We start from the raw sequence: 138,674 nt of genomic DNA, 5'->3' as shown, positions 1-138,674 counted from the left end.
CTCCACTGACTTCTATCCTTAGCAAAATGCATCCAGTTTCTACTTTGTATTCCTATCTCGCAGGGATCCTTCTTAATATTGTCCTCCCATCTGCGCCTACGTCTTCCTAATGGTCGTTTTCCGATTGGTCTTCCAGTCAAGGCTTTGAAAGCGTTTCTATTTTCTTCCATTTTAGCTACATGACCTGTCCACCTAACAAGTAAACCTTACGTTTGGGTGAATCGAGTTGCTAACTGAGACACATATGAGAAAGTAGTACTAAATATGGTCAGTATTTCAGTGAAGTTGTAGGTGCGAAGCTCCAGGGGTTAGGGGATACAGCTACAAGAACATAACATGGAAGTACAGAATAGTCTTCATACAGTTGGAGGTAAAAGCTCTGTAAGACCTCTTGTAACGACAAAAGGTGAATAACAAATATATGGGTACATATTAGGACCAGGGGGAAGTCATATAGTAAGGGTATACCTGACGGCGGCCATCTTGAAATCCCCCATTTTGAATTAAGATTAAGTTTTTTAAAATAGGAACAGGGTCATGTGATACATGATGTAAGGCGCAAATTTAATCAGAAGAACAATGGTGACGTTAATTTTGATTTACGCGCAATTGGTAAAAAATTACAGGGAAATTAAATATTGTTGCAGCATATGTATTAGTCCTTTACCCCACCTTGTAAATTTTGTGTTAATGATAATAATTAAATAAAAAGCAGCTGGATAAATATTAGGTATATGGTAAGAGTTGCCTTGATGGCGGCCATGTTCAAATCCGCCATTTTGAATGTGTCAAGTGTAACTCGATTTCCTTTGTCAGGTGTGCTCACTGTGAGCAGAGCATTTGTGCAAGTCATGCACTCTTTTCTGAACTACATATTGATTGTACTAATTGAGGACTTTTCTGGAAGAAAGACCCAAGTTCAATTAAGACTCAATTCCACTTTGGTCATTTTTCCTTAAATTAGCAACTTGTTTATGAGATAACAAATGCTGGTTAATGATAAAGCAAAAATGGTTATAACGTTGGATTTATAGTAAAATTTGCTATTAATAAGGTGTCAATGTTATGCGTTTTGTTTAAAACTTTTGTCTGTTTCAAAATGGCGGATTTGAACATGGCCGCCATCAAGGCAACTCTTACCATAGACCTAATATTTATCCAGCTGCTTTTTATTTAATTATTATCATTAACACAAAATTTACAAGGTGGGGTAAAGGACTAATACATATGCTGCAACAATATTTAATTTCCCTGTAACTTTTTACCAATTGCGCGTAAATCAAAATTAACGTCACCATTGTTCTTCTGATTAAATTTTCGCCTTACATCATGTATCACATGACCCTATTCCTATGTTAAAAACTTAACCTTAATTCAAAATGGCGGATCTCAAGATGGCAGCCGTCAGGTATACCCTTACTATATGACTTCCCCCTGGTCCTAATATGTACCCATATATTTGTTATTCACCTTTTGTCGTTACAAGAGGTCTTACAGAGCTTTTACCTCCAACTGTATGAAGACTATTCTGTACTTCCATGTTATGTTCTTGTAGCTGTATCCCCTAACCCCTGGAGCTTCGCACCTACAACTTCACTGAAATACTGACCATATTTAGTACTACTTTCTCATATGTGTCTCAGTTAGCAACTCGATTCACCCAAACGTAAGGTTTACTTGTAAGCCTCCTAGACTTGACGACTCTAACAATGCTGGGTAAACCGTATAAATTATGTAGTTTAAAAAGAGAAAACGCAAAAGAATAGAAAACAAAAAATAAACAGAAATCAAAAGAAAATAATAAACCAAAGCGTAAGAGGAGAAATGAAAGTAGAGGAAACGTAATTTCACCGGTTTATAGTTTTTTGTAATTCTGGGAAAGGGGTTAGAAGAAACTCACTTATGTTTGACAAAAATCTTAAGGAAATGGCTTAATAATTACAGGATATATTACTGCTTTCAAAAATTTCCGGAGGAGACTTGGTAGCAATGGAGGCTACATACCATATACAGTGCTTATGGATGTACAAAAATAGGTACAGAAGTTGGAAAAGGGAGAACAGATCTTTAAATGAAACCGAAAGTCAAGATGATGATGTTTTAGAATCTCGTGTATTTGCTGAACTCGTAGATCACTTGGAATGTAAAATAGAAGATGTTCACTTCATTTTCAATTTGTCAGAGCTACACAGTCTATATGAAAACAAGTTGAGAGCGGTAGGTTTATCAAAAGCAGTGAATAAAACAAGACTAAAGAACAAAATTCTCGTTCATTTTATTTCTGATTGTACTAAACAGTGATGGCAAAATATGTTATTGGTATTTAAAGAAAGGACGCTAGAAATTACTCAAGGATTTCATGTCTAGACGATCAAATGAAGAGAGATTTTTGCCTTCTCAATGTGTTCAAAGTCTTTAAGAAGAAATATGATAAACTGGGAGTGCCAAACATTTTCAGGATACTTTACAGAAAACTGTCAAGATGAAAGTGTTCCAGAAAGTCTAAAGAATTTCGTTCAATTGCTGCTGTATGGATCTAACACAGAAAATATAAAATATTCTATAACATATTCTCAAACTGCCCTAACAATAAGACAACTAATATATTTTAATTTTAAGAATAGAAGATTAGCACCACGAAAAAAGGCACAACATATCTCATGAACCGCCGCTCCCACTGTATGTAGGTTTACAGGTACACACTCTTACTTGCTAGAAAAAAGATTGTCAGTAATTTACATAACTTGGACATTTTTGTAACATAAAATCGTGTGATCCAAATTGAAGATCAAATAGCAGCATTGACATGCAGACGTTACAAATTAAAGGGTCTTGTGTGCTCTTTTACATTAATGACTAATGTGTAGACCATCAGTGGACAATTTAGACCACAATACATCATCAACTACTTCAACGGGATCTTTCCATGGAACAAGTATTAGCGTATTCCAATTGCCTTCCGATTCCAACTCTGGTTTACCTCCAATGCGAATTGGTTTCTTCATCAGTATAAGATTGCATATTATCAGATATCTATGTTATTGTGCCATCAATATCATCATGTGATTTTGACAAACTGCAAGTTCATATTACTGTTCAAGAACAAATACGGTCAGGGCTCGAAGAAGCACTTTAGACAGAGAGGCGGTGGATTGAAAGTGGATTGAAGCTAGGTGAAAATAAATGCTTGTGGGCAGAGCATCATTTGACTCCATCAGGAAGTGTACGTTCTACTAAAGGTACCAACGTCATCTTGCCAATTTTTACTGAAAAGCGGAGTCTCTTTCAATGGTGAAGCATGGTATGTATATCATAAAGAAAATTACTGATCGATGTAATTCTAATCAAATACAGGTTATTTTCCTTGACCAACCTCTCTTTGCAATAGCAAAACAAATAAAGTGGAGATGGTCCGATTCATACTACGGAGAAGTTCTATCGTTATGTTTGGTGGACTACAAATAGAAATAATCCTTTGAGGCCACATACTAAATGGTACTGGATGGACATCGTCCTTAGCTGAGGCCGGAGTAGTAGGTTCAGAGTCAGCTGATTCATTCCTGGACTGCTCACACCTAACCAGAACCAGAAGAGCACAGCAGAAACCAGCTGTAGTTCTAGGCTTTCTTCAAATGACAGAGTTTAATACAGAACAAGAGTCCAGAAACTGTAAACAAGAATTCCAATAGTGGCGGAAAGGAATGATATAAAAAAGATCAATGTTTTCATGTTGGGATCTTGTACTGGAATTGGAACTTCTAATTTTGATATTTGTTAGAGCTCACCGACTTCCTATTATATGTAACTGTGTTAGAGCGTCTTCTGCCTCTATCTGTGCATCTTAGGGACATGAAGAGTTTAAATGAAGGAAAGGCAGAATTTAAGAGAACTGGGTGTTTTCAAAGACTAACCAAAAGTTTTGTTTCATGCCGTTCGACCAAAATAACAGAAGTGTTAGACTCCAATGAAGCCATTAACTAAAAATCCACGTGCTTTTCAACGATGGATGCTCACTGCTCCTGAGTTATGTAGACCCACAAAAGAATTTGAAGATGCTGCACACATTGAGGAAATAATTAACGAAAATTATGTTGGAAGTGATGTAAGTTTTAAGAATCTTTGTCAAACATTGCATGACACAATTTTTGCTGCAGGAAATTCTATTTTAGATACTAACAGGTCATCATCACATGTGTATGCCTTACAGGATCTTCAGAAACTGTTGCAGAAATAAAAGTGATTGGTAAAAACCAATATGAAGAGTTTGTTGACCCGGTGTTTGTAAAACGAAGCAAGTCAATTTAGTCTCCTATAGAAAGAAATTTTTTTCTTGAGAAAACTTAAAGAAGGGTAGGAGATCATCCTAACATAAGATTAATGAATTGAGAAATGATTACAGTTTGTTCAGTGGGCTGTATATGCCATGCAAACCGCGTGAGGGTGATCTGCAAGACTTTCTTCTCATGAAAATCGTAGTTGGCTATCATCATTGATCACGAGAAACTTTTACTGTCGTCAAACAAGTCTGAACTACTGAATATTTTCAAGTCCAGAAAACTTCGGCTGGGTGAAAGAAGGTGGATCTTGGAAGCCCTTATGGATGACCAAACCAAAAGTTTCTAAAAGTTCAAGAGAATTTCTAAAGTATAGCTGCAAAGCTATTCCTCTTTGCTCAAAGCAGTGCATATGTTCAACGAATGGTGTTCAATATACAGATCTTTGCTGCTGCGGAAGCTCCTGTGATGAACAGCAATGTGACTAAGAAGTATTTTTTCTTTGTAGAATAGGCGATTGGATGTTATCAATTTTTGTCACTTTGTTAGCATTTTGATTTGAAATATTCAGTTTTTCAGTAGCTATTTATTATGTTTGAAAGAGTTAAATTTAAAAATTGATATATATGCAAAGACGTATTTATGATGTGGCTTTTTAGTGTCTTACATAATATAATTTATATGAACAGTATAATGTTCATTTAATAACAATAGCAAAAATGCAAATAATATTGATTTGAATAACAATTTACACAAGTGGAGAAAAAATATTAATTTGCCAGGTTGCGGGCATCCTTGTTATCACATAACATCAAGATTCGCCTAGTTGACTCTCTGTACACTCTTTGTATTCTATTGTACTGATTTCTTAATTTAACTATATTTCGGTTATTTTTCATCGCGTTTTAACGTATTATACATCAAATTGAAGCTCTTATAAATGTTATAGGGTACACGCTTTCATAAAATGGACCATTTTTTGAGAAAAATTCATTTATATGTACATATGCTTCATAAAATCTTAAATATTTCTAATTTTCTCCTTTTTATCACATTTCCTTGTCTTCATTACTGTTATAATCGATTACATTCGGGCTTAACTTATAATTTAGAAAAAGAATCATCAAAATCGGACCATTGGTTATCGAGATAATGATCTTTTAAGAGAACATTACATAAAATTCAATATGACGGCATATTTCAAAATGGCGACCAGAAAATTTTGGCACCCGACCCTAAAACGAATTGAATACCAAAGTACTTTCAGTCCGCCAAGTTTCATACTTGTGTCCGGTCTGTCACGATCCGAGCCTTTTTTGTTGTTGAGAGACCAGACTATATAGAAATCATTACGGAGCGTACTTTATCCGTATGCTACATAAGCACTGCCCTTTGATGTTACGTCATGCCGTTGCAGGATGTCTGACATCTAACAGTTTTCCGTATATCACATGCATATACTTATGTTATCTTCGTCAGCTATATGTTATATACGTCCATTTGTATGTGAGATCCTGACCGCCTACATTGTTTCATACGAAAAGTATGTATAGATAAAACACTTATACAGAAAGTATTATAAAACATGCGTTTTCAGTTATACACCTGCTATACGTTAAGTCCAAAAACTACAGGAATTACGCATGTAACCTATCTTTTTAAGTACGCCACCTACATTTTTTTCTCAGTGTACAAATAATATTCCTCTACGGTACACTTCAGTGTAGAGGACATAGTATAATAGATAGCCAATTAACAGCATTGTGTTTTATAAACATATCACACATATCCGAGAAAGGCAAGCATACGGAGGTTAAAATAACGAGCTAGTTTACGACATATCACCGCAAGTAATCCACATAATGAGGTCCAGATGCAAGTAGTATCAGTACAGTCCGACACATGATGCAAAAGGGTATCCAGTCGACCACAGTACACAGAGTTAGGAGAGTCAGAGCGATGCATATTATGAAGTCGTTTCATCGGTTAAATGAAGCACAACCAAAGCCACTGAGCCACCACGTCCCCAGTTGTTATTTTAAAGAATAACAGTAAAATAAAAATTGTTAACCAAGGATTTCCTTCAGACCCAAGAAATTTTCAGAATATAGTGATGCATTATTAGTATTTTGAACTATATGCACATATATATACAGGGTGTATGAAAAGTCCTGGGCCATAGGCCAACTACGTTATGGACAAAGATACGAAAAAATGGAAAGTGAGGTAATTTGTTAAAAATATGTGATTTTCAGTCAAAAATGGTAAATTTTTTCCAATAACACCAACTGTTTGGGCCCACATTGGTAAGTGCTCAATGTTAAATGAAAAAGCGGCGTTTTCAGTTCAGCAGATTGTTTGAAAGAAACGTAAAGGGACACAAAAATGACATAGGGACTTGTACATTGTTATGTGATGGAATGTAGTTACCCAGTAACACTGTATTGTAGATATAGTGAAGGGTCAATGGAGAAAATAGTTGCTTTTCCATTTAATATTGGGTACCTTATCAGTGTGGGGCTCAAATGGCTAGCGCGATTTAAAAAAATCAACATTTTAGGTTCAAAACCATTTATTTGAAACTACATTCCTCTTGTTCCATTTTCGAGTCTTTGCTTATAATAGAGTTCTCCTATTGCATCTGACTTTTGTTACCTCCTGCATATCAGTATGTCTGTGTTATACTGAAACATACTTTAGTTACTACATTGTGGGACTTGGCCGATATTAGTATCTCATTATATATTATAAACTAAAAGGATTGAAGGGAAAGAAATAAGCTTAAGAATGAATTAGTACCATGTCTCAATCAAGTAAACCCCAAAGTTAACGGGTTTGCATATCCAGTCCCTTAACTATGAAAACATTATCACTCCAACCTCAATCGTTTCACGGATTTAACCTGATTTACGTACGTTATCATGACGTAAAATTAAATGCGTCTAGTGCGAAAATACATTCATACATTGCAAAAGCTGTTACTTCGTATTATATGCCGTAAATTCAATCGCAACTGACTGTCAGCAAATACTAGTTGGAACCAGGAAACTACCTATACAAACATTTAAAGGAGGTTTCAGATAACGTAGGAAATAGTCATGTGCTTTGAGTGACTAGTTCGTTAATGCAATGTTTATGTGTTCAAACCAGAACAAAGGTAAGTTTCTTTTTAATTAATTTTTTTCGCTTGCTCCTAACCTAATGTTAAAGATTGAAAATATTTCTCTGAATATCAATTTTGAGACTTCTTTTTTCCAAATTCTGTTAGGAGAGAATATTATTCGAATTGCGAGTGTAAAACGTCATAGCTAGAAATAAAATATGAAGTATGTTTAGTTTACTTTTTTCTGATTCTCAACATAATATCATTCAGTAAGTTTTCCTCAACAAATAGAATATTTTATTTGTCTCTTGTTATACATTTCATCAAATGGCAAATCATAATTTGTGTGTAAATAAATGAAAAAATATTACGTATAATGTAAACTAGCAGCGTTCACCCCGCTTCGCTGCGGTCACCCCGGAACGCAATAAACTTTGTTACTTAGATAATTTTTACTTTTTCGCTTTCAAGTGATATGATAAAAACCATAGAAGATTGCAGTAAATCTTAACATTATATCGCCTGTCATTTATGTTAACCCGCCCCGCTTCGCTGCGGTCATCCCGGTGCTGGCATATTGTAAAAGTGTCTGTAAAAATAAGCAAATCAATTAAAAAATTTTAAACAGAAGATTCAAGCTATTTTCCGCTGTATATCGCCTGTCATTTATGTTAACCCGCCGAGTGACACGGTCATGCGGGTTGCATATAAATACGTTTATTTTTACCTATGATGAACTAATAACAAAGGATTTGTACGTTATGGACACTTGAATGGTCAATTATCTCAAGACACTGGTAATTAAAAATTAAAGTGATATGATAAAAACCATCTAGGGTCCAAATCCTAATAACCCCCCAAAAATGAAAGAAATTGGTTCAGCCGTATTAGCGTGATGAGCGGACAAAGGATTTTGTACGTTCTCTTTTATATATATAGATATTACCATCTATGATACCTATTTCCTCAAATACCTCAAATTAAGTTTCGAGTACTGTCTTTTAGTGCACTTTAAAGTTAAACCTCTCTTATAAAAACCTGATGTTGGAAAGTGACGTTGAACTCCAGTTATGACACAATACATTGTAATAACAAGAAAAGAAAAAAGGAAAAAATATAATAAGTAAGTTAGGATTTGGTATTATTTTTACTATTCAACGTTGTACACACTTGATTTCTATAACTAAAATGTCGCCAAGGGATACGAGACGAGTGCAAATTCATATATAAACAATCATTTCACTCATGTATTTAAAAGCTGCACCGATTCAATTTCTTCATAGTTTAACATAAATTAAAATGATATTGTTTTCTTTAGATTCCAAAGTTTAATCAAACGGGACTCATGCCCATTAACTCATCCTTATTTCAAATTATACTTAATCGAATTCGACATAAACATACAAATTTTGAGAAAAGATTTAAAATAACTTTTGGATATTAATGGAAATCGAATCAAAGACTAAAAGCGTATCCTGATCAGATCACTCGACTGAGATCACTGACTACCAACCTTATCAGACATCTTTAGTAACACCTTTTGTAACACAATGAAATGTCCTTTTGTATCGTTTCAGGTTCGCCCTGAAGTAATCTGCTGTATTTTTACGTTTATGGTATCTGTTACTTTGACAAATTATATTTATCATTGACACTTGTTTTATTTCATATTCGTTCATCAATATTACATATATTAACAGGATTATTTAGGATCTCTTATGGAGATTCACTGATTGTGTGCATTAGAATCATATAAAGATTCAGTTTACTGACGTTTCTGATACAAATCACAACACAAAGTTCTACAAGCTGTCAAAATGTCTCGCTCTTAGGCACTTGGTCTCAATCTGAGCTGCATGAGCCATGAGGAATACGAAAAGCGAGCAAAGGGACACAAACTGCAGACAGAAATAATAGAAACAAATATTATGAATATTTTAGTACGGATATTAAATCAAAAACGTTATATCAAATGCCGTAGAAACACCGAAACAAACCTGGTAAAAATTAATAATGGTATGGAGAACTTTTGTTGGAAATAAACATAGATCGGAAATTAGTACTATTATTCAATTATTATTTTTGAAGATTTGATACTTCAAGGTTGCAACTTCTATTGCAGAAGAGCGACAAGGAAGGCATGAAGTATGCAGTGTTTGCAAAAGAGTGCATACAGGTAAATAAGGCTAAGAACCACTGCTATAAAAATTACAGGGAGCTGTTTTGCGCTCTGGCGAAACCATAGATCCAGTAACAATGGGACTGACTATTCCTCAGATTCTTAGGAATCTCAGGTGCGATAATGAACATTAAGAAATGGATTCAATTTAGAGGATCTGTACTTGCCGGAATTTTTAGCCCTGGTCCCTTGAATTTATAATGTGAGGCCTGACCCGAGTCCAAAATATGTTTGAGCATTTTAAATGTAGCATGTGTATTTAAAACTTTACTGTCCGAGCACGGACCGAAGTGACATACACTTTGAAGGCCCGAGTCCTGCCCGTAGGCCGCGTCAAGCCTAAGCCCGCGAGCTCGGCCCGAGTCCGTGCAGACCTCCAATTCAATGGCATGAAGAAGATGATAAATTGTTCACGCATTGACCGTTCAAAATGGTTGTTCTCAAGAATTAATAAGAAAACTATTATTGGCGGCTGCTCTAAATTGTTCCAGACCTGCTACTAAAACTTTCTTCATTGAAACTTACAAGGCCAGACGAATGAAATGGATATAATAGATCATAACATAATCTCAATCATATTGATACTTAGTCATTTGGACTGATGAGAAGGTTTCATGTCTAACCAACAATGCAAATTTACCACGGCGAACGAGACATACCGATCAAAATATTATCAAGAGGGCACAGGACTTTATGCCCTATAAAACTGTAAAAATATGTATGTAAATATGTCATATAAAGTTGAAAAAATGTCACGAAAATTTTAAAAAGTCAAAACATGCCATCTCCCCAAAACACAGAAAATAATTAGAATATGATATTTAATTTACAAACTCATTTTTAGGGAACATTTTGTGGTTTCATTTTTTGGTATTTTTAAAAATGTTTTATTTTAATTTAGTTGACAGCTACAAAAGGAATGTTTTCCAGTTGTGTTTCTAAACAGATTTTTTAAAGAAAGTTCTATCGTATGTTTTAGTGTTATATTTTACTTAGCGTACGGTTACAAAAGGAACATTTTTCAATAAAACAATTATTTATAGAAGGTTTTTCGTGTTAACTTGAACAGCTTTTAACGAATCTCTACAGCTTGTGATTTCAGTTTATATTAGTTGAACACACACACACACAAATGGAGAGAATTATATATTTTAATGTCATACTATGGTATACACTTCAAAATGAAAAATAAAGATCAGACAAATCAATAGGCAGAAGTAATTTTAAGCATTGCATTGTGACACGAAGACCTTCTTCAGGTTCTCTTCTTTAAAACAGCCTTATTATCTACAAGCAACGACTTGTAGAGTGAGAATGTACGTTTCACATAGCACTAATTCAAAGGAGCAAACCTGAAACATACTGTATCTGCATGTGTTAAATCTTCTTCCACATTTTTGAGAGTTAATTCTCCGTCACCACTCAGAACAGCAGTGATGTTGCTGAAAGTGCCATGTCCAGGATTATTGTTCAGGATGGCACTGAACTTGTCTTTCACCAAATGTGCTGTTCCTTTGCTGTTGATGTTGGTCCCTTTGCTGTTGACAACTTTGTTCTAACATCTACGGTTTAAAGACAGTCTTGCACACTGAGACCATTTGTCTCCATTCGCTCAATGGATGACACTAGAAACCCAAAATTTGTAGAAATGTACACAATATCATCTTTTATTTTAATATCATTAAGCAATTCCTGAACAACACTAATACATGCTGCACTTTCAGTTTGAAATCCAGCAACTATTCCGGCAAGAATAGGCAGATTGGCGCAGAAATATTGAATTGCTTTAAGCCATGTTCCCAACCATGTCACCACCGGTTGTGGTGGCAAAGCAATATCCGGGGCAGCCAGGTCCGTGAAGTGTGCCTACCCAAATTAGCTTACCCACTTTATCAACATGAGCCGTTAGGTCCCGTTAGTTCTTACTAAAGTTACATTAGTTCCGCGATTTTAAAGAAATTATACACAAAACCAATGGGTAGGTCAACTTCACATGTGAAGTTGGCGTACCCAACAAGCTTTCCCACATTTTTCGGCATAAATCGTTAGTTCCTCGTTAGTTCCCGTTATTTCTTACAAAAGTTACGTTAGTTCCACGAATTTACAGTAATTATACACAAAAAACAATGGGTAGGCCAATTTCACATGTGAAGTTGGCGTACCCAACAAGCTAAGTAAGAACTAACGGGAACTAACGAGGAAGTAACGGCTCATGTCGATAAAAGTGGGTAAGCTAATTTGGGTAGGCCAACTTCACAGACCTGGGGCAGCCTCCTTTAGGGCCTGGCGTCGTGATGGATACTTTAAGAAAATTTTCTTCATATTTGACACAAAGCGATCTACGTCGGGGTATCTTGCTCTAATATCTTTACATAGTCTGTGGACTCCTTGTGCCAGACAGGTAATGTGGATCATTTTGGGATATAGAATTTTCAAGACTTTTCTTGCTTACATCATTTACCTAGCTGAATCCATTACAAGTATGAGAAGCTTGTCACGAGGAACGCCTTCTGGAGAAACCACCTTCATTGCGTTTTCAATACAGCAAGCGATTGTAGAATGGTTAACCTTCTCCAACTGCTGAACATGCACAACGAAAATTTCTCAGGCCTGTTATCAGATGCGATAAATGCTTTACACAGGTCCTTGGAGAAAGAGGACATTCGACTGCTCTGGGACGATGCCACACGTAGAAATAGCGTTTGTGATTTTGCTTTCTTCCTACACACATTTCTTTTATGCTTCGTCGTATCTAAATGTTGCAATACAAAAGATCTCTTCGAATATTCCATACTAACTGGATTCACAGAATTTACAGAACAATATCTTGCCATCTGTAGAGAATACATCGCTCTCAAATTCTGCAACGTATGCTCTCAACTTCAACGAAACAGATTGCTTCACAGGAGGCATTCTCTACACTTGCTCCGCTGCACGCCTGGCTAAAACTACTGTTGATTTTGACTGACGAAAAAATAGTTATTTTTCAGCACAGAATGCAAATTTGTTTGTTTTTGTTTAAAAGGAAAAATGTAAAGAAAAAAGAACAGTTGTGATTGTTGTGCGCACGTTCAACAATAGCTTTTTGTTTTAAACGACTTCCGGCATTATAACGCAAGGCGGTATTATTTATCCCGTACTAAATTTTAACTTGGTAGAAAACCAAATGCGTTTCGCATAGTCTGATGCAAGGTCAATCGACCACAGCGAGAACGCAGATTTTATTACTTTGACAGGATAGGGTAAGTGTGCCTAAAGTCAGCCGTCTCCAGTAGTCAGCCATTTTTCAGTAAAAAGCATATTAAATAAACATACAGTAGCTTGTTATCAAACAAATAATCAACTACAACTTAAATCAGAGCTCCAGTATTCAACCTCATTTGTTCAGGCCTGGTGTGACTCCTCGTGGCAGAAAAGAAAAATTATCATTTGAGGTCTGCTGATGCAAGTGAGCAAAGTGTGCATTTTGTTAATAAATAAAATAAGGAAGAAGCTTTACTTCAAAGTTAAGTTAAAATTATATTATTGTAAAATAGTACGAGTTATTGCTTTCTTCTATGCATGAATGTATCGTAGCTTATTAAAAATTCGTGGTTTATGATACAAAACAAGATATTGCGTAGAAATAAGGGGGGCTGACTACAAGTTGCATTTTTGATAACGTTTTCCGGTAGTCACCTATTAGGGGCTGACTACTGGAAATGACTCTTCACTTCAATTTCCAATGGTCAGCCCCCCATTATTTTCAACGGACGACTACTGGATACATATACTCCAGTAGTCATCCACTTATCATTCATTCAATTTAAACGACACATGACATACAACTAAGACACTTAACTAATACGTAGAAGTCTTTTCTAACGATTTAATGAAAAAGTAACTGTTATGATGTCACTAATTGCATTATACAAGTATAATACAGTTATAAAGTACGGGACAAAGTTAAACGATCGAAAATGCCATTAAAACTTATGACGATGTTGGTCGTTTATTTTTGTCCCGTACTTTAATATCAGTCTGGTATTGTAACCATTTCAATTCTTGTATTTTTCTAGAACTGAGGGAAAAGAGGTTAAGGATTTATGGCTGGTCTGAATTATTTTTCTAAAATTTAAAAAGGACAGGTAATGAGTATTTATTTTACCCTAATTAAGGGCGCCGATTTCCCTGTAAATTTGGGGGTCATTCGGATGCGGAAGGTTAGAGTTTTAAGACAAATTGCATTCAAATTATGCCAAATATTGTATATTCATAAATACAATAGGGGGCCCACATAAGCTTTGGGGGCCCGAGCCCCCCGGCCCTAGCAGGATCGACACCCTTGACCCTGATCATAGCTTAGTCTTTTAATCTAAGGTAGCTATGAGGAAGTAAGGGTTATCAATATCTAATTGATTTATTTTTTTTTTTAAATTACTCCGCACAATGTCGCGTTTCTGCACGTTTTTAATTCCAAGGCTGCAATTGCTCTTCAACTATTATTATTATTATTATTATTATTATTATTATTATTATTATTATTATTATTATTATTATTATTATTATTATTATTATTATTATTATTATTATCTGTTCTTATCTGCTCTGTTCCTAGAGTTGCCTGATTACCGAAACAATACAGAATAATCGTAAATATTTACATTCTAACTCACTGTGAGCGTGAGAAAAATATGTCTAACAGTTTAAGAACGCGTGATTTAGCGTTTTTTTCAACCAGTCCAAAGACATCTACTGGAAAAGACTCAGTGTCAGATGTTTTTGCAATCAGGTGCGTTGAGGATACTCTATCCAAAGAGTCTTCTTATTCTACACTAATTAACACATATAAGGCTATTGTTCTGTCCGAAGAGGATCGATCTGCTATCAGTAGATACTTGCTAGTGAAATGTTCGATATCTTAGTCCTGGAACATACAAAATTTTAGCAATTGGCCGTCTAGAGCCTACAAATATATCTTCGATATCAGAAATAGACGTTACGTCTGACTCAAACCAGGAAAACAACATATCCGTTATGGCATCTTGTACTGAAGCGACGCAAGGTGAAAGGTCTGCTTCTGTTTCTACAGTCAGTAGAGCCAGAAATAACTCCATATGATCTCAGAAGAAATTCAAAGAAAACCTTCGTAAAATACTTCCATATCATCTGGTTTTGATTAGCATCTTTTCTGGCTAGCTCCAATCAAAAACAAAACTACCAAACATGTGCCCAGAGAAAAAGTTCAAAGTGCAGTATCCTCCCAAGCATGGAGAAATTATCAGATGGTAAAGAACGAAAAGAAAAGAAAACTAGAAGAGAAACGTCTAAAATGAAAAAGAGAGAGAATACAAAAGAAAGGAAAAATTTTAAGTCAAACAAAAAGAAAAGGACTGTCAAGCCAAGTAGCACTAGTAGTTAAAAAGACGAGACGCAAGAAGTTGTTGAAATGCCGTCTAAGGCCTGAAGAAGAATTCATAAGTGATATTGAGAACGATAAACTTAAATATATTGGGTGTCACTTTTGTGATCACTGGTACCACTTAAAATGCACGTGCCTCAGTGAATTATCGTACGAGGAATCTGCTAAACGAGTGCTTATGTGTCCTGAATGTGCTTAATGATCTTCATATTAAAGGGTTAATGTCATAGCTAAATATAAATATCAATGTAAATATAAATGTAAATATAAATAGGCCTATATATTAGTTTTAAATAGGCTAGTCTAGGCCGAGGCACATTTTTCTTAGTTTATGGTAAATATCATACAAGAAGTCTTTTTTCCTGTATCGCAATATATTTTCCACCAGGCCTGCTTCTAGCCACAGAGGTTTGGGGGGGGGGGCATAGATATGTTAGGGGGGGCAAGTCATTAAAAATCTCTTACACATATCTAGAGATGCAAGGGCTCGGAAAAAAACCGGCTTTTTTGGAAAAAACTCGGTTTTTTCTGCTTCGCTTTTTTGCTTGGGAAATTTTGGGCTTTTTTCAAAATTCTGCTTTAAATTGATAAAGCAGACTTTGTTTCGCTTCTCTATAACACAAAAAGTCATTTAAGTGGTTGAGAGTGGTTGATGCCGATAATAATATAAAACCTCGAAAATAAACCATGAATTTCGAAAAGGTATTTTAAAGAATTTTACTTCAACATTTTTACATTATGAATTCCAAAGGATTAACCAATGTATATAATAAAAAAAAATAACCTCCTATATGCAAAAGTAAGCAGAGTTGGCAAGAACCATGGTTATTTCTGAAAATGCCAAAAACCCGTTTTTGGGGGGGGGCAGTTTAAACCAGGCTTTTTTGGGGTTTAAACCAGGTTTTTTGATTTAGATATTTTGCTTTATGTATTTATATTACATATTCACAGAAATAAGTTTGTTTCGCCTTGATGTTATTATGCAACAACGGGATTATGCTGGAAGAGGTCCCATAAGCTTAAACAAGTCCGGTCAGTAAATTTCTTAAATTGAGAAACTCCCGCCCTAGCCATCGGGAAAATCCCGTCATTCTTTTAAATGTAAAACAATAACGGGAAAATCCTGTTATTGCTTTCCAAGTAAAATTTAAAGGTCAACGTATTATGATCAGTACGCTAAAACTGAGGTATTAAACTACAAATTTAATATGTAGATATCATTGAAAGTCCAATCCAAGCTGATGTTGGAAGCTACGTAGGCAATCGATAAATTTTACCAATTTCAATCAATATATTTAAGCAACCTTGGCTTCTTTATAAAACAAGAGGCATACAGAAATATATAATGTGGTTTCGTTTCGTATATTTAGGCTTAACATCCTTACGTAATACCGAGGTTATCAAGGAGAAGACTTTCGCTTAAAGTGACATCCGAACCGCTACTTGGTTTACACATGGAAGAAGGGTTGTGGTTCGACCGAGAATTGAACATGGGATACCTTGATTAAAAGGTGAAAAGGAAATAAAACTAATGCAGATGGTTTGACATGTGGAAACGTCACCATGAAGTTCACACGATTCGCATTTTTGTTCTTTTTTTTTTAGTTTAAACCAGTTATTTTTTTAAAAAAACAGCTGGTGTAAACGACCCAACCCTAAAAGTAAAAACTTCTTTTTAAAAAATATACAAATAACTAGCAAAATTGTATGTAGTATTTTTACTGCAAAATATTCCACACCCTAATTTTGAAACAAAATAAAATTAAAATAAAACATAAGAGAGATACTTAGATTTATATGATACAATTAAAGGCTGCACATCTGGAACTTTTGGTTCTGTATATTCTTGAAATTCTACAGTCAAGTTTTTTTATAACCACCATCAAGGGCGCCCATCAGGAAGGGGGCAAGGGGGCGCTTGCCCCCTAGAGGAAAATGTACTTTAGAATATTGGAAATCCAATAGAATTTTTTCATTAGTTACAGCAAAATTTGAAACTATTTTTGAAACGTCGCTTATAATTGCCCCTCCTTGGAAACCACAACATGGGCTCCCTTGACCACATCACGGATTACCCAGTCCTCAAGTTTTCTGATTTTTTAACAAGAGGGATTCAACATATCATTAGGGAACTCCCCCTCCCCCAAAAAAAGGACTACGAAATATATTTAAGTTAAGCTAAATATAACTGCACAACAAACCAAAGATGTTCACCCTCGCGAGGGTGGCCCTCTCGAGGGCATCCTCACCCTCAAGTTCCCTCGCCCACAGTGACGCGAGGGCGAGGGAGCGCGAGGGCGAGGACAAGTTTTGGCCGCGAGGGCGAGGGCGCGCGAGGGCGAGGACAAGCTTCGATGGCGAGGATGAGGGTGCGCGAGGGCGAGGACAAGTTTTGGCCGCGAGGGCAAGGACAAGCTTCGATGGCGAGGGTGAGGGTGTGCGAGGGCGAGGAAAAGCTTCGACGAAGAGGGTGAGGGTGCGCGAGGGCGAGGACAAGTTTCGGCAGCAAGGGCGAGGGTGCGCGAGGGTGCGCCAGGGCGAGGACAAGCTTCGACGAAGAGGGCGAGGGTGAGCGAGGGCGAGGGAAAGCTTCGATGGCGAGGGCAAGGGTGCGCGAGGGCGAGGACAAGTTTCGGCAGCGAGGGTGAGGATGCGCGAGGGCGAGGACAAGCTTCGACGAAAAGGGCGAGGGTGAACGAGGGTGAGGGCCAAGTGTTACTGCTGGAGCGAGGGTGCATGATGGCTAGAGACAACTTCCTTCAGGAGAACGAGGGCACGCGAGGGAGGAGGACAAGCTTCCTTAAAAGCAACTGTTTTGGAGTTTGCTGTTTGACCTCTTTTGGAGAGAGGCAAAATTTAAAATATCATCTGCCATGTCCCCTAGATGAAAAGTTAGTGTCATAGCAAGGTTATACATTAATCGTATTTTTCCTTTCAATTAATTGCAGTAGACAATTTCTCGCGTGTACGTACATAATTATTAAAAATAATAATGCAAATAAGAATAATATTTGATTTTTCCCATGAAAGTTTCCGGGTAGAAATAGCGCTACATTAAGAAGTAAGTGTGCCTCATTGTTGCCCTCCCTGTGCTGGAGACGTTTTAGATAAGAAGTGTCTACTACACTGTCATGTTTAAAGAGTGTTGGTAGACAGACAGACAGTCACTCAAGTCATTAAGCAGTAAATGACAAGAGCGCTGATATCTGAACAAACACAATCAATGAGAGAATCATCAGAATGCAGTAGATCAGATGGAGAAAGACTTGATGGAATGACTTTGGTTCATAGATGGCCATTTTGCTCTGGACTCTCTCGGACTCGGGCTCATTTTTTTCAACTGGGCTCTCGCTCATTTATTCCTTTGGGAATCGTGCTCGGGCTCACTTCCCTCAATTGGACTCGCGCTGACTTATTTCATTGGCGCTCGGGGTAGCGCTTAATTATTGAACCCGAGAACGGTTGAGCGCGAATGCCGTGCTAGCGAGCGTTGGGCTCGTGAGTTCGGATGCCCAAGAAATGGCTGATTAATAGCATACATCCTCCTCCAATGTCCACCACTGATGAAGTTGTTACAATTAATCGGAATTTTTAACTTTTCATAGTTTTGTGACAGTCCAAACTATTATCTGAATCGATATTTGTTAAAATAATGTCAGTCACTATTGTATCGATTTTCATTGTTTGTGCTTTTATAATCTACGGTACGTGGGTAGAGCTATCATTTAGTTACAAAATAAATAATATTTTTTTCTTGTCCTTAAATAGAAATATCTGACACGTTAATACTGAAATTTTGTTAAAAGAGCTGCTTTAACAAAATAAATTTAATAAATTCCACAAGACATAAGTTGTTTATGCAGCCGAAATTTGCAACTGTTGACTGATTGCCGTTTAGCGTCCTCTTTCGTCGGCGAGGCTATATGAGAAGTGGACCTATAGGTTTAACGCGGAATTCGATCCACTCTCGTTCAATGTTCTCCCACTCGGAATTGTCCCCAGGACCCCATGCACCAAAGGTTCGCGTGCAAGCCAGTGAGATAGGGTTTGTATGTTGTGTTGTTCAATGATTTTTATTAGGAATACAATACGTTACAGAATGATATACTGATTGTAAATATTATAGTGCAAGTATTGAACGATTGTGTGGTAAAAGGAGAAATATAAATTTGGACAAATTAAAAAAAGGCCTGAAAAAAACTGTAGGATATATGAAACATATAAAACTTAGGAAAAGCCACTTCAGCAAAACGAGCAGGATTTTGTTGTGGGTAAACAGTTTAATCATATTATTATTAATTTCGCACAAATGTGCCACACATCATAGCATGGGCGGCGATTAGAAGAGCAAAGGGGGACAGTTACCCCCCCACTCTTTTGAAATGACCCATTAATGTAGCTATATAGTTTCATTTGGAAATATAAAGTTTTTGTATGTATTAACGTTCATAGAATGAAAATGGTGCCATAAAATATTTGCCGTTCCGTGAGTACGTATTAGTTGTCTTCCCGTGCGGTTAAGAAAGTTACAGGAGTTGCGTTTTAATTGCCACGAAAAATGGCTCAAAAATTAATCTATCCAAGTGTACTTTCATATTCATTTCTTCTTACAAGGGCTCGATATGTTAGTCAGCCGCTTTGGAACTAATTGAGATAACATTTCGCAGAAAAAGAAGTCCTTCATAAGCAGTGTTTCTTTCAGAAACAATGTTCTGGGGGGGCACACTTAGTATCCCGGGGCGGCACTGCAGGTACTATTCTATTCATTATTATATTATAGACGTAGAAGTTTCCTCTTCTGGGGGGAGAGCGATCGCCCCGATCGCCACCCCTGGATCCGCCACTGACGATAAGGAAATAATTCAACAAATAGGTTGAATAATTGATGCTCTGATCCTCACGAAGGAGGCCCTCTCGAGGCCTCCTCACCCTCAATTACCCTCGCCCTCAATGATATGAGGGCGAGGAAAAGTTTTGAGCACGAAGGCGAGGGCGGGCGAGGATAATGGACAACTCCTATCGCGAGGGCGAGGACAAGCTTCGATGGCGAGGGTGAGGGTGCGCGAGGGCGAGGGTGCACGAGGACGAGGACAAGCTTCGATGGCGAGGGTGAGAGTGCGCGAGGGCGAGGACAAGCTTCGACGGCGAGGGCGAGGGTGCGCGAGGGCGAGGACAAGTTTCGACAGCGAGGGTGAGGGCGCGCGAGGGCGATGGACAATTCCATTCGTGAGGGCGAGGGTGAACGAGGGCGAGGGCCAACTGCTACTGCGAGGGCGAAGGTGAGTGAGGTCGAAGTAAAATGAACATCTATGCAACAAACATGACTGAGTGGTTGGCTTTTGCGCTTCTATCGGGAAGTCCGGGATTCAACCCAACATTCGACCATTCTGACAAAGCCTTCTTTCATTCCATCTGTGAATGTAGAAATAGTGCGTGTACTGGCCGACTAGGAGTGTAGGAGTTGGCCGACTTCCTTTCTTATTGTTTTTAAATCGTTATTATTACTAATTACCAGCAGTGACGGTTTTGCGAAGGTTAGGGGATCGGTCTTTCGGACTGAAGCCTGTTCCCCAAAGTTGCGGAATGTCTAAAACGAACGAAATATCTATTAGTTATGCCTTTACTCATAAACTTTAAGCTCCCGTCAAATAAAAATTACGAATGTTTAGAAAAACTAAACATTAGTAGTAAGAAAACCCCTCCCAAAACACTTTTTTAAATTCGCCACTGATTCTCAGTATAAAATGATCTTCAAGGTTGTATCCGGAAGATTATTGCTAAACATATAAACGAAACGAAATATTAGTTATGCCTGTACTCATAAACTTCAAGCACCTCCCAAATAAAATTAGGACTTTTTAGAAAACGAAACAATCAGAGAAACCCCTCCCAAAGTACTTTTTTTCTAAATCTGCTATTGATTATTTGTATAAATTGGTATTCAAGGTTGTATCTGGAAAATTATTGCTAAATCATTGCACAACTACAGTATAACAGAAATGTGGAAGTACGGTTTGACGGACATATTTAAAAACGTATACTTTGACGGATATATAGAAAAACGTAAGTTTAACTTTTGTGCTAGAAGCTAGAATACTAAGCTCTTAGAAATGAAACACGGATGACAAACTAAAATGATGTAGAGAAGAAAAAAATGTCGTTAACTCAAAAGTTAAAATAAAGATAAATAGCCTGTAAAATTGTCCTTAAATACTACATTCTTCATGTTAGCTTTAATTCGTAAAATATGTGCTCCATCCATCTTGATGGTGAATTACACAGCTAAATATGGAATTTAGGTCGTGGAATTCTTATCTAACTATAGAATATACTATAAGAAAGCTATTTGGATAGAAAAATCATGAAAATGAAAAAAGCCAAAATTTCCAAAATTCTCGTTTTTTCCCAAAAAAGTCGGCTTTTTATGTGAAAAAAAAACATCGATTCAAAAAAGCCGGCTTTTTTGCATCTCTACACATATCTAAATTGTGTTTTTTGTGTTGAGGTCTGGAGGGGCCACGAAAAGTTTAGGAGGGCCAGGCCCCCTAGCTCCCTCTAGTTGCGTTCCTGTTTCCCAGGTAGTTTTTCTTTGTAGGAACTCTGAGTGCAATATATTTGTCCCTTAATTTGCTACTGAAGAATTGATCTCTAAAATTCCATTAAAAAAGTCAATTCTATAGTGTGGCTGAGTACTGGTTAAAGTAATGGCTGACCTTTGGTTTTCATAGGCCGACTACTGTTTTTTTCAGGGTTTTTGGTATTTTCTTCTTCCTGTGTAATTATTTATAAAAGATTTCCTATGGGAGCTACACAAACGTAAAATTTAAACACTGTTCTTTCTAATGACATATGCAGTAAAAGTTATTAGTAAAAAATGATTTTTTTTAATACTTTAACAATGTTGAAAATCTCCTTAAATGGTCGACTACTGGCACATTTACCCTATAAGAAAAAGTTTAAAATAATCGATTTTGTACAAGTATATTGCAAAATATATATTGAAATATGTCTTATCATTAGAAGAGGGGGAAAAAAATATGTTTCCAAATTGGAAAATGTGAAAAATATGTCAAAATATATCCTATCAACTTTGCTTATTTCAGTTGGTTTTCGCCTGATACGTGAAGATCTCACTACATTATCCGATTTCCATGTAAAAATAAATATATGTTATAATATAAACCTCCGGACCTTAATTATCAGAATTTATAATTCAGAACAAATATTAGCAAACGTATAAGGAAATGTAATGATTACTGGTCTTGGAAATTTAGCTCCAGAGCCTGGAAGAATGAATAGCAGAATTTATGATATTCTAGAAAATATATTGTTGTCTTCCTTAGAAAATCCACGAACAGGAAGGTTATATATATTTTGAATGGCAACAACGCTGTTCACGTTTCTCTGTAAGCACGAGTGGCTAAGTAAATATTCGGAGTTTATTTGTATCGAATGATCCCCTCTATCCCCAGACTTGCATCCAATTGAATTGCATCCAAGTGGATCTATGTGTTACAAGAATGGTAGGAAAGGTGTCAAGACCAAGTTCAAACGTATCCACTTTAGTTCAAATAACCATAGAACATTTTCGTCAGTGAAGTCAGTAAATTCAGTAAAGTGAATCTACGTTTTCACTGCTAATCCCCATAAGCGGTATATGACCAGTTAATCCCTATAAGAAGTGCTAAATAATTCTGGTAATGTACACTCATGTTCAAAATTATTGTCGCATATCTATAACGGTCTCGTTGTGAGAATATAATTAGATAATGATTTTGCAGGGTACTTTTAATACTGATACTTCGGGAAATGTATATTTGTGGTAAATTTCATAGGAAAAGAATTATAAATACGAAAATTAGAATGAGTAAAACAAAATGTTGCTAAATGGACAAGAAAATTTTATTTTTGTTTTATTATTCTTATTTACTGCTCTTTTGACATGAAATTTGCCACGTTCATGTCTTTGCCGATTATACAATACTAACATTATAAGAAATACCGGGCGAATTCGTTATCAAATTATATTCCTACAACAACATATTTATAGACATGCGACAATCATTTTGGACATGAGTGTACATAATATTGACGAACGAATATTAAATAGAACAAGTATCAATAACAAATATAATTAATGAAAGTAACAAATACAATGAGCATCAAATATTATAATGGACTTATAATGCCAAGCTAATAAGGTTTATACCTGAGAAAATACAAAAAGACACTTCATCTTTGAACAAGAGGTGTTATTCCACATGTTTGGTGCTCTTGCTAGTCATTAATCTTAGTGGCCAATTCATTCGGGAGAATGTGCGCAAGTAGCAATACGTTTGTATTTTAACAAACGATGAAGTCACGACGTTAGTGTTATATTATCTTAGTATATTATCACAGTTTTTATTTGTATTTAATATATATCTATATATATTTATTCCATTAGTGAGTGTATTTTGTGGTCGTTGTACGACGAATTTCTCAGCATAAGTTTCGTGAGAATACACTACATACCAATTATGGGCAAATGAAAAACCTACTGCAATTTCTGTACTCGAATGGATTAGGAGTAAATTGAAATCAACAATTGATCAAGTTCATAGTAACAAAATTAACTTTATACGGAAACTTCTGTATTTCAAGTTAGTAAGTACGGTTTTGTGTGAGCGAATTCTATCCACGACTAATGGTGTAGTTAAATACACAGATACTGACAATAAACATGTACTTCCTATTGATCTCACTGACAACAGGTTTACTGTCATTAAAGTGTCTTTGTGCCAAATAGAACTTAGTAATCAAAAGTTAACATCCCCAAACTAGGTCAATCTTAGATGAACAGCATTTTGCAGACAACATTTATGTTACCCATATTGGATTAAATTAATTAAAATGAAGATTAAAGAAAATGTCACTTCATTTAATATGCTGTGTGTTTATGCCTATATTGCAGTTATTGTGGAAAAATTCAAACTTATGCCCTGTGTAATTCACAAAAGCATTTTGTTTACGAATGCACCGAGTAAAGGATCCGAACTGAAATCTTCCTCTGCCGGTTCGAATCTTTCAGCCACCAGCGCTTCTTCCCCCTCGAAACAGAATTTTTAATATCGTTAACTACATTAGAAAAGAAATGGTCTAACGACATGATTCACTCGCCACTTCTAGCATATGGCCCTTGTTAATGGGTCGGTAACGGTAACCACCCGTGTTTACTTCTTTATTGAACAGTATTTGCTCTCATGTACTACGTACACCTTCAAGGTTTGTCCCTCGATCCTGATTACATACGCGAGTAATCGAGGCCAGACATCCAGGGAGTGGGATTTGCCTACTGCGTGACTAGACTGAAGTCCTGAGTGCCTAACCACTTTATAATACTGGTCGAGTTGGCCCTGTTAACGAATCATGTCCTTCCATGCTCTGCAGACACAGCTCTCGAGAACGGAATTTCTTATGCATACTTCTGATAAACCTGGTACATACTTTTGTTATAACGTTCAAACACTGGTCAAATTCCAAGATTTTGACATTGGCTCCGACCTATGCGTGGAAGGAGTACGTTTTACAAAGTCGGAAGTTTTTGCCCATGTCGATACCACTGCAGTACCCCCGTCTACTCCTGATGAAAAGGCGCAGGAAGGACAACAGGTAGGTGACCAAATGTCAGCAAAGGAGTTACCAGTTGAATGCTTTTGGACTACAATATTAAGTCTGGTGTGCATTTGGAAGCAGATTCAAACACCGCAATTAATCTGAATGTGCAGTCACTTACTAGTGAGTCATATCTGAATCCCTCTGTATATGAAAAACATAAACTTTAAAAATTAAAACCAACTGTTAATGGGGTGTCAAAAGTCAAAGGATTACATAATTTTGATGCCACGGAGCTTGCAGATGCAGGAATATGGGTACGTCTAAAAAATTAAGAGTTGGTAATTTTAATGTGGACGATTCAAAACTAATTTTTGTCCTGTTGTAGTCTCCTTTTTATAACCGTCACCAGGTTATAGGAGTATTTTTGTGGACGCCCTATATATTTGGTAAAGATAGTAATTATTTTTCGATTTATACTTTATTCTGCTACACAAATAAGTTCTTTCTTCGATGGGAACTGTTTTCCTTCCCATACAACAGGACAAAGAAGTTTTTCATCATTTATTCATATATATATATATATATATATATATATATATATATATATATATATATATATATATATATATATATATTCATATATATATATATATATTCATATATATATATATATATATATATATATATATATATATATATATATATATCCAAAACGTTCCTTTGTGGTGAGAACATTTTAGTGAGCGATGAAGGTTCTCCTCAGTGTTTCTCCCTGACTTATTAATATGCAAAGAGTATGTTCTATGGTTATTTGAAACTGAATTAAGTGTATCTTCCAATCATTTATGAAAATACTGCGATCCAGAGCACACCAGGTGTCTGAGCGCCAGAACGACGACAGCCACATCGCTTTACCAGTTCGTAATCTTAACGTTCCCACGCCCAAGTTATCGCAATGTCTTGTGCGTCGTGGAGAGTGGAATAAAATTAACGTTAATTCTTTATTATATTCGATATGCATGTACATACAGGTGAGTGATGAGTGCTTTTGAGAATGAACTGCCAACATTGGCCAGGCAATCAGTGCAGCTCGTATCTCGAACCTGAGTTCGTGGAGTGTTACTCCGTACATCCAAGAAGACACCATGTCAGTGGCATCAAGTATAATGTTGTGCTAAGGGGCATACGTTATTAGCCAGTTAAGGACCTAGTTATGGCTAGCCCCAATCAGTGAAGTCCCAGGTTCACATACCTAGTTCGTATTTGTTATAAACGCGCCCTCCAACATTCTCATTCCATTTTGGTGATTACATACTTTTGTTGAAGACTAATGTCGACCTCTAAGAATTTTTTTTGGAGCAGCAACCATACTACTTATCCCCCGACACCCCCATAGTGCTAAATCACCCATGTGCGTTAACTGTGTGAGAAAAGTATCTATAGTGGAATCCTAATCATAATCTTCCATACAGATATATAAAAGTGATAAAGAGCTATAGTGTAGTGAAAAAGCAAAGTGTGATTTTATTTGTGAAAATAATTATATATATTCAGTGTTGAATGTTGTAATTGTTTTCTAATACGTTATTTTTTATTAGTATTTTAATAAATAAGCATGGTGTCGTTTAATTCAGTGTGTTTTTGTTGTATGTGTGAGTAATGTTTGTGTGCATTGTAGTCTGAATGACCGTTTGATCGTTCGTGAGGTTTTCGAGACGGGACATCCGAACCTCTCGGTGCCTAATGCTCATCTCGTTATTGACACCGGCAAGCAATTTGGAAACAATTCTGTAATTCCTTTTTAGAGATGTCCTTCAACGTCTTACCCAGGTAAGTTCAGGTCTCCTGAAAATACTCATTGGCAGGACAACGGAGGACATACCCCGGGAAGGTGGTTATATTTAAATACATTTATAAAGTATTTGCAGTTTCGCCCACCACTCTATTGTGGAATCGTTGTGTTTACTTTATGTATAGTTTTAAATTTGTCACTATTATCGCTAATAGGTTTACTTCTTCTGTTAAACAACAAGCATTAAGGGATTTCATTTATAGATACACAGCTGATATTGATGTGTTGTTCCCTCAAGAAGTAGCCCGCATAGAGCACGATAGTCTTTCAAATTATACATGTTTTTCTATTTTACGGAAAATGGGCTAGGTACAACTACCATCTATCGTAGTGATCTAGGGCTTAAGGAAGTTAACGATCACATAAATGAACTACTCTCTTTTGGGATGTTTAACATATCAAATTTTGTTTATATGCAATCGGGTTCCCATAAACCAGGAAAGAGGTAAGATTTCTGTAACACTAACCTTGCATAGGCCCTGTTTAATGGTTCCAATTCTGAATTTTAGCTAGATATTTTAGCTCAATTTTAATTTTTTTTTTTTTTTTTTTTTTTTTTTACAATTTAACTGTTTCCTTAACACCAGCGAATAGGAGGCACATACAGTTTAGTTCATGTATAGCACTGTTTTCGACTCGCCGACCTGGCTCATTCATTTTACACATCCCACTCTTCCAGCGCAATGGACCGCATTGATGTAATTCACTTATTATTCAAATACAAGACAGTAAATGGGTGAGGCCGTAGCGAGCAGGCGCGTCTGCAATGCTGAATATGTGTCCAGATTAGGGTAGTGGAAAAAGGCATTTCTTTTGCAGTCATACATTCTCCTATAGCACTTGTAATGGTTTCACATTAGTAACGCTACACTTGTAAAAAAAATATATATATATAGTTTCTGTATATTGTGCGAAAGTTTTTTTCGTTGTCCGCTTGTATATCTCCAAGAACTAATTGTGTGAATAATGTTTAGCAAGACTTACTTGCGGTGAACATGGATACTTAGAACAATAAACTTAATTTAAGTGTTTTATCTGTAATACAGTGGTTTCCAATCGTAGTGAACTTTATGTAGTGTTATAGAAATAGTGGACCAGAGTTGAAGATTTTCTCATAGCCGAAAGAAACTCTTCAGTCCCTACACCTGCCTATGTGACACTAAGATTTCAACCCTTATCAAAATAGTCAGCTTGACAGGTATTTTGATGATTTTTTCACTAGTCTCTTGAGCTGGTAACATAGAAGACGATGAATTGCCAGTTTGACAAGTCGTGCCATCTGGTGTGTGGAAACGAAAACACAAAGCTATAAAATCACGAAACTGAAAGAAATGAAATCTTTAAGGTTTACGTTCAACAGTTATGCCGGCTAGGCTAAAGGAGACGGTGATGATGAGAAGTGATTGAAAATAATGGTATGAAGAAAGTGGGAGAACCCTGACAAAACCTACGCACACTATGTTTGTCCACCACGAAGATCACATGGCGTGAGCTGGGATCGAACCAAGGACTCCATACTCCAGAGGTGAACGCTCTACCACTGAGCCACCGCAGTGCCCTGTAAAATCATGTATGTGTGTGAGTGCTAAAGAAGACATGAGATAACCTTATGACTTATGAGAAATATTTAACCCCAAAAAGTTCAAAAGTCTAAATATGTAAAATAAGTAAGTGAAATACTGTTATCTATTAATGATCAATCAATAATTTTGTATTTCACTATAGGATATTGTTAAACCATATTACATGGGTATATATTTTGTTTCCTGAAGTAGGCTATCCATGACAAATATAAACGGCTTTCGGGAAACTTTCTTCTCAACGAACTACGCAATATTTACAGAAGATTCCGTCTCTAGGAACTAGGCGAACTGGATTCCGTCGCAATGAACAGTAGCTCACTGTCATTGAGAGTTTGTGAAGTATCAAGATTTTTGGCATTTAAAAATTATTTTAAATGGATTATGAAGTGCTAAAAGTGGAGGAACAAACTACCATCGCCAGTTTCTAGCGACATAAGAATGTAATATTTTTTATTAATAAGGCAATATTAAACTTTCGTATAAACGGATAATTTAGATAAACGGCATCGGATAAAAGGACGGTCGTGAACCGATCAACTAATCTATCATGAATTACATTAATGCTGTATTCTCTTAGCGTGAACTTAACCTTCCAAGGATATCATATCTAAGTAATTAACACTGGAAATAAATACGTATATTTTATGTTCAACTGTGAGCCAAGCTTTATACATTAGACTATATTTGATATTTACATCAAGTAACGAACAACCTATTATATTTAATTAAATATTTCAACAAAATAGTTTTGTGAGCGAACTTTTTGGCAAATTTTACATTAGCAGAAGTGCTGCCATCTGTTTCCGATATTCTTTTTTTTATCAAGGATCATATAAAATAGAGGATCTGCCCTTACAGAAAGACGATGATAGAAACGAGAGTAGCCAAACCAGACGTGCCGATGCTCGGTTGCTTTTTGGCTTCACCGATTAATAGGATGAAGATACATATGAGCAGATCCTCTATTTATAACATCCTTGATTTTTATACTGTTTTCAGTGCATAGAGTGTTTCAGTGTATTTCAACTGAGCTAATCACATTTGACAGTACGTTTGATTACTTTGCTGGTCATTTCCTAATTCTTCTCTTTTATTCAGGAAGCGTTGTTGCCAAATAACATCATTAAGTCCGTTAAAATAACACCAGACATTTATGTCAAAGCTTAAGACAATTCGAGTAACTCAGAGTAATTACTATGAATTAACGCAGCTATTTTTAACTGTGTAAATATAAGTTCAGTCAAATTAACCATTCTCCGATCAGAACACTCTTCGCCAAGCTACTGTGCTTGCTTTGTACCCACACCATCTTATGACATTTCTATAGTCAGGTTAGGGGGCGCGGTGGCTCAGTGGTAGAGCGTTCACCCGGGTTCGATCCCAGTCCCCGCCAAGTGAACTTTGTGATGGACAAACACCGTGCTCGTGGGTTTTCTCTGGGTTCTCCCGTTTCCTCCCACTTTCTTCAATTCACTCATATCTCTCATCATCGCCGTCTCCTTTAGCCTAACCGGCATAACCGTGGGACGTAAAACTCAAAGATTTCATTTCATTTTTTTTTCTATAGTCAGGTTTTTGAATTGATGAGACTTTTAATAACAATTTGATTTTCCTCGCACACAATCCTCAAAACTTGACACAAGGTGTAAATATATTGTGCAGTTTTACTATATGAATCTATAGTATAAATAGTAGTAGGAACAGGAGCGGGTTAGAAGTCCCGCAGAGAATTGTTGGGTTCCGTTCTCGACATAAAATTGGCAAATTAAAGACTTGCCCAAATTTTTCAGTACATTTTACAATCTGTGGATCCGTATAGAAAAACTGCACCAAAAAGACAGTATATTTAAAGATATTGGGCCTTATACAGAGTCGTTCTGACCCGTGATTAGTACCATACTAAAGGGTTCGACTAACATATGTTTCCTGTAGTAGTCAGGCCTTTAGTGTGACGCTAGTCATACATCAAAACGACTCTGCATAAGGCGGACTGTCTTTTGTAAATGAAAATTTCATTGTATTGTTTGTATGGACAAAATTAAATTCCTTGATTTACAAACAGATAAGATATTTTCCTTATATGTTCATACGTAAGCCTGTAGAATGACTTTAGCATAATCATAGTAGAAAATGATATATCAGACTTTAATGAACTATGCCTCCTTCAAAACTCATAAGACGGCAAATAGAATATTATCAGCTCTTGGAGAGTTGACTCATCCGAGTACAAAATATCCTTCAGATTACACCGTGTGCAATTGCAACATTGTGCATAGTATTTATAGCTGTCTTCGGTGATTCAGAAATGTTTGTTGAAAATGAAATCACTGTTCAGATAATGCAAAGGTAAGGAAAATATGTTATTTGCTCGATTCCAAATCGCATTCCTTGAAACCTGTTTGTTTTCCTATTTCATATTCAAGCTACATTATAATTGACTAATTCTCAGAAATCTCCCTTGGTTTTGACACTTCTGATTTACAGTATTTCGTGGGTAGAAAGTGTGTGCAATAAGCAACCATTTAAAACGGAATGAACCTTGAGAACAGTTCTTAAAGCGTGTAACGTTTCCAGTTTACTGCAGTTTTACAACTAAATTTTATTATCAAGTATGTTCTTACAAAGAAGATTAATTTTGATTCAAATGGTGAGTCTGAATCTGTTGTAGCACACTAGTTTTTAATACGTAGCAATTGAGTATCCTCCTTTGTCAAACTTAACCTCCAGGTCGATAATTTCTTCATAATGTTTTACATTTCTTTCTTTTAAGATCAAATCTGGATCAAAATGGAGATCTCTGTGTTGGCAAGTTACGGAAAATGTTTGCTGACAAAGAATGCAATACACGACAGCTCAGTCTTGTCTTTTCACTCACAAGGGAACGTCTTATATTGATAGTAGCATTGCCCAATTAAACAATGTGCAGTCGATAGAGGAGTGAAGAAAAGTGAGATATCCAAAGTTTTACGAGCCGACACCCAGAAACACAGGAGATACAGAGGAAAGAAAAATCTAGAATCATGTGAAGATAGCAATGCAAAAGATACACTGACACAGGAAGAACTTCAAAATGATTAAAGTAATCGAAATGTCATTATAACAATATAGTATGTAAACATTCTACCCACAGATATGCTAAAGAACATAATATGTAATGCAGTGTTGCCAACTGAGCACAAAATGAAGTTTTGTTAACTAGCACGGAACGCAAATTGTAGCATGTAGAAAATCTAATTATGCGTAGAACCATACCTGTGAAGTCATGATGTACAGTGTTGCCAACGTTTGAAGATAGTCCTATATGATGTCCTACATGAATCTCGGCTGTAGAAGAGTACGTACAGTGCCAATACACTGCGGAGCGTTTTATCAACAGCAACACTGAAAAATTGACTAACTGTTACGAATAATGTGTAAGGTGATACAATATTACGTGCAAGTGCCACTTATTGCATAGGTAAAGTTAATTGGATTTTCTTTCCTCGTGAAAGATGCATATTTACATTTGGACACATTCAGGATTAATTTATTTTTATCACAAAATATTTGAATTCTTTGTAGAACCTATAGAAGTTGCGCGCAGTCATCAATTGAACTTACTTTGGAGTATAATTTGAGAGTGTCGGCAAAACTGAAAAACTTGAGAAGTTTTGATACACTTAGAAATATCATTAATTACAAGAAGAAATAACAGGGTACCTATATTAGATCCTTGAGAAACTCCCAATAGAATATTGAACTTGAAAATTACTCGTAATTGAAACATCGTCTAGGCCTAGGATTATTCAACTGGAACTCTCTCCAGCTCTCTGTGAGAAGAGTTTTTTTTTCTTAATCTTGGAATTTAATATTTGTATAGAAACTTGTACAAAAATTTAGCTTCTGTACTTCAGCTTCTACGTGGATCCAAAATTATTTATGCGATCGAAAATAGTATGTGGTAGTTGCCAGCTTAGTTTCTGGTCATCGTAACCTCCCTTGTGGGGTCCCTTAAGGTAGTGTTTTAGAGCCTCTTCTTTTCTGTCTTCATATTAATGACTTATCACAATCTCTAAAACACTGTAAGCAGTCTTGGGAAGTAACGTAACGCGTTACTTTTAAAGTAATGTTTCCTAGTAACGCGTTACATTTTTTCCAAAGTAACTGTAACGGTAACGCGTTACAAATTTTTAAGTAACGTACCTAGTTTGCGTTACTGTTTTCGCGTTACATTTCGGATAAGTAACTACAATATATGTATATTTTTTCGGAAACAAACGTTTCTTTCCTGTAAGTGAATTTCTCAGAATGAAACAATCGAGCATGAACTACGTATGTCAGTGACCGACAATCACCAACACACAGAAAAACATAAGTTCGTAGTGCCATTTGCTGTTTTTGGAAGATGAGGACAGCCTTAGGGAAATCACGTGTACTGATTGCAAGCACCTGGAAGGTTTTATCATAGATTTTGACAGCTCCAAATCAATACATTCAGTGAGCGAACTAGGAGTGCAATGATACCGGTAGTCTATTTTACTTTAATTGGTGTTGTTTTTATAAAGATACAGAACGAAAATATTTACTGTTTGAACATCTGAAAGAATATTTTTTCTTAAGAGCTGAGGATGATGGTGGAATAGAATTTAAAAGTAAAATGTCTGAAGTGCCTCGGCGGAAAATATTTATCAACAACTAGGGTGCCATAATTAACGATATACAGTAAGGGGTTAATATGAATAAACTGTGTTCTGATGAGCAGGCCTACTTTATTACTAGAAAATAGTTTGCTGATGGTATGCAATATTGGGGTTCTTTCAGATCAGTTTGCTTATCCTAGAGTCCCGTTGATTATAATCGATTTTAGAGTTACTGGCAAGTTTTGATTCACCCCCAGTTCACGTGCTCTCATTTTATTAGTGTAGTGTAATGTTTTTCTATATTCTGTATTTTTAAATTTACATAGACCCCGAACAACATTGTTATTATTATATAATTAGTTTAGCAGAATAATAATAAGCAACCATTTTTCCTAACGCATAGGGATGATAACGAGTCAAGCTAAAACTCGACTCCACTCGAATTCAAGTCGAGTTTCGAGTCAAGTCAAAAGTACTACTCTCGAATCGAGTTCCGAGTCGATTCAGATTATCGCGTCGAGTTTCAAGTCCAGTCGAGTTTGATAAATGACTCTTTCGTTTTAACTCGTCTTGAAATCATGGCCAGATTACAATGGAAAGCGAAGTCCATGAGAAATGTAAGCTAAACAGTAAAATGGAATAGTTTTAGTGTTGCTCGCGAGAAGGGACACTGTTCGCATCTCATCTCGTCTCGATAGCGAGACCATAAGATATTTTTTTAATAACAAGCTCAGCTCGGCTCGGCTCAACTGAGAAGATGGCTCGGTTGGGGTGAAACATCGGCTCGAGCTGGCTTGGTAGGGATGAGCCATTTGCTCGATTCGGCTCAACTGAGCCGAGGGGCTCTAGCCGAGTCGGTTGGGTGTTGGCTCGTCTCACTTCTCGGTTCGGGTCGATAGTGAATGAGCTGTGAGCCGAGCTGCTCGTGTCGTTGACAATTCTAAGCCCGGGCCAGTGCCCCATAACTTTTAACAGTGTTGGGCTCAAGCCCGAATACTCAGACTAGACCCTGAAGCCAAATTCGGAAGCTCGTTAACAATATCCTTTCTCCTAGACTTCACGACTACTGAGGTTGGCAAACAACTAGTTTTTTAGTATTCAAATACAAACCGCCTATCTTTCATGTTTATATACAGTGTTGTTATAATAATAATAATAATAATAATAATAATAATAATAATAATAATAATAATAATAATAATAATATAGCAGTAGTAATAGTAGTACGGAAAATTGAAGTTATAATTTTTTCACATATTTAAAGTTTCGGACCTAAAAGTAACGCGTTACTTTCGAAGGAAAGTAACAGTTACTTTTCTGGGACAAGTAACGCGTTACTAACGCGTTACATTTTAAGACAAAGTAAAGTAACTTGTAACGCGTTACATTTTTACAAGTAACTTACCCAACACTGACTGTAAGCATCACATGTATGCGGACGATGTTCAATTGTATCTATCTTCTTCACCAAAGCAAATAGATACATATATAAGAAAGATGAACGAAGACTTGAGTAATTTGTCTAAATAGTAAGCAGATATTTCTTTGATTATAAAGCCAGTCAAATCAAAGTCAATTTTAATTACTTCCAAACGTGCAACAACGTTAATAGATGTTTCACTTGTTCTCAATATAACTTTAGAAGGCGTAAACATTCCCTTCTCTTCCTCTATGAAAAGCTTGGCGTCATATTTAACAAATATTTAACTTGGTCGATCAAATTAACGCATCATGCAAGAAGGCTTTTGGAATTCTTCATTCTCTCAGCAAATTAAAAAAAAAAAAAAAACTGTTTACCAACACAGTTAAAAAAAAAAACTCTTGTTCAAACCCTAGGGGTACCACATTTGGAGTACTGTGACACCGCCTTAACTGACGCCGATATACATTTACAAGAGCGTTTGCAGCGAGTACAAAATGCTTTTTTACTCTCTAACTTTTTTCTTTGCTATTGTTAACTATATTCTCTAATTTTTCATTTTTGTATCATGTTTAGGTGGTGGATAAGGCTTCATATAGCCTTAACCTCGACATGTAAAATAAGTCGAAATAAATAAATAAATACAAGTATATTATAAAATACTATTGAGATTGGATGAAAACATTTTGTAACATTAATCTTTTTCTAGCCATCCTCCTTAATAGAACTTAATATTTTCTAATTCCCTTTTCGTGTGTTCTGAAAATAAGTTGCTATTTTGCACTTTTTCACATAAAGAACTATAGAAATCTAGATTTTTCGCATGTAGGTTCAAACTCTACAGGGAGTACAATATCTCGGGTAAAATCAACTATTACGAAGTATACTTGCGTTCAAAAATTAAAAAAAAAAACTCATGAGAAAATGACACACAAGCGAAGACAGGGGACCGATGATTGTCTATGGAATCGGACGAGCTGCTAGGCATTAACCCTTAAACTACGGAGGTAAATCTTTAAGGAAACTTCACTAGTAATCGCTACTTCAAGGACGTTGCAGAGGTCGAAATCATACCCTCTATTCAGACAATTCCAGACACCATATATTAAGCAGGAAAACGCTCAACCAAAACATATCCCATTATATATCAACATTCTTCGAGAAACGACAAGTACCTGGTCTGGTCTGCACAATTACCTGACATATCGCAATCGAACATGTTATTCAGAAGATACTGTTGATTTCTTGTGGACTTACATGTAACCAGTGTTGCAGTTGGGTCTTCGTGAACACACTGAACTCCTGTTTGATTCGATATCACTACGAATAGAGCCTGTCATTTCACTTTCTTTATGCTATAGTGATTTATAAAGTTTAGTTGTGGTGCACAGTTTTCAAGTTATAACTGTACAGTAACACGATGAATCTGTAGTACAGATTTTATTGCACTTATAGGTGTCATTTTAATGTAATTTTCACCAACATCAGTGTATATATCTAAGGAGTGTTACTGCATGCAGTAATTCTATTTAAATGACTTTTTAATATTCAACTAGATATTCATATTTTCTTTTTCAAACTAGTATTCGTAACAATTACAACTATGATACAATACTACTGAAAACATGTTTCATATTCTTTTTCTAATTTGATTGTAAAATAGGTGATGAGATAAACATGGATGCATTAAAATTTATATTTGCCCTAACAATCTTATCAATGAAACATGAATTTCATGAGTACGTATATATTTCCAGAGAGTGTATTTGCGGTGAACATTCCCGTATATTTTTCGTGATTAATTATGGGTCTGGAGATGTCCTCAAAACTCTGGTGTTCCCAATTTCATCTGTGGTCGTATATATATCAGTGCTGGGCAAAATAGGTAAGCAAACCTATTTGAAATACAAAATACAAAATAATATCACAAAATGTATTTAAAATACAAAATACAAAATATTTTTCAGAAGCATATTTAAATACAAAATACAAAATACGTATTTCAAATACATTTGCAAAATACAAAATAGGTATCACTAATTTTATATATAGTCTGCAAAATATTCGTATTGACTATGGTTCATATAATAGTTTAGACACAAACACAATCATTCTCTTTGCACTAATCAACATCAAGCACTTCCATTAGGACTACATCAAACATGATTCTTTCATTTAAGGTAATGCTTATTCGTTTTCAGCAACAATTGTTTCTCGAACATTTTTCACTCATGCTCATTCTCTGGGGTCTCCTAATGAGGACCCCAAATGAGAAAAGTCACTCAACAACCACTGAACTCGGCACACATGTATTGAACTTTTTAAATAATTTAAGAACAAAAGGGCACTTCTCCAGTGTACACAGTGAAGTATCTGAATTCTAAAGGTACTGGAGACATTGCAACTGAGAAGCATTGGAGGACGCATATTCCTCGTGATCGCTGGTGCCCAATTCGAACAAATAATATTGTTCATCATTAAGATTATCTGCTTTCTCATTTGATGGCACACTCTTCTTAGTTGAGTGTTCATGGCGAATCTCTTCCATAAATGCATCTTTCACAGATGATCTGTTTTCCTTGGGAACCCATCTAAGTTTAAAAAACGAATGAGTGACAGAAGCAAGGATAACATCATTTATTGATGACTCCAAGGATAAATATTTATGGAGTCTTTTGTCCATGCCCTTTAACAATGTCTTCACTAGCGGATTACAGTACTTTAATGAACGTAGTTCCAATTTTTCCCGAACTTTCTTCACGCAAATAAGTTCTGGGATAAGCTCACCATAAAAGAAAGTCAGACGATTGGAGTCGATCAAGTCCTTGTGAGATAGGCTCCATACAATTTAAATATTCGTCAAAGCTATAGCTAGATATTTTAGCGGCCGGGACGAAGTGGAATTCGGCGCCTCCCTACACACCTTACCAAGCTTTTTCTTTTCCCTTTTTATATTACATATAAGAAAAACAGCTTTTGTTGTTACACTACGATGAATTTTCATCAAGCTTCTTGGACAGACCTTGCAACAGTCAAAAGCGATCATTATGTATTCATTTACAAATAAGACTTGTTTTCAAGAGGCTTATTTTGAACTGTTTGCCAAACTTGACAAAACTACAGGGTGTGGCACGTAAAACCGGTCCGTAAAGTGGACACATAAAATGAAATGTAATGTATTGAATATGACTACTCACCTTCACAGCAGATGCTGAAAATGTCCTCCGCCCACTGTTCACTGTCGTCTCAATGAATATGGGCCCAATAACGCGTGTGGCGGAAATGGCACACCAAACACCAATCTTCTCATCATGCAAGAGTACCTGGTGGATTGCGTGTGGATTTTCTGTCGACCAACACCGGTTGTTTTGGGAACTTACGTACCCAGACAGGTGGAACACGCCTCGTCACTCATGATGACCATTAGTGGATCCAAGAAACCACTGGCAACATTGCTCAACAGCCATGAACAGAAATGCACCCTCTTCTCCAGGCACCTTCAGTTCTTGCACAACACTTATCCGGTACGGTTTTAACTTCAGTCATCTTAAAACACGTCTGCAACTTCACTCACTCGAATGAACCTGTTGACTCAATCTCCTGGTTGACTTTCGAGGACTTCTTGTCATTATCTCCTCCACCTGCATCTTTAATTCAGGTGTGCAGACAGATGGTCGTCTGTTCCTGGGAGCATTTTGAACCGATCCTGTACGCCGCCATTTTTCAATCAATTCCTGAATGGTGCTTTTTGCTGACACAGAACGTCCTGGAAATTTCTCTCGAAACAAATTCTTTTTTTTTACAAAAGATCTAGTGAGAAAGAACCCTTCAACAATGGCAACACGCTCGGGTATCGAATACGGCATTACCACACACTGACACTCACCCGGCTTAACACAACCAGGCCTTTTTCTCAACTGGTTTCGACAAGTTTCACTGGCTGCGGCTGCACGTGACTGCTGCAGGTCACGTAAGTAGACCCGACCTCGACACGCAATCCCTTGGTAGGAAGGTATATCATTTAAGTGTTGCCAAAAACACAATATACCACAATATTACGACGGGCCGGTTTTACGTGCCGCACCCTGTACCTTTGGTTGTATACAAATCCACTTGGAGAACAGTTATGGAAATTTACAGCTTTTACAACGTATCATATTATCGATAGGAAATGAAATTTCAATACATTAGAAACTATATGCTTTTAAAATGTTCAAAATGAGTGACAGCATTAATTTCCAGTAAGAATTGAAACCTTTTGAAATTTTATTTTGTATGTGACCGCACAAATAATTGTACCATCTTGTACGAATACCATCTTGTACGACAAGGTATCCTCGTCGCCAAAAGTGCCTTTACATCGCCGTGACGGGTATGTGACAGCGCAGTACTCCGAGGAAGGGATGGTTGCATAAGAAATTGTGATTAATTTTGAAGAGTTTTTATTTTGACTAGGGAAATAACGTAGTATAGGGAGTAAAGGCATAGATTTGAAGCATCAGCGAACTGTCACATCTGAAAAGATTCGTATTTTCAGTTTTTCAATTTATTGTCCTATATGTGAAGTTAATAACTGCTAACAACTGCTACTAGCGCTTTTCACTCTTCAGGAATTTACTGTGACATTTTCCCAGGACACTTTTCTAAGTCCTAAATGAGTTAGTGAATTACTTGATTCGCCTCACTGTTCTCATTTGAGAATGGAAACTGATTAAGTTGAACGTGAATATGTTTCGCTGTCGTTAAACAAGGGCCGCAATAAATGTAAATAAGATTCTTATTATTAAATAAAACACAACAGTATTTATTCTATATATAGCACAATATAATAAAGTAATTATGCAACATGATAATCACTAACGCCTGCAGGATTTTTTCCAACGGGAAGGGGGGGAGGTAAAAGACCGATATATAGAGTTTTTCGATTTATTGCCCTATATATATTAAAAGTCATAAGATTTATCATTGATAGCGTATATCCTCTTACTTTTCAAAATCGCTACTGTAGCCTATTAGTCAGAACATTCATCTCCAAATATAATGTAGAGAGAAGGAAGGAGATATGAAAAGAGTGGCGTAAGTAATTTTACTGCGCCCTGGATCATCGATTTACTCATACCCGCCCCTGTCCCACGCATTTCAGCTGCTGCGTTATATATATATATATATATATATATATATATATATATATATATATATATATATATATATATATATGATTCCATGTCAAATGGGCCCGACAAAAGGGCGAGGATAGAAAGGCCGAAGTCAAAATGGCCCGTCAGAAAGACCCCGCGTCAAAAGAGCAAGTTCAAAAGTGGCCCGCAACAAAAGTACCGAGTCGAAACTCGTCAAAAGGTTTCCCTCGTCAAAAGGGACCGGGTCAAAAGATCGTCGCGGGAAGAGAGCCCGAGTCAAAAGGGACATATGTCAAAAACCCGAGTCAAAGAGGACCCCGCCTCAAAAAAGCACAGGTCAAATGGTCCTCACCAGTAAAGAGGACGAGTCAAAAGGGCCCTATGTCAAAAAGCCTAGGTCAAAAAGGACCCCGCCTTGAAAGGGCACTGGTCAAAACGGTCCCGCGTCAAAAGGGCCCGGTAAATACAATTCCACGGCTAAAAATCCTGAAATCAAGAGTGGAAATCAGGAGAAAGAAAGAGATATGACCAGTGGCGTAACTAATTTTGCTGCGCCCTGAATAATCGATTTACTCATACCCACTACCTGTCCCACACATTTCAGCTTCTATGTTATGTGGTTAAATATCAGAATGGCCCGACAAAAGGGCGAGAATGGAAAGGCCCGAGTCAAGACGGACCCGGTCAAAAAGGCCCCACGACAAAAGTGCTCGAGTCGAAAGGGTCCTATGTCAAAAAAAGCCCAGGTCAAAGAAAACTTCGCACCAAAACGGCCCGGGTCAAAACGGCCCTGCGTAAAAAAGACCCGAGTTAAAAGGCCCATCGTTAAGAGGAGCCGAGTCAAAAGAGCCCCGCGTCAAAAGGCCCCGGTAAATACAATTCTGCGCCTGATCGTTCATCATCTATTTACTCATCCCTGCCCCCCACATTTTAGCTGGTGAATATATATATATATATAGCTCTGTCTGAAGGGCACGGACAAAAGGGCGAAGACAGAAATGCCTGAGTAAAAAGGGACCGGCGACAAAAGGGTTCGAGTCAAAAGAGACTCAATGTCAAAAGTGCCCGAATCAAAAGTTCGACGCGATAAAAAGGCCCTATCTCAAAAATGCCCGGGTAAAAAATTACACATCAAAAGGGCACGGCTTAAGACGGCTCCGTGTCAAAATGGCCCTACTCAAAGGGCCCCGCGACTAAAAGCCTCGAGTCAAAAAGGCCCTGCGTTAAAAGAGGCCGAATCAAAGAAGCCCTGCGTCAAAAAGGTCCCTGTCAAAAATGCCCAGCGACAAAAGGCCCCGTAAATACAATTCCACGGCTCAAAAGCCTGAGATCAGGATTGCAAATCACGAGAAGGAGAGAGATATGACCAGTTGCGTAACAAATTTTACTGCGCTCTGTATCGTTGATCATCTATTTACTCATACCTTCCCCATGCCCCCACGCATTTCAGTTGCTGAATATTCTATGTCAGAAGAGCACGGACAAAAGGGCGAGGACCGAAATGCCCGAGTCAAAAGTGACCCACGACAAAACTGCCCGAGTCAAAAACGACCCAGCGTCTAAAGGGCTCGTGTTAAAAGGGCTCGGCGACCAAAGAACCTGAGTCAAAAGGGTCCAAATTAAAATGGTTCCTGGTCAAAAGAACCCGTACTCGGTGACAAGAAAGCCCACGTCAAAGAAGCCCTGGTCAAAAGGGCCGGAGTCAAAATGGCACCGCGTCAATAGGGTTCGAGTCGAAAGTGCCCCACGTAAAATAGGTCCGAGTGAAAAAGTATCTGCGTCGAAAGGGACCAGACGAGTGGACCGAAACTTTTCAAACTTTGGTCACGGGTAGCTTGGTCTAGGGCCCCAGATCAAGACGAAGAGCTTTTATTCTAATTTCGAACTAGGGGATAACAGGGGGACGTTTACCGGGACCGGCCTGGGGACCAGACAAGTTGACGGCTGAGAGTTACCAAATTTTGATCAAAGATATCTTGGTCCAGGTCCCACACCAAGGCAAAACGTTTTTGACAAAATTCGAACCAGGGATTCTCAGGGGGGCGTCTACCGGGACATGTAAAAGTACTAGAAAATGACCGATATCAGTGTCGATTTCATAGTTTTCGCGGTCGCTGAGATCAATGGTGAAACTCCGATCGCATTAACATCCAAATTCTCCCTATTCAGCGGGCCGTGAGTCAACGGGGGGGGGGGATACCGAAACGTAAAAGTAATCCAAAATGACCGATATTAGTGTCAAATCCATAGTTTTCGCGGTTGCTGATATCAATGGTGACACTACCACTAGCGATGAGTCAAATTCATCCACCGTTGTATGTGGGCCTTGGGTCACCAGAGGGGGAATTCTGAGACATGTAAAAATAATTGAAAATGACCGATATTAATGTCAAATCCATAGTTTTCGGGGTCGCTGGGCTTAATGGTGAAACTTAAAACCGCGTTTACTTTTGCATTTAGCCCCCATCAGCTAAGGAACGGGGGCATTATAAAGGGGATCACGAGACAAGTAAAAATAATCCACAATGACCGATGTCAAATCTGTAGTTTTCGCGGTCGCTGAGATCAATGGTGATACTTTCATTAGCGATTTTTTTTTAAATTTAGCCACCATTGTATGCGGACCGGGAGTCACCGGTGATGGGGATTACGAGACATGTAAAAATAATGGAAAATTACCGATATTAGTGTCAAATCCACAGTTTTCTCTGTCGCTGAGATGAATGGTGATACTTCCACAGGCGTTTACTTCCAAATACAGCCCCCATCGGTTGCGGACCAGGGGCGTTGTTTTTTCAAAATTGGAACCAGATGATCATAGGGGCCTTTACCGGGATATATAAAAAGTAGTAGAAAATGGCAGATGTTAGTGTCACATTCATAGTTTTCGCGGTATTGGTTGGGGGCCAGAGGTTTTTTCTCACAACTCGAACCAAGGGGGTCTGAGGGGGCGTTCACCGGGACATGTAAAAGTAGCAGTAAATGACCAATATTTGTGTCGAATCCATATTTATCGGGGTTGCTCAGATGTATAGTGACACCGCCGATAGTTTTTACGTTCAAATTCAGCCCCCATCGGTCTTCCCAATGAAAACACATGTACGTTGTTGGATACACAAAATATGTCCAATGTTAGAAATGTTTCTTAATTGTTCTCCCGTTGTTCAGTTTGTTTACATTGATATTTTATCTGATCCGTGCGATGAACGGGCAAAACAGCTAGTACGAAATGGTAAATTGTTTTTATGAACCAAATTACAATAAATTCAATTATATAGATAATTATTATAATTATAATACATAATTATTTCCTTGTTTAATTATAGATACTTTTCAGTGGAAAAAAGAATAAAATTTGGAAGTCCCAAATCAACGTAAAGTAGACCAACGTAAAGGAAAAATGTATAACATTTTCCATATAATTAAGCTTACAAACTTAAAATTTCCATGTAATTAAGCTACATTTCCATTTTTGTGTCGCTTTGTGCGCCTATTTCCTCGTTTTCTGCGTCACCGGAAATGGCTCAATGTTATCCTACAAATATGGCAGAACAAGTTAATGCTGTTCCGTCAGGAACGATTTCGAGGTCATTTCCTTCACATCGTCTTGTGCGTGTTTTCTACCGTTTTGTAAACCTATGTCCACGTTTTGTAAATCAATGGTAGTGCGTCAAAATGGGCATTCAATGTGGGAAGAAAAATGACCCACTCTCCCACCAAGATCGAATTGCGAGGTCGCTTTTTTCGCATTGTTAAGTGCATGTATTTACCGTTTCTGCGCATATTTTCACGTTTTGTGCGCCAACGAAAGTAGGTCAAAGACGACCTACATATATGGCAGAAAAAGACATATTCATTCCACTTTCAAGGTCCATTTTGACCCACTTGCACTGATGCACAAAGCGACACAAATCATGCATAAAAATGTGAAGGAAACGACCTCGACATTCGATGGTGACGGAACAGCATTAAGTTACCCCGCTATACTTGTAGACCATTTTGACCCATTTTCGTTGTCGCACTAAAGTGGAAACATGAGTACAAAACGGTACAAAGCAGGCACTATACGATGCGAAAGAAACGACCTCCAAATTCGATAATGGCGGAACAATGGCTCTATTTCCTCACACCTTGATGGACCATTTTGACGCATTTCTGGTGATGCTCAAAACGTGGAAGGGGCCGAGGTGGCTCAGTGGTAGAGCGTTCACCTCTGGTGCTAGGGGTCTCGGGTTCAAACCCTGCTCCCACCAAGTAAACTTTGTGATGGACAAACACCGTGTGCGTGGGTTTTCTCGGGGTTTTCCCGTCTCCTACCACTTTCTTCATTCCACCATTTCATTCATTACTCATTATCACCGTCTCCTTTAGCCTAACCGGCATAACCGTGGGACGTAAAACTCAAAATTTCATTTCATTTTTTTCAAAACGTGGAAGTAGGCGAACAGAACGGTACAAAATACACAAACGATGTGAAGGAAACGTTCTCCAAATTCGTTTGTAGCGGAACAACATTAATTTATTTCATTATATTCGTAGGTCCATTTTGACCTACTTCCGGCGACGCACAAAACGCACGAAACAGGCACTACAAGATGCGAAAGAACCAACCCCGAAATTCGATAGTGCCGGAACAATGAGCCATTTAACTCCCAATTTAAAGGCCCGTTTAACTCACCTCGGGTGATGCACAAGACGAGAAATAGGCGCAGAAAGCTTTCAAAAAAGGCACTAAACGATGCGAAAGTAACGATCTAGAAATTCGATAGTGTCGGAACAGTGGGTCATTTTTGTCACACTTTGGAGGCCCATTTTGACACACTTCTGGTGATGTGCAAAACGTGGAAATAAGATCACAAAACGGCACGAAACATTCACTAGTCGATGTGAAAGGAAGGACCACGAAATTCGGTAGTGGCGGAGCAGTGGGTCATTTTTTTAACACCTTCGAGGCCTATTTTGACCGTCTTCCGGTGACGCACAGAACGTCGAAATAGGCGCACAAAGGGTACGCGATGTGAAATTAACGACCTCGAAATTCGATAGTGGCGAAACTCTTGATCATTTTCGTCCCATCTTGGAAGCCCATTTTGACCCACTTTCGGTGACGCACAAAACTTGGAAATAAGGACACGAAACGGCACGAAATTCACTAGTCGATGCAAAAGTTAGGACTTCGAAATTCGGTAGTGGCGGAGCAGTGGGTCATTTTTATCCCACCTTCGAGGCCCATTTTGACCGTCTTCCAGTGACGCACAAAACGTCGAAATAGGCGCACAAAAGGGTACGCGATGTGAAATTAACGACCTCGAAATTCGACAATGGTGGAACTCTTGGTCATTTTCGTCCCATCTTGGAAGCCGATTTTGACCCACTTCCGGTGACGCACAAAACGTGGAAATAGGGGCACGAAACGGCACAAAAATTCAGTAGTCGATGCGAAAGAAAGAACCTCGAAATTCGGTAGTGGCGGAGCAGTGGGTCATTTTCGTCCCACCTTTGAGGCAAATTTTGACCGTCTTCCAGTGACGTACAAAACGTCGAAATAGACGCACAAAAGGTTACGCGATGCAAAATTAAAGACCTCGAATTTCGATAGTGGCGGAACTCTTGATCATTTTCGTCCCATCTTGGAAGCCCATGTTGACCCACTTCCGGTGACGCACAAAACGTGAAAATACGGGGACTCATTTTAACCTACTTCCCATGACGCACAAAACGTGGAAGTAGACGCACAAAACGGCACAAAACGATGTGAAGGAAACGAACTCGAAATTCATTGGTGGCAGAACAGCAATAACTTGTTCCGCCATACTTGTAGGCCCATTTTGACCCACTTCCGGTGATGCACAAAATGTGGGAATAAGCGCATAAAGCGACAGAAAACTCGAACAAAAGATGCAAAACAAAGTACCTCGAAATTCGTTGGTCGCGGAACAAGTTAATGACGCGGTGAGCACCAATATAGACCTAAGTATATACTGTAGTTCTTACCAGGGGGCGCAGTGGCTCAGCGTTCACCTCCGGTGCTTGAGGACCCTGGTTCGATCCCAGCTCGCGCCGTGTGGACTTTGTGGTGGACAAACACCGTGCTCGCGGGTTTTCTCGGAGTTCTCTCCTTTCCTACCACTTTCTTCATTACATTATTTCATTCATTTCCCATCATCACCGTCTCCTTTAGCCTAACCGGCATAACCATGGGACGTAAAACTAAAGATTTCATTTAATTTTTTTGTAGTTCTTACCATCAAGGCTGAGAACTGCACGGTCCAATTTTTTAGCCAAAGTAGAAGCCCAGCCGGGATAGTGATGTCAACCGGCTCGGCTCGGTTCAACTGAGCGTACAGCTTGAGCTGACTTGGTTGGGATGACCCATCGACTGGGCTCAATTGAGCCAATGGCTTGAACCGGCTCGGTAGAAACGAGTCATCGACTCATCGATGAAACGAGTCCATAGGCTGGGTTCGAGTCAGCTTAAATGAGCTGATGGTTCGAACCGGCTCGGTTGGGGTAAGCAATCAGCTCGGTTCGGTTCGGCTTGTGTGAGCCATCGGCTCGAGCTGGCTCGGTTGGATGATCTGTTGGCTCGGCTCACTTCTCGGTTCGGCTCGATAAGTGAATGAGCTGGGAGCGAGCCGCTTGAGTCGTTGACAACTCTAAACCCGGGTCGAGCAATTTTGAATATTTTTGACTGGAGTCCTATAACTTTTAACAATTTTCGGCTCGAGTCCGAATACTTGCTCATCCTGAACTCAAACCTAGAACCTCGTGACCGATGTCCTTGCCTCCTGAAGATTTCTTGACGACCGAGATCGACAGTCAACTAATTTTTAGTACTGAGATAAAAGCCGCCTATATTGCATGTTTATACAGGTACACGGTGTTATAATAATAATGAGTTATAGTAGTACTAGTAGTATCATTGATAATTATATTGTCTATGTAGGATACTTGAAGATAGTAGTACTTGGAACTACACAAAGGATTTAGCTCCAATTGGCTCGACTCGACTGGAAACTCGATCCGAATTCGAGTCGAGTTGGGGGAAATGTTTCGAGCCGAGCTCTCGAGTCGAGCTCAAAGATGTCTGCTTCGAGTCAAGTCGAGTTTTAAAGAAAACTCGCTTGAGCTCGCTCGTGCCCATTCCTATTGTATGCATGACGGGCATATAGAGCTCTTTCGAGGGGGATAGAACCATAAACATAATATATTTTAAAAAATTCTTAGTTTCACGGCTTTCTTCCCAGGGGGGAGAAGGGATGGTAGTTATCCAGCATTTCTTATAAGTACCTTATTTGAAATATGTAAAACAGGAACAAGTGGACAACACAATATACACACATCTTCTTGTCTTCAGTTTTAATTGCTGAGTTCAATTGCAATTAACAATTACAATTAACAAAACAAGTTTCAATTGTCAATTGCAATTAACAATTAAATGTTTCAATTGCACCCTTTGCAATTGACAATTAACAATTAAAAAGTTTCAATTGCCTGGTGACCAATTAACAATTAACAATATTGACGAAAATTTAATTGCAAATTTTATGATTGAATTCAATTGCAATTGAAATTAATTGTCAATTACAAATTGAAATCATTAGCAATTGAAATCAATTGCAATTAATTTTCAGAGCAATTACTTTAAATTGATTGATCAATTGCAATTGATTTCAATTGATTTTGCCCAACACTGGTCTGTGATTCCTTTTCCTGATTGGGGGCGCGGTGGCTCAGTGGTAGAGCGTTCACCTCCGGTGCTTGGGATCCCTGGTTCGATCCCAGCTCGCGCCGTGTGGACTTTGTAGTGGACAAACACCGTGCTCGCGGGTTTTCTCGGGGTTCTCCCGTTTCCTCCCACTTTCTCCATTCCACCATTTTCACTCATTTCTCATTATCACCGTCTCCTTTAGCCTAACAGGCATAATCGTGGGACGTAAAACTCAAAGATTTCATTTCATTTTTTAAAGATTTCATTTCCTTTTTTCCTTTTCCTGATCGCACCAAATATTAGGCGTCACTTGGCAACGTCGCATAGCAGATACGTAGACTACAACTTTCGTGCCACAACATGTACTGTGGTTGTCCTTATTCATCAAAGTAAAGCCCGGCATGTAAGTCTTGCAGGCCGAGTATACCTTTTTAATGTTTTTATGTACAGTCGTCTTTGGTTCCTGCCAAAACTATTTTCCTTGTCAACGAAATATCTCAGTATCATACGGAAACACACAGTGCAATTGCTGTGACATACTCACTCCCTAAGGGTGTCACGCGACAGTGTACTTATCAAAATGCGACGGTGGCCTTGGTCTTGAAAACATTCAACTTCAGAGCTGCTCGCTGTTCTACATAGCGTATGCCAAACCAAGGCGCTGTAACTTATTAATTTAAAGCGCCCTGGCGAAACACTGCTCATAGTTGGAGTCCCTTTCCAGCACAGTAAAAGAGCGCAAGGACGAAAAAAATGAAAAGAAAAGAACAAAGAAAGAAAGAATACGGAGAACTGTTCCTTATGCAAAGAGCGTTTGAAAACATTTCAAAAGGTACGCTATGACTATTATCAGCTAATTGTCAACAACCGATATCGGGGACAGATCCAAGAATTTTTGATGGGGAGGGGCGCAGGTCTGAAAAATAAATTTGAGACATTTTTCTATATGTGGTTCGCTAACCAAAAATGTGAGCTGGAGTGCTTTCTAATACATATTTATCGCCCTTCTGGAGGCAGCATTGAGGAAAGCCATGTTGTTCAACACGAGAGAATCCAGGATTACCGTAAAAAAATAAAACGTTTTTATTACCATCTATTTATTATTGCATTATTTTATTTTATTATTATCATTATTTTTCTTAAATTAGATTATGTAGAGTAAACTATTTTTAATTTAATTTCCTATTAACATAATTCATATTAACTCTTCACTAATATCGTTATTTTTATACTGCATAAGTACTATCGTCGGGTCAGATTTAACCCCATTATTTGTTTTGAAATTAAACTATGTTAAAACGTATTACCATTAGCAGTTGATTGTGGACCTTTTACTAGTCCTATACTTTAATGGATTTAACTAGTTTTGGGGACAAAAAATATTTTCAAAATATTTTTTGACTAATTGTCTTTTAGTAATAGATTATTACAAAGCGAAACAACATACTTAAATGAAATAAAGTTTTTTGTTATCCGAAAATAACAAAGTATGAAAATAAACTTATTTTCATATAAGGAAAGCATTCAATTATTAGTGCTGAGAAAATGTAACTTGTCATTTAAAAAAACTGACAATTGATGCTTTTTTGTTTCATCAGTTGCTGCTTGGCTATAGGCCCGTACCCACATGGGGACTAGGGGGCCGGGCTCCTCTAAAGTTTTACTGTCCCTCTAAAATATTCACGGTAGGCTTGCAAATGAACTACTATAATATAGTGATGAACTATCATATGGTTGGATCACCCCCCTAACTTCTACCGCCCCCTCATATTTTTGGGCTGGCTACGGGCCTGCTTGGCTACCTATCAATACACACAATGTTTAGTCTTAAGGGACCGTCCACGTATTACATAACGCTATTTTTGACCAATTTTCCCCCCTCCCTTCCCCTTGTCACACTTCGTAACGCAAGGCTGAACCCCTCCCCCGTTCGTTACATAACACCTTTGTATTTTTGTTTTCCACCCATCTTGCTTATTTTGGGAGTTATTATAATAAAACACTATTTTTAATGGGAGAACTTTTATTACAAAATGCTTTTATTCTGAATATATTTGTAGTGTTTTTCGCCAATAAATCAAATACCGGTACGTATTAGAAAATGGTAGGATGGTAATCATATTTTAACCCCATAAGATTGCTTAATTAACAGTCCTAATTCTTCAAGACTGCATACTGTCGTTTTCCCAAGGAAATCACACCTATCCTTTTCGGTCAGATGATGACAATGAGGAAATATTGACAAGGAAAATGAAGGTGGAACAGGATCTAAAGAACTAACATTGACCTCTTTTTGAGGGATCCAGGATGCTTCGTGCATTTGAAGTTCGCCAGTGTCGACGATGCAAAGTTCTCTTCCTCGCCGACCACAGATTCGAAGTGGCTGTGAATGTGAAGGAGGAGGGACATCTCGTTTTTGAACAAGCTTTCGAGCATCTTTTTTGGACTTCGGATATAAGTTTACCTCTTTTCATATTCTTCTTGTCCTAAATCAGTGCGAGAATGCGAATAAACTCAAATTCTTCAGAAATATTCAAATTCAAAAATAAAAATAAAAAATAGTACGAATTAGGTTTTTAATATCTTATTTTGATCTACAAATTCTGGATTGTTCCATCGCGGAAAATATAATTTCACGAAAAAGAATTGCTTCTGTTTCCCATGCAAAACCCCTTCGAAGAATAGAGTGAGTAATGATTCGAATCAAAGGTTTCAGATAACATTCTTAAAAATAGCAATACGAGTGGGAACATGAGGGCATTTTCAGGCGGTGGTTACGATCACTAACAACTAACTCCGAAAAAGCATGTTCCCTAAATCCAATGCTGCGATAGCCACAAAACGGAGTTTTATTGTATTGTAATACATGCAGGTTTCGCCACCATTTATGCTGGTGTCTAGTGCGTCTTCGAATCTCTTCTGTATGATTTCATGGTGTTTGGGGTCGCTGAGATGAACAGTAACACTTTCGATGCCGTTTAAATTAAAATTTAGCCATGCAACTTGGGGAAGGGGAGATGTATATAAAAATGATCGAAAATAACCGATATTTGTGTCGAATCCATAGTTTGTGGAGTCCGTAAGTTAACGGTGACAGTTTTGGTTCTATTTATATCCAAAATGAAACGTATTCTCCCCGTATGAAGACGAGTATTCTAGCTAATTTATAAAAAAAAAGAAAAGACTGAATAAAATTATTTGTTTAAAAGATTGCATATAAATCTGAGAATAAAAATAAAAATTACAGCAGAAAAAAGTGTAACGTAACAAAGACCTAAATCCCCTCCTCCCCCCTTGTCAGGCTTCGTAACGCAAGGCCGAAACCTCTCCCCCTTAGCCGCGTTACGTAATATGTGGACGACCCCTAAATGTGTCTTAATCACATATCCGTTAGATACAGAACAAATAAAGACATTTTAGTTGTTCTACTGACAGTCAGTACATATAGTGTTTTTTCTTGAATGACCCATGTGCACATTTCGGTTGCACACAGAACAAATGCAATGACGTTTTTTTTTTTTTTTTTTTTTTGCCATCAATTCGAGGACAAATAGCACATCTCCTCCTTTTAGCTGGAGAATCTGTCTGCGGACGGTCTTCATTAATGTTCCCACCAGTTAGTCGTAACAATGACTGCCGAAGCCTACGAGAAAGTGTCTCGCATTCGCCCCTTAATTTTAGGTGATCTTGAATGAGAGTCATCCGAATACTCCTCATGAAGTCTCGCCTCTGAAGCCTTCTTGGTTCTTTGGAAAGGTGGTAAAAAGCAAGAATATTTAAGCATGCAACGTCCAATATTCTGTAGAAAATTGCAAGAAACCACCTTCTACACGATCTGCTAGTTCGGAGTTCTACACACACCTCCGTAACACTCCCCAAGAAAACCACAGAAAAAATGTAATGCAGAAAACAGATAGCACAAGTACTATCCTGGAGAAATTTTCGACCCCAGAGATCCGAAAACATCGAAACAACAAAGCGCATGGACACGAACACCTAGTCGCTACGAGATCTCAAGATCAACTGAAAATTGCCTCCATTAAGTTTTACGTCCCACGATTATGCCGGCTAGGATAAAGGAGACAGTGATTATGAGAAATAAATGAAATGGTGGAATGAAGAAAGTGGAAAGAAATGGGAGGACACCGAGAAAACCCACGCACACGGTGCTTATCCAGCACAAGGTTCACTTTGCGTGGGCTCGGATCGAACCCAGGACCCCATGCACCAGAGGTGAACGCTCTACGACTGAGCCACCGCGGCCCCTTAGCAAGGTCAACTGAGAATAGACCACTGAAACCTCAGTGAAACAAAATATATATATTTTGTCCACAGCTAGAAATGTGCTAGGTCAAATTTGACCCCACGATAGTAGTTACGAGTTAAGTATGTAGTGATAACTTAGGAAAAAGATAAGTAAAAACTTAGATTTCTTAATAAAAATAACTTTGTATACTGTTTGTATATATATATATATATATATATATATATATATATATATATATATATATAACGCAGGAGCTGAATATAACGCAGTAGTATATATATCACGAGGGGGCCGCGGTGGCTCAGTGGTAGAGCGTTCACCTCTGGTGCTTGGGGTCCCGGGTTCGATCCTCCCAGACCCCGCCAAGTGAACTTTGTGGTGGACAAACACCGTGTGCGTGGGTTTTCTCGGGGGTTCTCCCGTTTCCTCCCACTTTCTTCATTCCACCATTTCATTCATTATTCATCACCACAGTCTCCTTTAGCCTAACCGGCATAACCGTGGGACGTAAAACTCAAAGATTTCATTTCATTTCATTGGGGGTATCACAAACGTGTTAGGGCATGAAAAGTGGAAGGGCATCGCGAACGAATCTTGTGTATGCAACTTCTACTAGGAAAACTTATAAGAGTAAGACGGAAAAGAAAGACAGGTAACATACTGTATATAATAAAGTTAGAAGTTCATATTACAGTAAGTTCAATAATGAAATACAAAGTGTGAGTTTTGAATATATATCCTAACATAATACATATTTATTTTTACATAATATCTTACGAGAAGTTAAATCCCAAAACTTCCGTTGCATACTCCACAGTGTAAAGACAAAAAAAGTGTGATTATAATGTGACAACTTTGTATATATAATTCCACATTATGTAAAAATTACGAACATCCAAATATGTGGATTCTGTCAAAGTATTCCAATGAGAATGTTTTTTTTTTTTCTTTCTTTTCAGTTTTACACTCAAATCCATTATGATGATTTGGCGCTGTTCGCGCTAATTGTTAAAAGTGTTGGTTACATCATGTAATTTTTATTGACTTAAGCCACAATCTTACTAAAGTCCGCGTTAATCACTGATACTTGTATATATATATATATATATATATATATATATATATATATATATATATATATATATATATATATATATATATATATATATATGTTATTATCGTAGCCGTAACTGTTGCTCTAACGACTAGCGCATGAGCCGTTTCTGTATGAGAGCTCGAGTTCGAGTTCCATTTTAAACTGTAGATCTACCATCTACGTCTCATATAGGCTAATCTCGGTTCTCAAGAAGAAAGCTAAAATTCATGTTTTGTTTGATTTGGTTTCGTCTTTCTCCCAACTATAAAAATTGACGAGACGAGAAAATCTTATGTCTCGTCTTTTTCGCGAAGAACATACTATATTTGGGATTGAATTATAGTCCTCACATCAAATTTAAAGGCTGCACTACTGAGCCATCAATCTTCTCCCTCCTTAGTGACACGGAAGACTTAATTTGATTACCGGTACGTTTTCGTAGTGTTGCTCACGAGACGAGACGAGAAATAATGTTTCCTCCTGTCGTCTCTTAAATTAATTGTTGGATTCTCGTCTCATTTTGATTCTCGAAGAATTATTTCTCTTCTCGTTTTATAAATTTATGCCTTGGCTTTCTTCTTAATTTTATCTAGAAGTTATGAGAATGCTTCCGAGTTACGAGAGTTCCACTAAGAGTGTAATATATCAATATTTAAATCATATTTAGTATTGAAGTATATTATGTAATAACTTACGTATCTTAAAATGTTGATAAATACTCTTCATTGTCTGTGCTCTTGGGTTTTCTCGGGTTTCTCTCGTTTCCTCCCTTTCTTCATTCCAGCATTTCATTCATTTCTCATCATCACCGTCACCTCTAGCCTAACCGGCGTAAACGTGGGACGTAAAACTGAAAGATTTCATTTTACTCTTTATTGTGTTCTTACAACCACTGTTATAAATTATGAACTTTTACTATGAATGATGTAATACTAAAACACTGGTATCTAAGACTTCAGTGAATTGTTGCCCATGAGACTTGATAAATATCTTGTCTCAAAAATGAGACAAGAATTGTCGTTTCTCGTCTCGTCTCTAACTTGGACATACACTTCTTGTCTTAACTCTTATTACTCGTCTCGTTTCCGAGACGACGCTAGAAATTTCTGTATCCTGCACATTACTTTTTTGCTTCTCCAAATACTAAACTTCTCAGTTACCTTTCATGCCACTTGTTTCCATTTGCTTGATTCATCAAGTATTTAAAAGTTAAACTGAATTTAAATATTTCTCTTTGAAGTATAATCTCTTTCTAATCAGATATGTTTTATTTAAACGAAAAATTCTCTATGCGATCTAGCATGATGCAAAGATTTTAGAAGAACCCGTAGTTATAAATCCTACTAACCTATTATCCTCTTGAAATTTTTGTCAGAGATATAATTTCTAAGAATTTTTTTTTATATAATACGTATGTTTTCTATTACCATTATTCTGCGGACAATAACAATTTTAATGTGATAGGATTTAAGTTATATATATATATATATATATATATATATATATATATATATATATATATATATATATATCTTCTTAGCACTTAGTGCGTATCATTCAAAATTACTATATACATGCTGTTTCAAAACAACACCGAGAACGTTCGGGAGCTGATTCCTGACACTAAGATAAGACAAAAAAGTATAGACCAACCTGTGTGCACAAATGCTTCCTGCCGAAAGCGCGAAAAAATGAAATTTAAAGGTCCAAAACTATGGAACCTACCGTAGTCGGGTCAAGACTTAACTTAGGATCTAATATGTGCACTATCCAAATATCCATGTTTCAGAATCCTGCGGTACTTCCGCGACATTTTTTATAGAGGTTGTTGGTGAGTGTTTCAAATTATATGCCCGTAGCCAAATTCCTTCTATAAAATTTGTTGCGGAAGTACCGCACGATTCTGAAACATGTATTTTTGGATAGAGTACAGGCTAGTTCCTAAGTGAAGTCTTGGCCCGAGTAGGTCCCATAGGTTTGGGGCTATGGACCATTAAAGTTCATTTTTTCATGTTTTCGACAGCCTATAACTCCGAAAGGAAGCATTTGTGCACCTAGGTTGGTCTATACGTTTTGTCTTATTTTAGTGTCAGGAATCACCTTCCAAACGTTGTCGGTGTTGTTTTGAAACATCCTGTATATATATCATGATTTACAAAAATGTCTGTAAAACGGCTTGTTTCCTTAAAAAAAAACTCTCGTGTTGAGCTAGCTGTCTCCACCTAGCACATTGTGCGCCTGCCTATCACTACTTTGTGTGACGTCACTCGCTACGGTGAAGGCCTTCTCTTGAGATTGTCTTGCCTTACCCCAATGAAAATCAAACAATATTTTCGCAAACAGCCACAGCTGGGGGACATAGAGTGGCACAGAACGCACACAGCTCGCTGTGCTGCAAATACTTAGAACTATGAGACGTGAGACCCATGGACAACTATAGTTGCTCTCTTGTTACAAGGCGTTCAGTCAGGGAGACAACTTTGGTCTTGGTTGCCTCGCACCTACCAAGGTCAGCTTCTGCGACGGAAGGAAACAACAGCAACATAAAACTACTCCCTTCTGTTTACTTTTCACGAATATTTGTCACCTTCGTGGGTACTGGTCACGTACTGCGTTGATTTAAATTATATGATTGTCAAGAATATATTCCCTATAAAAATATGAGTACTGAGAAGGAAAAAAAACATGTAGCTATTTTTGTTCTTCTTTTTCTATTAGCCAGTGGAAGTGTGTATGGCTGTTTGAACACCCTTCTTGTAATTAGTTAGGATTCACTTCGCCTTTTTAATTAACCTTTGGGTATGAATACCTCCGGGACAACTCGTGGTTATGATAGTGGCGTATTTTCGTGCCCGAAGGATTACGGAAATAATAAGTAATGTAGACTCCGATGCTTTTGAAACGGACAATGAAGGTAATTTGTAGGAAGATTCTAGCATCAATTCATGTGACACGCATCTACCTCTATCTATTTCGAAATACTGGGTGATATCAATAAAAATAAGTAACTACTCCTGAGAAGTCCTGCTCGTGAATCGGAGTAACTACAGCTGGAGTAATCACCTCCCTCAATAGGTGATATCAATAAAACGGAGAAGTTACTCATTACGCTCAATTTTGAAGTAGTTACTCGCATTGGTATCAATAAAAAGAGAACTGAGCACTAGTCTCGGCTGACCTCGGAGAAGCCCCGCCCTTTTGAAGTAACCACACCTCTATTCTCGAGCCGAGTAACTACTCCGCGTTTGCTATCAATAAAAATCAAAGACTCTTCTGTGATGCTAGTAACTTCTCCAAATTTGTGAAGCAAGCTAAATAGGTGACTCCGTGCGAAATATGGCAGAGTATATGATTGTTTTGCTACGTAGAAAAACTTATAGTGCCTTATGCAGAGTCGTTCTGACGGGTGATTAGTGCCATACTAAAGATTTCGACTAACATATGTTTCCTGTAGTAGCCAGGCTTTTAGTATGACACTAATCATACGTCAAAACGACTCTGCATAAGTCCCATTAACTGCATAGAAATGTTGGAAATGGAGATTACAAAAAGCATTATAAGTTTATGAAAGAAAATGGCTGATATCAATAAAACGGAGAAGTTACTCATTACGCCCAATTTTGAAGTAGTTACTCGCATTGGTATCAATAAAAAGAGAACTGAGCACTAGTCGTCTCGGCTGACCTCGAAGAAGCCCCGCCCTTTTGAAGTAACCACACCTCTATTCTTGAGCCGAGTAACTACTCCGCGTTTGATATCAACAAAAATCAGACTCTTCTGTGATGCTAGTAACTTCTCCAAATTTGTGGAGCAAGCTAAATAGGTGACTCCGTGCGAAATATGGCAGAGTATATGATTGTTTTGCTATGTAGCAAAACTTATAAATTGCATAGAAATGTTGCAAATGGAGATTACAAAAAACAGGTTCATGAAAGAAAATGTAGAGTAGTTAGCACAACATTTTTTAGGAGAATCAACGGAAATTTGAGATGGTGCACTACGTAATGACGAAAAGATGCGGGTTTTCTTGCTTTACGTGAGTGATCCGGGATTCCAGGTCTGAATGTTAGGGGATTCTGTTGTGGCTCAAAGTACTATGTCTTTGACTACTACAAGTGTAATGGATGCAATTATTGCGAAATATGAAAATTGATTGTTTCCGGAGGTGTGTGTAATATTCAAACTGCAAAGGCAGAGTGGCAAGAACAATATACATTTCCGGGTGCTATCGAAGCACTTGACTATACACACGTGGCAATAAAGAAACCTAGTATTTTGAAGACGAATACGCTAATAGGAAGAGCTCCTTCGTGGCTAAGCGCATAGCGTATATGCCTTTGACATGAGAGACCCGCGTTCGATTCCCGGCGGGAGCTCATATGGTTTGGATTCCAAGTTGATCAGTGGGTCCCGTCTCATATAACCTCGCTACTGAAAAGGACATTAAACTCAAAATCAACTCAACTCAACGCTGATAGGAAGGGTGTATACATGAGAATGTATATTTTTTATGCCAAGGTGAAAGGGGACACGTATGGTGTGGAAAACGCAATCAGATGGACGTGCTTTATGACGTGACTGGCTGGACTATTTAAAAAAGGAAACAAAGGGACCAAGTGTCTAATTTCGTTCTTAAAGTCAAACAATCTTGGACAACACGTGATATGCACTTATCGTGCTAATATTGATATTGCTGGATTCCAATCAACATCCATCAGTTCCAAGAGGTTCATGGTTTCAGTGTTTTTTTTTTTAAATGCTCGCTCAGATATTAAAGATTCTCTTTTGGATTTGTGTCTCATTTGTAGATGTATTTCATATTTCGTTGCATTTCACTGTATTTGCCTTCAAAGCTTCGGCTTTCCTTCGTTTACTTTCTGGTAGCTGTGACTTTGAAAGTACCACTGAAAACTCTTTTATAATATCCACAAATGCACTTTGATTGAAGCTCTCGTTACTACTTGTCCCTTCCATGGCGTTTAGGATACTGCGTTATAAGTTACCCACAACGAAATGACCGCCCAACAGATGGGAGAAATGAGTAGCCACTTCTTTTATTGATGCGACTCAGTGCTACGTGCAGAGGAAGCGCGAGTAAACGTTCATAAATCTGGAGTAGACTAGACCTGAGTAGTGGCTTGTTTTATAGATATGAAATTGAGGGAGGAGATTACTTCAGGTGTAGTTACTCCTATTCTTTAGCAGGTCTTCTCAGGAGTAGTTGCTTATTTTTATTCATATCACCCAATGTAGAGTGGTTAGCACAACATTTTTTAAGGAGAATCAACCGAAATTCGGGGTGGTGGACTACGTAATGATTAAAAGATGCGGGTTTTCTTCAAGGGCTCCGATCCTATGGGGGCCAGGGGGCCCGGGCCCCCCAAAGCTCATGTGGGCCCCCTATTGTATTTATGAATATACAATATTTGGCATAATTAGAGTGCAATTTGTCTTAAAATCCTGAAATATATACGGTACCTTCTGCATCTGAATGCCCCCCCCAAATTTACAGAGAAATCGGTGCCCTTGGTTTTCTTGCGTTACGTGAGTGATCCGGGATTCCAGGTCGGAATGTCAGGAGATTTTGGTGTGGCTCAAAGTACTGTGTCTATGACTACCTGAAAATGGATTGTTTCCGGAAGTGTGCGTAATATGCAAATAGCAAAGGCAAAGTGGCAAGAACAATATACATTTCCGGGTGCTATCGGAGCACTTGACTATACACAAGTGGCATTAAAGAAACCTAGTATTTTGGAGAGTAATACGTTAATAGGAAGAGCTATTTCGTGGCTAAGCGGTTAGCGTACATGCCTTTTGCATAGGAGACCTGCGTTCGATTCCCGGCGGGAGCTCATATGGTTCGGACTCCACGTTAATCAGTAGTTCCGCCTCATATAGGCACGCTACTGAAAAGGACGTTAAACTAATAATCAACTCAACTCAACGTTGATAGAAAGGGTGTATACATGAGAATGTATTTTGTTTATGTCAAGGCGAAAGGGGATACGTGTGGTGTGGAAAACGCAATCAGATGGACGTGCTTTATGACGTGAGTGGCTGGACTTTTTTAAAAAGAAAACAAAGGAACCCAGTGTCTGATTTCGTTCTTAAAGCCAAACAATCTACAAAGACCTTGGACAACACGTGATATGCGCTTGTTGTGTTAATCTTGATATTGCTGGATTCGAATCAGAATCCATCAGCTCAAATAGGTTCATTCCCATGGTTTCAGTATTACTTTCTTCTTTCCCGTTTTTTTTCTTCTTTTTTATTTTTGTTTTATTCTCGCTCGAATATTAAAGATTCTCTTTTGAATTTGTGTCTCAGTCGTAGATGTATTTGATATTTCGCTGCATTTCACTGTAATTACCTGCAAAGTTTCGGCTTTCCTTCGTTTACTTTCTGGCCCGGGCCCCTGCCCCCCACAGGATCGGCACCCTTGAAGAAAACCCGCATCTTTTCATCATTACGTAGTGCACCACCCCGAATTTCGGTTGTTTGGTGTTATGTCGGTGTTTTCGTCTTGTTTTTCTCTTTGATGAATATTCTGGTAAGTAGAACTACCGATTATCTTGTACGTATGTACAGTAGAAAAGGGATTCTTGTTAACATTTCAAGTATATATATTACATACAATACATTGCATCTGATTATCTTCTCAAGATAGGACAATGAATGACACATTCGCAGATTTAAGTATGGCAACCTTGATTTCTAACTGTTTCAGTGGGCTTGACACTTCCACCCTCATAGAAAGTGACAATGACCTTCCTCCCTCCCCTTTGGAAACTACCTCTCATGACCAGAAACCAGAATTTGCCTTCTTTCAAATTTCGCGGAAATTGAAAGCATTGTATCCTCTTTTAAACATGTGCATGCAGTACTTATTTCTGAGTCTTGGCTACAGGATTCCCTCTCAAACAACCTCGTTCATTTATCAGGTTTCCATCTCTTTACAAACAATAGAAAGGGTAAACGCGGCGGGGGTGTGGCAATATACTTACGAGATAACTTCCAGGTCAAACTTCTGTCTCAGTCAGCTGGTGTATATAACAGTAGTTCAGAATATATTATACTCGAAGTCACTGTAGGTCACCAGACATTGCTTTTGAGTGTTGTGTATCGTCCCCCCCGTACATCTTTCATAAACTTTGTTGACGATATTGCAAAACACTTACCCAATTACCAGCATTCCATAATAATGGGTGATACAAATTGGGATCTTTTAACAACGAAAGACGAAGTCTTGCAATATCGGGATACGATCTCGGGCCTTAACCTTGCTATCTGTCCTCTTGGTCCAACCCATCACATAAGGACCTCAGAATCATGGATAGATGTGATACTGGTATCCAAGGAAGAACACGTAATTAGCCACGGTCAAATCCACACACCCGGCATCTCGTACCATGATATGTTATATATATCCTACAAACTTCGAGTTCCGCAATATAAAACTAAATTCACATCATACAGAGACTTTAGATACATGAATGAAGTAGACCTGAACATCGACGCTGCCTGCTTGCCGTGGCACTCAATAAACTGCCTCCCTACAGTTGACGAGCAGGTAAATACTCTAAATTCTTTAATAATAAATTTGTATGATAGACACGCCCCTGTAGTTAAGAAACGCGTTTCGCGACCTCCATCACCATGGTTAACCGATGAATTACGTTCGTTAATGGCGCGGAGAGATAAAGCTTATAGAGCATACAGGAGACATGTGAAAAATAGTGATCCTTCCAGTGATAGCACAATAAGTCCCAATACAAAATTTGAAAACTATAGAATATTAAGAAACCGTTGCAAGAAACAATTCTGTATTCTTTTGCGAAATAAGTAGGCTCTAACCTGCTGCCATCTATGTTCACATTTATGCTTTATACATAAATACTACAATTCGTTATGCCTCATGGTTACCGAAATATGAGGAAATAAAGAGCGACATTATAGGTACGTGGGACTAGAGTACTAGAGTACTAGACGGCACAATTAAAAAAAAATAGTTAACTTTGTCCTTTATTCAAGCTGAATGCTAACAAGACGCTAACAACGCGAACACTACCTTCGAAAGTCGCCGAAAGTTAAGAGGTCAGCGTCACGTGGTTTTTGAGAACAACTGAAAATCGAACGCGCGCTGGCTTTTTACTTCAATCTAAAGAAAAGCGTCTCGCAAGTGAAGCGTGGGTTGCCCGCACTACAGCTTGCGCTAAGCAGAAATAAGCTTTTGTGTATAAGCCAAAGCGAAATAAAATCAAATAAAAGCGGCAGGCAAGCTTGCGGCAAGCAAACATGCTGTCTGGGTATCAGCTCCCGAATATAAAATTGTCCAATACTGTTATTCCATTCTCCACAACTGTCAAAAATTTAGGAGTCATACTAAATCAAAATCTCTCCTGGTCAGATCAAATAAATGGAGTTTGTAAGAGAGCATTTGGTGCCCTGCATACGTTAAATCGACTAAGAAATTTCTTACCAATATCTCTGAAGATCAAACTTGTCAAGGTACTGGTGTTTCCACATCTTGACTATTGCGACTCAGTCTATTCTGATCTAACAGAAAATCAATCAAAGCGCTTGCAAAGAGTGCAAAATGCATGCGTTAGATTTATTTTCAATATAACTTACAGGGAACATCTCACATCCTTTCATAAAAAACTGTCATGGCTGACGTTAGTTGGGAGAAGAAATTTACATAATCTTACCCTATTGTACAAAATACTTAATACGTCAGAACCATCGTATCTTGCCCGTAGATTTTTATATTTATCAGACTTTCATACTAGAAGCACAAGATCACAAGATAATTTCTTACTCTCCATACCCAGTCACAATTCTGATTCATGCTCAAAATCCTTCACAGTAAGTACTACACGCCTCTGGAACAGTTTACCTCAATTAATACACAACGTTTCCACAGTTGCCAAATTTTAAAAAATCTGTAAATTCCCTTCTCTTAAGTAAAGATAAGGATACTGGTAGCTCATGAGTCATCTTCGTTTTACGAGATTATTAATAACCCAAATATGAACACACAACCAATAGGTAACCTATGTTAATTTGTACAGCTTATATATTCATAGTTCTGGTACCGCTATATGATTTATGCATTTGAAGTTTCTCCGTGTTATTTTTGTTTCCTATATTGTATATTATATTCAATTTTTGTTTTTGAAGTGTTTAACTATTCTTTTTACTTAAGTAGTATATTCTTCTTTTTATGTGGTTCAATAATTTTATTTTGTAATTGTTAATATTTTCTATATATTGGTGCTTTTTTTAAAAAAAATGTATGCACGTGGTTAAGTGCTCGGAGAACGCTGCAGAGCCTTAACTTCGCCACGTAAAAGAAGTCATAAATAAATAAATAAATAAATAAATAAATAAATAAATAAATAAATAAATAACCACTCTACATTTTCTTTCATAAACTTATAATGCTTTTTGTAATCTCCATTTCTAACATTTCTATGCAGTTTATAAGTTTTTCTACGTAGTAAAACAATCATATTCTCTGCCATATTTCGCACGGAGTCACCTATTTAGCTTGCTTCACACATTTGGAGAAGTTACTAGCATCACAGAGGAGTCTTTGATTTTTATTGGTATCAAACGCGAAATAGTTACTCGGCTCGAGAATAGAGGTGTGGTTTCTCCAGAAGGGCGGGGCTTCTCCGAGGTCAGCTGAGACGCGTAGTGCTCAGTTCTCTTTTTATTGATACCAATGTGAGTAACTACTACAAATTAGGGAATAATGAGTAACTTCTCCGTTTTATTGATATCACCCACTGTGTGGTATACAATATACGGAATTCAAGATGGCTGCCCTGATGTACACTAAATCATTTAACGCTGTTTCTACACCAATGCGAAATTGTAACATTTTCGTTTACTCCGTTCATGCGTCTCTTTGTTACTGCACTGTCACAATACATTTTTTCTATTAGATACATATGTCAAACATAGCATTCCCTGTCCCAAATAGATGATGTGTAAAAAATGAGTTCACATTCTCATTTGGGAGAATATTCAAGCCTAGGTTGAGGTGTAAAATCATAACCTTTTACATTTAAAACAATATTGTGTGATATGCAATATGGCGGAATTCACGTACTGCGCAGATTTAAATGGTACGCTGTGTCAAGTATATATTCCCTATAAAGATATGAGTACCCAGAAGGAAACATCCACTCCAAATCAGTGCGTCTACGCATGTCGTTATTATTGTTCTGTCCCAATGACCTGTATACAGATCCACATATGTCTTCTCACAGCAACATTATACTAATCTTTTCCACAGAATATTTTCATTCTATACTTTGATCCAGGGGTGGAAATGAAATTTTAGAACTAAGGGGAAAGTCAATAATAGATAGAGTTTGATTAGGCTATGTATCAAGAATACAAACTCAGACAGTCGGAAGTGCAAACAAACTTTAATGGAGAACGACTTAAGCAATAGCGATTGTTGCAGAACAATCAACAGCCAAACAAAACTAATTTCACCATTCAAATTTCCTATTTGTTACTAATAACTACAGATATTTTCCTTCTTTTGCACAAACACTTCAACTTACTAAGGGGATACTTTCCCCTTATGCATGCCTGATTTCCACTGTTGCTTTCATCTCAGACTTTTTACACGTGGACCGTATTTACCGGGCAATTTTGACGCTGGGCCCTTTTGATTCGTGTCTTTTTGTCGCGGGGCCCTTTCGCCCGGACCTTTTCCACGCTGGGCCGTTTTGACTCAGGCCCTTTTGAGGCGGGACCCTTTTGACCCAGGCACTTTTGACGCAGGGCCCTTTTAACTCGAGCCCTTTTGACCCGAGCAATTTTGACGCGGGGCCGTTTGTACTCAGGGCCTTTTGTCGCGATGCTCTTTTACCCGAGCCCTTTTGACCTGCGCTCTTGTAACTTGGGGCCGTTTCTACTCGGGCCCGTTTGACGCAGGGCCCTTTTGACTCTTGTCTTTTTTCACGCAGGACCCTTTTCACCCAGGACCCTTTGACGCAGGGCCGGTTTGACTCGGACACTTTTGTTGCGGAGACTTTTGACCCGGATCTTTTGGCTAAGGCCTTCTTGTAGCGCTGCCCGTTTTGACATGGGTCCATTTGACATAAGGCCCTTTTGAGTCTGGGTCCTTTTGACTCGGGATCTTTCGACGCAGGGCCCTTTTAACTAGAGTCCTTTTGACCCGGGCCCTTTTGATGAGGGCCGTTTAAACGGGGGGCCCTTTTTCGCGGAGACCCTTTCACCCGGGCCCTTTAGACTCCAGCCCTTTGGTCGTCGAGATCTTTTGATCCCGGGCCGTTTAGACTCAGGCACTTTTGTCGTGGAGTCCTTTTATCCGGCCCTTTTGACCAGGGCTCTTTTCACGCAGAGCCGTTTTTACTCGGGCCCGTTTGATGCAGGGCAGTTTTGACTCGGGTCTTTTTGTCGCGGGACCTTCTGACCCGAGCCTTTTTGACTCGGGCCTTTTTGTAGCGTATCCCTTTTGGTACGGTCCATTTGACGTAGGGCCTTTTTGACTCTACCCCTCTTAACATGGGGCCCTTTTGAATCTGGTCATTTTGTTGCGGAGAACATTGGACCAAGGCCTTTTTCACGCTGGGCTGTTTTGAAACGGGACCCTTTGAAGCGGGGTCCATTTGACCCGGGCTCTTTTGACGCAGTGCTCTTTAAACTCGAGACCTTTTGAGCCGGATCATTTTAACCAGGGATTGTTTTGACTCGTGCCTTTTGTCGCGGAGACATTTTGACCTATGCCTTTTTGACGCGGAGCCGTTCTCACTCGGACCCTTTTGAGAGGGCCCTCTTGACCGGGCCTCTTTTGACCCAAAGCCACTTTGTCGCGGGCCCTTCTGACCCGGCTCCTTTTGACGCGGGGCAGTTTGGACTCGGGCCCTTTTGGCACAGGGCCTTTTGTCGTGAAGATCTCATGACCCGGGGCCGTTTTTAGTCGGGGCCTTTTGTCGCGGGTTGACATTTACCCGGGTTCTTTTGACCGGATACCTTTTGACCTGGGCTCTTTTCACGCGGGGCCGTTTTTACTCGGGAAAGTTTGACGCAGGACCCTTTTGACTCGGGTCTTTTTTGTCGCAGGACCCTTTTGAGCCGGGTCCATTTGACGCGGGGCCGTTTTGACTCGTTCACTTTTGTTGCGGAGATCTTTCGACCAGGTCCCTTTTGACTCGGGCTCTTTTGTAGCGGGTCTCGTTTTGACACGAGTCCATTTGACGCAGGGCCCTTTTGACGTGGGCCCGTTTTGCCTTGAGCCCTTTCCTCACCCTTTTGTCTGGCCCTTTTGACATAGAACCATATATATAACGCAGCATCTGAAATTCCTGGGGCAGGCGGCGGGTATGAGTAAATTGATTATTAATCGATCCCTGGCGCAGTAAAATTAGTTACGCTACTGGTCATATCTCTTTCTTTCTCTTCTCTCTACATCGTGTCTGGAGATGAATGTTCTGACTAATAGGCTACAGCGGCGATTTTAAAAAGTAAGAAGATATATGCTACCAATTATAAATGTTATGAATTGAAACAATATATATAGGGCAATAATTCGAAAAACTCTATGTGGGCCTTTTGCCTCCCCCCCTTCCCGTTGGAAAAAATTCTGCTGGTGTTAGTGATTATCATGTTGCTTAGTTACTGTATTATATTGTGCTATACACACAATAAATACTTCTGTGTTTTATTTAATAATAAGAACCTTATTTATGTTTATTACGGCCCTTGCTTGACAACAGCGAAACATATTCACGCTCAGTGTAATTAGATTCCATTCTCAAATAAGGTCAGTGAAGCGAATGAAATAATTCACGCACAAATTTAGGACTTAGAAAAGTGTCCTGCGAACATGTCGTAGGAAATTTCTGAAGAGTAAAAAGCGCTAGTAGCAATTGTTAGCAGTTATTAATTTAACATATAAGACAATAAATTGAAAAACTAAGAATACGAATCTTTTCAGAGATGGCAGTGTACTGACGGTTCAAATCTGTGCCTTTACTCCCTATACCTACGTTATTTCCCTAGTCAAAACAAAAACTCTTCAAAATTAATCACAATTTCTTATGCAACCATCCCTTCCTTGGTGTACTGCGCCGTCACATACCCGTCACGGCGATGTAAAGGCACTTTTGGCGACGAGGATACTTTGGAAGACATACTAACTTTTTTATTTTATTTTTTTTATTTTTTATTTTTATTTATTTATTTATTTACTTATTTATTTATTTATTTTTTGTTTAAACTTCGCATGATTTCGGGGATTTCAACTGCAAGTTCCACAACAGTAGGCAATGGTACCGCCAGGTAATGTTTATAACTGTTAGTTTCTAGTATACTGTGTGCAGGTTCGTAAACTGCGTAATATTTTATAGCAAAGATCGTACCTATTTTGTATTTTACATATTATGCAAAATAGCGAAATACACTACAAAACCTATTTCAAATATAAAATAAGAAATAGTTTTTGAAAAGGTATTTAAAATATAAAATAGGAAATGATATTTTGTATTTTAAATAGGTATTTGAAATACATTCATTTGAAATAGGTCCCAGCACTGATATATATATATATATACATGGATGTGGCGCTGTTGCATACATACATGAACTTCATTTCACACTTTGTCAATTTAAATGCTATAAAAATTTTGACATCACTGATTACAATAGTTCCGTTGCTTCTATAATTATGATTTCAAACTGCCCTCCCCGCTAGTTGAGTGGCTAGTGCGCGTGCCTTTTTGCACGGGGTTCCGGGTTCGACTCCTGATGGGAGAACCTTAAAATTTGAATATATCGTAGTGATTCGGATTCCAACTTAAGCAGTAGAAAATGAAAAATGAAATCTTTCAGCTTTATGTCCCACGGTTTTGCCGGGCATAAAGATTGGGCTAAAGGAGACGGTGATTATGAGAAATCAATGAAATGGTGGAATGAAGAAAGTGGAGGAAACGATAGAACCCCGTGGAAACCCACGGACATGGTGTTTGTCCACCAGAAAGTTCATTTGGCGCGAGCATGGATCGAACCAACGATCCTATGCATTAGAGGTGAACGATCTACCACTGATCCACGGCGCCCCCAACTTGAACTGTAGGTCCGCATCTCATATAAGCAGTGGTGAAAAGGGACGCTAAACACCAACCAATCAATATTGTCGAGTTCTACGTCAAGATGCATTTGTTTGGACTCTGGTACGTAAATATTCACATTTTCTTTTACTGATAGATCATTTAGTGAAATAGTACTTATAGGGGTTGAAAGAGGAATATCTTTAGAATACATTGAGCTTTATAACCTTTTATAATTTTTGTACCCTTCGCTAAAAGCGAACCTCAGATACCCTATTTAAATTAAACTTTTTCCTACCAATAACTTACATGATTACGTCATGATACTTGAGCCAGCTAACACTAGTGACATACCTGAGTATATCAAAAATACGCTTTTGTTCTTGCTTAATGTTGCAAGGCGAGTGTCTCCGTATCAGTATTACTGGAAATCTTGATATCACGGTTTGTCATATTTACTACACTAACACTAATTGAGAATAAATTTACGTTAAAAATGCTTGTTCTGATGATGCTGAAATTCTGGTATTTGGCGAGAGCAAATTGGAGCTTGGACAGAAAATGGTTTAAAAATACCCTTACCACCTGATGCCAATGAGAATTAATCACACGATGCTATTGAGTCCATGTCTCATAAATAGCCACAATACTGAACAAGAATGCTGAAATCGAAATGCTACCAATTACCTTTGCATTTAATGTCCCTCTAAGAAGAAGAATAAACTCTATGTAATAAATTACTTTATAAAACGTTTTGCGTAGCTCATGTATCGAACGAAATACGATGATGGCAGATTGAAATGGGAACTAATACCAGTTCTAAAATGTTACTCTTCTTTCATTGTATCCAACTTCCTCATCTACGCATAAAACATTTAGCCTAATTCCATTCTAGTTATTTACTCCATTTATACTGTAAACGAAATATTAAAATTTCCTTTTCGTTATTATTCATCATCTTCCCTACATTCCTATATGATAGGCTTCTTGGGTACGTATCACCTAGGTTGGAAAATACTGTAGTTCACTATTGATTCACTATCAATCCAAGACTACGCAATATATGACAGACAATAATGAATATTTATGATCAAATATTTAATTATTATTATTATTATTATTATTATTATTATTATTATTATTATTATTATTATTATTATTATTATTATTATTATTATTATATCTATTAGGGTTAGGATTTTTAGGTGTGCTCCTTTTTTCTTTTTAGCGCAAGAAAAGGTTGTCATAGAGTACCTATTGTACCAGATTCTGCCTCCAAATGGAAATAGAGATAATTTTACAGCACATTTTCCTCTTTTTGCACCCTTTTTTCTCTTAATCGGCACCTAATCCGTTTTCTATCCTTTTCGCTCTGTATTCTAAATTATTTTAAAAAATGCGACAACCTCTGTTATGAATTAATTTCCTTTAAAAACCAGTTTTATAAAGATAAAATTGACACAATTTTAATTCTGACTTGTGTATCCATTCAATAAAGCAAACCACATAGTCTTTAAGTAATTTGTCGAAAAATTCACACGAGGGTTAGTACTGATGAAATAAGAAAACACCATACTGAGCTGCGAAACCGTACAAAGAATTATGTGGAAACTGTCGGACTCCAATGTGAAAGTTATATACTTGATGAAACCATAGATACAATTGGACATATGTTTTAAGCGCTTTGATGTTCCCCTCACAGCAGGCCCGTATCCAGGGGGGTCTAGGGGGGACGGCCCTCCTAAACTTTTGCGGGCCCTCCTAAAATTTTCACGGTAGGTTTGCAAATGAACTATAATATAGTGATGAACTATAATATTTTTGGATCGGGCCCCCCTAACTTCAGCCGCCCCGCCCCCCTACATTTTTGGGCTGGCTACCGGCCTGCCTCACAGGTAACAAAATGAAGTCCATGTTGTGCAAGATATATGAACTGGAGAACGCTAATGTTAAGTTAAACTCGTAAAAGTATCCTGATCGTTACGGATTAAGCGCTCCGAACATAGTTTCTGTAGTTAGGTATCTAAAACCTATGCTCTTATAGTTAAAACATTTTACATATTCGGCTCATTCCCATCATAGGGTTTGAGAGTCCATTAGTAATGAATACGATATTGAGAATCAGTTGATATCCATCTCGAAGAAAATTTTCCTACATGTTCCGATTTACATCGTTGTCTACATAGAAAACACAGCTCTATTCCTTCCAAGTTTCCCGTTCATTATTAGCTAAGGTTCATGAATTGAGTGTGGTGCCTTCCTGTTTGAGCATTTTGACAAGATCAACCAATTTGTACTTTCTTGGATGGTTTCGGGAACAAAAGAAAAAAAAAGTACTTGTAGTTCTTCATAAAAATTCGGACGTTGTCGGATCTGTCAGATCTATAAAGTTGCATGAGTCACATGAAGTTTTTCCAATAATTCTCTTGGATGTATTTACAGAAAGAAGTTTTAGCACACACAAAGACATTTTATCTCAAAATAGAATCATACGTTTAACAACTTAAGTGCTCAATGTTAATAATTACAACAGCTTTATTCTTCACTATTTTATATGATGACGGCTAATATTATCATAGAATCTACTCTCCATAACTTCCTTTCGATTAGAAAACAACAATTTTAGGAATGATGAAAAAAATGCATCAAAAGATTGCTATCTTGGCCAATAATTAATTTTTGGATCAGGGCTCACAATTTTTGAACGGCCCGTAAATGGAATTTTCTTTTCTTTTCTTTTTTTTTTTTTTTTTTTTTTTTTTTTTTTTTTTTTTTAATGGAATAAGCTCATCAGACTGAGTTAAGTGATAGTTCGGGTTTGGCAACACTATATGTGGTTCTCTAGATATAAGGACCTTAAGAAAATTTTTGCCTGAAATATATCGGATCTTTTGATCCAAAAATAGTACTCATCAAAGCAAACATTTTTATGGCTCTTAATATCCTTATGTTTAGCACCTTTCCCTTCGTTTCTTGCCATGAAAACTGCCTCTAAAAATTCTAATTATAATTATTATTAATATTATTTCAGTTAGATTTTAAGGGGTTTTAAGTTAAAATTTTGATGGCGATATCTAGTGGCGAATTTAGACATTTCCTGGGTCTAAACAATGCATGTTCGGAGATCCCTCACCCGCAACTACACTCATTTCATGATGAGCTGTCCACTAATGAAATCGTCGCAACACGTTTTTAACAGTTTTGCTTTAGTCATAAATTGTTTTACAGTACACTTACTTTGTAGTACATGATATAAAGATATATTTGGGGTTAGCAATTCAGTAGAAGACGTCACGCATATGAAATTCAGTATACGAAGTGCAACTTATGGAGTCGTCTTGAAATAAAATTTACATTTATTATTAGAGTAATAATGAAATGTATCAAATAAAACCGCTACAATAATCATCATCATGGGTATTCTGCCATTATTCACAGTCACTTGCCACAACTGAGAAACTTCCATCCTCCATGGTCTTCCGCTAATCTCTTCGTCTTGCCATACGATTTTTCTGATTTGATATCGTCCATTAATTGTAGTTTTCTTCGCTCCTCCCTCTCTTTCCTGTCACCATACCCTTTAAAACGTCCCTCATGATAATGTTCCTTCTTAGCCAATGTCTCAACCAGTTTCTCTTCCTCTTCTTAATAATATCTAACATTGTTCTTTCCCCCCCTACCATTTCTAACACCATATCATTCGTTTTCCGCTAATTCGCTCCATTCTTCTCCACACTCACATTTCGAAAGCTTACAGTCGTTTCTCATCATTTTAACGTAATGTCCATATTTCTGATCCGTACTGTACAATACTCCACACGAAGCATTTTATGAGTCTTTTTCTCAACTCTTTATTCAAGGTTCTACAAAATAGTACTTTCTTCCTCCTAAAGGTTTCTTTCGCCATTCCTATCCTTGCTCTTACTTCACGTTCACATTTCATATAATTACTAATAATAATATCAAAAACCAGTTATCTGTTCTTTTCTCCCCTCCTACTTCTATATTTGACACCGTTCCCTTCGTTCCAATCACCATGGCTTTTGTCTTTCTAACATTAATTTTCATCCAATATTTTTCACAGCCCTTCCTCAAATTTTCTAACATTTTATTGATTTTCTCGTTAGATTCTGCAACAAGCGCCACATCATCTACAAACCGTGTACACTTAATCATTCTACCTCTTACTGTAATTATGAAGAAAACAAAGAATTGTTCCAAATGTTGAATTTTTTCGGTCCCTCGGAGTTTTGTGACCCTAGTTCTTTTGCCTTGTTTGCTGAATCGGAAATCCGACGCTGAGGGTACCAAATGTTTGGCGTTATCTGTTAAATAAAATGATTAAAAAAAAAAGAGCTTTTTGTGCTTAAGAACGTTCACTGAAGGCAATGAACTTGACTTTGCTCATCATGAATCTCAAACGAAAAGGAAGAAAGTCAAGTATTTCCTATCACTCTCACTTTCAACTTCATCAACATAGCCTTTAGAATACCGAACAATGGAAGCCTTGAGTCACTGCCCAAGAGCATTATTTGTGGTCCTCATAAACACATATGTATACAGCAATATTTAGTTAAGATGATAAACACGACGGTGTCTAAACACTACCAAAGTTATGAAGGGTAGGTTTGTGTGAGTTGTTAGACACTAATTCTTATATTAGGTCTACGAGAATAACACATCAACACACAGTAGCCAGGTAACTTAATTATCACTTTAATCATTAGAAGTAAACCCTCAACAAACTTCTGAAGCTTGCCTCATTGTCTGTTAGGAAGTGAATTGAGTTCCTATCGAATAATGCAGTATTTCTAAGTACTAATAGTTACTGCTATGGTGCGGATAGTTTTACAGTTAATATTATGGATATCGTACCATTTAAATATTTCCTTGTACTGGTAAGTAGATAACATATTAACCTAGTAACATTTAGCTTTTAATATAGGTATTATTAATCCAAGAAAATTAGTTTCACAGTAAAACTTGATCATGAGATGGGTTTCGCTTCAAGTCCGTCCCAAACGCAAAACTACCACGTTTCTGTGTTTGCAAACAAATTATAACATTTTATGTAGCTGTAGAAAGTTGTCCGTTGGCCTCCGTCGACTCGGAATAGCCGAACAACTCTTGTTTACCTCTTATGTTAATGTCTGAAGTTTAATTTGTAGTTAGTTCCGTATCGCTTTTAATTTAATCGTAGGATTACATCTATTACAGACTTTCTAAGCAGAGGAGTCATTTGGGAGGACAGGGGCAGTTGTTCCTCTTGAGTTTGAATAATACATATATTTAATCAATTATATATTATAATAGTAATAAAAATACTTGAAAACCTTATGTTGGTTGAGTACCTTGCAACCTGCCTACCAAAACCTCAAAACCTTCAAAGCATGGTAGTTTTATTGTTGTTGCGTGTCTGTCTTTAGTTTATTTCGTTAAATATACCACCCATTGTTTCAATAAGCTAATAACACTGAAATGAGTCCTGGAACGATCGCTGCGTGTAATAATAAGGTATGCAGGGGCCAATCACAAGTCTTGCAATATTTCTACGACCCAAGCAGCAGGTGTGTATATGCATTGTTTGGCCGTAAGTACACACTGGCATAACCCTTTCTTCAAATCGAGAAACTTTCGTGCCAAGAACTTGTGCTAGCTATGTCTGATTCCTAGAATTAATGGTCGTCTCGTTAAGAAGTTACGAGCAGCAAATATGGCTTGGCAAAGTTCACATTAGTGCAACCACTTCCTCCGATCTATATACTATTTCCTCGGTTATGGAATATCGGTTTGTTTCTGTAGAAGATTCAGGAATAGTAAATTCAAACAACCTATCTTTTTTTTTTTCGATTCAGATAAAGCCAAGAATTTCTTCATATTTATATCCTGACTCATGATTTCAGAGGAGTAAGCTCTACGAGTAGAAAATTATTAAGGGCGAAGACACATGGGCAAAATCCTGGAAGACAAGACACACTTAACATTTTCATACGTAAAATGTTACATGAGAAATGACACGCTCTTAAATCTATAAAGACACTGTTAAAAATTTGTGAACTTTATTCTTGAACTTCTTTTACTTAAAAAATGAACATAATAAAACACCATGTCATTATGTCTAATTATTGGTAACATCATATTTAACGAACAAAAAATTAGAAATATTTACCACTTAGTACCGAATTTGGGTGTTTTGATTAACACACATCGTAAATCATACCTTTCCAAACTGATTACTTTACTACTTCCCATTTGTCTCTTATCTACAAATCTAATCTGGAAAGACTTACGTCACAATTGTCATTTTTAAATTATTGCATAATTAATACGTGAGATGTTGCTAGGGTAATCATACTTTCAACAGCTAAAAGAGGAACGCACACACGAACACACGAAAGTTGCAACTACAGCTTATTTTGAAATTAATAAATACTTTCACAGTAATACACTACCATAAAATGAAAATGTACAAGTGAATATTGTGTAATTGAAAACATAACAGTGTTGTATAACGAATGAATAGCTATATTATAATCAATCGGGATTCCAGAGTTGTATAAGAGGGAAGTCATATTGGCAACGGGAGCGAAATTGGCTTTCCCTCTCCTACCCGCAAGTTCCCCCAACTTTGGAATCTCTTGTGATTTTTTACTTTCAAGGCAATCTTTAAATTCTGATTTGAGGCACAAAAGTACACAAGAAAAATAATAACGAATTCCATAATAATATATCAAGTATACATTCATCCAGTTTTACATACAGAAATATTACAGTTAAATTTAAACACTTTACTTTGCACAAAAAGTTCGAGCTACTCAACAAATAAAAGACAATTGATGTTGCAACACTGCTCAACCTATTTCCTGAATTTGACTTTCTTAATAGATTCTGTAAAAATCACTCGATACATATCCATTAACGTACTAGGAATGTAATTTGATATTGATACAAAATCTACTTACTCGTAAGTAATAGTGAGAAGTTAACTAGCTTCATCTTTGACACATTTATAGCATTTATTAACTTGTAAAATACGGACAGGATAATATTTGAATGATGCATTGAAATTCGAGTATGTGTTCGATTTCGATCGTTTCTAAAACAAATGAATAATTCACTCGGCCATTCATTTTCAGCATTAAGCATAAATCAACTGTTTAACGTAGAATCTGAATCACATACCGGGAATCGAACTCCAGAATTCGGAGTCGAAGACGCGTTTGCTAACCATATATCTACGAGAAATGCCAAAATGTGCATGCGGTTCTGCAAGACTATCGGGGGCCGAATTTACTGAAATCCCTATATGTTCCCCGCCTTAAACGTACCTCATATTACAGTTGATCTAAAAGTCCACAATTCTGATCTTCAGAGTGGCTAAACCAATAGAAATACATGTTTATATAGCTTAATTATTTGTAAAATTTAATTTTTTTTAATGTAGCTGTAAAATCAGTGTCCCCAAGAAGCAAACACTATTTAATACAACGAATAAGCCTAGCAATACAGAGAGGAAATGCAGCCAGCATTTTAAAATCCTTCCCATCAACAAGAGCTGGATGAAATTTTTTACTTAAAATAAGTAATATAAACATGGTGATGGACAGCGATTTGCTTTCTAAGTTTATTTAGTAAATCCGTTCTATTTCCCTTTATATTTCTTCGCTGGCATTATATTCTTATTTCAATTTTTTATCACTAATTCCGAAAAGATTTGCCTAAGATATTGAACTTAGACGGACTTCTTTCTTTTTAAAAAATTTATAGTGCTAAACTGTGGTCTCCAGTTCCTGTTCTGTGTTCTGGTAACTTTGAATGTGTTTGTCGTTGTCGAAAATGGAGTGCTAGGTGTAGAAGTGTGTGATGAAATAGATTTTTTTACGTTTAAAAATAAAAAAAAATAAAATTTTATTTTTTTGACATTTTAATATTCCCTGTGTTATAATTATTTATTTGAATTGCAAGTGTAACATTTCTGCTCTTTGCAGTATTAAACCCTTACAGCGAAATCATCTTAATGGGGAATCGGACCTGAGATTGATGATGACAAAACTTATTCCAAATTTCAATACAATTATGTAAAACACAAAGAATTTCATTCTTCACATTCTTATTAGCATATTTTTAAACACCATGTGGAATTTCAGATAGCATTGTAAGGGGGTCCGCAGATCACTTTCCGACTGGACAGGGGGTCCGAGTTATCGGAAAGTTTGGGAGCCACTGTACTATGTGATACCACAAGGTTAACAATGTTGCTAACCTAACACAAAGTTGTATTTTTCAAACGATACTATGTTAACTTATTACATATTTCAAATCAACATGTTAAACGAAAACTTAAAATGTTATATTTATTATTCAATCTTTCCAACTAGGTACGCTACAGTATCACAAACATCCAGATTTTCTGGCCTCTACAGCAGTAATATCGCAAATGAGACATGCAGCAGTGCATATCCGAAGTACTTTAGTCTAATTCTACGATCGTGATAGAAGCGGAGGTGGCTCAGTGGTAGAGCGTTCACCTCTGGTGCATGGGGTTACTGGTTCAAACCCTGCTCCCGCCAAATGAAATTTGTGGCAGACAAACACCGTGTGCGTGGGTTTCCTCAAGATTCTCCCATTTCCTCCTACTTCTTCATTCTACCATTTCTCATCATCACCGTCTCCTTTAGCCTAGCAGGCATAACCGTGGAACGTAAAACTAAAAAATGTAATTCATTTTTAATTTTACGATCATGATATAATGGATTTAAATTAAAATACGAACAAAGTTACAAAGGATAGAAAATTTGACTTTTTTCAGAAGGGTTTATTTCAAAAAAATGTTTAGATAAATATACCATCCAATTTCATAGATGGTTTCCAATAGATTTGAAAAGCACAATGCCGTTTACAGCAATTTGATATATCAAACTGTCCTGCATGTATGGTAATAACTGTTTAAGTTCGCATCACTGCTTAAAATTATCTAATTCCGAGAATTTATTGTAATCGCACCTATCAAAAAGCATTGTTGTAATGTTATAGAAACAAAGTAATTAAAGAATTGTTTTAAAAAGTTTCCACAAATACGCCATTTTAAGCAATTTAAGAAATTTACAGTTTTTCATATTGACAATCATTTACGTATGTGAAGTTGGGCCCCACCTTTCAAATTTCGACTCGAAACAGAACCCAATCGTTTGCTTTTCGTCTGTTATTAATTGTTTTAAAGAAAAAAAAAACGTTTATTTCGAAAAACGTACAGAAATATTCACAAATTAAAGTTGCGGGGCCAACTTCACACTAGCCCCCCACTTTCAAATTTCAATTCGAAACCGAAGCCAACCGTTTCCTTTTCGTTTATTATTGATTGTTTTAAAGAAAAATTCCTTTGCTTCTAAAAATGTATGGGCATATTCACAAAATAAAGTTGGGAAGCCAACTTCACGCTTCCCCGCCCACTTTCAAATTTCGACTCCAAACCGACGCCAAATCGTTAGTTATTTATTGTTTAGAAGAAAAAATCGTTTGTTTCGAAAAAGGTACGGAGATTTTGACTAAACAAAATTTGGGGGTGAGCAACTTCAGGCTGGGCTCCCTAGTTTGAAATTTCTACTCGAAACCGAAGTCAATCGTTTGTTTTTCGTTTGTTACTGATTGTTCTGAAGAAAACTTCGTTTGTTTCAAAAAACGTACGTAAATATTCACAAAATAAAGTGGGGCCAATTTCACGCTGCCCCCACATTCAAATTTCGACTCGAAACCGATGACAATCGTTAGTTTTTGGCTTGTTATTGATTGCTTTGAAGAAAAATTCGTTTGTCTCGAAAAACGTACTATCATATTCACAAAATAAAGTTCGGAGCGGCCAATTTTACGCTGTCCTTCCACTTTCAAATTTGAACACGTAACCGACGTCAATAGTTTGTTTTTGGCTTGTTATTGACTGTTTTGAAGAAAAAATTGTTTGTTTCGAAAAAGTTACGGAATTTTTTATTAAATAAACTTTGGGGGTGCGCACCTTCATGCTGGGCTCCCTAGTTTGAAATTTCGACTCGAAACCGAGCCCAATCATTTATTTTTCGATTGTTAATCATTGTTTTGAGGAAAATTTGTTTGCTTCGAAAAACGTACGGACATATTCGCAAAATAAATTTGGGAAGCGATCTCCTCGCTGCCCCGCCAACTCTCAAATTTCGACTAGAAACCGACACCAATCGATTGTTTCTGGCTTGTTATTGCACCTTCAAGTTGGGCTCCCTAGTTTGAAATTTCGACTGAAAACCGAAGTCAACTCAAAAGCAAAGCTAATTGATTGTTTTTCGTTTGTTATTAATTGTTTTGAAGAAAATTCGTTTGTTTCGGAAAACGTACGGATATATTCACAAAATAAAGTTGGGGGCCAACTTTACGGGGGGGAGCCCTCCACTTTCAAATTTCGATTCGAAACCGAAGCTAATCATTTGCTTTCGTTTCTTATTGATTGTTTCGAAGAAAAAAACGTTTGTTTCGAAAAACTTACAGAAATATTTAAAAAAATAAAGCTGGGGGATCAACTTCACACTAGCCCCCACTTCCAAATTATGATTCGAAACCGAGGCCAATCATTTGTTATTGATTGTTTTGAAGAAATGTTCGCTTGTTTCGAAAAACATACAAACATAATAACAAAATAAAGTTAGGGGCCACTTCACGCTGCTCTCCCACTTTCGAATTTCGACTCGAAACCGATGCCAATAGTTTGTTTTTCGTTTGTTATTGATTATTTTGAAGAAAAATTAGTTTGTTTCGAAAAACGTACAAACATATTCACAAAATAAAATTAAGGGGGCCAACTTCACACTGGTCTCCACTTTAAAATTTCGATTCGAAACCGATGCCAATAGTTTGTTTTTCGTTTGTTATTGATTATTTTGAATAAAAATTAGTTTGTTTCGAAAAACGTACGGACATATTCACAAAATAAAATTAAGGGGGTCAACTTCACACTGGTCCCCACTTTAAAATTTCGACTCGAAACCGATGCCAATAGTTTGTTATTCGTTTGTTATTGATTATTTTGAAGAAAAATTAGTTTGTTTCTAAAAACGTACAGACATATTCACAAAATAAAGTTGGGAGCCGACTTCCGGGGGGGTCTAGCCAGAAGAAGTACACTCCTGAAATTTTGTCGTAACTTTTTGTTACACCCTGTGTATATATATATAAAGGCAACCAAGAAAGTTCTGTCTGTTTTTGGAGATCTGTGTCCAATTGACCCTCACACCTTGAGTTGAATGCGAATGGAGATAAAGCGAAGGTCAGTAGTTAGTGTGAGTACGAGGGGAGGCTGGAAAGCTCATGAAATCACCAAGAAGAAATTTGCCTGGAAAAACCATTTTAATACACTATTGAACGTATTCTCCAGAAGCTAAATACATTTTTCACAACGATGTTGCAACATTTCTAACCATTGCAACTCGTAGAAGGTCTTGTCCTGCTGTGCAAACCGGCCCTCCACCTCCGCAATGATTGGCTCATCGGATGGAAAATGTTTGCCTTTGAGATTTTTTTGAGATGTGGTAAAAGGTGCTAGTCGGTGGTGGCCAGATCAGGTAAGTAGGGTGACTGAGGTACACAGGTGAAGCCATGATCCACCTTTAATTGCATGGTTTGATGAGGCTTGTGGGAGGGTGCATTGTCTTGGAGAAACTGAACACCACTGCTCACTTTTCCCCAACGATTTTTCTTCAGAGCCTCCTTCAGCTCAATCAAATAGTTGGAATAAAACCTAGCATTCATGGTTTCACCCCTTTTAAAATATTTGATAAGGATGACACCGTCCTTATCCCAAAACACCGATGCAAGCACCTTCCCAGCTGATCTGTGGCTTCGGAGCTTCTTGGGTCGAGGAGATCCACTGTAGTGCCACTCCATGGGTTGCTGTTTAGTCTCTGGATCATAGTAGTGTAGCCATGTTTTATCTTCTGTTACCAGCATGCGCAAGAACTCAATAGGGTTTTGATTTTTTTTTTTTTTTTTTTTTTTTTTACATCTGCACCCGTGTTCTCTTCTGATCAGCATTCAAACATTTTGGGATCCATTTGGCATTGACCTTCCGCATGCCTAAATATTCTGCTATTATGACACCCACACGCTCATGCGATATCACCCCGCACACGCAGCAATGTTTTTGATTATGTCATGCATTTTGTCGATGTTTTCCGTAGTCACTGCACTTGAAGGCCTGCCTGAGCGAGGTTCATCTTCAGTCTTACGATGACCAGTGTTAAAACGCCTCCCCCACTTCGCTACTGTTGTATGTCCAGGAGCCTGTTCCCCCAAAGTATCCTACAAAGATTCATAAACTTCTATAGACGATTTATCTTGCAGCACAAAAAACTTGATGACACTGCGAAGCTCATTCGTCTCAAATTACCTTAGATCCTACGTCATATCTTCTTACTTAACATGTAGCAAAGGAAATATCAATGATAAAATGATCATATACGGGATGAGAAGTTCACAATATATGACCTTTCTAAAGACTACAATGATATGTTTCAATTTTTATTTCTTCTTGGTGATTTCATGAATTTTCCACCCCCCTCGTATATCCAACATACTAGCTGGTTGTGGAAGTTTAGTTACACCGTGAATTTTCGGAAGGACAGAGTGAACATGGGACCTCCACAGAGCATCAGAAGGGCGTGTATGTTGTACAAGTTCAAACTGGGCGGGGTGGAGGATATGCCAGGCCTTTGGAGAAGTTGCCGTAACTATGAGGACAGTGCAGCGGCACTTTAACAAGTGTAAGGACGGTGACGAAACACTCGAAGACGCACCACCTGCCGAAAGACCAACACGTGTACGCAATGAAGATCTTCAGGCAGCAGTTGAACCGAATAGTAGACAGACACGTGAGGAACTGGGACTACAGTTCAATGTGAGTGGATAAACCATTTAGTAGCACCTCCATCAACTTGGGAAGCACTACAAATTGAGTTGATGGGTCCCACATGATTTGAATCCGAACCAGAAGGCAACTCAAGCAGATACCTGTGTTTGTTTGCTGTCTCGTCTGAGAAAGGAGCCATTTCTGGACGGAGTGTTGATATGTAATGAGAAGTTGGTCCTATACGGAGTTCCACGGCGCCGTCATCATTTCTTAACATTACATGAACCGGTTCTAAAACAGCCGAAACCAGCACTGCACCAGAAGAATGTCCTCCTGTGTGTTTGGTGGACTGCTCGCGGCATCGTGAATCGGGAACTGCCACCAGCTGATCAGATGATGAATGCAACTGTGTAGTATCAGCAGTTGAGCCGTGTTCAAGAAAAACTCAAAACTCTGGATCCAGCACTTATGAGTAGCAAAGGGATCCTTCTGTTACAGGACAACGCTAAGCCCCACGTGGCTAGGGTGAATCGGAACACCATTCTACGCCTTGGATAGGAAACACTATTGTATCCGCCATACTCCGCGGAAATTGCACCGTCCGAATATCACCTGTTCCATTCCTTGCACAGTCACTTCAAGAACGCCATTTTAAATCCCAAGTCGAGGTGCAAAATGCACTTGATACCTTCTTTGTTTTGCGGCCGACCAATTCTACGGCGATGGAATCCGTGGCCTTCAAGAACGTTGGCAGAAGGTTGTCGAATCTGATGGGAACTATCTTTGATCTTCCAGGCACGTCTTAGATGATATATCGATGTTCGAAGGTGGTGGGTGAAAAAGCGACAAAACTTTCTTGGTTGCCCTTTTATATATATAAACACTTGAAATTATATGAACTTAGTAGCTTGAAGCCCTTGACGAACTTGCGCGTACGCTATTGATTGCTTTCCTCTTCTCATTGTTAACCATTTTCTGCTTTGAACAAAATTTGGAAGTACGCATTGAGAAAAAAGAAACATAAGTGGCGTACGTAAAAATCGTAGGTTACATGTGTAAATCCACTAGTTTAGGACTCAACGTGCAGCAAACGTATAACTGAAAAAGTATATTTTATACATACTTTCCGTATAAGTGTTCCGAATAAACGTAATTTCCGTACAAAGGAAAAAACTGTGCATTCGCTGTAAGGATCTCACATACAGATGGACGTTTCTAACATATAGTTGACATATGTAACATACGTGTATGTATGTAATATACGGAAGACTCTTAATATCATACATCCTGCAACTTCATGATGTAACATGTAAGCGTGAAAAGTATGTAGAATATGGATAACGTAAGCTCCGCACTGATTTCCGTAGTAAATACGATGATTCCGTATATTTGTACAATATACCGCTGCCCAGATAACGGATGTATCTCTGAGTAGGCAAGCATGAAGGTAACCACCAACATTATTGTCAAAATATCTTTAATAATTTTCGATTTTGGTTAAAAACAATCAACAACGAACAAAAGATAAAAATAAATGAATAAATTTAGTTATGAATCGAAATTTGAAATTTGAAAGACCAATGTGAAGTTCCCTCACTCAATTTTATTTTGTAAATGACTTATTATTTTTCGAAACAAACTATTTTCTCTTAAAATTAGTCTATAAGAAGCGAAAAACAAATAATTAGCTTGAGATTTGAATAGAAAATTAAAAGTAGAAGAAGCAGTGAGAAGTTGGCCACCAAATATATCCTCGCAATCTCTCTTTTTGTTTTAGCAAACAAGCGATTCCTTTGTCTTGAAAACAGTCAACAACAGAGAAACAAATACGTTCCATTAACATTATTTCGTAAATATATCCTTCTGTTTTTCGAAACGAAATACTTTTCTTCGAAATAATCAACGACAAACCCATATCAAATGATCCAGTTTGGTCTTGAATCGAAATTTGTAAGTAAAAGAACCAGGGTGAATTTGTCCATATCCGAAATTTGTTTTGTAAATCCCTCTTTATTTTTTGAAACAAACGATTTTCTCTTGAAAACAATCAACAACAAACGCATATTAACCGATTGATTTTGGTTTAAATGGGGCGCGATGGCTCATTGGTAGAGCGTTCATCTCCGGTGCTTGGAGTCCCTGGTTCGATCTCAGCTCGCGCCGTGTGAACTTTGTGGAGGACAAACACCGTGCTCGTGGGTTTTCGAGGGTTCTCCCGTTCCCCCACTTTCTTCATTCCACCATTTCATTCATTTCTCATCATCACCGTCTCCTTTAGCCTAACCGGCATACCGTGGGACGTAAAACTTAAAGATTTCATTTCATTTCATTTGATTTTGGTTTACAATCGAAATTTGTAAGTGGAAGGACCAGGGTATTTAGACATATCCGAATGTTGTTTTGTAAACATTTCTTTATGATTTTCAAAACAAATGCTTTTTACTCCAAAACGATCAATAACAAATAGAAATCAAGCGATTGACTTCGGTTTTGAATCGAAATTTGAAAGTGAGGGGACAACGTGAAGTTGCGCAACCCAACTTTATTTTGTGAACATGTCCGTACGTTTTTCGAAACAAACGAATTTTTCTTCAAAACAATCAATAACAAACGAAAAACAAACGATTGGCTTCAGTTTCGAATCAAAATTTGAAAGTTGGGGGTTGATATGAAGTTGCCCCCCCCCCCCAACTTTATTTTGTAAATATTTCTGTGCGTTCATAGAAACAAACAGTTTTTTCTTCATAACAATCAGTAACAAACGAAAAACAAACGATTGGCTTCGGTTTCGAATCAAAATTTGAAAGTGAGGGACTACTGTGAAATTGGCCCCCGCAACTTTATTATATGAATGTGATTGTACGTTTTTCAAAACAAATGATTTTTTTCTTCAAAACAATCAATAACAAACGAAAAAAAACTATTGGCGTCGGTTTGGAGTCGAAATTTGAAAGTTGGGGGCAGAGTGAAGTCCCCCCCAAGTTTATTTTGTAAGTATGTCCGTACGTTTTCCGAAACGAACGGTTTCTTCTTCAAAACAGTCATTAATAAACGAAAAACAATCGATTGGCTTCGGTTTTGAATCAAAATTTGAAAGTAGGGGGCTAGTGTGAAGTTGGCCCCAAAATTTTATTTTGTGATTATGTTCATACGTTTTTGGAAACAAACTATTTTTTCTTCAAAACAATCAATAACAAACGAAAAACGAACGATTGGCTTCGATTTCGAATCGAAATTTGAAAATGGGGGGGGGGCCAAGTTCACATACGTCAGTCATTTTACGTCTATTGAGAAGTTTGTACATAGTTCGATGTGATACCGTACTTATTGAAAGGTATTTTCGAAATATAGTCCTTTGAAAAACGTCAAATTTTGAATTCCTTGTAACTTTGTGTCTACCTGTTCGAAATACATCATATGATGACAGTATTTGATATTAATATGCTTCGGAGTGCGTTAGCCCGTCAATTTTACTTGTAATTTTACTGTTGTATGTTTGCAATACTGCATGACAAGTGTAGTATTGTAAATTTCCGTTTTAGATGTAGATTTGAAATATGTAATAACTTGAGGTAATGCCATTTAAAAACCTTAAACTTTATGATGGGTTGGCAATAGTGTTAAGCTTGTGGTGTCACCTAGCATGCCCAATAATGCCCCTGGTGACATTTGCGTAGTACAAAATTTTAGCGTTTTTGTTTATTACTTTAAAAGTTACAAGGGTGTATCAAGATAAATGGTCCGCCTTGTAAACATACAAGGTAGAAGGTAACTCCACCGAAAATCTTTCGGAGGTGATTCCTTATATGAAATGAAAGAAAATATCCATAATAAACATGAGTCGAAAAACGTCTCCTTTCAGAGTTATGAACTACCGAAAATTCGAAAAATCACGTTTTGTAACGCCCTACCTTAGAAACTATAGGACCTATCCCAAGCGGTTTAAGGAATTACACAGGAACTAGTGTGCGCTCTATCTAAATATCCATGTTTTACCATCCTCCGTTATCGGCGAAACGAACTATAAAAAGAAAGTTGAGGTATAGGAATAATCCTTTAAGTACTAATGGTGCGTTCGTTTCGCTGGTATCCGTGAATTCTGAAACATGGATATTCAGACAGAGCGCATATTAGTTCCTGTATGATTCCTTAAACCGCTTGGGATAGGTCCTATAATTTTTAAGGTAGGGTGTTTCGAAACGTGATTTTTCTTCATTCTATCATTTCATTCATTTCTCATAATCACCGTCTTTTAGCCTAACCGGCATAATCGTGGGACGTAAAACTTAAAGATTTCATTTCATTTTTTAAAAAATGACACACAAACATAGTCAACGTCTTGCGAATGAAATCAGAAAAATAAACACACTGCTGAACAAGACTGCACTTATTTAATATAAAAACACATTTACACGTGACGTTTCGATCTTCTAGCCAAGATCCTCATCAGACGTACACTCTGATGAGGATCTTGGCTAGAAGATCGAAACGTCACGTGTAAATGTGTTTTTATATTAAATAAGTGCAGTCTTGTTCAGCAGTGTGTTTATTTTTTTAAAAAAAATATACCGTATGACCAACTGAAATGTTCGCCGCATGGTCGGACAGTCTTTCATGTGCTCGCATGACATAATGTTAAGTATTTTATTTCAGTACACAGAGGCAAGCCGAATTGCAAGGAAGACAGATAAGAAAAAAAATTATAGTGATACGGCTATGAATTACTGATGAAATTAGCTAGCAGATAGAAAGATGTGCTCAACTCACTGCTATTGCAACCCATGAAAGATTATGAGTATCCATATATAGTACATTCAACTTGGTCATAGCATAAGCTCTCAGGTAACATTATTTCTGACTTTCTGGACCTAAGTTTGTTACTTCTTAATTCACGTATAAGTCCCCAGTCGCCTCATGATGATGAAAAAATGAAATGAAATATTTTAAACTTTTACAACCCATATTATGCCTTGCAGGCACTGGAGACATTAACAGCAGGACATACTGGCCAATGCCCCGACAACTTTGAACAAAGAAGTGTCAGAACCGCAAAATGTGAGGCGTCGGTGTACAAGGGATTCAAGTCCAGTTTTGGTCCATTTTGTATATATTTCATATTTAAGATGTTTACCTGAAGTTCCTTTCAATGCTTAAGGATTCATATCGAGATATTGTAAATAACTCTTAAAATGTATTTTAAAAAACTGTTCCCTTTTCCATGGACACACTTAATGCATCTTTTTCTCACAACTTTGGTAATCGGACTTCTACCTACTGTATGTATATCTTTTGTACTTCTTTGTAATCATACATATTATTTTCTCGCTCCTTATGTACACTCATGTCCAAAATTATTGTCACATATCTATAGCTGTCTTCTTGTAAAAAATATAATTTGATAATGATTTTGCAGGGTACTTTTAATACTGACACTATGTGTATAATCGGGAAATGCATATTTCTGGTAAATTTCATAGGAAAAGAATAATAAATACGAAAATTAGAATGAGTAAAACAAAGGAGACAAGAAAGTTTTATTTTCATTTTATTGTTCTTATTTATTGCTAAATGAACCAGAAAGTTTTATTTTCATTTTATTGTTCTTATTTGCTGCTATTTTGACATGAAATATTCTACATACATGTCTTTGCCGATTATATACATACTAACATTATAAGAAATACCGGACGAATTCGTTATCAAATTATAAGTTATTCCTACAATAACTATTTATAGATATGCGACAATAATTTTGGACATGAGTGTACCTAATTGTGTAAACGATTAAAATATATTAAACTACTAGCGTATATTACCCGCTTCGTTGGGTTGAAATAAATAACTGGGTTTATTACCCGCTTCACTGGGTTTAAATGCACATCTTTGTATCTAATGTATTTTTTTGCCATTAATTTGTTATTGTTTATTGTAGCAAGCATGTTTACACAATTTTTGTTAATGTTTGGGAACATTGTGATGTAGTAACAGTCTTTTTCTCTTAGTTGTAAATTAAGTGTGACTCGTGTTCTAATACTGAAGAAATAACTATTTTTTCCGTAATTCAATTAGTCCTTAATGTTATTCAAGTGCTGTATGTTACATGAAATTTTTTGTCTTTTGATTTTTAACCATAACATATAAATTTTCGGGATTCCCAACTCTAGACATTGCACATAAAGTTACCCGTGTGAGAAGCAAGGGGTTGTTAGATCTATCCCTGCTGTCATGAATGTTTGCCCCTGAGATTTGTTGATGGTCATTGCAAATGACAGTCTCAAAGGGAATTGAAAACGCTTGAATGGAATAGTGAAGTCTGTTGATGTTAATGGCAGTTTTTTTTTTTTCATTTTTAAATTTTCCTGCTATAATAGTGGCCTCTATCAATTTTCCCATACAATTTTCTACTCATAATCTTGTCCCGTTGCACAAATATGGAGGATTCAGATTTCGAAGTAGTATTACTATCGCTCCGCGTTTTAATAACAATTTGTGGGAAGCATTCCCGGTATATCTAATGAGTTTAGAAATTCTGTAGGATAGTTGACAATTTCATTCTTATCTGTTATTGAATCTATTGATGAGTACGTCATACTTCTCCTGGAATTTCAGCCTATATCAGATTATTCAAAGGGGTTACATACTCACCCCTCCTCATCCCCCAAGCGCCAGGGCTGAAAATGGATTTAAAGAGCATCAGAAGTGTCACTGGTCATCTCGGCGAACGCAAAAACTATAGAAAAAATGAAATGAAATCTTTGTTTTACGTCCCACGGTTATGCCGGTTATGCTAAAGAAGACGGTCATTATGAGAAATGAATGAAATGGTGTAATGAAGAAAGTGGGAGGAAACGGGAGAACCCCGAGAAAACCCACGCATACGGTGTTTGTCCACCACAAAGTTCACTTGGCGGGAGCAGGGTTTGAACCCGAGACCCCATTCGCCAGAGGTGCAAAAACTATAGATTCAACAGTAATATCGGTTATTTCGACCATATATATATATATATATATATATATATATATATATATATATATATATATATATATATATATATATATATATTCCACTCCTGCATGTTGCGGGCCATAGCATCGGAAGTGTCACCGTTCATCTCAGCGACCACAAAAATAATGTGGATTCAGCACTAGTGCTCTCAACGGGTCGGGTCGGGTCGGGTTGAAGACCGACCCGACCCGTGACCCGAATTGACTGACCCGACCCGATGACCCGACCCGACCCGACTGACCCGAACCGTGATCCGATCTGATTGACCTGACCCGATAACCCGATCCGAGCTGACCCGGTTGACCCGACCCGACAACCCGACCCGAGCTGACCCGATTGACCCGACCCGACAACCCGACCCGAATAACCCGACCCGACAACCCGACCCGAGTTGACCCGATTGACCCGACCTGAATTACCCGACCCGACAACCCGACCCGAGCTGACCCGACTGACCCGACCCGACAACCCGACCCGAACTGACCCGGCTGACCCGACCCGACAACCCGACCCAAACTGACCCGATCCGAGTCGGGTCGGGTCGGGTCACGGGTCGGGTCGGGTCAACCCGACCCGTTTGAGAGCACTATGGTCACGACACTGGGTGAACGCCAAAATGCACTCACATTGGGAAACTAGTTTTAAAAGCATAATTTTAGAAAATAAAGCATAAAGCATAATTTAAAATATATAGCACAATTCTTGGAAAATTCTCTTTAACTGAAAGTTTAACATACTGTGTTAATATTTTTTAAAGCCGATATTTACAATGCAAAATCATTGAGAACATACCAATGCAACAATGAAGAGCTTATTTTCATTTCTGTAAACTTTCCGGTGCAATCCTTTGATGTGGAGAAAAGAAAAGAAGAAATTTTTCCGCCAACAATGAATAGTATGCAAGAACTCCATACTATATTGTTACAGTGACGACGCCAGCTTTAAGTTCTTAGGAGGGCAAAGGAGGGGTAGATACATTTTCGGGGGGCGGCTATTTGCCATATCAAAAATGACATATTTATTACGTTTGACTTATTTTACATTACATTGTGTATTTCGTTGCTGTTTTTATGTTAGATCTATATGATTATAAATTAAACTTATTTCAAATAAAATTTGTAACTAACAAATAAGTAACGTCTGCACATGAAATATTTTTCAATGAAACTTTTGAAGCCTAAACATAAATTGAATTACTTTCGCGTATGCTACAAGTAACACATTTGTCTATATGCTACGTATCTCTCGCTCTCTCCCTCTCTCTCTCTCTCTCTCTCTCTCTCTCTATATATATATATATATATATATATATATATATATATATATATATATATATATATGTAGAGAGAGAGAGAGTGAGAGAGAGAGCCAGAGAGAGAATTTACGAGGAGCTGCTGAAAATGTCGTAGTCCAATCCAGAAGGAGTGTAGGTACTAGGTAGAAAAATGAAACCGTACTTTAGAAAAACATATCTCTGTATGTACAAATATAAATTTTCATATTAATAATGAAATTCTTATTGTTTCTCAGGCCTCTGAAGTGATTGTGTGTGCCCAAACAGATAATTTCACGAACATCCAGATCCTTACTGTTATAACATTTTTGTTCCACCAAGGAAAGTCACCGAAGTAAATTAATTAGGAAATCAGTGAAACACCGCGGGACTCTCCTCCGTTATATATAGTGTTGAAGAAGTAATTGGCTTAGTATAAACGTAGCAATTTCTCAACAAATTATGCTTTACATCCAGGATGATTAAAAGCAATGACTCTTCCTGGAATCATGGATGCAATTTGTGACATTATTCTTGAAAATTGCAGCATTTCAGCCAGTGGTGGATATAGCCCGGGGCCGGAGGGCCTAGGCCACCCCAGTTTTTGTGTGACAAAAATAATTTAAGCTATTTATATTTATTATAGTCTGAGGTCTGCACCCCACTTTCTCAGTTTTTACCTTCTCAGCAAAACTTGTGTCAGGGATTCTGGGCATTTCTTTGGAACTCGTCGGTAGCATAATTCAGAATGGCTTGGGTATGCGCAAGTTCTCGGCATAATGGATTCCCAAAATATATGTCAGGAGAATAAAAGTGTAACGGCATTAAGAGAAGTATTCTTCCAATTTGACCGTAATGCTGATCAATTTCGCTGACGAATAGTAACCATAGATGAAATATGGTTGTACCACTATGATCCTGAATCGGAACAACAGTCAATGGAGTAGTAGCACTCATTTCTCCATCGCCCCAAGAAGTTCAAGACACAGAAGTAGGTTGAGAAACTGTTTGGAACATTCTTCTGGTATAAGTATGGAGTGGTAGACTACCTCTTCAATGGTCAGATATTTAATCCAGAATCTCTACATTACTTACAAAACTGAAAGAAAAATTCAAAGTTCAACGCTGCGGAAAATGAAAAGAAAGGAATTCTGTTCCTTCAGGAGAATACACCTGTCCATCAAGCCCCTGCGAACATAACTGACATTGCATAATCTAGGATTTCAATGTCTAGATCATCATTCTTATTCCGCAGATTTAGCTCCGTCTAACTATTACGTGTACTTATTTCCCAAACTTAAATAACACTTGAAAGATGCCATTTTAGATCTGATAGGGGTAGTGCTACGAACAATGATGCGAGGAAATCTAGATTTTTTTTAACTTTTCTGCAAAAGCTGGAGCACTGTACAAGGTAGTATATTGACTCTCGGGGGAAGAGAAGAAGAAGTAAAACTTCACCAATCCACGTGCACTCCTTCTGGGTTGGGCTACGAATTTTTCAGCAGTTCCTAGTCAATATGGTAGACGTCACGTCAGTACTTTGAAACAAAATAAGTAAAGGAGCACTAGTATAAACCAATTACTAACTAAAGATCAGCACTCTGACAATACATTTTATTGGGAATCAATTTCATTCCATAATTTTATTATTATCATTTGCAGGAAGGGAAAACACAACTCTTTTTATCTCCTTCAAAAAATTAAGCCCTAGTAGTTGCAAACTAAGCTGTTACAAGCACAGCCTCTGAATATTGGAAGCCGAGAATAATGTTTCAGAAAAAAGAAGTTTTAAATAAAACAAAATATGAAACTGAAAACTTCAAACCTGGACAAATACAAACAAGTTACGTAACTGGTTTTACCTTTCTTTTGTTTCCAATCGAAGTTGATCCAATGAGAAGAAAACAAGTCGACCAAATCTACTATTGTTCGCTAGGCACAATTATTAAAAATTATAAGAAAGAAGTATAACTAAAATTTACCTCAAAAGGGGCTAAATTAGAAAACAGAAATATGCGTGCATACCCAGACGCTCAAAGAAGAAAGCTTGAGGATTAATCTGCCACATAGTAAATTCATGGAAAGTAGACTACAATTTATCAATGAGATTGGTTATGATACTGATATATAATACTACATGAAGAATGTTTAAAGATTGTACGAGTCTGGGGGGGCAGTCTAGGTGGCAGTCAGGGGGGCAGAAGTAGCTACTAGGTGGGCGCTCGGCCCCCTTGCCCCCCTCTGGCGTCATCACTGTATTGTTATGTTTACTTTTGAACTTAAGCACTTTCTGTACTTTTTGGTGGCATCTTTTACTTTCCCTTTCTGTATATATGTACCTGTAAGGCGCACACAAATGATAGAAAAAATTTATTCGAGCAAAGCACATCTCTTTAAAATGAATTAAGTAGAAAGTTCATTAAATATGAGAGAAACTAGTTGCAAAAAAATATCAATAAATAGATCAAGATATTTAGAATATTTGATGTATAATAAATATACATTATACACGATTAATGTAAAATAATCATTGAAATTAACAATAAAGCATAATTTAAAAAAAGCATAATTAAACAAGAAATAAAGCATAATGTGGGTTGCTCTAACAATTAAGTTGTATGAAGACGAGAAGAAAACGAAAGCTGATTCCTTAACGAATTTCGTTGATCATCTTTGTGTCTACAAAAACGCATTCCTAGAAACCTACAAGCTAGGTATCATCTCTGTGATTATATCAGTTTCTAGTGCTACATGTGAAAGGTCATTCTCTTCTTTGAAAAGATTAAAGACTTGTATACGCAAGTCAATGACTCATGATAGGTTGAAAAACTTAGTGTTACTTTATATTGAGAAGAAAATTGCTAAATCGTTAGATCTTTAACAAGTTGTGGATATGTTTGCTGCTGCCAACACGAATAGAAAGGTCCTCTTCCAGTAGAGGCATGAACCTATAAGTTATTTTCTTTACCTGTAAAAGTGTATTTGCTTCCACTTAAGTCAACCAGCTACACATATTTTAAACGCCATGATTAAATAACTATTTACTTATATTAGAAATCAATTGCATTAATGAATCCTAGTTGTTTGAGGTACTAAATTCTTATATTTTCACTGTTTTCCAAAGAGTAAAATCATGAACAATAAAGATGGAAACATTCACCTTGAATACACACACACTATATATATATATATATATATATATATATATATATATATATATATATATGTATATATTGGAGATGTCCCCCTCAAAATCCTCTTGGGCCCTTCATTGCCCCCCCCCCTGAAAAAAACTCTAGCTACGCTACTGGACACCATGCACCAGAGATGAATTCTCTACCACTGAGCCACCGCGGCCCTGCTTGGGCTTGATCGTCCATATCCAATCTCTCTTTTGGCGTTGCTTAAACAACTTCTAGTTTTGTTCTAAATCCAGACTCCATATTGGCGTAGATATTAATATTACAGTCGATTGGTAAAATCAATCTTCCACATTTAAAAATTAAAGTACACACAAGTAGAAAAAGAAGCATTTATCATAAAAACAATAACTGCAAGTGTTCAAAATAGATTTATGGTTTCTATAAAATCAATTGAAAATTGCTATTTTTAATTAGGCAGCTAGTGAAAAACAGCAGCTTTCGACAGCAGTTTAAACTCAACCTAAACTCAGTTGACCAAAGTGAACTGACCCGACTGACCCGACCCGACAACCCGACCCGATAACCCGACTGACCCGACCCGACAACCCGACTCGATAACCCGACCCGAGTGACCCGACCCGATAACCCGACCCGAGCTGACCCGATTGACCCGACCCGACAACCCGACCCGACAACCCGACCCGAGTGACCCGACCCGATAACCCGACCCGAGCTGACCCGATTGACCCGACCCGACAACCCGACCCGACAACCCGACCCGAGTTGACCCGATTGACCCGACCCGACAACCCGACCCGAATAACCCGACCCGACAACCCGACCCGAGCTGACCCGACTGACCCGACCCGACAACCCGACCCGATTAGCCTGACCCGACAACCCGACCCGAGCTGACCCGACTGACCCGACCCGAGTTGACCTGACCCGACCCGACCCGTTTGAGAGCACTATTCAGCACTAATATCGGTCATTTTCGATCATTTTTAAATATCTCTTACTTCCTCTCCCCCAAATTGCGGGTTTAAATTTAGATTTAAAAGGGGTCGAAAGTGTCACTGTTCATCTAAGCGACCCAGAAAACTATAAATCCGACACTGATAGTGGCCATTTTCGATCATTTTTATATATCTTCTTCTCCCCCTCCCCGAAGTGGCGGGGCTGATTTTGGATTTATACCGGATCGGAAATGTATCTGTTCATCTGCTGAATGATCTCGAAAACTATGGATTAGACACTAATATTGGTCATTTACGATCATTTTTAAATGTTTATCCCCCTCCCCCTCCCAAACTATCAGGGCTGAACTTGGATTGAAACAGCATCAGAAGTGTCACTGTTTCTCTCATCGACCCCGAAAAATATGGATTCAACACTAATATCGGTCATTTTTGATCATTTTTTAAATTTCTCTCCTCATACCCCTCCTCTACGTTGCATCGTCAAAGTGAGTAACCTAAAGTTATCCCCGCCTCCAAATTCATGTATGTTGAAAATTTGATCGAGATCGGTTGGGTGGTTCAAGAGTGATGAAGTCACAAAGGCAGTCATTTTTATTTTAATTTTTTACATATATCTCCCCCTCCCCTTCGCCGAGGATCTACCGTTAAAGTGAAATTACAAAAATGTTTCGATATACGAACCTCGTGTATCTTGAAAATTTGATTGAGATCGGTTGGATAGTTCAAGAGTTATTGTTACAAAAATAATCACTTTCAGTCTTAGACTCTATATACAGTGAAACCTGTCAACTTGGCCACCTCTCTAAGTTGGCCACCTGCTTATCTTGGCCTAGTTCATCTTGAACCTGCATTTTCCCATAAGACATTCGTTACTTACTACTCTATAAGTTGGCCACCTGTCTATCTTGGAAGTTGGCCACACTGGAGCAATATTTACCCTATGATGATAATGATAAATTTACCTGTGTATCTTGGCCACGCAAAATACAGTTTTGTTATTTTTCTTAACTCTTTCGAATTTCCATATGAAAGGCAGATGTTCTGTATTTGTGACTGGACACAAAGAAGCATAGATTCCCACGATTTGTTCTTGAAGGTCAATGACCAGAACACTACCCTCATAAAGGGGTGGTGAAGGAAGGTGTGAATAAGAAAAAGCACGTACAGGAATTCAGGAAATTGTTGTACGTATTTGTTGACCCTATCTGTTTTGGTAAAATCATTAGCTATATCAACTCCTCTCATCAGCGGGGAGCTTTAGTAATTCCGGAAAATTCTCAAATTGTCAACTATTGGCACCTGTCGGCTTGTCAAAAGATAGCGGAGTTTTTGAGGTATGAATTCCCTGATGATTTTCTCAAAACATCTTTTGCTCCGAGGGAAACACTTCTAGCTCATTAACAAGAGGTAGTTAACTACAATATTAGAATGTGCATATCTGCCAAAAAGAATAAAACAAATACGTCTAGAATGAACCACCATTCACTAACAACTAAAAAGAAGTCATATAAATTACATATGAATTTCTCAATTTATAACTTAGCTTTTCTTGTTTTCAATCTGAATAACTCAGTGTGTTATAATATTAATTTCAATAAACTGCGTACATACGCTTCTATTTCATGGTTGTTTGTGTTATTGTGTTTTCAATCCGAATAATCCAATGTACCAGACTAGTTTTCAGGAAGAGAAAGGTATGCACATTTATTAAACATACTATAGTAATGTTTTCTAGTACTGTATATTTTTATGATTACTCTATATACATTATTTATAAGTAGCTGTGGTGCCACTGATTATTAAAATTTTACAATCAAGTAATACTAGAAATCCTATTCTAAAAATACACAAATTACACTTATTTTCTGTAAGTTGGCCACCTGTCTAAGTTGGCCACTTTTCAATGGAACCGATGGTGGCCAACATAGACAGGTTTCACTGTAAATTGATAATATATCTCCCCTTCCTTCTCACCCCTACGTTGCTCCGTCAAATTTAAATCATAAAAACGATCCCAGACCTAAGCCTCATCTATGTTGAAAATTTTTATCAAGATCGGTCGAGTGATTCAGGAGTTACTAAGTTTTATTTTGTACACACTCTCCCCTTACCCTCAGTTCTGCCATCAAAGTGAATAGCCTAAAACCAGCCCAGCCTCGAATCTCATCCATGCTACAAATTTGGTCGAGATCGGGCGGGCGGTTCAGGTGATTTAGAGTTACATAGTGATTTTCAGTTTCATATATATAGATTTAAATAAGAATCACGCTATGGTTAATCCCACGCTCGAGCGAAGTTAAAGGAGTACATTTTAGTTGTTTGATCGCTTAGTTTGATCTTTTTCAATGAATTAAAAGAGAAAAAAAAACTTTTTTTCTGCGGTGCAGGGGGTAGGGGGAATCAAACCTTCCTGGCTAAGCAAATCAATAGAATTAAAAATAAATCTTGAGCAACTTGTTTCGTTTTTAACCCTACGTGCACAAAGGGGTTGCGCTTAACATCGTGCACCAAGGGAGGGTTAAAAAATGTCCACCACATAAAATGTAATTTTCTGTCCCAGAAAATGTAATTTTCTACTGTATTTTGTACTAAACGTAAACTAAGACAACTAAAGGCCACGAACAGAACTATTATTATGTATGTTAACATTTTTATTTGTTATTCTCATAATATATTTTAAAAGCAAAGAAATGCTATTAGCATATTTTCCTAATTACAAGAATAAGGATGTGGTAGTACAAACATAAGTTATTTTCATTGTTTAAAGCTACAGAGTAAACGTAATTTTATTATATTACCTGCCATAAATCATTGTCTGTTACTTTGAATCAATAATATTGCATTTACAAGCGAGGCATATGTTGTTTTTTTTCACTATGTTTTCCACAAACAAAGGCTTCATATTTTGAGCATACAATTGTTATTTTTGCAAGTTTCTTCAATTGAATGCTTTTCGATTTGGCTTCTTTGCAACAAAGAACTCATCTTCCTCTTCGTGTCTTTGGTTCTTTCAGTTCCGTAACACTTTTCGTGACTGTGTGTCCCAAAACATATTCTATTGCTGCAACAACGTGATTCTGGAGATCAATTGGATCCTTAGCTCTTTCCTGCACAGTTTCTTTGATAAGTTCCGTGCCGAATTGTTGGAGGAAACTATACCGTTTGTTAGATCTTTTTTATGCCACTCTGGATTAGTCAACACGAAAATAGAATATGAATTGATACAAATGATATCCAACACGAAAGAAACACAGATAATGGCCATCTTTGGGTGTTCCTTTTGATGGTATACCTCCTGGGCATTTGGTCAATGGAGTCGCTCCATCTTTGGTCGAGTTATAAAACAGTAATTATAATATCGGACTTATTTTTTATGACTTTCATCGCATTTTGTATCTGCATGCTGTGTCGAGAGCATGACTAATATTTTTCTACTTTCTTTGTTTTTTTCCGAACAATGTACGACACAATTGTGACTGGTGGATTACAGAAGCAGGATCCGTAAATGCAAATATGTTGGAGTGTAATTCTTTGCCTTTAGTGAACTTCAGTTCTTCTGGAATGTGCTTCCTATTGCACTGCATCGTTCCAACTAGAGTAAGATTATCGTCTCTGTACAATTCTTTGGCAAGCTCTACAGATTTATAATACCTGCCAGTTGTCACATTGCGTCCTGTATTTACAATAGGAACAACAAGTCGTTTCACTATTTCTTTAGGGCCCCTTGATTGGGGGATCGATCCTTCTACTTTGCCGACGTAAACTTACATATTGAGGACATAACGCTGTACATAGTCTGCTAACATTCTTATCAATATCCCATACTTTTTGGGCTCAAATTGTTGTCTTATTTACACCCATCAAAATCAAAATTCCAATCAAAAGCCGTAGAGCTTACGCCGAACAGGGTTTAGTATCAGAATTTTAAACTTAGCTTCATATAACAGCTTGTACATTATGGTGACACGCTGCACCAAGGGTGGGTACTTTATGTCCACCACCAAAACTTTTTTTTAAAAAAATAGGTTAATTTTCAGAAATTGAAAACACTGAAAAGCAGAAAGTACAGTTTACATAAGTTTTTACAGAAAACCTGAGTTATGGTGTGATACTAACGAAATATCCATAAAAATTGTCATTTTTGGAAAGGGTGGACATTTTTTAACACCCCTTGGTGCACGTAGGGTTAATGCTTTCTACTCGCACCAGCAGATGGTAAATTCTTCTGCTTATCCTTATAAGAGACCCTCCCCTCCCCCCCCCAAAAAAATAGTATATAACCAATTTGTTGTAATTTTATTAGGGTTTAAGAGAGCTTCTGGGAAATAAGTTTTCATTAACGTAACTATACAATACTTGTGACGAGCATACTGCATATTAGCAGGATCAACATTTTGTATTATTACACAAGAGGAGTAGGCTTGAGCACATTAAGTCCTTTCCTACGCCACTAGTCCAGAATTTGGGCATATGCATAGAAGACAAAAAGTCCTCTTGCATGTTGTCGAATTCCACGTTGTGTACGAGTAAAAATGAAATGAAATATTTGAGTCTTACGTCCCACGATTATGCATGTTAGGCTAAAGAATATGGTGATGATGAGTAATGAATGAAATGGTGGAATGAAGAAAGTGGGTGGAAACGGGAGAACCCCGAGGAAACCCACGCACACGGTGTTTGTTGACTACAAAGTTAACTTGGCGGGGGCTGGGATCGAACCCGGGACCCCAAGCACCAGAGCTGTGCGCTCTACCATTAAGCCACCGCGGCCCCTGTAGTTGACATGTAAATAATTGATGGTTGGATAAGTGGTAATTGATGGACAATTGAGCTTTTCGCCAGTAACATCGATTTGTAATCCGTAGTTCGCGGAACAGTAGTTCTTACTACTAATAGAAGAATCTAGGATTTGAGCCCGAGATTTCAGCAATTTTGAAACCAGAATGCTAAATGCTAACTTTTATTTGTTCTACCAAGTACACATACCGAGTACAAAACACAACTCGATACCAATTACGGACACTAATAAGAATGAGACATCTATGCAGAGTTCACTAAGATTACACGACCCGTTCCGTTTAATCACTCGTGTAGTTTGACACTCTTTCACTAGTATGAAAATTGTGCGAATCGATTGATCGTCCTGCAATTTCGAATATTTCCACGGAAAGTCTGACAAGGAGTTGTCAGGTGTTTCTAGTTCAATGAAATCTTCGGGCTGCATGCATTAACCTCACTATCTGAATATTCGGGAGCAACAGGATTGCGCACACTATAGATCTCGAATTGCGCACAAATCTCTGTTGGTCTTTCTGAACACAGATTTTTGCCCAATGTTGCCACAATGGTAGATTTAAAATCTGTGCGCAAAGAAGGTTTTTCTTCAGACTCGGATAGAAACAGAAATTAGAAATAAAATGCATATTATACTGAGGATTAACTAAATATAATTTGGTCAGTAGATACAAGAAGCCATGACCCTCCAAATTTACAATCCAAATGTTAAAATTTTCTTGTCTCATAATCTGAATCCCTTTGGAGTTCTAGTACCTATTTTTAGGTACTAAAGTAGCGTCTTCATTATTCGATTAAAAAAGAAGCAATAAAGCTTTTTACTTTTTTTCAAGTCCAGAGGCACTGTAAAACACGTTACGTATGGTTTCACGCCTTCCTGCGTCGAGACATAGGAGGTGATGACATCATAGCTTTAAAAAAAATATTTTTGTTAGGCCTATTTTCATTATTTTTTGGCGGGCTTACTTTCGCACCTAGAAAATTGAAATTTTGTACAAACATTCAGTCCACCGAGTAGTTATTTATTAGATTTTTTCGGATCTCTGCGTTAGCACAAGGTGGATCCAGAGGGGCAAAAAGGTAAATAAAAGGGATTTTATGGTTTTAAAAAATCCCTTTTTTCGCGATTTTCCCGCCTGAGATACATGATGGAGACATGTGAAGGGTCCGTTTGAAAGGCAGTTTTATTCTGAAGATAATAAAGGACGAACTATGATTCTAGGATAAATAGGGATGTCTCAGGAAATGTTCTGCCTGAGATCAAAATATTTTACAGTAATCTGAAGCATTGTCGGGATTATTGATATTCTTCCCGCCCTGATTGTTCAAGATAAAAGCTTGAAATTTTGTACAGGCATTTAGTACACCCCTTAGTGTTTTCCAGTTGAGTTTTAGGTCTCTGCATTAACACAGTGGGGGTCCAGAGGGGCTCAATTTTATTTTTTAAAAAAAGAAATATTTTCAAAGAATATTTTCCCGATTTCTCTCAAAATTTCCCGCCTCAGGGACATGATAAGGAGATGTGAATGGTACCATTTGAAAGGTTGCTCTATTGTAAAAAGAAAACAAGGTATGAACCATGATCCTATGATAAATAGGGATGATGCTGTAGCCGCTTGACTGAAAGTCTCTAATTTACCTTAAAAAGCCGGAATCTATAAGGGTTAAGCATTTCATACTGCTTCAATATAATGTTAAGTTTCTTTAAATCTTCCTTTTTTTATGTATTGGTATATCCTTTCGCAATTGATCTTAATTTTAATTTTGTTTCTGATTGTATCTTCAACAAAGAAGAGACCACCTGATAAATATCTGGACCAAGTGAATAGAATTATTAATTGTAATGTTTGTGAAATGTTTTTGCCCTATTTTCGTTCGAGGAGCTACTGAGGGTTCTGAAGGCCATATTCTAGGTGGGAACCTAAATAAAACAAAGCAAACATTTATGATGAGATTCTTAATGTTACTACTACTACTACTACTACTACTACTACTACTACTACTACTACTAATAATAATAATAATAATAATAATAATAATAATAATCATCATCATCATCATAATAGTAATATAGTATACATACTTCCCACTACTAGCCAAGTTTTATGGAAAAATTGAAAAAGTGAATAATTTTCTCCATTGTCGTAAAGTTTTGCTTTGGTAAATTTATTGAGGTCTGTCGTTAACGTCTGGTCATATAATAGGATACTTGTTGCAATAATATGTGCGATACCATAAACTTAAATTACAATATTATTAGTATAATACAACGATGTGAGTAAACTACTTCCTCATACTAATTACACTGCATTCCAATATAATCCTTGCAAAATTACACGATTTACTTATTAATAATATGGAATCTGTATCTTAAATAACCTTCCTAAATCTAGTTAGAATATATAATTAGAAACAGTATGATGTAGCTACCTGCTAGTTTTATTAATACACTACGACTATGCATAGTAAATGCTATCATTGTTCGTACCTAATGTTACTCGCACAAGTTAGGATGATAATCTTAGCTTCTTCATTTATAAATAGTAACTTTGCTCCATCATAACTGAACTCAACTTCTCTTTCAATCACTTACTGAAGCAGCCTCTGTACTCGGAAGAACTGGTGTGAGATCTTTTTTTTCGAATGCAGCATATAGCTTCTCTATCCTTATGTGTTAATTCCTCTCTATTTTCTAAATTAGCTCAATCCTAGTAATTTTATTCGGCCTTTGTTCGGGTAATCCGCTGCTCTCTTCCTACAGATTTACATAACAGAAGAGAAAATATTTTCCATCTGACAACATTGCTTAATTTTTCTGTGCGCAATCCTGTACATAATGACAGCTTGTCAATGACTTACCAGATAAAACTGAAAAAGTGTGCGCAATCTCATTGCAGCCGAATATTCCTTTTAACCTCTGCTTTATGTCTTATCTACCCCAGATATCTCCTTTGTTTTCGGTAAAGAACCAGAAAGAAAAACCAAATCAGTAAAATCTGAGAGGTTTACAGAAATGATCATGGGCGTCTCTGGTGGGGGGGAAGAGGGTTACGCGTCCCTCCCCAATATTTTGAAGTACAAAATATTCCATATTTTATTCTAATTTAATTTATTTACTAACGACCGTATTTGGAATATAATATTCAGGCTGTGAAACGATTATAACAGAGTTCAGAGTTCTCAGGGGGGTCCGTGAAAGTAACAAATGAAATCGAAGATAATACATAGCTTGGGTTAGGTAGTACCATTTAAATAGCTTTTTTTATGTCCCCCCCCCCACAATTTACATGCCAGAGACGCTAATGGAAATGATATACTGCATTATAACATTACACTTGCGTTGGACAGAAGCATTTTTCGAACGCTGCTTATTATATATGAATTAATTACAATTTATTATGGCAACATACAGCTAGCGGCGTACTAAATTCTTACGATGACTTTGGCGAGAAATGTTCGCGGATCACTGGGCAAGAAAAGTTTGTAACGTTTCCGTTTTTTTTTTTTTTTAATTTCAAATAGCCAATAATAATAATACATTTTCGAAAACAATTAATTTCAACAATGTTATTACTGCTAAGCAAATGAAAGATTTGTTTGCTTCCATTGTTGCAATGTTAAAGTAAGCTCACTGCCCGTTGTACGTTAGTGGCCTAATATTACAAGATAATTTTGTTTCAAGCCACCATTATGTGATGTTTTACGTAAACAAATCCGAATTCATAATTGTTTTTATTTACATTGAATCGATGGGTCTTCATAAAATCAGTGTCAAATTGTGTTTATGTTCTTTGGCGTTGTGAGTCCTCTAAAAGTGTGGAGCTCCTTCGTGGCTAAGTGGTTAGCGTACGCGCCTTTGGCGTGGGAGACCCGGGTTCGATTCCCGGCGGGAGCTCATGTGGTTCGGATTCCACGTTAATCAGTAGGTCCACGTCTCATATAGCCTCGCTGCTGAAAGGGACGCTAAACTAAAACCAACAACATCCTCTAAAAGTGTGAGGCCCTGCGTCATCACAAACCGCTTGCGACGCCACTGACACAACAAATGCACCATAACTATTAAATAATAATGCGAATAAATTATTTTATTATTTTCGAATGATCATGTCGTGTTGTTTAATATTAGAAGAAATCACAAGTTTTTTTATTATTTCTGAAATAATAATTTCTGTTGTTCGTATGTCGATAACCTTACGAAGTAATGCCATCGGTCGTGTGTATAGATTTTTACTAAAACACCATTTTATCTTTAATGCAAACAAAAAATCCATTCACGTATAGCTACCCCGCCCCTACCAATTGCACCGAAACAACAATGTAGGGGTAGGGGAGTTATTTTGAAAATAACTTCAATGAAAAAAGAGAAGAAGAGGAGCTAAAAATGTATTATTGTTAGATTTTTTTAACGGGGGGAACGATCGCAGGTTAAGTAAAATAAAATACAGAGCACTAACAGCATGTATTATCTGCTATCGATACTGCGTCTCCCTCTCGATTACTTTATACAGTTTTGTCTCTAGCACGCAGTGTTGGGCAAAATCAATTGAAATCAATTGCAATTGATCATTCACTTGAAAGTAATTGCTCTGAAAAATAATTGCAATTGATTTCAATTGCAATTAATTTCAATTGCAATTGAATTCAATCATAAAATTTACAATTAAATTTTCGTCAATTGTTAATTGGTCACCAAGCAACTTAAACTTTTAATTGTTAATTGTCAATCGCAAAGAGTGCAACTGAAACATTTAATTGTTAATTGCAATTGACACTTGAAACTTGTAATTGTTAATTGCAATTGAAATCAGCAATTAAAACTGAAGATAAGAAGATATGTGTATATTGTGTTGTCCACTTGTTATTGTTTTACATATTAAAAATAAAGTACTTATAAGAAATGTTGGATAACTACCATCCCTTCGCCCCCTGGGAAGAAAGCCGTGAAACTAAGCATTTTTTTTAAATATATTATGTTTATGGTTCTATCCCCCTCGAAAGACCTCTATATGCCCGTCATGCATACAATAGGGATGGGCACGAGCGAGTTCGAGACATCTTTGAGCTCGACTCGAGAACTCGGCTCGAAAAATTTCCCCCAACTCGACTCACTTCGGATAGAGTTTCCAGTCGAGTCGAGCCAAAACGAGCCAATTCGAGCTAAATCCTTTGTGTAGTTCCAATTACTACTCTCTTCAAGTATCCTACATAGACAATAAAATTATGAATCATATTACTACTACTACTACTATAACTAATTATTATAATAACACCGTGTATAAACATGGAATATAGGCGGTTTGTATTTGAATACTAAAAATTAGATCTTGGTCGTCAAGAAATCTTCAGGAGGCAAGGACATCGGTCACGAGGTTCTAGGTTTGAGTTCAGGAGGAGCAAGTATTCGGGCTCGAGCTAAAAATTGTTAAAAGTTATAGGACTCCAGCCAAACATGTTCAAAACTGCTCGACCCGGGTTTAGGGTTGTTAACGACTCAAACGACTCTCTCACAGCTCATTAACTTATCGAGACGAACCGAGAAGTGAGCCGAGCCAACAGCTCATCCAACCGAACCAGCTCGAGCTGGTGGCTCACACGAGCCGAACCGAACCAAGCTGATTGCTTACCCCAACCGAGCCGGTTCGAGCCATCGGCTCAATTGAGCTGACTCGAACCCAGCCTATGGACTCGTTTCAACAGAGCTGGTTCGAGCCATTGGCTCCAATCGAGCCGAGTCGATGACTCGTCCCTACAGAGCCAGCTCAAGCCATCGGCTCAATTGAGCCCAGTCGATGGGTCATCCAATCCAAGCCAGCTCAAGCTGTTCCCTCAGTTGAACCGAGCCGAGCAGGTTGATATTACTATCCTGGTTATGCTTCTACTTTGGCTTAAAAAAAAAAATAGACCGTGCAGTTCTCAGTCTTGATGGTAAGAACTACAGTATATACCTATATTGGTGCTCACGGCGTCATTAACTTGTTCCGCCACCAACGAATTTCGAGGTACTTTGTTTTGCATCTTTTGTGTGTGTTTTGTGTCGCTTTGTGAGCCTATTCCCACATTTTGTGCGTCACCGGAAGTGAGTCAAAATGGGCCTGCCAATATGGCGGAACTAGGGATGGACGATTCCTGAAAACGTAAACCGCGGTTTCGGTTTGCCACTTAAACCTGTTTGGAACGGTTAACCGAAACCGAACCGAACCGTTTCCGAACCGAACCGAACCGATCCCAAACCGAACCGAACTGAACTGATTCGAAATCGAACCGAACCGAACTGATCCCAAACCGAACCGAACCGAATCGTACCGTTCAGAACTGTCCGTAGAACTGTGACAAACTAAACTGTCCAAAGGGTTTAGAACTTGGTTTCGTTTACTATTGGCTAACCAAAACTTAAGCGAACTCCGTCAAAGCAAATTCAGCTATGTCCATATGGAGCTGAATTTAATCTTTAACTCATTCGTAACATACGACCAGTTAGCAGATTTGTGTATAATAAGAGAAAAATAGTAAAGAGCCTGAAAGTAGCCTACTCATTACAGTATATATATATATATATATATATATATATATATATATATATATATATATATATACTGTTTGTATATATTTTGTATGTATGTAGATAGATAAAAAATATCACACAACTAGATACCACATGCACCAAAAAAAAAAAAAAATCCTGGCAATACAAGTATTTGATGGAGAAATGATCCCAATAAATTTCTTCAATTTAGAAGCATTTCATATGTCAACGGAATAAAAAAAACACACACACACACAAACTGGTAGTGATCAGTCTTTGAAAAAGATGAAATTCGTGCGTGCGTAGTCCTGCCCCCCCCACCATCACGCTATTCCTCGAAAACAATTTCAATCGTTTGTACTTCGTTTGCTCCCATTTGCTCCGCAGTAGCTCCGTTTGCTCCCTTATCGTTCCCGAGAAAATGGAACCTTAAAGTGGGGGGGCCAGAACAACATGGTCCCAGCCCCCCACCCAATAGCAGAGAGGAACGGATAATGACATTTGTTTGTACTTCGTTTGCTCCCATTTGCTCCGCAGTAGCTCCGTTTGCTCCCATTTGCTCCGCAGTAGCTCCGTTTTCTCCCTTACCGTTCCCGAGAAAATGGAACCTTAAAGTGGTGGGCCAGAACGGGAATGCGGCGTAGGATCGACACTGCGTAGCATCGAAACTGCGTACGATCGAAAAATTCAGCTCAAAACCTGTTTCGATCCTACGCAGTTTCGATCGTACGCAGTTTCGACGCTACGCAGTTTCGACCGTACGCAGTTTCGATCCTACGCAGTTGCCCTGAAATAATTTAAGTTTTAATCATGCGCTCAAATATATATATATTTTTTCTCTCTCTCTTTAATTTGTTTAACCTGTGCAGCTATAAATTAGGGTTATATTCATGGACTCCACACGACCTAAACTGCGTAGGATCGAAACTGCGTACGGTCGAAACTGCGTAGCGTCGAAACTGCGTAGGATCGAAACTGCGTAGCGTCGAAACTGCGTAGGATCGAAACTGCGTACGGTCGAAACTGCGTACGATCGAAACTGCGTACGGTCGAAACTGCGTAGCGTCGAAATTGCGTAGGATCGAAACTGCAGGTAGGATGGACAAGTTACAGGCGTATGGATTGAGAATCAATTATGATTTGTAATGATGACTATGTCAGAAGTGTAATACTAACTTTGAAACAGCTTCGACGGAATATAATGTAAAATAGTTATGTAATATGAAGAATTTAAAGTAATGAAGAATATGATGTATGATGAATATTGAAGGATAAGAATAATAGTAATGTTTAACGAATATTTCGATTGTAAAGATATTATTTCTAAAGGCTGTCAGAAAGTTAGAGAAACAAAAGTCAGATAAAGATTCATATGCTGTTCTGTGTGCACTTGTCTGCGTAATATGAATGAAAATTTATATGATTTTATGTACAGCTTAACGACCTAATCACCAGTTATTCATATGTATGTCAACAACGTTACAATATTGTACTTCGCTTTGGGAGTTTCTCATTTGTACACTGAACCTTTAAATCAATTTATAATTGGAACACGTACCAGTGGGAGTAGGAGCATTTCAATGTATTCCGTTACATTTCACAAAAATATTTTTAACCGTAAAAGATTCGAAATTAAACTACTATTCAAATAGAGAATAAAATTACGAAAGTTTACAATTATTACTGGAAATCAATGCTCTCATCCATTTTGAACATTTTAAAAGAACATAGTTTCTAATGTATTGAAATTTCATTTCTTATGAATAGTTTGAAACGTTGTAAATAGTTGTAAAGAACCTGCAGAAAATTCATCAAAATCCTCCTACAATGGGGAAGCCGTGTTAGACATGGAGTTAGTGGATGCAGATGGTGGCATTGGAAAAGTCCGGGTCTCCCGAGCACAGTGGTGATATCAGAAACCGGGCCCCAGCCATGAGGCTCCAGAAAAATGGGGTCCCGAAGTTTTGGGCGCGGGTTCTTTCTATACGCCTATTAAACATGGAATTGTATGTTTGTGGTGAAGTTGGAAATGTTCGGGTCGTCTGAGCACAGTGTTAACGTCAGAAATTGGGCCCTTGTCTCAAACGTCCAAAAATGGTGTCCCGAAAATTTGAGCTTGGCTTCATTCTATTTTTCTTTTAAGCATGGAGTTATTGGATATATATTGTGGTGTTGGAAAGCTCCGGGACCTGAGACTCCAGAAATGAGATCCCAAAAGTTTGGGTTCAGGTCTCTTTTATTTGCCTATTTAACATGGTGTTGTACTATAGTGTTAGCGTTTGAAAGGTCAGGGTCGATTAACGAAAGCGGTAGTGTTAGAAATTGGGCCCTGGCCTCGAAGATCCAGAAAATGTGGTTCCGAAATGTTGGGTTCGAGTCCACTCTATTTCTCGTTTAAGCATGGAATTGTTGCATACAGATGGTGACGTTGGAAAGATCCGATTCCCCTCAGCACAGTGGTGGTCAGGAACCGGGTCCCCACCATGGGGTCCCAGAAATGGAGTCCCAATGTTTTGGGCATGAGCCCCTTCTATACGCCTATTCAGGGGTGTAGCCAGCAGGTTTGTGTAGGGGGGGGCCGCCGTTTTTGAGGGGGGGCCAGCTACAATGTACAAAGCCAAAAAAAACTGTGTTGCTGCTAGTGTTTTTGAGGCCTGAAAGAAAGGAAAATTTTGGTTTCCTTCTGGAAGACTAAAAACACTATTTTAGCTTATTATTATTATTATTATTATTATTATTATTATTATTATTATTATTATTATTATTATTATTATTATTATTATTATTATTATTATTATTATTATTATTATTATCCATAAATTATATTCAAGATAGTTTTTATTATCCTTAATCAAGAACTACTGCCCGGGACCAAACGCTATACTTTTGTGCATAACTATAAAGGTAACCAAGAAAGTTCTGTCCCTTTTCGTGGAGGTCTGTGTTCAATTGGACCTCACATTGTGAGTTGAATGCGAGTGGAGATAAGGCGAACGTCAGTTGTTGGTGTGGGTGTATCCAACATACTACCTGGTTATGGCAATTCAGAAACACCGTGAACTTGCGTAAAGACAGAGGGAACATGGGACATCCACAGAGCGTCATAAGAGCATGTATGCTGAACGACTTCAAATGGAAGTCAAACGCCCCTGTAGCGGGACAGAAGATATGCCAGGTCTTTGGTGAGGGTGTCGTGACGACGCGGACATTGCAGGGATGGTTTAATAAGTTAAAGAACGATGACGAAACACCCGAAAACACCACGTGCCAGAAGACCAACACATGTACAAAGAGGAACTGGGACTACAATTCAGTATGTGGTGAAACTATTCGGCAGCACATCCATCAACTTGTAAAGCACTACAAGTTGGGTCGATGGGTCTCTCATATTTTGACTCCGGGCCAGAAGGCAACGCGGCAATCGCCTGTGTTTATTTACTGTTTCGGAGCCATTTCTGGGCAGGGTGTTGACATGTGATAAAAAGTGGGTCCTATACGAAGCTTTACGGCGCCGTCATCATTGGTTAGCATCCCATGAACCGATTTCAAAACAGCAGAAACCAGCACTGTACCAGGACAAGGTCCTTCTGTGTGTTTGGTGCATCATGCATCGGGAACTGCTACCAAATGGTCAGTGTACCAATGCAACTGTGTACTGTCAGCAGTTGAGCTGTGCTCAACAAAAACTCAAAACTCTGAAGCCATCACTTCTGAATTGCAAATGGGTCCTCGTTTACGGGACAACGCTAACTCCCACGTGGCTAGGATGACTCAGGACACCATTTTCCGCCTTGGATGGGAAACAATATTGCAACCACTATATTCCCCGGGTATTGCACCGTCCGATTATCACCTGTTCCATTCTTTGGACAATCACCTTAGAGGACGCCAGTTCAAATCCCTAGTAAAAGTCCAAAATGCACCTGATACTTTCTTCGTTTCACGGCCCACCAAGTTCTACCGCGATGGATTCCATGGCCTTCCAGAACGTTTTCAGAAGGTCGTCGATGCTGATGGGGACTATTTTTGATCTTCCAGGTTGGGTGACATATCGATGTTCGAAGGTGGTTTGTGAAACAGCAACAAAACTTTTCTTGGATACCTTTATATTTAAATTTAAGACCTTGTATACAGAACCTATCTACACAAGATTGATTTTCTTTGAAATTTCACTTAATTTCTTTATGGTTTCCTGACAAAAATATTTATTTATTATTCGTGACTTAAAAAAACACATAATTATTTTATTACACTGAGTAGAAATAAAAGAGAGCGAATGAAATCCAAATTGAATAAAAGCATTGTTTCTCACCAAATTTTCCATCCTCTATGTCTTTTAAAACACTTGTTAAAGCATATAAAATATACTGTACTTACAAATCAGTTTAGTACCTTTGTTTTATGGTTGTATTTTTAGTACCTTGGTAAAACGTTTGTCTTCAAACTGTCAAATATAAATTGCAGTAAATTGTGTAATCAGGTGTCACAAAAAATATCCTATTTTTCGATCGGTATAAGGAAGAGATGCTATACTATTTTTCGATCGGTATGGAAAAACAATATTTCTCCATACTATTTTACCATAAATTATTAATTGTCAATAAACTTTGTTACTTTTAAATGAATGAAGCGAGATAATTTTACTATGATGTTTTAAAAGCTGGTCATTTGGGGGGCCAGGAAACCATTTGGGGGCCTGGCCCCGATGGGCCCCCCTTTGGCTACACCCCTGCGCCTATTAAACATAAATTGTTGTACGAAGATGAAAAACTTGTATCTTCCTAAAAAAAAAAAAAAAAAAAAAAAACTTGTATCTTCCTTATAATTATTAGATAATAATCTCAGCTCCTAAACACGTATAAAAGATACCGAAGTTATATTTCAGCAAAAAACAATTACCATAAAACATCTCTTTGCATGTGTAATGACTGAAATGTATTATACTTTGCTTCCCTCCCAAATAAATAAATAAATAAATAAACGATTACAGTCGATAAGCGTAAATCTGGCAGAACCTATTTTCCGAAATCTAAAACAAATCACACAGATTGTTTATTGCTTGTTCGAGATTGTCCACATTACATTTTCGGTCGCGATTGTCCACATTACATTTTCGGTTTTTCATTGTATGTAATTAACTATACCATAACAGAAATTCCCGCTACGAACAAATTACACGTTAGGTATACGCCTATGTGTCTCGTCTCGAGGACTTCTGGGCCGCAGTGGCTTAGTAACAGAGGGTTCACACATGATGCGGGGCCCTGGTTCTATACCAACTTGCGCAAAGTGGGGTTTCTGGTGAACAAACACCGTGTGTGAGGGTTTTCTCGGAGTTTCCCTTTCCCACAACTCTTTCATTTCACCATTCCATTTATTCTCATCATCTGCGTCTCCTTTAGTCTACCCAGGATGACAGTCGGACATAAAACTTAAAGATTGCATTTTCATTTTCACATTTGGAGACCCTGTATCTGTGTTCCTTGAGTGCCCCAAATGCTAAATAATAATGGGTTGGAAGGCCCATGAAGTTTAGTACCTGGTACACCCATCATCTCAACTTGCCCAAAAAGTTAAGGGCTCACGTTAACGCCCCAAAACTTTGGTTTTCACACCTTATTAACTATATTGGCCCAAAAGATGAAATTTGTTAGCTCATCGATCTTTATCTCGACTAGCCCAGAAAGTTGGGAGGCTCTGGTGAAGTTAGCCCCCAAATTTTATATCACATTAACTATGGGAGAACGAAAGCTGAAATTTGGTAGCCTATCCCTCCCGTAGACAGTACTATGTAAGCCATTCATTCTCTGGACCAGCCCAGAAACTTGGGGGGGGGGCTCACGTTAAATTTTGGCGGTGTACGTGACTCACTACTGGATTTACGAGCTACTGACTTCTGGTTCCTTCTCCTACGCTGTGCTCGTTATCAGCTCTGTAAACCACCTTGGATGAACTGACCTGTAGTATATGAAGGACTCAATGGGAGGGGTTACAAACCCCCCTCTTCGGTACGCCACTGCCTAGGTATATGACATATTTAAACGGGATGTGTTGAGTAATAGAAACGATCTTTTCGCAAACTCTCTCTAGTGCATTTTCTATTTACAAATTGTGGTTAGGTCATTATTAGGTAAGTAAATGTAGGCTCAGAAATATGTCTCCATCATGAGACATAACAAAATTGAACGAAACTTTGTTCGGCAGGCCTGTACACGGCATTGAACCAGAAAACAGAAAGCCAGCACCAATATCGAATGGTAATATTTAAACTAAACACATGTGAGCATTGACATTCATTTATGAAATACTAGCTGAAATGCCCGGTGTGCACAGGGAAATATAGTTATAGGAAGGTCTCAAGGTATACTTGAACTTAATTTCTCCTTCCTGAAATATTTTATTTTTGACAAAGTTTAAACCACTCCCCATTGAACCCCGCCCTAGGATCCGCACCCAATAAAATTAAATATAGGCCTACTACAGTCTTTTCCAGACTATTATGTCCTTGATGAATTTACCTAGAAAGAACTCATATATTAAGTTTAATCTTCCTAACATAAGTGTCTCGACAGTTATTCTCCCGAGTTCGATCTGCGGTGGGGTAGATCCACGTCTTACATAGAGTCGCTGCTGAAAGAGACAGTATTCTATACATCACCCCACCTCGTAAGATATTATAATTTTTCATTACTTCTTACCCCCTTTTCCGTTTTTAACCTTTTCCTTCCCCTCTTTCTCCCCTCCCCGCAAGATGCGCACCAAAAAGTCTATATAGTCTACGTTTTCTTCCAGACTACGATATCTTTAATAAAGTTAGTAGAAAGGAGCTTATATATCAAGTTTCATCAACGACTTAACCTTTGACCTTGAATATCTCAAAATATCCCCTCTTCAATTTATTAAAAAAAAAACATTTTTTAAGTCCAATATAGTAGCACCGACATGACAAATATAAAGATGGCACACCAGCGGCATCGCGGCACACCAGCGGAAAAATATTTATCCACATCGCTGCATCACCGAAAATCACGAAAAAAGCACTTTAATGCATCTTAAGTACCATTTACTCTTATAAGCTTGAAAATTAATTTTACTAACAAGGGATGTATCTGGACTCGGACGGAAGAATCTAAATGAAACCATGTAGGTTATATAAATTATTGGACACAAAAATCGTGGGGTCAGCCATTCCCACTTAAAAGTCTGTGTTTGTCGACAGGTTGCATCCTAACCTGTTTTGTGTTCGGATATGGGGTGAACTATTCATCTTGATACGCCTTTATAACTTTTATGCGAATAGATATATAACGCTGGGATTTTGCACATACAAATATCAGCAGGGTGACATTTTCTGGCATACTCTTCAATACCACCAAATTAACAGTGTTGCCAACCCATCGCAAAGTTATTTTTTTAATGGCACTACGTCAGGTTATTATAAATTTCAAATCTACATTCAAAGCAAAAACAAACCAAACCAAACTTGTTGTTCATTATTGCAAACCGAGGACGCTACAGCATCACCAATATTCAGGAACGTGAAAATTTTGGAGGCCTCTACAATACTAATAACTGAAGTAAGACGGACAGAACAGTTGCAAGGAATTGAAAATTGCATTTCCAAGGACTATTTCGAAAAAAAAAATAGTGCTTAGATACGTACCATGTCTAATTACGTAGATTCTTTTTAAAGGTTGTGAGGATCATAATACTGTTTACACCAATTTGATAATTCAAACCGTTCTGGACGTATAATAATTATTGTTAAAGTTACCAATATTTCCTAAAATAACGTAGTCCTAGTTGCGAGAAATTTTGAAAATGACATTTTTCTTCCCGATCAAAATGTAATGTTGAAAAGCCTGTCAATAATTTTCAAAATGTACAAAGTATTCCTCTCACACGCAAATTCCACATAAAAGTTGTGCAATTCATATTTCCTTTTCTCATTTAAAAAAGCATTACATTCACCACATTAATAAAATATTGTTCACGAAACCAGTCAATTAAAAAAATAATAAAATTTACAATATAATTAACCATATTTGCAGTGTAAAAAAACATATTTACAATATTTACCATAGCCAATTACATTCGGCATCATTGCTCATAATTAGGGATGCGCACGAGACGAATCGAGACAGGATTTTCCTTACAATATTCGAGTCGAGACACGGCTCTTCTAATAGAGAAATATACATTTTTCGAGTCGAGACATCACTTTTACAGCACATTTTCGCGATGAGACAGCCACAAATCTTGTCTCGTGCGCATCCCTACTCATAATTCAAATACGTATTAAAGTAAAATAAATTGAAATGTCCCTTAATTTTTTTAAAAATCCACATAAAATATACATTCACTAACATAATGAAAATGGCAATTTAACATTTCAATCGTAGACTTCAAAGCAGCAAAAGCAATTTTCTTTTGGGTGAATTTAGGCACCCCAAGTTTTGTAAACACGTTTCTTGCAAACATGTGTTTTAGCTCCCCTGGATCCTATGACCAAGGGGAGAACCGCAAATCGTTTGTTATCATGGACCTAATGTTTAAGTCTTTCATACTTAGTTATTTTCTCTTCTTTTGCCCTTACATCCATGTCATTTCCTTCAAACGTAATGATAATGTCAATTACATACTAACACAGTTATTCTCAACAATTAGGTCTTGTTTCAATTGTACATTCTCAATATCAAACTCTAGCTCTTTACCCGTCTGATAGCCTCTTAACGCGCAATGTCTTTCAATAATTTGAACAATCTGGTTATGCCTGACTATACGTCTGTTGGCATGATAAGTGATTTGGAGATACGCTCAATTTTTTGAAATTCTTAGAACCCCACTTCCTCCCCCTCTTCCCAATCGAATTTCCAAAAACCCTTCACAGATGTTTCCAAAAAATGTATTGCGTTGTAAAGTTCTTTAAGTGAGGGAAGAGATCGAAGGTGTCCCGTATTATCATGGAAAAAAATATGGCAGGCTTTATATATTATATATATTATGAAGTAGTATATGAAGGAAATTGCGACGTATATTGTAATGTATGAATGAAAAAGGATATTAAAGTATTTTTTATATAGGGGAAAGTGGGGTAGAAATGGGTAACTAAGGTTTGATGTGTTGCCAAAGTCAAGATTGGCAACAAAATGTAATGGTGATCAGAACAATTACTCTTGACTTATAATTCGTGAATACTACAAAAATGTGATGTGTGTTTTTCACAAAAAAGCAAATCACCCGGAAGTGCCCTAATGGTGGGGTAAGACCAGGTGTACATGCTAATCGGGTTTCACCCCACATGTATCGTGTATGAAAAACGTGGCATCGCTAAACTAATACAATTTTATAGTTTATTTTATGTATGTATTAGTATGTTCATTTGTGTTACGTAAGTCCTCATGAAATGTGCAACAAGGAGTAATAATTACCTATTCAGTCACTAACAATCATTGCAATCCCGTCGACCACTGAAAGAAAAACTACAGTAAACACGATACAAGACGCTGACGATTGTAGCAGCGGGGCGAAATGGCCGTTCCTTCTTTACGTGTTAAAGGTTGCCAAAAACATGAAAAAATTAATTCTAAAGGTCCATAGCTCCAAAACTATGGGATCTACTGTTGTCGAGTTAAGACTTCACTAAGGAACTAGTATGTGCTCTATCGAAAAATACATGTTTTAGATTCCTAAGGTACTCACGCAACAATTTTTATGGAGGTAGTTGGAGAATACTTTATATCATAGGCCCGTAGTTAAACTCCCTCTATAAAAATTGTTGTGGAAGCACCTCAGGATTCTGACACACGCATTTTTGGATAGGGCATATACTAGTTCCTAAGTTAAGTCTTGACCCGACTGCGGTAGGTCCCATAGTTTTGGAGCTACGGACCTTTAAAATTCATTTTTTCATGTTTTTGGCAGCCTATAACACGTAAATGATGGGGTTTTCGCCCTATGTTTATTGGAACGTTTTTGTTTGTTTTACTCTCAGGAATAACTCCTCTGCTTTTGTACAATGAATGTAGTGCCATACTGTAGCATATTTTTCTATATATGGGTGCACCGAAATTTTTTTTTCTTTCTTTTAAACGCTACACTGCGGAAAACTTGCCTCTATGGTAGATAAATAAAATGCAAAAGAAATATATTTTCTTGTTTACGTATGACGGTACGCAACGACCCTAGACTTTGAAAAAATATACGATTTTCATAACTTTTTGAATACATTGAGAAAATTCAAATAACTTCTATAACAAGTACCGATAGTAATATATCAATAGAGAAAATTATAGAAAAAATAAATAAATGGAAAAGGAATACATTTCACAATTTATTAGTAGCGTATTACACTTATAAAAATACTTTTTTATATACAAAAAATGACATTTTGAAATATATGACTGATTGAAACCTACAAACTGTTTAGTGATTTCATTATATTAACCACTGTGTCGTGGCTGTTTACAAGAAAATTACTCGCAGCCAGTTTTACTGCCCGTTATTTGGCAACCCAAAAGAGTTATCATTGAATAAACTTCCAACTTATGAAGATCTTCTTAAGCGTTTTCTTTCATTAACATTACAACTTAGTAGTGAAAACAAACAGCAGGTCAGTTAGTTTTTCTTAAGTTTCGAATATTGTGGCAGACAAGTTGAATCTGTGTTTGATAAAGCTTCAATACCAATAGCAACGTCTTACAGAACTGTTCAGTTAATAAATGCATACCAGGTAAGTTATCATAATCTTATGAAGTAGTTTAAGCGGGATAAGGAAAGGTTCAAAAGGAGAGTTGAACATTTCAAAAGAAAATGTTTTTTACTGTTTGATGTCTTTGCATGTAAGTGCATAATAACATTTGACTGCAATAGCCAAAAGGTCACTAATACTGAGGTCTGTGAATTCCCTGTGTCCATTATCTATAACTGTGAAAAACTGGAAGAAAAAAAAAATACCCATCATTGAATTAAATTCTTGTATACCCCGAAAGAAATATTGGCACAGGTAATATTGGAAGTGTAACGGTACAAAAGAGATTACCCAAAGACATGGAAGAAATTTGTTTGAACATAAAAGAACTCAGTTCAATGTTAATTTATTTTCACAGCCATCTTGTTCAAAATATACAAATGCAGAAACTCTCCTGTCAAAAGAGGTAGGCAGTGATTTGCCTGAAGACAGTAAGTACGCCAGAAAAGTTTACTTGGGGGGGGGGTCAAAATAAAAGGGGGTGTGCTCTCAGAATAGTGATATAACTTTTAAACAAACTCAAACAAGAAAACAGTATATTTTGTTACGCAACTATTGCAATACTACTACTACTACTACTACTACTAATAATAATAATAATAATAATAATAATAATAATAATAATAATAATAATAATAACGTTAATTGTTGTAATATTATTTGATCTCTTAATCTCTGTTCCTGCCCCTTCCTAGCTACGTTATTGGCTCTGAATATCTTTCATAAGCAATTATTCATTGATTTAGTTATTTTCCAGAAATTCAGTTTTTCAATTTACAAATATGTTGTATCTGTCTGTTTTGTCTTCTTTAATATACCATAATTTTAATAATCCCAGGGCTCATAGTGGTCTGATCTCTTGTAAATAGTTGAAAAGTGACCAAAAATGGCCAAAAGCACACGAAAAAGTGACTGAAATCTCATCATGCCTCTTTTTCCTTTGTCAATTTCTCCAACACCTCTCTCTTTGTTTGTTCTTTTGTTTCTTCTTTACTTCTTCTTTTTGAGCTTCCTCCTTTCTTAGGTTTTCAAAGTATGCTTTGTAGTTACGGTAAGCAGACTTAGCAGATGTAAAAAGCTTCTGAGTAAGTGAAACCAGTTCTGGCCTATTTCCGAATTCGTTCATCCCAGACATTATATTTAACTTCGCAATAAGAGTTCTAAAAAACGTGAAATATTCGAATTCATCACCTACTCTTAAGAAGAACATACAAGAAGCATAGCACAAGACGAACATGATGAACCACACAAACACACACGCACAACGTTGAATGGGGCATTAACTATTACGAGAGAAAACTAAAAGATTATTATGATAGAAGGAAGAATAGACACAGAAGAGCTCTCAACCTCACTTTGAGAGTTTAAGCATTCACCAACCGTCCACTGTGCTTTAGAAAGAATAGAAGCTGAAGTGAGAATAAAACTGACTATTTCACATGTGGCAGCAAGTACTGAAGCTTTCAGAAGAGTAATGAGTAACAAGTTTCTGCCTTTTTCCATTTGTTTTTATATTTTTTTTCTTAGAAAACTGCCAATGCGAAACATAAATCACACGAAAATGTCACTTTACCTCTCAAAAAAGTAACTTTTAGTGACAAATTTGAAAAAAAAAAGTAACTTTTAGTGAGGAACTTGAAAAAAGTAAATTTTAGTTTAACCCTTTCACTGTGGAAGGCGACGGAAAAAAAATTCCCTAACCTGCGAATGTCGATTATAGTCGACGTGTTAAAATTTGTCTGTATCTTGGGTTTGTCGATTGTAGTCGCCAAAGGTTTTCTGTGTGATTTCTATTGTTTATCGAAAACAATAGAACACAAACAAAAATGAACGGTACAACTTTGGCGACTACTCTCGACAAAGCCAAGATACGGACAAACAAATTTTAACACGTCGACTATAGTCGACATTCGCATGTTAAGGAAATTTGATTCTGTCGACAAAAGTCGACTTCCTCTGTGAAAGGGTTAAAAAAGTGACTCGCTATGAGCCCTGTTCCGCTCAATGAATTTACATAAATAAAAATATACTTTACAAAAATTAAGCTAGCGCCAAATGCGTTCCTGCATAACACTAGACTCAGTCTAAAAAATATATAATTCTTACTTCGATCGATCTCTTCATTTCTAAAAAGGTTTTGACTACACCCTTCTAACGTCCGCCCGTTGATACACCACTTGCAGAGCAGGCTCGAGACCAGCCACAGAGCTTTGGGGTCCATGAATATGTTAGGAGGGGCTAAGTCATTAAAAATTCTCTTACAAATATCTAAATTGTGCATTTTGTATTGAGGTCTGGAGGGGACATGAAAAATTTAGGGGGGCCAGTCCCTCTTTACTCCCCTCTGTTTGCGAGCCTGTTGCAGAGTAGCACTTACCAACTGAATCTGGTATAGGCTTATTGTCACATTTTTTCTTATTGAGGAGGAGGTAGGTGAATGACCGCTCAAGACGTTGCCAATTTTTGTTTTGTTTTTCAAGTCCTGGGGCATTGTAGAAGACCTTACGTATGGTTTCACACCTTTCTGCGTCCAGACATAGGAGGAGATGACGTCATAATTTTAAAATATATATTTTCTCTTATTAAGCCTATGTTCATTATTTTTTGGCGGGCTTATTTTTGCACGTAGAAGATTGAAATTTTGCACAAACATTCAGTCTACCGAGTAGTATTTACCAGATATTTTTCAGATTTCTGCGTTAAAACAGGGGGATCCAGAGGGGCAAAGAGTTTAAAAAAGGGATATTTTTACCAGAAAATCCCTTTCTTCGGGATTTTCCCGCCTTAGATACATGATGGAGACACGTGCCTCATACCGTCTGAAAGGCAGTTCTATTCTAAGAGAATGATGGGCGAAATATGTCTCTAGGGTAATTAGGGATGTCTCAGGGAATTTTTGTAAAAATATACTTCTGTATAAAGGAATATTGGACATTTTCAGTATTTTTTTGGCGTGGTTATTTTTGCACGTAGAAGATTGAAATTGTTCACAAACATTCAGCCCACCGAGTAGTATTTACCCTTTTTTTCAGATTTCTGCGTTAAAACACGGGGGTTAAGAGGGGCTAAATGTTGAAGAAAGGGATAATTAGACCAAAAAATCCCTTTCTTCGGGATTTTCCCGCCTTAGATACATGATAGAGACATGTGAGTCATACCGTCTGAAAGGCAGTTCTATTCTGAAGAGAATGATGGGCGAAACATGACCCTAGGGTAATTAGGAATGTCTCAGGAAATTTTTTACCAGGAGCGTCATTTCAGATTTTGCTTGGGGGGGCAAGACCCCTTGATATAAGTAAAATTTCGCGTTTTTCTCTTCCCACGCATGCGATCTTTGATCCTGGGGAACATAAAAAATCACACGGGGCGAGGTCAAAGCTATACGGCGGATGAGTCATAAGTTTGACCTCCGTAGATTCTAAAAACTGAATTGTGATGTTGGACGTGTGTGCGGACGCGTTATCATGATGAAGCAGGATCCGACGCAATCCAGTTCTTGGACGCCGTTCCCGAAGCTTCTGGAAGTTTCTGGATGGAAGTTCTTAGACACTTTTGTTAGGCAAACAGTGGTGTGCCACTGAACAGTAACAGTCCTTTGTTCTTCAAGTGGAACAGTTGCAACATGGCCAGATTTGGAGAAGAAAGTTGCGACCATCTTCTTCCCCCACATCGCGGTCGCTTCACTTTCGTGGGTGGATTTTCGTCTGGAAATATCCAAACTGTAGACTGGCGTTTATTTTCAGGGTGAAATTGATAGATCCAAGTCTCATCACCAGTAACAATGTCAGAGACGTGTCGAGAATTGCCTCCATCAAATCTTGCAAGCATTTCTTCACAGCATCCCACACGCATGCGTTTCTGCTGTTCAGTCAAAGTGTGAGGCACCCAACGAGATTAAACCTTCCTGAGCCGAAGATGATCATGAAGAATTTTTGTTCTGGCTGGCGATCCAACGTTCACTGTAGATTCAATATCCTTGAAAGTTGTTCGAGGATTTTCTCGAATCATTTGTTTCACATCGGCAATGTTTTCATCTGACACAGCTGTTGCCGGACGTCCAGCTCTCTCTTCATCTTTAAGCTATGTCCGGCCTCTTCTGAATTCATCAAGCCACCGAAAAATTGTAGAAGGGAGGGGCAGGAACCACCAACCTTTCAATTACTAGCCGCGTGCTCTTCCGACTTGGCCACGGATGCGATGAAGAAACCGTCGCTTGTAGAGGGATAAATTCTTAAGGTCTTTTGAATTTGGCTAATCAGAGTGCTCCTTTAACCCGCGTATATTCGACGATAACCGTTCGGGATAAAATCTGCTCGCCTTGTAGACCTAATTTTATAACAAAATGACGACTGTCTATTTACTTCATTTTATAGTTCTTCCATATTCACTTTCAAATGATCGGCGCCAGTTGCCATCTAATAAAGTTGATGCGTTTGTTGCTTCTAGTACACAACCGCTTTGAAAAAGAAGCAATAAATGCATCAAATGTGGGAGATGAATTTAGAACACCTAAATGGTACATGCCTAGCACATCTTGTGCTGTTATGGTTTCTTCAGGAACATTTTGTAAAACAATTGAAAACACATCGCGGGGTTTGTATTTTGAAATTTTGCGTATACTTGGATTTGTTTAAGTATTTCTTTCTACTGTGTTTGCCTGTAGCTTCAGTTCATAAGCCTTTATAATTAGATACCCAACATATTTGGCAATCACGCAGAAAACAACACCGAAGATTCTACACTTGTGTTAATTTAACACACAGGCTGTGTGTCATTTCAACTAGCGGCATTTAACACACAACTCCAAACGGAGAGTGAGTTGTTCTAACCACTTGTTTGTGTTATATTTTAACACAATCGTGTTAACACATAGGCATGTCGTTGAAATAATACAACGATTTTTTACAGTATAGGCACTTCCAGTAGAACTACAACGATTAAATTTGGCAAAGTTTTTAGCCTCCTGGGACTATATAGAAAATTTCCAAAAGTGAATATTTTTCCATTTTTAGCAGCTTTAAAGAGACAAAAAACTGTGTAATTTAAATAGACTTTTTGGATGTACAAGATCTCATATTTTAGGTACCGTAATTGAAATCGAAATAAAAACTAGGAATTTTGGTATGTTAGTAGGTTTATGAGGCGCGAGGCCGTAGGATGAGAAATTTTGTATCTGGCGACAAATTTCCACCTACTTAAAACTAAACTGATTATATAAACATTCAATTGTGCCAATTGTCAAGTTCATAAAGAAATTGAAAATCCAGCAACTGGGTAAGTAAGAAAATGCTAATCCAAATGTCAATTGAAAGAAACGGAAGTATTTTAAGTAAATATTGGCAACAACGCATTCTAATTTTCCAACTTGGTCAAAAGTTAGCAGGGTTGGAAAAAATACAGTTTAAAAAAAAAAAGAACAAAACGCGTGTTTAAAACATGAAAAAAGTGTTTAAAATGTTTTAAAGATGTTTAAAAACACACACGAAAAAGTACATGTTTTAAACATTTTGAACAGTTTAAAATATGATTTTAAACATATTTCAACATCGTGTAATCACGTATTTATTAAGACTTTTTGCTCTTTCAACCGATCTTTTCATTTATTTTATTCTCTTTAAGACTACACAGTGTTGGGTACAGAACATTTCCGTATAGATTAGTAATTCTCAACTTATTTCATATAACGACCCCTTTTATTACACCCTCTTGCCAGTGACTCTCATACAGTAAGTATTTTCTTGGATATAGTAAGCTTTTAAGGTAGATTTTAAAATTTACCAACTATAGAGGTTTCACACAATCTATCAATATACATGGCAAAAAAAAAGTCCTCACCATCCTTGTGCGTTGAGAACGGGTTGAGAGAGAATGATGAAACTTGGAAGTGGTCTGACACATCAGATGGTGCTATCAAGCATCATGGCGAACATCTATGCTTAGTATTCGAAATTTCAAATGCAAATGGTGTCATGTTACATGAGGGCTAGAATTTTACCAGAAATGCTGTTGTGCGGTTATTTTAACCATAAAGAAAATCATTTCGTGTTACCGCTTCTAAAAGTTTTGTAGTTATGCCTTTAGGGGCTAAGCTAGCGTTCGTGGAGGCGGGTGAGATTTTTGTTGCAAAATTTGATTTCTATTTCATAACACTGGTGCTAATAAAATAATTTTATAATAATAGGGCTACGTTTTCGAAAAGTAATGTTTGAAGCACACTTCATATTGTGCTAACTTTATATTTTCTGCAAGTCTATGTAATTGGTTGTTTTTTGAGTCAAAAATTTATTGACGAAAGGTAATATTTGGGGCGTTCAGAGCACAATAGATCCAAATCCATTTTCAATAAACTTCAGTCTTCCTCAGCAAATGAATTCTATTTCAAAAAATAATACTTCGCAGTCAAGAATCCAAAACAAATGTAACTAAAACCATGCGAAAAGGCGTGGGATAGTTTCATATGACAACCGCTAGTAGGGGCGTCAGTGGAACAGGAGGGCAACCACCCTCATCCGCACCCTGCATTTCAGATTTTGGGGACGGTAAGACAGTTTTAGAAATCTTTTGACAAGCAAAGTCCAACAGAATAAGCCTGAAGTAATTACACCGAATAAATACGAAGAACATACAGATGATTAAAACTGGGAAGTTGCTTAGGTCCAATTTCCTGAATTTTAAGCAGGCCCAAAACTCGAAAGTAGAGCCACCTTTGAAATCCTTGGGTAAAAAAAAAAAAAAAAAAAGAAAGCAATATAGGCCTATAGCTCCTTACGGCCAATGATCAAAATCCGTATTTATTCGGTGCAAGGACTTCAATTTTTAAATGTTGGACTTTGCTAAGCAAAATGTTTCTAAATCTGCATTACTGCCACAAAAATCTGAAATTCAGGGTAGAAGACGGATGACTTCTAAACGAACGCCCCTATCTAGCGGCAATCATACAAAATTCTAGATTCCTTTTTTTCAGGTAGTTTTTCTTTCTTTCATCTCGGATTCGTGGTTGTGAAAATATGACATTTTACGTCGATGTATTCTTTTGGACACATTCTGCATTTATGTAACGTAATTATGCATCATTGACTATGACATTCGGAGCTTGACTTGTTAATCATTCCAACGCTGCAACATACACAATACAAGTATAATGTTAATATCTTAAATGTATGAGCAAGGAGGGGGAAGGGAAAATTAGCTCTCCTCCCCATTCCGTCAACGCCCTTGTCTAGCGGTTGTCCTATGAAACTCTAGTCCACACGCTTTCCCGTGGTTTTTGTTTCATTTATTTCATACCCTATGCTACGAAGATATTACGTTTGCTGAGCAAAAGTGAACCTTTCTGAAAATGAACTTGGGTCCCTTGTGCTCTAAATGTTGAGTTGAAGCCAAATTTATCCTGCAACCCAAGTTTGTTCGAAACATATAAAATTAGTTTGTTTAGTTTGATTGATTACAACTTGCATCAGTAGCAAGGCTATATGAGACAGGGCTTTTTGTTTAAAGTGGGATCTGACCCACTAATTTTGAAATTTTACGTGGGATCGCAGTCAAAATCTATACAGCAAATTCCGACGCCTCGTGTCTCTATCCTCAAAAATTAATGTTAAAAGACTGAATACAGTGAAACCTCTGAATAACGGACACCAACGGGACATGAATTTTTGTCCGCTATTGAGAGGTGTCCGTTACAGAGAGGTTACAGAAATTTAATTTCTCACAATGGTAATTGTATGCAGTAATATATAGGAAAATGCATTATGTATGAGCGTAGATACGGAAATTCCATATGAAAATACTCTAGTTAGTACGTATTTGAATTACTGGGAGGGATGAGAGAGAAATTCATTTCTGTTGAATATTATTATTACTGGAGAATGTGTTAATATATTCGTTCTTTCGCGGAATGGATGAAAAGGCAAGTTATTTGAAGTGCATATGTTTATTGACCCAGTCCCAATCACAAAGAATATCCTCTTGGTAAAAGTGAAAAGGAAGCCGGGAAAACCCCAAACCCAGACTTGTTCCAGTATCATAGGTAAAAGAAAAATGTTGCTTTTCCAAAAAAGTAAGAGAGGAAACATTGCTCGTTGAAAATATTACTGTAAAACAAACAATATTTTGTTATTTAAGAAATTGTCGGGAAAGATGCAAGGCCCAGATGAAAAAGGACTAAATTTGTTAGGGAAGGGGAGATCTTTTGCATGGAATTCTTGGCCTTACGACTGACCCTGCACGAGTGTTATTACTTATTGAAGTTTTTCTAGGATTTCCATCAGAAAACAGTTTATTGCGGGCATAAACAAAGAAGAATTTCAAGTTCAGCTTAAAGCTGTTCTGTTTGATGGTTCACCAGGTCTAGACTCATGATAGATACACTTGTGGGGAGAAGACGTTTCTGTCTCCTGTAATATATCGCAGAATCGAGAAAAATTCCTGTCCGTTATGAAGGGGTTATTGAAACGTTTGGGGGGAAAAGGACTGTCCGCGTCCGTATCTGAGAGTGTCCGTTAAAGAGAGGGTTTTGTTCCGTAAGAGAACATATAATTTTGCCGGGACAAAAAACTCTGTCCGTATTATAGAGGTGTCCGTTAAGGGAGGTTTCACTGTATTGCACCCTGTAGCGTGGTACATACATACAAACAAATAAATTGAGATCAAATTGTCCCAGACCTTGACGTTCAGCACTAACGTTATAATAAGTATCACACTTGGTTAGTTACACGATCGACTGCCATACCTTGCGTTTCTCACCTGGTCTCTTCATACAAGCTATGCCAAGTTGTAAAGTTTCAAAGAAAATTTAGAACTGTGGTGGGGAAGAGGTACGAAATAAAATTTTCATAATATAATGAAAAAGACATTGTTGATACAAAATTAATTGTTACCTGAAGTTTCCAGTTGCATCTCAGCTACACCACTGACTTTAGATTCATCAGAAGCAATTTTCGGATCAACATTTTTACCATTTGTTTGGGTTTCCATTTTTACTAAGCATTGCATTTTTCATAATGATTTTCGTTCTTGGAACTAAACCACCCATTTCTTTCTTATACGTTTTGCAACAAACTCGTTTGATCGTTTACTTACCTGATTGAGTTTGAGTTACTCTAATAAATTTGTACCAAATCATGTCCTTCTTTTCTTCACGTATAACCAACCCATGTTAAACGATTCCATGTTGTAGGAGACAGAACTAACATGTACTGTACAAACGAATGCTTGCGATATTTTAATTTCAGAACCTCAACGTCGCAATGAATACAACAGTTTGTTTCCGTGATAATTATTTTATTTATTTTTTAATATCAGTTCTATAAGTAGTCCAACCTTCGACTACGACACTTTCTCACAAGTTAACTGAGAAGCATTTAAACAATACAATATACGTTAAAAATAAGGGGGAAAAGAGCCAAAATAAATTGTAGATCACCACATTGACCTGCTGTAGCCACGAGAAATCAAACCATTTACATGGGAAGAAAATAGTCTTCTGATTGGGGAGCACGTTTGGACAGTTCTCTTGCTCTGGAAGATTTTTTTTTTTTTTTACGAACATAAAATAAAATGCAAATAAACATATGTTTAAGACAAGTCTTCAAAATACACGTGTTTAAAACAAAATGTTTAAAACATAAACAAAATTTGTTTTAAACAAAATCAATTGTTTTAAAAAAAGTTTTAATCATTTGTTTTAAATATTTTGTTTTAAACAAAACAACCCTGGAAGTTAGTAAATTTGGGACGAAGCCCAAACTAGCAAAAACTTGAGCTAATTACATGAACCTTCGATTGTGCCAGCTGCAAAGTCTATAAAAGAAGTGACAATTCACAGCAACTAGGTAACTAAGAAAATGTTAAGCTAAGTCAATTGAACTTAACGGCAATCTTCTGAACAAGGAATTTGCCAACTTGATCAGAAGTACTGGCTTTTGGGGGGAGGCTTCTCCTTTCTCCCTGCTGAGACAAGACTTAGCTTTTTTGGTCCTCCTGAATAAGTCATAGTCCCCCAAGAAAAACTTCCTGGGTACACCCCTGTATGATTATTTAATTATATTTGTCACTATTTTATTTATCAGTTTCGTTTCTATGCAGTTTCGATCGTACGCAGTTTCGACCGTACGCAGTTTCGAACGTACGCAGTTTCGATCCTACGCAGTTTCGACGCTACGCAGTTTCGACCGTACGCAGTTTCGATCGTACGCAGTTTCGACCCTACGCAGTTTCGACGCTACGCAGTTTCGATCCTACGCAGTTTCGACGCTACGCAGTTTCGGTCGTATACAGTTTTGATCCTACTCCGGTTTTTCCCTATATAACTTCAAAAAAATACTATTACTTAATATTCTGTGATTATAAAATAATTGTTTTTTTATTGTTCGATCATATGACCTTATCTGTTTTCGATCCTACGCCGGTTTTAGTTTCGATCGTACGCAGTTTCGATCGTACGCAGTTTCGGTCGTACGCAGTTTCGATCGTACGCAGTTTCGACGCTACGCAATTTCGATGCTACGCAGTTTCGATCCTACGCATGTAACCCGCCGGAACAACGTCGTCCCAGCCCCCCCACCCAACTAAAAATAATCGCTGAGGGGAACGGATGGTGGCATTCGTTTGTACTTCGTTTGCTCCCATTTGCTCCGCAGTTTCTGCGTTTGCTCCCTTACCGTTCCCGAGATGATTGAAATTTAAACTGAGGAGCCAGAAAAAGATGGTCCTAGACCCTCGAATTAAAAACAGTCACAGAGAGGAAAGGATGGTGGCATTCGCTTCTACTTCATTTGCTCCCATTTGCTCCGCAGTTTCTCAATTTGCTCCCCTGCCGTTCCCGAGAAAATGGAACATTAAACTGGTGGTCCAGGAAAACATAGTGCCAGCACCTCGAATTGAAAATAATTTCAATGAGGAACGGATGGCGGCATTCGTTTGTACTTGGTTTGCTTCGTAGTAGCTACGTTTACGCCCTTACCATTCCCGAGGAAATGGAACTTTAAAGTGGAAACTAGAACAAAATTGTCTCAGCATCCCACTCAAATAAACATAGTAACATAGGGGAGCGGATGGTGGAATATTTTGTACTTCGTTAACTTCGATTTGCTTCGCAGTTTCTTGGGTTGCTCTCCTAGCGTTCTCGAGTAAACAGAACGTACACACTTGATTTCAGCCACCCTCCCAACTTACATAATCGCAGAGGGGAGTGGATGTTGGCTATATCTCGTTTGTTCATATTTGCTCCACAATTGCTCTGAGTACTCGTCTACTCCGATTGATGTTAAGAAAGAGGAATTTTGAAGCGGCTGGTGTGGAAATGTGATCCCAGTTCTCAACCCCTAAAAATCAGGGAACAGTAGGGAAGAAAGTGAAACAATTCCAGAGCAATTCGCGGCAAATCACGCAAAAAATTTTTACTACATTTTTTAGGAGGTTGAGGACCGGGATCACATTTCCACACCAACCGCTTCAAAATTTCTCTTTGTTAACAACAATCGGAGTTTACGAATACTCAGAGCAATTGTGGAGCAAATATGAAAACACGAGATATAGCCAACATCCACTCCCCTCTGCGATTATATACGTTGGGACGGTGGCTGAGATCACGTGTTTAAGTTCTGCTTACTCGAGAACGTTAGGGAAGCAACCCAAGCAACTGTGAAGCAAATCGAAGCTAAAGAAGTACAAAATAATGCCACGATCCGCTCCCCTATGTTATTATGTTTATTTGAGTGGGATGCTGGGAGAATTTTGTTCTAGTCTCCACTTTAAAGTTCCATTTCCTCGGGAATGGTGAGTAAACGTAGCTACCGCGAAGCAAACCAAGTACAAACCAATCCCGCCATCCGTTCCTCATTGAAATTATTTTCAATTCGAGGTGCTGGGACTACGCTTTCCTGGACCACCAGTTTAATGTTCCATTTTCTCGGGAACGACAAGGGAGCAAATTGAGAAAATGCGAAGAAAATTGACGCAAATGAAGTAGAAGCGAATGCCACCATCCGTTCCTCTCTACCATTGCGTGGGGGGCTAGGACCATGTTGTTCTGACTCTCCCAGTCTAAAATTCTATTTTTTCGCGAACGCCAGGGCAGCAACCGGACAAATTGCGGAGCAAATGAGAGCAAAGGAAGTATAAACGATTGGGACCATCTGTTCCTCTCCGTGATTTTTTTTTTAATTCGAGGGGCTGGGATCACTTTTTTCTGGCCCCTCGAAGTTCCCGGCTCCTTTTTTCTGGCCCCTCACAGTTTAAAGTTCCATTTTCTTGGGAACGGTAAGGATGCAAACTTAGGAACTGCGGAGCAAATGGGAGCAAATGAAGTACAAGCGAATGCCACAATCCGTTGGTATCTGCTATTGATTGGGGGGCTGGGACCATGTTATTTTGGCCCCCTACTTTAAATTTCTATTTTCTCGGGAACGGTAAGAGAGCAAATGGGAGCAAGCGAAGTACAACCGAATGTTACTATCCGTTCCTCTCTGCTATTGGGTGGGCGGGCTAGGACCATGTTGTTCTGGCCCCCACTTTGAATTTCAATTTTTTTCGGGAACGGTAAGGGAGCAAAGGGAGCTACTGCGGAGCAAATGGGAGCAAACGAAGTACAAACGAATGCCACCATCCGTTCCCCTCAGCGATTATTTTTAGTTTTGTGGGGGGAGGGCTGGGACGATGTTGTTCTGGCCCCCCACTTTAAGGTTCCATTTTCTCAGGAACGGTAAGGGTGCAAACGGAGCTACTGAGGAGCAAATGAGAGCAAACGAAGTATAAACAAATGCCACCATCCGTTCCCCTCAGCGATTATTTTTAGTTTTGTGGGGGGCTGGGACGACATTGTTCTGGCCCACCACTTTAAGGCTCCATTTTCTCAGAAACGGTAAGGGAGCAAACGGAGCTACTGAGGAGCAAATGGGAGCAAACGAAGTACAAACGAATGCGACCATCTGTTCTTCTCTGTGACTGTTTTTAATTCGGAGGTCTGGGTCCATCTTTTTCTGGCTTCTCAGTTTGAATTTCTATTTTCTCGGGAACGGTATGGGAGCAAACGGAGCTACTGCGGAGCAAATGGGAGCAAACGAAGTACAAACGAATGCCACCATCCGTTTCCCTCAGCGATTATTTTCAGTTGGGTGGGGGGCTGGGACGACGTTGTTCTGCCCCCCCCCACTTTAAGGTTCCATTTTCTCAGGAACGGTAAGGGAGCAAACGGAGCTACTGAGGAGCAAATGGGAGCAAACGAAGTACAAACGAATGCGACCATCTGTTCTTCTCTGTGACTGTTTCTAATTCGGAGGTCTGGGACCACCTTTTTCTGGCCCCTCAGTTTAAATTTCTATTTTCTCGGGAACGGTAAGGGAGCAAATGGAGCTACTTCGGAGCAAATGGGAGCAAACGAAGTACAAACGAATGTCATCATCCGTTCCTCTCTGCTATTGGGTGGGGGGCTGGGACCATGTTGTTCTGGCCCCCCCACTTTAAATTTCAATTTTCTCGGGAACGGTAAGGGAGCAAACGCAGCTACTGCGGAGCAGATGGGAGCAAACGAAGTACAAACGAATGCCACCATCCGTTTCCCTCAGCGATTATTTTTAGTTGGGTGGGGGGCTGGGACGACGTTGTTCTGGTCCCCACACTTTAAGGATCCATTTTCTCGGGAACGGTAAGGGAGCAAACGGAGCTACTGCGGAGCAAATGGGAGCAAACCAAGTACATACGATTGAAATTGTTTTCGAAGAATTGTGTGATGGTGGGGGAGGCAGGACTACGCACGCGAAATTCGTTGGGTTGAGTTCTGACCTGTTAAGTTCCCATCCTACAACTGCTTCAAATTCGAAAATGTTATTATTATTCTTGTTTACCTTCACTTTTAATATTTCTGCTCAAATAGCAGCTTGCATGTGTGTCTTCATTTCTCTCAGTTTTCATACTTTCATTCTCACCGAACCGTTCCCAAACCGAACCGAACCGAACCGTTCCCAAACCGAACCGAACATTTCCCAAACAGAACCGAACCGTTCCCAAACCGAACCGAACGGGACCGGTTTGAAGTCCAAACCGATTGATTCGGTTTAGACTACAAACCGAACAGAAACCGGTTAACCGGTTCTTGGAACACCCCTAGGCGGAACAAGTTATTGCTGTTCCGCCACCAATGAATTTTGAGGTCGTTTTCTTCACATCGTTTTGTGCCGTTTTGTGTGTCTACTTCCACGTTTTGTGCGTCATGGGAAATGGGTTAAAATGAGTCCCCAAGGTGGGACGAAAATGAATCACTGTTCCGTCACCAACGAATTTCGTGGTCGCTTCTTTCGTATCGTTTAGTGCAAGTTTCTTGCCGTTTTGAGCGCGTATTTTCACGTTTTGTGCGTCACCGGAAGTGGGTCAAAATGGGCTATCAAGATGGGACAAAATTGACCAAGAGTTCCGCCACTATCGAATTTGGAGGTCGTTAATTTCACATCGCGTACCCTTTTCTGTGCCTATTTCGACGTTTTGTGCGTCACTGGAAAAGGGTCAAAATGGGTCTCGAAGGTAAGACAAAAATGACCCACTTCTTCACCACTACCGAATTTCGAGGTCCTTCCTTTTGCATCGACTAGTGAATTTTCGTGTCGTTCTTAAACCCGTTCGTGCCCTTATTTCCACGTTTTTTGTGTCACCAGAACTGTGTCAAAATGGGCCTCCAAAGTTGGACGAAAATGACTCTTTATTCCGCCACTATCGAATTTCTAGGTCGTTTCTTTCGCATCGTTTAGTGTCGATTTTTTAAAAAGTTTTCTGTGCCTACTTCTTCGTCTTGTGCGTCACCGGAAGTGAGTTAAACGAGCCTTCAAAGTGGGAGTTAAATGACTCACTGCTCCGCCACTACCGAATTTCGAGGTTCTTCTTTTGCATTGACTAGTGCCTGTTTTCTGCCGTTTTGTGCCCCTATTTCCACGTTTTGCGCGTCACCGAAAGTGTGTCAAGTTGAGCCTCCAAGGTATGACGAAACCGACATACTGTTCCGACACTATCGAATTTCTAGTTCGTTTCTTTCGCATCGCTTAGTACCTTTTCTTTTTAAAACAAATAAAAAAAGTTTTCTGCATCTATTTCTCGTCTTGTGCATCACCCGAGGTGAGTTAAACGGGCCTTTAAAGTGGGAGTTAAATGGCTTACTCTTCCGCCACTCTCGAATTTCGGAGTCGTTTTTTTCGCATCGTTTAGTGCCTGTTTTATACGTTTTGTGCGTCACCGGAAGTGGGTCAAAATGGACCTATGAATATAACGAAACAACTTAATGCTGTTCCGCCACCAACGAATTTGGAGGACGATTCCTTCACATCGTTTAGTGTGTATTTTATACCGTTCTGTTCGCCTAGTTCCACGTTTTGAGCATCACCAGAAATGCGTCAAAATGATCCATCAAGGTGTGAGGAAAAAGAGCCACTGTTCCGCTACTATCGAATTTGGAGGTCGTTTCTTTCGCATCGTATAGTTCTTGTTTTGTAACGTTTTGTGCTCCTATTTCCACTTTAGTGCGACAACAAAAATGGGTCAAAATGGCCTACAAGTATAGCGGAATAACTTTTTGCTGTTTCCGTCACCATCGAATGTCGAGATCGTTTCCTTCATATTTTTATGCATGATTTGTGTCGCTTTGTGTCGCCATCAGTGGAAGTGGGTCAAAATGGTCCTTGAATGTGGGATGAATGTGGGTGTCCTTTTCTGCCATATTTGTAGGTCCTTTCGGTGGCACACAAAACGTGAAAATATGCGCCGATACGGTACAAAACATGCACTAAACAGTGAGAAAAAAGCGACAACGAAATTCGATACTGGTGGGAGAGTGGTTCATTTTCTTCCCACATTGAATGCCCAGTTTGACCCATTACCATTGATTCACAAAACGTGGAAATAGGCTTACAAAACGGTAGAAAACACGACAAGACGATGTGAGCAAGGTAATATCTGCGAAATTTTACTATCTTAATCAGTAACTGTTTACGGACTCTTACTTATAGGCAAGAAATCTGGATGTGAGTTTATAATCTCTTACTTTGGTGAACCTGCATTTCTTTTTTTAAAATCTTTTTCTTTTAACCACCTAAAAGATCTTGAAAGCAATTATTATTTCATGTAGTAACATTTTTGGCATATTATCTGACTCATTTTCTAAATTTTGGTGTTCTTCGTTCTCACTGAGTTGTTCATCAAGATAAAACAACAGCAAGAGGTGCGTAGCGAAAACTTGTAATTTTGAAAATAAATACTTGCAATTAATTGGATGAGTAATACTTAACATTATATCAAACTTCTTTATGAGAGTTTTTTTTTTTATTTTAGAATTGGATCAATCTAATTTCTTAATTCATACAATGACAGTACCGTACTTGTTGACCCTGTTCGATAACTCCTTTATTAACAGCACTGACAATAGTGAACAAATTTGATAACTGTCTCAACATATATTTTCATAATTAGGTTCATAAAGAGATTACGGATATATTAATCATACAAGGGATATGTGTAAATACGTATATGTAAGTTCAAATTGTAGTATTTAAATATAAAGCACATCTAATTCTCATTTCCACGTCTATTCTTGTAAATAATTTCTATATGCTATTAATTTATAGTTAATGTTTGAGTTAATGCAATCTTTATTTCTTTACAGGTATTTGTGTGTGTCGTTAACTCTCAAACGGACAACTCAATTACTGATTTTCCTAATCTACCAGAAATACCTCAATGTTGTGACTTAACAACTTTTGTGTCATGTGTAAATGAATCGTTTGTGCAAGTGTGTACGTTAGGAACGGAATTTCCTAATATTTTGGTGCCAGCAGGAGATCCAATTGAGTGTCCATTTGAAACAGTTTGTGATCAACATAATCTCTTCGGTTGCGTGGCTGAATCAGCAAGTGATAATCCAGGTAGACCGATTGAATGCTTATTGTTTCTTACCTCATTTACAACAGAACAAACTACTGTGATTAAAGAGATGGAAGATGACACAATTTCTGAAACCTCTTCAACGACCACTGAAACGTCACTAACCACAACAACCGAAACTCCAAGGACGACAACTACTGAAAACGCAATCACAACAACAACCGATTCAACATCAACTACAACAACGGAAAATCCTACGACTACAACTGAGCCTCAAACAACCACAACTGCCATCCCAACAACAACTATAGGTGCTACAGAAGCAACCAGTACAACAACTGAGTTACCAGACACCACAACAACTGAAGCAACAACCATAGCAACAGAAACCACTACTACTAGTACATCGACAATACCAACAACTGAATTATCAACTACTGAATCTTCTGAGAGCACAACTGAATTACTAACTTCAACAACAACTGAAGTACCAACAACTACAACTGAATCCTCAACAACAACTGAAGTACCAACAACTACAACTGAATCCTCAACAACTGAAGTACCAACAACTACAACTGAACCCTCAACAACAACTGAAGTACCAACAACTACAACTGAACTCTCAACAACTGAAGTACCAACAACTACGACTGAACCCTCAACTCCAACAACAGAAACCACTACTAGTACAACAACTATGTCACCAGAAACCACCAGTACAGCTCCAACCACAAGCACAAAAATGTCCACTACTACTACTACAATCCAAACTACTACAACTGTGACCCCAACAACAACAGAAGTTCCAAACACTACAACAACTGAAACGCCGACAACTACTACAACAATGAAAACCACTACTTCTACAGAAGTAACAACTACCAAAAGTCCAGAATTTGTCTGTACTTCTTCAGGAATATTTCCTGATCCGCAAACCTGTTCCATGTTCCATTCTTGTCCCCCAAATCCCGAAGGCGGTTATTTCCATATTGTATTTGTTTGTCCACCTAATTATGAATTTGATCCACAATCTCGAAAATGTACAACTGCAGAAGAGGCAAATTGTACTGCTAATGATCACACACCAAAACCAGATGGTCCCTTCACTTGCACATCACCTGGAAGATATCCTGATCCAGACGATTGTACAGCATTCTTCATATGCTCACCAAATCCTCAAGGTGGGTATTACCAAATACCTATTCCGTGTCCAGATGGATATGCCTACCATAAGACACTTGAAAGATGTACAACTTTAGAAGAAGCAGGTTGTACAGCCCCTACAAGCACAACAACTACAACTACTACTACCACCACTCCGTCTACAACAACAACTGAAAAGGCTTCCACCTCATTTGAATGTACCGAAGAAGGTAGATTCCCTAATCCAACAGAATGTTCTTCGTATTATGTCTGTTCACCAAGACCCAATGGTGGATTTTTCAAAATTTTATTTAGGTGCCCCTCCGGATATAATTTCAGTAAGGACATACAACGCTGTGAGAGTGCATCCAACGTTTCTTGCTCACGAATATCTCTGTTTGAATATTTTAGAAAGTTAATTAAAACTCTTACTTGAGTTTGATTTTTAAAAATCCGAGAAGAAATACTCTAAGATTTTAAGAAAACTTGTAACATAGTGATAGTACAACGAGTGTGATTACACTTGTTTCAAATAACTTTTTGTATCAAATATATAATGGATCTCTTTTTTTCCACAGCTTTAAATCATTTAAAACATGTAAAGTGAAATAACAAAATGCTATCTTACTTTTAAAAATGTTAAACATGAGATTGAGACAACATTATGTTAAGAGACTTCAAAATAATTGTAACAGTTTGTAAAAAGGAGGAATGCCAATGACAAATCAAACGAGATTAGATTTCCACAAGACATTGAATTGTAGTTTTATTTTATCAATTTTATTAGTTACCTAACCATAATTTTACCCTCCCCCCCCCTTTGGCATAACCATAGTGATGAATAGACCCAAAGACAGCAAATCACTTACAAGATAGACAAAAAGTGGACATTAGATACGGAAGACTACACTCAAAAATAATCTTTTAGAGGGTGAATAACAAATTATTGCCCTTAAATGTGTGGAAGAACATTTCAAACCATCATGATGTAACATGTTCGCTGGTATTAATGGCATTTCCATCAGAGCGTAAGTTATCATTTTTAGTGGTGAACATTAAAATAAATTTCGCTGTGTATTTGCTCAGAAACAAAAAAAGTTTCAATAATTCATTATTAAACGTGTTGTTTACAAAACGAATAATTTGATCAATTTGAAAGAGAATACGATGTACAGATCGATCATATTTTTACTTAATTAATTATCTTCGATACAATGAATTCCAAAACGAAACTGACCTAAGTCTAAATATATCTGTTGTGAACCCAGCAATATTGTTTTCTTACACCCCACTCCTAGCCTATTGATTCTAGATTTGTCTGTGAAAATCTAATAATGTTTCAAAATAAAATCTCCTTTGCATGCAGTCCTGAAGAGTTGAAGCTAATACGTTCGTGATTTTTTTAAATATATAATGTATAATCAGCACATTGCGAGTTGCTTGAGATTTTATTGATCTTTCTTGTAATTGTCTTTACCATATTGAATGAACGCAGCATTCCTAGTATAATCTGACTCTCCGTAATATTGACTTCACTCCTTACGGAAACCGATAGAGCAGGGTGGTCAGCTCAGTTATTTACTTTTTTTTTTTTAAGAAAATCCTGCTAACAAAATTCACTCTCACCAGTAAACTTGTAAAGTGAACTCCTTTCTCAACTTTGTCGAAAATACCTGATTATTGCCAAATTTCAGTATCATTAATGGCATAACGTATTTAAAAACACTAATCAACTAAATCATTTTTGAGAAAATTTACTATTTTTCATTTTTTGTTCACTTGGGGTGGATCGAACCAGTGACCCCATGCACTAGAGATGAGAGTTCTACTATTGAGCTACAGCAGCACATGATACGTACATTGTTATTAATATACACATGGTTATTAATATAAGTTTATAATTTGGTGTCGCACCCACGATCGGCAGTCATCTACACCATAGAGCTCTATAACGGTTGTCTCACTCTTAGAAAGGACGGGAATACTGAACGGAAGCTGGTTTTACTAAGAGACCGTTCTACCGGATTCCTTTTACCTCATCTCCTTATTGTTCATCCACACACTAAAGGATTCATGCGTACAACAACAACAACAGTCATGATTTATATGAAAGTGTTCGACAGAAAAGAAATTGGAATTCACAACTATACTGCTTACTAAACCAATGCTTCATTGCTTCGGTTGAATGTGCATTACTGTGCGGTTCAGAATTTAAAAATAAATAAATAAAAGTGTGTTTACAAAATGAATAATTTGATCAATTTGAAAGAGAATCAAGGTACAAATCCACCGTATTATTTTTGCTTAATTCATTATCTTCGATTCAAAAGAATCTCGAAACGAAAGTAACCAAATCCGAACTCTGTCTGTTGTAAACTCATTAATCCTTATTTCGACTTTAATTTTTTGAAAACGATAGCTGATTAATACAAGGCTGGTTCTACGAGGCTTAGGATATCTCTGTTATTTGAAGTTGAAATCAATGAATAATAAGATGGTAGAATGGTACTTCAAATTGAAACTTTGGACATATACATGAGGTGATAATAAGATAATTACTTTTTGGTAACACGTGAATAATAATAATAATAAATAAATAAAATGAAATAAAATAAAGAACCTAACACATATAGGAATAAAGCAATGTGTGAATAAAATCAACCTCTATATTTTGCTGTTCTCTCTTCCCGTTTCGTCTATTCCATTTTGTTTAATCACTGGATATTTGCTACATTAAATAACAGGCTTAATTTAATAATGTTACCAAACTTCTTAGAAACACAAGCTCATAGCGAGAGAAATTTCTGCTAACATATCAGTCAAATGATTAACTCAAACTCCTACATAGACAGGAATCCAAATATAAACTTTTAGAATTCATACGCCGTGAAAATCCACGCTTCGGAACAAAACCGATCGCTATTCGCTAAAACGGACCAGAAAGACATACAACCGTTCGATCGACACCGAAGAGCAAGAGAACAATTTGATTTGCTGACCCTGTTCTCTCCATTGCAAGTGTTATAAGAATATTCCACACCAGGATGTTTCTGAAACGAATTTTGTTATGGTTTCTAGGATGCTAAGATCCCTGGATTCGATTCTCAGTTCTGGACACTTACCTCGTGATACCCAGATCCTCACGCCGCAGCAGGAACTCTGAGACCTCTGAGCACTACGATTTGATGCAAGACTACAATGAAGAACTGACCGACCTGTTCCAACAACACTCGAGCCTTCGGAACCAGTTTTCCGGATATTTAAAACTACAGTAGAAACCCGAAGTTGTAACAACTACGATGGATGCTAATAATGCTCAGTGAACTAGAGTGTTTTATCTAAAGACTGTACCACGAGGTAGGACCAAGTAATGTTCATGAGTAAATGAAACATCTGTAATTTCATATTCCATATTGTATAAGTTTGAGTTTACCCCTTCATCTGTTTGCACTGCAGTTAGGCTCTTTCCAGTAGGACTTACTTATTCATTTACTTTCTACTTATTCATTTTGAGTTAAGTTTTTCTTTCTGATCAATCCAACCTCCTAGTTTTACAATAAATCTTGTACCTCAGTATTGACATCGATTAAGTAACCAGATTTCGTTTCCGGACCTTCCCCCTGTCTGCTTAAGGTGAAAAAAAGTGTAGTGCCCTACGATATGGTCAGCGTACCCGAGTTCGATTCCCAGTGGGAGCTCATTTGGTTTGCATTCCCAAATCAGCCAACCAATTTAAGAAAATATTTCAATATAACTCGTTTTTAAAAATGAATGTTTACGAAAAATGGTTTGGATTTCCTTTTGGGCTCAAGAATTATATCTGTTGATTGAGATTGGAATCCGTCGAGAATAAAGGAGTTGAATCTCCGAAATAAAATAAATAAACACATGATATTTCGCTTACTTCTATAATCACTCAACCACTAGTTATAACAAAACATACGAAGAAGGGCAATTGTTTGGCACCAATGTCATAAAAGCACTAAGTAACTTTTATTTCCTGATGTGGTAATACATTTTTTTTACTATGCACATTGTACGGAATTTGAATTAAAACTTTACACATCGTCCACTAAATCATCGCTGCTACGAGTCTTTTGTTTAGAAGAAGTATGAGAGCTGTGAACAATCCGTTTCGTCCTCTAAAACACATTTACCTGAACTAGGATCAAACATTGCTCCTGTAGGACATGAATAAACAAAATGATAATAACCATTGGATCCATCCTCTTTACACATGTGATACAGAGAGCAGTTTTCCCGATCTGGGAACACTCCAGTGTCAGAACACTCGAAGTCTGGAAGCTTACACCCGTGCAATCCATCACAACCGTACGGTGAATTAATATTGCATTGAGTGTCATCTGGGCAGTTCGTTATAGTGTCTGGATAAGCTACTCCATCCACACATGTCATCAAAGTAGTGCAATTGACACAGTGGAAGTTGTTGTTACCATTACATGCCATTTCTCCAACTACAGTCACTGTGAACACCTGAAAATATAAATTAAATATGATTAGGATCTCGATTGGATTGTGAGACAACTAAAACACGACACAATACACATATCAAACGAAGTATAACGCATATACCTAGGTATTGGTCAATGCATCATCGCATGTTTCTGTGTTTAAAATAATTGTGTGTATTTTTTTTAACATTTCCGGACCATATATACCTTAATAACTCATCATGGAGAAACATAAAAATGCGTATATATATATATGAATTTATCATGTTTGGAATACATAAAATAGTATATTTTAGGTAATGAAGAATGTTCACCAAAGTACAATAATATGTGGTAATACCTTTTTCTTTCATAAATTCAAATTATAACTATTAAAATATTGATAATGGATTGACATAACGTTGTTACAATATATAAATAGATACGATTGCTTATGAAAACATGCCAGCCCTACGTACTAGAGGTCTGCACGGCTCGGACTTGCTTGGCTCACCTCGGGTTCGGACCGGACTCGGGCCGTAAATTTTTAAATATACAATCATATTTCTCGGGCCTAACTTTATAAATATACTGTACAACGATATTTATCGGACCGTTTTTTCTAGGTAACTTTCAAAGCTTGTCTAAATTTTTAACTTGAAATACCCACAGTAAAAATCTATCATTGTGTAATTGAGAGTAAAGCTAACTGTGTAGTGGAGAGAAAAACTAAATGTAAAAGAAATAAACATGCTTAGCTTATCAGTTAGTGAAAGTTTGAGCAGCCAGAGTGTAGATTCCATTCTTTTTCTTCATAGCAATCGACAGTGACTGCTTTGAGGACTATCTGAGTTAGTTCAGTACACATCCATTTGCATAAGAATTTGTACATATTGACATTTCTTTTAAATATTTGGAGTATTCATGAGAATTTATATAAATGAAATAAAATTAAATATTTAGTTTAACGTGCTACGATTATGCACCGAGGCTAAGGGAGACGAAGACCATTTTCTTTAGATAATTCATATAGTTAGTAAGTGTAAACGATAACCCTTATTTCCTTATTCTCTCTGAATCATGGTAACTGCAAAATTAAACCCCTAATTGTTGTAAATAAAAAATATAATTTTGCGTTAATTATTAAGTTTCTGTAATTCGAGCTTATTTCGGGCTCATTTGATTATCACACGAGCTCGGGCTGGACTCCGGCCTAAAGGTTCAAACATGTTTCGGACTCGGGTCGGGCCTCACATTATAAATTCAAGAGTCGGGCCGGGCCCGGGCTAAAAATTCCGGCCCGTGCAGTAGAGATGCAAGGGCTCGGAAAAAAACCGGCTTTTTTGGAAAAAAACTCGGTTTTTTCTGCTTTGCTTTTTTGCTTGGGAAATTTTGGGCTTTTTTTCAAAATTCTGCTTTAAATCGATAAAGCAGACTTTGTTTCGCTTCTCTATAACACAGAAAGTCATTTAATTAGTGGTTGATGCCGATAATAATATAAAACCTCGAAAGTAAACCATGAATTTCGAAAAGATATTTTAAACAATTTTACTTCAACATTTTTACATTATGAATTCCAAAGGATTAACCAATGTATATAATAAACACATTTTAACCTCCTATATACAAAAGTAAGCAGAGTTGGCAAGAACCATGGTTGTTTCTGAAAATGCCAAAAACCCGTTTTGGGGGGCAGTTTAAACCAGGCTTTTTTGGGGTTTAAACCAGGTTTTTTGATTTAGATATTTTGCTTTATGTATTTATATTACATATTCACAGAAATAAGTTTGTTTCGCCTTGGTGTTATTATTCAACAACGGGGTTATGCTGGAAGAGGTCCCATAAGCTTATAAAAGTTGGTCAGTAAATTTCTTAAATTGAGAAACTCCCGCCCTAGCCATCGGGAAAATCCCGTCATTCTTTTAAATGTAAAACAATAACGGGAAAATCCTGTAAAATTTAATTTGCATGTAAAATTTAAAGGTCAACGTATTATAATCAGTACGCTAAAACTGAGTGACACACAATCATAGTCAACGTCTTACGAATAAAATCAGAAAAATAAACACACTGCTGAACAAGACTGCACTTATTTAATATAAAAACACATTTACACGTGACGTTTCGATCTTCTATCCAAGATCCTCATCAGATGTGAGTGTACGTCTGATGAGGATCTTGGATAGAAGATCGAAACGTCACGTGTAAATGTGTTTTTATATTAAATAAGTGCAGTCTTGTTCAGCAGTGTGTTTATTTTTCTAAAACTGAAATATTAAATTACAAATTTAGTATGTAGGTATCATTGAAAGTCCAATCCAAGCTAATGTTGGAAGCTAAGTAGGCAATCGATAAATTTTACCAATTTTAATCAATATATTTAAGCAACCTTCGCTTCTTTATAAAACAACAGGCATGCAGAAATATATAATTTGGTTTCGTTTTGTATGTTTAGGCTTAACATCCTTACGTAATACCGAGGTTATCAAGGAGAAGACTTTCGCTTAAAGTGACATCCGAAAGAGTACTTGGTTTACACATGAAAGA

The 138,674-nt window shown here is 37.6% G+C and overlaps 2 protein-coding genes across 4 annotated transcripts in view; one reads left to right on the top strand and one right to left on the bottom strand.

The window, feature by feature from the left end:
• Positions 1–30,439: 30,439 nt before the first annotated feature.
• Positions 30,440–132,914, top strand: LOC145680874 (uncharacterized). Of its 2 annotated transcripts, none has more exons than XM_081752015.1 (2): positions 30,440–30,636; positions 130,313–132,914. In XM_081752015.1, exons 1-2 carry the CDS (start codon positions 30,601–30,603, stop codon positions 132,110–132,112), a joined length of 1,836 nt encoding a protein of 611 aa, XP_081608141.1. In that variant the 5' UTR covers positions 30,440–30,600; the 3' UTR covers positions 132,113–132,914. The 2 variants fall into 2 exon arrangements, with proteins under 2 accessions (XP_081608141.1, XP_081608142.1); XM_081752016.1 differs by lacking the exon at positions 30,440–30,636 and adding an exon at positions 71,008–71,231.
• Positions 132,915–135,579: 2,665 nt separating this feature from the next.
• The window catches only part of LOC145681549 (uncharacterized), a 12,597-nt gene continuing 9,502 nt past the window's right edge, over positions 135,580–138,674 (bottom strand). For both annotated transcript variants that reach the window (XR_014130809.1, XM_081753188.1), the window contains exon 2: positions 135,580–136,170. Coding sequence is in view for 1 of the 2 variants with exons in the window: in XM_081753188.1 (XP_081609314.1) it covers positions 135,778–136,170 (393 nt within the window). In the remaining variant the exon portion in view is untranslated. The remainder of the gene's footprint in view (positions 136,171–138,674) is intronic.

This window comes from Thermobia domestica, chromosome 3 (genome assembly GCF_964235325.1).
Source record: "Thermobia domestica chromosome 3, izTheDome1.hap1.1, whole genome shotgun sequence".
In the NCBI taxonomy this organism is placed as follows: domain Eukaryota; kingdom Metazoa; phylum Arthropoda; class Insecta; order Zygentoma; family Lepismatidae; genus Thermobia; species Thermobia domestica.
This window is presented reverse-complemented; position numbering and strand designations above follow the sequence as displayed.

Coding starts and splice junctions, on each gene's coding strand:
- LOC145680874 (XM_081752015.1), top strand. CDS start 30,601: ATGTTCTTACAAAGAAGATTAATTTTGATTCAAATG. Junction 30,637..130,312: donor GATTAATTTTGATTCAAATG/GTGAGTCTGAAT, acceptor ATTTCTTTACAG/GTATTTGTGTGTGTCGTTAA.